The 144,179-nt window shown below is 38.9% G+C and overlaps 3 protein-coding genes across 14 annotated transcripts in view; 2 read left to right on the top strand and 1 right to left on the bottom strand.

Moving 5' to 3' along the window:
- The window catches only part of Rnf217 (ring finger protein 217), a 120,793-nt gene extending 119,474 nt beyond the window's left edge, over nucleotides 1–1,319 (top strand). Inside the window, exon 6 of the mRNA XM_070010619.1 lies at nucleotides 1–1,319. This exon is cut by the window's left edge and continues 931 nt beyond it. The gene's annotated coding sequence lies outside the window, so the exon portion shown is untranslated.
- A 26,886-nt stretch (nucleotides 1,320–28,205) lies between these two features.
- Nucleotides 28,206–109,675, top strand: Tpd52l1 (TPD52 like 1). 11 transcript variants are annotated; one of them, XR_011369340.1, is made up of 9 exons: nucleotides 28,206–28,366; nucleotides 80,991–81,106; nucleotides 85,974–86,122; nucleotides 93,954–94,055; nucleotides 99,595–99,609; nucleotides 101,106–101,144; nucleotides 103,602–103,662; nucleotides 105,257–105,362; nucleotides 109,007–109,085. XR_011369340.1 is itself a non-coding variant. In XM_070010476.1 (9 exons), the coding sequence occupies exons 1-8, from the start codon at nucleotides 28,348–28,350 to the stop codon at nucleotides 105,299–105,301; spliced, it is 546 nt and encodes a 181-aa protein (XP_069866577.1). In that variant the 5' UTR covers nucleotides 28,206–28,347; the 3' UTR covers nucleotides 105,302–105,338; nucleotides 109,007–109,084. The 11 variants fall into 11 exon arrangements, 10 of the variants coding, with proteins under 10 accessions (XP_069866577.1, XP_069866574.1, XP_069866581.1 ...); XM_070010476.1 differs by having other exon boundaries at nucleotides 105,257–105,338; nucleotides 109,007–109,084; XM_070010480.1 differs by having other exon boundaries at nucleotides 28,208–28,366; nucleotides 105,334–105,362; nucleotides 109,007–109,083.
- Nucleotides 109,676–111,655: 1,980 nt separating this feature from the next.
- Nucleotides 111,656–124,466, bottom strand: Hddc2 (HD domain containing 2). Of its 2 annotated transcripts, none has more exons than XM_070010484.1 (6): nucleotides 124,325–124,466; nucleotides 123,330–123,451; nucleotides 122,169–122,271; nucleotides 118,624–118,692; nucleotides 115,073–115,211; nucleotides 111,656–111,954 (listed from the first exon to the last, which is right to left on the bottom strand). In XM_070010484.1, exons 1-6 carry the CDS (start codon nucleotides 124,394–124,396, stop codon nucleotides 111,857–111,859), a joined length of 603 nt encoding a protein of 200 aa, XP_069866585.1. In that variant the 5' UTR covers nucleotides 124,397–124,466; the 3' UTR covers nucleotides 111,656–111,856. The 2 variants fall into 2 exon arrangements, with proteins under 2 accessions (XP_069866585.1, XP_069866586.1); XM_070010485.1 differs by lacking the exon at nucleotides 124,325–124,466 and adding an exon at nucleotides 123,807–123,894.
- Nucleotides 124,467–144,179: the final 19,713 nt, after the last annotated feature.

Below are 144,179 nucleotides of genomic sequence, written 5' to 3'. Positions count from 1 at the left end.
AAATACTCAATTTTTATGGATTTCTTGTGTATTGGCATCCATGTTTCACTCTGTGGATAAATGTTTCACGTAGGATTATTTAATCCAAAGAGCTAGTTTTGCTGTAATGGGAGCAAATCTTTCATTCAGTTTTAATTAGCAATGTGTGATTATAGACAATTCTCTAGGTCGAGTTTCAATTATTTAACTCCGCCCTTTTCTCTAGTTCTGTTTTTTTTTTATTGGTCCTCAAGTTTTTCCTAAAAACAAATACTAGTTTTCTTATACTTTCTGCTTGTATACATAATAATTTGTTGGTATCTCCTTTAGAGGCCTAATTTGAAATGAAATGTTTTGCAATGATAGATTCATCTAAAATATAAACTAGTTTGGAGAAAGGCAACAAAACAACAAAAATATTTTCAGAAAGTTTTTGTAAGATGTGAAGTCCATGAAAATAAGGAGAGTTTCATTTGTCTCAGAATTCTCAAAATTAGTGATCTGCCGCAAATGAAGCATTTGTCAGCAACACTGTCTGAGTTGAAATAGATTATGTGATAAAACATGCATTCACATAGAGAACTCATCTTGATGGGGCATAAGTATATGAACATACATCCTTTTTTTGCTTGACCTGATAGAGTCCACAATGGTGAAGGTTACTTGCATGAGTAAGAAGCCAACATAACAGAATAGCTGTATAGTTTCTAGACTAAGCAGTTCTACGTCCAGTTAGAGGAGGGTATGATAGCTGTAGCTATTCTAGAATAGCATCACTCTACAATCACCTCAGACAAAAATGATGCTTTGTTTTTACAAAGTGATCTTTCCTTCCATCCATTGGTTTTAAAGGTATTTATCAACTATTTCCTTCAGGTTCTCTAGCATTAGAACAAAAGAATGAGAATTTCTAGTCCAAATACATGCTTCTGTAATAAAACAGTGATTTGTTTTTGGAGAAAAATTCATCTTTCCTGGACTTAGGCATCAGTTTGGCAAAGCATGAATATCATGGTTTTGTATATGTGTGCATATATATATATGCATATACATATATGCCAACTGGATATATATGCTCTCTGGTTTTAGATCATGTGTTTTCCTAAGTTACTGTATCTGTTGTCTTCTGCCTACTCAGGGATTTTTATTCCTTTCTTTAAATAACTTATCTTTTAAAAGTATTTTTATATGATTTGGAAAACTTTCCAATATGACAGTTACAATGATGTCAATGAAGGCTGTTTCATCAATGATTGGGAGAGTATGCACTGTATTACACAGAATTCTCATTTTTCTATTGCATAGTTTTTTAAATAAATGTATACATTTTTCTCTTTAAAGGTTGAAATATATGAAGCATTTCCTTGCTGGTAACTCAAAGTAATTGGAGAATTTTTTTGTACTAAGTTTCAAGATCTTAAAAAGAGAGAAGAAAATTAAGAGGATAATTTATATGTCAGTGCTAACTTTGAAGGTAAACAGTAGTATAATCTTTAGGATAAATTCTGAAAATTACATTGGAGAAAGAAATGTGCATATTAAATAACTATCTTTGTATTGGAGACTCGTCATTTTTATGTATGTTATAGTGTAAGTTTAATATATACTCCTTTAAAAATCCCACAGTTATAAAATACAGATTCCTCTGCTTTCTCCACCCCTTATTTTATAGGGATGACTACTATTGATGGTTTGATGTCCTTCCAGATGCTTTCTGCAAACCTATAAGGAAGTATATGTGTGTGCACATGCACCTGTGTATATTAGTTTTTTTACAAATAGAATAATTTTACTTTCCTGTGACTTTCTCATTTTATTAAATGTTGGTGAATACCTTCCCATATGAATTTATATAGATGTATCTCATTCTTTTGTAAATTCTTACATTTTCCATTGTAGGGCTGTACTTTAATGACAGTCTTTCACTCAATGGATATATCTTTTTCACTTATCTATTACAAGGAATTCATCAGTACAGACATTTTGAATATATTTTTGCCATCTTGAATAAACATTGCCATAAGTTTTTAAATTTTGTTTTTATTAGATATTTGTACTAAAATTTTTTATACATTTTCAGGAAATGAGATCATAGTAATAATATATTTAAGACCCTTTTTTGAAATGTAAGAAGATTGTGCAAGAGTGCATAATTTTTAAATCAAATCATATATTGAAGGACAATTTCCTCCATTTGATTAGCCAAATAACTACCTTGCCAAACTTTAGAAGAGAAAATTAATCTTTTTCCAATAAAAGTAGAATGTCAGATAATGTGAAAAAGACAAATTAATCATGAGGTTGCCTAGTTTTAAAACCAGAGTGATTTAAATGAACAACTCAAGACAAATTCATGACATTTGTCACAGTTTTTAAACACTGTGCACATTCATGCATGTTGCTCCACAGAGGAAGTTAGTTGTATCATTGTGAACAAGAGGAAACAGTATGGTAGCAATTACATACACCCACAATAATCTATAAAGAGATGAATTAAATTCATAAGGTTTGTTGGAATGATTATACATTGCATAATAATATGAAACACATTTTACGGTTAATTACAGCAGTTGTCTTGGCATTACATTAAGAAGAAGAAAGTGGGAGGGAGACCTGTGGTACAAGCAATATACCATTGCCACCACCTTGATTTTCCAATAGGTGCTATTGTATCCTAAGAATAGAACAGGCAGGAAAATAATAAAAGATAATTAAACGCCAGTCACATTGCAGCATAGTATCTTTGCTTGTATTTTCTCTGCCATGGGATCAAGATTCAATGATGTCTGTGAGGAAGAACTTCCTTGCTCTGTCACACATCTCTTCAGTCCCAAGGCCTTCATCATTCAGCCACATGACCCAGTGCTTCCACAAAATACACTGCAGTCTTTCTCCATCCCTTCATCCCTCCCTATTTTGCTTTTCTCTACACTTCTGCTGTTCAAACTACTCTTCACCCAAAGAGAAGAGAAAGAGAAGAGATACCAGGGGAAGAAAATCTCACTGTGGCCTGTTCATAGCGTCTGAATGCCTTCCTGTCTTTGGTCAAATTTAAATACAGCTGCCCACACATTGACTCAGCTTCTGTCTCTTCACACAAAGGTACTTGTCTTTACATGAGACGTTTATGATGCTCATTGTCATAGTTTTAAATTTTTAGGGGTCTAAATAACATTAGTTTCTTTGAGTACACTAAAAAATCAGTGCCAAAAGTCATTTTAGATTTTTGTTTCATGAGCAAGCAATACATAGGCATCAACATGAATCCTCACATTCAGTCCTTTGATTTGATCCACGCACTGAGTCATGTGCTTATCCTTTCTTGCCTGTAGCAAGAATAGTTTGTCCCAACTATTTAAATTAATTTTCCTTATGTTCAGCTTTATTGTTTTGTATTAACTAATAAACACAGCCTTAAAGATTCTGTAGTGCACTTTAAAACACAGTGCCATTTTAAATAATTCAACAAAGTTAAGTAATTTAATAAAAGTAAAACAACTTATATGTGTATTTCAAGGGAAAGAACAAATAGGTTAGCAAATACATGTCAACTCTTTAAACCTATGAAGAATTGGAAGCTAAAACATTTAGGCAAGTCAATTTTGCCTGAAAAAAAAAATATATATATATATATGTCAGTTTCTGAAGTTATAGTTAATTCTGTAAATCTGTTACCAATAATTTTGCTATGTTTGGAGCTGAAATATAGCACATAACACTTCATAAATGTTATCTAATAATCTAATTAGAATGATTATTTAGAATATCAAGTTAAATTTTTTTTTGTTGGTAATAGGGCCTAAACTCTGGGCCTGTGCGCTGTCTCTGAGCTCTTCTGCTCAAGGCTAGCGCTCTACCACTTGAGCCACAGCGCCACTTCTAGCTTTTTCTGCTTATGTGGTGCTGAGGAATCGAAGCCAGGGCCGCATGCATGCCAGGCAAGCACTCTACCACTGAGCCACCTTCCCAGCCCTAGAATGTCAAGTTAATTTCACAGAAAGTTTTAACTCCACTTACATAGCTTATGAATTCTACAAAAGAACATTTTCTTACAAGAGACATGGTAAATTAAAACAATTGCATTATATTTTGATTTTCAAATCATTATAATTCAGACATTTTTCTCCTATGATGGAAATTAAATTCTCAGATCACATATTAATATCTATATCTACATCCCATTACTTCTATGAAACAAATCATTTTATAGAGACCACAAAGTGTGATCTGAAAAAAAAGCAGAATTACAAACTTTACAAAGTGTTTAAGATTGTGAAATGCTATTTTATTTTTATACAAACCAGTGAAACAGACCTTTAAGAGACAAATGTAAATGCTGTTGAGAATAGAGCTAATACTAATGTTGTAGACACACGTTGTGTAGGCTTCTATGTGCATTACTGTTGTGAAGCTAAACTGGAGTTGTCTCTATCCAGAGCCAATAAACAGAGTCACGGTAGTGTGTGGCTATTATAATTGTCCTTTTGGAACATTATCTAAAGCCTTAATATATCACATACCTAATGGGTCTTTATACGTATTGCCACTTTCAGAAGCATGTGATTATGCATATAAGAAACTATTATTTTTTCTTTTGGCTAAGCAAGTGACTGTTTGAAGAATCACCATATGGACTTAAAGTGTAATAAATTATTTTAAACATTGCCACTACCCTCTTCTCTGGCCATTTCCTTATGTTTCTAAAAGAAATTTTCATCAGTTGTAATTAATTCCATGTGTACACATAGTCACATGACAAAACTCTTTTTACTGTGTGCCGTGCATCTTCTCAGTCTGTCCCATCATAGACATTAAATTATTTTCTTCCCTCTCTGTTCAGTGTTGCCCTCCTATTTCAATATCACATGCCTATGTTTCTGATGTTTCTGGAATATGTTGCTTTTCACCTCAACTCAGTAGTACCTTCCCATCTTGTGGAATAAATTGTCTCACTATTCAATCCTCTCATTCTAATGAAATGAAATGCAACAACACTACATGGTCTCTGAAACTTATCTCTGATGGTGAACATAACTTATTTTTGTTTATTTGGTCCATAAGTTGAAATATGTCAGGAATGCCTAGGACACTTTTTTCTCTTCTGGATAGAAGTTGTGGAGCTCTGCCTAGCTCTCTTGCCAACGAGTAAGTAATGTGAATGATAAAATGTCAGTTGGACCAGAGGGCTTAATACTTCTCTAGAACTAAAGTTGCTGTGTGACTAACGTAAGATCAGTATTTTGGCTGTACATTAGTGGGATAGAAAGAATGTAGGGACACTTATCCAACCTGACCCAAAGGAATTTATTCTCTATCCAAAAATGGGTTATGATTATGGTTATTGGCCTTCATTTCAGCAAAAAAGTCTTAACAGTTTGGACTGAGGTGTAGTTATGTAGTGTAGCATTTGTACAGAAATTTCCATTATGGATTTATACTCTGAAGTTATTAGACTTTCCGATAATCTGAAGTAGATCACCTTGAATGTAACTGATATTAACTCTAGTCTAGAGAAACCATTTGTCATTTGCAAATATTCACCTTTCCATTGACATGATTTAGCCATAAACCACATTCAAGATACATGTAGTATCACTTTAGTATACAATTAAAAAAATCACGAACAAGCAAGAAATAGTGGGAGTAATGTCACTTTAGGTTCTTCTTTGTAGCAGCAAGCTGTTGTATCATGGTTCCTTGTTAATTTTTGAGATGATCACAGTATGTCCAGGCTAAGTACATATTCTCAATAATCCACTCAATTTATTTACACTCATGGTTTTTCATTAACATTACTTTCTTGACATTCAAATGTGTGTTATTTCTTGTTAAGCAAATAGTACCTAAATAACTAAAATCTATACTAAATTTTTTAATCTACAGAAAGTGAATATGCTGTGACTACAAATTATTTTAAAGACCCATTTTTTAAAAACAGTTCCATATAATAACCCCTCAATAGCTAACATTTATTATTTGACTATTTTCTTTCCAATTGAAATTTTATAGAAAAGTTTTTAATAGACCAACTTCATATTTCAGATGACATCTAGAACAATAATGCACACATAGACATATAACTTTATCTTGTAAGAATAATCTATTACAAATTTTTAACATGAAATTAGACTATGAAAATTAATTGACTATTATGATTGGTCTTACTTATGGAAGATAATTATTAACATAGTAACAAATAGTCAATTCTGCAAGATCACAGAAATAATCTTATGTAGAGGAAACACAAATATTGTGTCATTAAATGATATTAAGTTAAATTAACCCATTTATTGAGAAATCATGAGGTATTTCTATTTTAAACAAGATTGAAAAGACATTTTCATGAGACAAATACACATGTCTAGTGCAATTCTCTTTCTTACACAGAGTATGCAATTCTAAAAAGAAATAAGCCTCTAAGCTCCTATTACTGAAAACTGAAGTTCTGAAGAATAATGATCATATTTTATTGAAATATTAGAAAATATCCCATGTTAGTTATTATATTCTCAGTAACAAAATCAAATAAGGAGACATTTCTTAATTTGAAGATGAATAACTTGGTCTAGTATGTAGCAGATCTTGTTCATTTCATTATATTTCTTAAAGTTGTCTAGCCATTTTCCAAATATGTTACAATATTTTCCTTTTTCAAAATGAGTCTCCTTGAAAAGAAGTTTCTTGTTATTTTTTTACCCACCCCTGCATTTTGTTAGTTATACTATCAACTGATATTCATACAATTAGTCGGAAGAAAACATTTTGAGTATATTGTAGGAAATAGGCAGGTAGAAATAAAATATGGAAATAGAAAATGCCCTCAAAAGAAACTGGACTGTAACAAATTGTGCTGAGATGAAAATGTTAGAAAACAAGGAATATTTTAAAAGACTTAATTTCTTACATTTTTTAAAGCAGTCAACCTATTTTCTAGCAAATATTTCATGTCATGAATTTCACAAGTTGGGCATAGTGACAATTTCCTCACCGTTTTCATGTTTCTGCGGTAATAACTGAAAAGCAAGGGGAAAATACGGTGAATAAAAGACAGGGAATCTGGATTTATTCCCATTTTTCAATAGCACTAATGTATGGTCCCTTAATCTTACATATGGTGCTTTGTGTGATGAGTATATAATATTTGTATATGTTATTAGTGCCTTATTTTTTTCACTTGACTTTATTTCTTATCTAAAGAGCCATATATTTTTTGTGAGTGTTCGTTGGTCCTATTTAAAAAGTGCTAGAAAGATAATCTATATAGAATATAACTATATAGAATATAGTTCCATTTGCTATCTTAATCTTGTTTTATCTCTAGAACAGTAAATTAGCCAATGTACTAGAAAAGCGAAGCCATGGACTTAAATTTTATTTTAAAACCATAAGAAAGAATGCTGATTATATTTCAAACAAGAATTCGAATGGTTATTAGGTCTGTCTGAAGACAAAATTACTTTTTAAAAGCATTAAAAATCAAAATACCTGACAGAATTTGGCCAATTTTTTCTACAATTTGTTTTGAGAATATTTATCAGTGATAGATTCCACATTTCAGAATCTAATATTCTATATGGATGCTGGAAACCATGCCATTCCTGGTTTAATTGTTTTTACTCACAGTAGACTTTGTCAAGTTTAAGACACTCTGTATATTCTATTATTTTGCTCTTCTTGAGCTATGCCTTTCGTTTTGCTTTCTACAAAACATGTATTCTTTATGTACCATAGCATATATAATTCAACATTTCCAGATGAATGTATGATGAATGATTAAAACAAATCATGTGCTTAGAAAAGACAAAGGCACAGGGTGTATATGCAAATATGTGTAAATATTTGACATAAACTAAAGAAAAAAATAATCTTCCTGCCAATAGATAGGTCCTGCTGGACAGGACCTGGAAATGAACAGATTTTTTTTTAAGCAGTGAAATTAAAAAATCTATTACCTCAAGAGTTTTTAGTGGCTGTCAGTGTAGTTCTCCTTCTTAGTAAATATTATCTCACTTGCTGCTGATGGTAAAGCAACCCCAGTGTCAGGTCACACAAATTTTAGGGACAATTCTTTCAAAAATTGATACCTGATACTATTGTAGAGTCTAGTTGTGGACTTTAACTAATGTCCCTGTGGTCTTATTATTGTGGCTGGGCTTTTCTATTATTACTAATTATTATCGTTATTGGTTGATTGTTTCCACATGTGACTATGAGATTAGATCTCACCCTGCTTGGATGAAAACTATAGATGGGAATCGAACAATTCTGACTGTTGGTGTGAGCTGTTGTATGGATTACTGTTGAGTGATGTTTACCACATGATGTATGCAGAACATCATGTAATGTCATCTAGTAATGCCTAATAAAACTTTGTAAGAGAGAAGATTCTTGGCTTTTTTTCCCCCTGATAAATAGATTTGAAGTCTAACAAAAGGTAAGATGAGACAGGGCCAAAGTAAATTCAGAGTTATTGAAGTGGTTTCCATACTGTGCTGGGGGTGGGGAGTGGGGATGGGAAAAACCAGAATAGACAGAAGTACATTTGGTGGTTTGTGGAGAGAGAGCCCACAAAATGACAAAGATCAATCCAAACATTCTGCAGTGTGGAATAATAAAGAAACAGTGCGCACGTGACAGACTGGCTTGGGATGGTGATTACTCTCAGCTAAAGGAATGATTAAGAATGGAAAAATCAGAGCCACTCACTCAAATACTCCATGATAGCAGTCTTTTTCCTACATCTGTTGCTAGAAAAAAAGGATTTGCTGATATGTGAACGATGTTCCATCAATAGTAAAATGGATAAAGTGGTTTATCACACAATCGTATATTAGAGGGTAATGAGAGTGGAAGAATCCATGTTTTAAAATGACTGAGCCAGGGTCTGGTGGGTGGCATCTCGTATTCCTTGTTACTCGGGAGACTGATATGTAAGGATTGCTGTTCAAAGCCAGCCTCGGCAGGAAAGAATATGAAACTCTTACCTCCAATTAACCATGAAACAGCTGGGAGTTGAGCTATGAGTTAAGTGGTAGAGTGCTACACTGAACAAATTAAACATCAGTGACAGCACCCAGGCCCTGAGTTCAAGCCCCAAGATTGGCACAGGAAAAAAAAAATTCTGGGAAATCCATTCACAACAGTCTACTCACAAAGATACTTACGTTGCGCAAACCCAAGCAGACACAATACCATGTAGAATGACATATGATGATAAAAGAGTTGAATATAATCGTTGGTGATATAAGTTAGAACTGGTTATTTTTCAGGTATTATTGACTAGGAAGAAGAATGAATAAACTTTCTGGAATAATTAAATATTCTATGAGGTCATCAGAATGTACATTCGTTTAAAACTGTAAGCTGCACATTTAAAATCTGCACACCATACACGTCTTAAATTTCATATTTATACTATAAAAAATTAAGTGAACAAGAAATGTAATTTCAAATATTCAAGAGATAAAAGGCACCTATAACAATCCAAATACAGACAAACACATGCCTTCAATACATCTCTGAATGTAAAATTTAGCCTTTCCCCCCTTGAATTATTTACTGACTTTTTGGGGGATCATTAAAATATTTTGAAAGCAATATTTAACTTTTTGGATAGCATTTTTAACTTTTTGTGCTAGCTATTCATAGTTTGTTGCTGCTTGCAGAATAAGACAATTTTTTCAAATTATCTTCATGTTGCTTAACAGAGGTTTCAATTCAACATGTCAGTTTATGAGTATAATTCATCTTCACCCCTATTTTCCCAACAAGTTGATGCCATTTCTATTGCCATACTCTGAAACCATATTCATCCACTGAGCACCAGTGGCTCCTAGCTATAACCCCAGCTACTCAGGCAGCTGAGGCTTAAGGTTAAAAAACTAGCCTGGTCATACAAATCCTCAAGACTCTTATTTCTAATTAACCAGAAACAAACAGCCAGAACTGGAGGTGTGGCTCAAGTGGTAGAGTGCCAGATGTGAATGGAAAAAGCCAAGCAACAATGCAAGACCCTGAATTCAGGCCAAATATAAATCATTTCACTGTATCTCCCCCAAACTGTATCATCTTTTTTTTTAAGCTACTCAAACTTGACAGATGAAAAATAGCATGAAGTCTTTTTAAGTCGTGGCCAAACTGTTTAGATACATTGTGATGAATCTCTGTTCCCTTAAGTACATTTATTTTTAATTCTTTTCATTGTAGTGAGCTATTGTGTATCTGCAAGCCCCAAACTGTTACTTTTAAATGCAAAAATGAGGTTATTTCTTATAGCTACAGTTGCCAACAACACACACATACCCAATACAGTAGGCACGAATTTCACTTACACAATTCCCCACAAATGCTTGACTGCCTGGCATGTGCTCCAACATAAACAAGAGGTTGGAACAGTTTCTTCAGCCATTCTGGTTCAAGTACTCCTTCCAGTGTTGAGGCAGCTCAACATGTTCCGGCATTCAGCACTGTTCTCCAGACTACATATACCCTCCATTGGAGCCAGTTACGTAATTTGGCACTCATCTAAAGTGTGTGAAGTGTGTGTGTGTGTGTGTGTGTGTGTGTGTGTGTGTGTGTGTGTGTGTGTGTGTTTAATAGGACTGGGAGTCTAGTGAAAGAAGATACATCTTCCATATGGACCTTCTTATTTTCCCCCACCCTAATCCTTCGCTTCACTTATTCATTAATTTTGTATTTCAACAATATACTAATAATAGTTTCCTGTTTATAACTTACATGGTTTCATTATTCAGAAAGTTGTAATAGTCCAGACCTGTGCCCTCATACCACAATGGGGGTAAATGACAAAGATAAGATCGTGGCTCCATGCTGTAGTCAAACCCAATGTCAGTCTTTTCCAGGCTGGGTAAGTTACTGGATAAACTGGGTAAGTTACTTAACTTCTCTGTCATTCAGGTTTTTTTGTGTGTGTAAAATAAAGACAACTGTCTATATCACCAAGAGAAATTACGAGAATTAACCCTCTTCTGCACAACCTTCCAATGAGAATATCGAAAGCCTGTCTCCTCTTCCTGTAAAGGTGTAGCTGTGCAATGTGAGTCTAAGGCTTCCTGAAGCTGTTTGCCATCTAGTAGAGATGGCCATGTCATTGACATAATGTTTTTCCTACTAGCCAAACCACACCAAAGATTGACAGCAAATGCCAGAAACAAAAAGAGTTCCAGGCACAAGAAAGGCTTCTCCAACAGAGCTTCAGAAGGAACATGGCCCTGACAACATCTTCACTTCAGACATCTCACCAGCAGAACTGAGACAATGTATTTCTTCCTTTCCATCCACTCAGTTTAGAGCGAAAACTACTGACAGGAGTTGCAAAGCAGCAGAACCAACCAGCCACATTCTCAGGAGTCGCCATCATCCTCAGAAGTCTTTCTGCTCCTGGTTTTCCTAAACATTTGCTTATGTGAGCCAGGGCCTTGAAATAAGCATCTTTAGCCTTCAATAAATATGGTGGCTGAGTTCTGAGAGGAAGCACCCATGTAGACTGGAAATCAAGGCTGCCATTTTCTTAAATACTTGGCCCCCAAACTGATCCCATGGCACTGATGCAATCATATATAGTCATAGTAGATCAAATTCAGGTTCTGCTTTCCAGCTTTGGGTCCTGGGCAGATGATAATTAACCCACAATGTCTCAGAATTGACTTACAGTGAAAGATCCTTGTGTGTTTGAGATGCTTCTATATGGTACCTCAGTAACAAGAATGATGCCTGATACATATAATAAGTGCCTCCACAAATGCTCTTGAACAAACTAAAGAGTGTTTGCCTGTCTTTCCTTGATAGAACTCTCTAGGGGATGGGACATTGTTTGAACCATCTCTAAAGGCCATCCCTAACATAGGCCAGAGCCACCTGAAGGGCCCGTGGTAAAATCTCTGTTCACCGGAAGAGCAGATTCCCAAAACTTAATGAGATATAGACACTCTTTCCCTTCCAGACAATGTATGATTGTAACAATCCAAAATCAATCACATCTTTACCTTCAAGCTTGAACGGTGTCTAATCTTACAGAGCATGTTCATATGTAACACACTGGGTTTTAAAACACGCTTCCATTTGTGAATATGATGCTAGCTAATTTAAGTGATACTACTTGTTAAGTAGCAGTATATAGGCAGATTGTATTTTATTAGAAAATTATTTGAGCAGCACTTATTTTCTAGAACTAGAATCTAATTTTTTCTGTCTCCTAGAATATGCACTTTTATGAAACAAACTGGCAATATTGAAAAATACCTTTAAAATGCACTATTTACATAGGCTGTCTCCTCTCAGATCTAAACATCCATGTATGGGTTTGGAGACATAGGCAGCATTGGTAATGTGCTAGCCATTGAGTGAAAGTAGCAAGTACTGAGTTCGAGTTCTGGTCTTAGGCCTAATAAATAAATAAAACACCAATGTAAAACTTTTTTTTCTTAAGGCTACTATTGACAGTGGGGTGTGCTCTTGACTTGTATTACTTATTAATATTCTTATATCATGTAAATAACATAATCTGAGGTGGAGAAAAAGGGTCCTTTCAAGAATCTACTCCTAGGTTTTATTGCTTTCTCATGGCCTTAGACCAGTTAATGGATTCTCTGTTGCAAGCTTCCCTTTACCTAGAAAGAAATAGCTCCTGTCTTGCTACAATGTATTATATGACAAGTATTAGGTAATAAAATCAAACTATAGCAATTATAAGCCTCTTGCAATTTTATAATGTCAAATATGACTTTTAACAATGACATAATAGGTATAAATATACTGTGGATATTTGTACAGGAAATCCAAAGTACCATTCAATGAGTGGAAACTCCTTTTTCTCTCTTCCCTCAAGCAAATCATTCTTAACCCAGAGAATGTTATTGGCCACTGCTGGGTTGTAATTGTGACGGTAAATTAATATGCTCTCTATACTGGCCCCTGAATTCAACATTGAATGAACACACACTGGCTTGCCAAGTTAGAATTCGGGTTTGCCAAGTTAGGCATGATTTCATCTTTTAAAACATTTAAGACTAATTTTATTTCTTTCTTCCTATCTACTAGTTAAATGGGGGACAGGAAATGTCAGTGTGAGGAAGAAAGGTCCAAGAAGTAGTGGGGCCATTCCATGAGAGAGGTTGGATGATTTTTCCCCTTAACCAGCGGGCACAGAGGCCCTTTCAACTCCCCAAAATAGATCTCCTATTGAGCCTCTGTTTATCTCCTTTGACCATAAAAAGCAGCTGGCTCTGCAGGAAAGGCTGGCGGCTGCAATTAACTCCAGGAGATGAGAAGCTGGAATCCTGAGCAACAAGAATAAAGACCCCTCAAAGAACCTCTGCAGTCCTGTTGCTAGCTCATTACTAGAATCATTCAGTCTTCTGAGGAGGAAATCTGTGACCTAAACACCACAGAGAGAGAGAGAGAGAGAGAGAGAGAGAGAGAGAGAGAGAGAGAGAGAGAGAGAGAGAGAGAGAGAGAGAGAGAGAGAGAGAGAGAGAGAGACCCAGAGAGCCAGAATCACTCCATTCTCACAGTTGCTTCCTAATGATGGTATATTAAGTATCTACAGTGTGGCTACCTACTGATGGTGTTTTATTTAATGAAAACCACTTTTTTTAAAGATTGACACACTGTTACCTTCCATTTTGTATTCAAACTTTGCTCAGTATTAGACCAGTAGTAATTATGAACATACAAAGAACCCAGCAGCTGAGTTTTAAGGTCACTAGAAGCACTAAGAAGCTTAAATTGGGATAATGCACACATCATTTTAAACAACTACCATATTAGGAAACAGCTTCAAACATCTCGCATATCTTTGCTAAGAGCCCTTAAGGTTATTATTTTTACATTCCTTTTCTGTACAAAAGAAATAATAAAGACTTGAAAATTACAATCATCTAATTCATCAGGCGTGTCTCCGGGAATGAAGCTGGGAAGTCACAAAGGTAAGTTCCCCGCGCCTCCAAATCCTGTTTAGAGAACCGAGTCCACTCAGCTTGGCACTGCTACCTTCAACTCAATCAAAACGGATCCTACTTGTTGGAGGCTTGACAAATGATGTGTGATGTTTCACCCAACTGGGGTGTTTTTGTCTTTTTTATTTTTTATATGTTCTATTGTAGAGATACTCTACAGAGGGATTACAGTTCCATGAGTAGGGTAACGAGTCCATTTCCTATGGAGCATTGTTACCCTCTTCTTTGTTTTTTCCTACCATCCCTCAACTAAATCAAAATCGATCCCACTTCTTGGAAGCTGAACAAATGATATGTGAAGATGTTTCACTCCACGAACTTTTGATCCAAACTATGGCGTTTTGATGTGCAGCCTTTTGGAAATATCTAGGATTAGATAAATACATCCGGGTGGAGCAGTCATGATTGAATAGTACTGGTTTCATAAGGCTAGGGAAGGTACGCATGCGCGTCTCTCACCGTGTGCTTCTCTGTACTACGTGAGTCTCCATCAGCAAGAAAGCCGTCACCACTATCAGCTTCTTGACGGTGGAACAGAATCTTCAGTCTAAAGAGATCTCTTTTATAACCTGTCCAGTCTGTGGTATTGTGTTATTAGCAACAGAAAACAGACATGGACAGAAAGTAGAATTACACAGAGGAAAACATTTCGTTTGTACATTAAATATGACTTGAATGCAGTTGAACTTCAATGAAGTCACTTAAAAAATACAAAAGAGAAAAAATGAATATTTTTCTACTCACAATGAATTATTTGTATTTTCGTTATTGTTTTCTAAATTCTCATTATGTACATGAATTTCTTTTAGATTAAATTTTAGGTTTTAAGTTAGGAAAAATATCTGATTGCTGTTTTCCTAAATAGGTAATCAAAATCAATTGCAATATAACTCATCTTGTGATGTACATGGGGCTTTCCCACTGACGTTTAAAAGATTATCTTTTAGTGGGTGCTATTGTGGAGGCTGAGATATGAGGATCATGATTTGAAGCCAGCCTGGGCAAGAAAGTCCATGAGACTTATCTCTAATTAACCACTCAAAAGCCAGAAGTGGAGATGTGGTTCAAGTGGTAGAGCAGCTAGCTTGAGCAAAACAAAACAAAACAAAAACCTCAGGGACAGTGCCTAGTTCCATCACCGCATGTTCAAGCTCCACCACTGTGAGTGCATGCATGCACGCGCGTGTGCGCGCGCACACACGCACACACACACACACACACAATTTTTTAAATGAGATATGTGAGAAGGAGGTGCAACCAAGACTGATCTAGAATACTTGATTCACCTGAATGGAAACCAGTTGTGCTAATACCTCAGTCTTAGACATGTATCCTCCAGAACTGAGAAAATACATTTTTTGTTTTGTTTTGATTTTTTTGTTTTAGTCTTCAGACAGACTTGTTTCTACCAGTCACCAGTCTGGAGCAAATTAACTAATCTCCAAAAGATTTGAGTTTGTAATCTCCAAACAATGTAATAAGATGGTGGTGCTTTGTCACAGTAGTCCTGGAGAGCCAATAACTACCCCAGGTCACTGTCAGGGGAAAGCCCAAGACAGTGCATTATTGCCACCAGGTATACTATTCTCATGAAACTCACCAGAGGAAGCCATTCAGGGCAAGAAGGTCCCCAATCATTTTTAAATCTCCATTAGAAAACATGTTAGAATTTATACACATAAATGTTTCCTGGCCTTGGTTCTACTTACTGAATTCATTAGACTTAATATAACTTCCTGAAATTTGCAAGATCTTACTTGATTTTGGAGCCACAAGTTTCAACCAATGTAGAGAACTGAATACCAAATGGTTTGTACCTAAAACAAGCAAAAGAGAAAATGCCTCAATTCTATAGTTATCTTCCATGTTAGGAACCAGTGCTATTCTGCTATGTCTTTTTTTTCTGCTATGTCTTATTCCAGGAAGACTTTATTGGTAAAATAAAGAGTCCTAAGAGCTGAGGGTGTAGCTTTGTGGTACAATCTCACCTGCTATGGGCAAGGTCCTGAGTTTTATCCTTAGCATTACAAAATAAATGAATGTTCTAATAAAGGACTACAGTATTATTTTCAATTTCACAATGTAAGTTTCTTTCATGATGCTTCTAATCTAATGTACACAAAAATGGAATATAAGTTTCTTGTGGTAAACACTCTTAAGTTAACTGAATAAAGAAATACTTATTGAAGCCATAGTGAAGAATGATTATAACCATTACCTTAGAATCTCAATCTCTCCTCTCTCTGTCTGTCTCTCTCTTTCCTTTCCCCTTCTGTCTACCTCTACTTTTTCTCTTTGTCTTGGTTCTGATACAAACAAGCCAGATTCTTGCATACAGCAAAGGCCTTGTTTGTTAAAAACTTATTCTAATGTTATTATGAGTCACTTTATGATGTCATGTAATGAAAGTTTATTGTGGTGAATACACTAAAGTCTAATGGTTCATTCAGCTTGCTTTTATTTTTTCTGATATACATGCAAAAGGGCAATCTTCCATACCAAATGTAAACATATAAACATTTTCTTTCCTGCTTTTATCTTTTTATAATTAAAAAATTTAGGGGAACTGGAGATTGAATTTAGGGTCTTGAGCTATAGCTATGCCACGCAAGCCATAAGTTTAATTTCTTTTCTAGATAAGATCTCATGCTAACTTTGACCAGGCTAGCCTCAAACCATGATTCTCCTACCACTATCCTTCTGACATTATAAGCAGCTGAGCTTTAAAGAAAGAAAGTATATAGAAGGATGGTAACCTGAGGCTAGTCTTGGGCAAATGTTAAAGAACTTATCTGAAAAATAACTAAAGCCAAAAAGAGTTAGGGGTGTAGCTCGACTGGTCCAACACCTTCTTAGGAAGTGTGAGGCCCTGAGTTCAATCCCAAGTACAACTAAAATGAGAAAAGAAATTATAATGAATTTCCATTGCTCCTGTCAACATTGTTATGGCTTGTAACCTAGAGCCATGCTGCTATATAACACATAATTGGTGTGCTAGAGAGTATACAAGGTATTTGATGTAGTAGTATAGGAGACTTTATCTTCAGATAGACTTGTTTCTACCAGTAACTAGTATGGAGAAAATAATCTCTCAAAACTTTGATTTTGTAATCTTCAAACAAGAACTGTAATGTGATTTAATTCATAATGTTACTGAAAAGTATAGCTGAGACCATTTATATCAAACCTTCATGGAACAATGTTAGATGCAAATTACACAAAACAATAAAATGTTGTTATCTCCAATAATCTGTAAAATGGAGATCACAACAGCTAAAATTGAGGGCTGTTGTGAGGGAAAATGAGTCTATATATGTAAACTGCTTAGGAAGAACAAAACAGATAATCAAGAAATCCTAGCTGTTGTCATCATTGGATTTACCACTGAAATCAGGTACGTGCTTTGGATTATAAGTGCTTATGATCTGCCGCCATCTGGTGTTCATATTGTGCATCACAGTTTCAAATCACAGGTATTAAGCTAATAACTTAGATGAGCATTTTCTTAAGCTTTTATCACATACTATTTTACAGTGTTCAAATAAATTATTACTTATTGAATATGCTTAAACTAATCAATCTTAAATGTGAATTAATATAGTCCTCTAACCAATTTTTTTTGGGGGGGTCCGGTCGTGGGGCCTGAACTCTGGGCCTGGGCGCTGTCCCTCAGCTCTTCAGCTCAAGGCTAGCGCTCTACCACTTGAGTCACAGCGCCACTTCCGGCTTTTTTCTTTTTGCTTATGTGGTGCTGAGGAATCGAACCCAGGGCCTCAGGCATGCAAGGCAAGTGCTCTACCACTGAGCCACCTTCCCAGCCCCCTCTAACCAATTTTTATCATTATGAAAAAGAGTTTTGATTTTAATAAACGTTATCATAAGTCTATTAAAATAATGCATAACAACTTAGTCCTGGTGGCTCATGTCTGTAATTCATCGGGTTGATATCTGAGGATCACAGTTCAAAGCCATCTTGGGCAGGAAAGTTCATGAGAGTCTTTATTTTTTTTTTAATTCTTATGTAATGTACAGAAGAGTTACAGTTACATGAGTGAGGTAGAGTACATTTCACCCATTTCTATGGGACTTTTATATCCAGTAAACTACTCGGAGAAAGCTAGAAGTGATAGTGTAGCTCAACTGGTAGAGCACCAGCCACGACCACAAGAAGCTCAGGGACTGTGCCCAGGCCCTGAGTTCAAGCCCCAGGACCAGCACAAAAGAAAGAAAGAGATAAATAGCAATTAATATAAACAAAGATCTTAATTTAATTACTAGCCAGAATCATGCTTTATGCAGCACTTTTAAAAAGTTAATTTTTATCATTGGACTTTATGATACAAACAGGTAGAGAAGGCTTCATAAAGAAAGCAATTTTTCATAAAGAAAGCTGAATCTCTCTTTTTTTTTTTTTTTTTTTTTTGTCGGTCGTGGGTCCTGAACTCTGGGCCTGGGCGCTGTCCCTCAGCTCTTCAGCTCAAGGCGAGAGCTCTACCACTTGAGCTACAGCGCCACTTCCAGCTGAATCTTTCTTAAAGAGGAGAAGTTCCTTGAAGGATAAGAGGACAAAAAGGTTTTGCAGCAGAGATCAAGCTGCATATAAAGGGAGAAAATCAGGGACACATTTGCCTCACCTCATGGGAGAAACCAGAAATTGGTACAAGTGGCTGGAGCAGAGTATAATGAGTGAGGGCTGTGGATGGGCCCTGCGTGGAGACAGGTGGACGCTGGTCACGGGCGGGGGGTGGGGTGGGGGCGCAGGGGGGGCGTTTCCTGTGTTCTGCAGAGGACAAAAGGCTTGTTTCCTGTGAAGTCATCATTTTTCAGGAAATAGCGTCATGACATTTTAAGACATCCCATCTCCAGATCAAAATGTGCATAGTTGGAGGTGGAGTTAGTATAAGAGTACATAAGCAAAATAGGGCTGGAACTAGGGTGCAGAATGAATGAAAGATAATAAGATCGATTGTATAGCTGTTTAAAAGAAATAGAAATTTATAAAAATAAAAATAAATTTAAAAAGGATGATGTAGAGAGTGAAGTTCTTTGACTATGGAAGAGCAATACAAAGAGAAGATTATACCTTCCTGCAGGTTATTGAATTATGCAAGCAGTTAGATGGATCTTGTTTGCTTTCAGATTGATTTTCTCTATCTCGGGAGTAGCTGTGATGCACATTTGACAGTTATGGGGAATAATTATGCATTTTCCTTACAGAACGGTTCAGAATGTCACATCATTTGAGAGTTCCTGCAGCTTGTCAAATTGTGTTAATTTTCTTCATTTATTTTTTTTACTGAATGTGTTAAACTGTTGACCCGGCTCATGAATAGAACAGCCTCTTTCTTTCTCTAATGAAAAGAAAAAAGAAAAACAGGTGATTGGTTAACAGCTATCATTAGATATATAGAAAATGAAACCTCCTACTATAGATGAAAGTCAGTTTATTTAAAGAAAAGTCCATGTAATTTTTTCCTTGAAATTCTCCCTTCAAGACCATGAGACATTAATTTCATGTAAATTAATTCATTAATATGGAGTGTTATTTTATATATTTTAACAGAATATTCTCTAACATTTTTATAGACTGAGTTGTGGTAGTAGAGGAAAAGAAAACAGAAATTGAAGGCAGTCTGGCATGATGATTAAGAACAGAGGCTGAATAGTTTCATTTCCTATTTCAGGTCCGTTGTTGATAGTTGGTTAACCTAACCTAAACCAATTCCCCATCTTGTTTGTAATGCAAACAATATTTTTTGTCTGTGAACAATTTTATTGACTTTAGACTAGTTCAGAATGTGGAAGTTATTTTGAAAATTTAGATAATCATTATTGAAATCACTAATTCCTTGTCATTTCAGTGTGGTTTGTCCTTTTATTCTACCCTTTTGTATGGATAACCCTGGATTAAGAGCTCCTGTTTCTTTTCTCCCAGACATATGGTTTCCCCACCTAATCTTGATTACACCATGTTTTGTTTTGTTTTGCCTTCTCTTAATGCTGCTGAAAATTTTGAATATTATAAAAATGGTCATTCTAAATAGAAAATGTATCTGAAAGCTAAATGTAAGAGAGGCAAGCAGCAGGAAAGTAACCAATTTTTCAAGATACGGGTTTTTTAATTTAAAAAAATGCCAGACATGAAATACTGGCATAACTTGAGCTATATATTTTTCTCCTAGCGTCTCTGATTCTTTATCTCTGTTGTTCCATCTCAATCCAAAAGCTGACAACTTTCCCAATCCTTTATGTTGCAACCTTTCAAGAAAAGAGATTAAATGAGAACACTAGTGAGTCTATTTCACCCAGGGAAGAAGTGAATTGTCTGTTCATTTTGAAAAGGGAAAGAAGGAAGGAAGGAAGGAAGGAAGGAACGAACGAACGAACGAACGAACAAAGGAACGAAGGAATGAAGGAAGGAGGGAGGGAGGGAAGGAAGGAAGGAAGGAAGGAAGGAAGAGAGGGAGGGAGGGAGGGAGGGAGGGAGGGAGCGAGGGAGGGAGGGGAAGAAGAAGAAGGAGGAGGAGGAGGAGGAGGAGAAGGAGGAGGAGGAGGAGGAGGAGGAGAAGGAAAAAAGAGGAGGAGGGAGGGAAGGGAGGAAGGAAGGAAGGAAGGAAAGAAGGAAGGAAGGAAGGAAGGAAGGAAGGGACTTTCCTCATGCAGATTACAGAATAGCACATCAGCCTTTCTTCTCTGCTTTTACTCTGTAAAAGGCAAAGTCCTGGCTTAGGCCTTTCATTGACAAGCCATAAATTCAAGAAGTAGGTACAGAATGACTGTGGAAAACAGGAGTCCGAAAAGTTCCAAGACCAGTTCTTTATGGAAATAGGAAGTAAAAATCCCCATCCTTCCCGAAACTCAAAGGACATCTTTATTGTGTGTTTCTCTGTGTTGCATAGCACAATATTTTCTATTCATAATGACTTCAAGTCTTTAAGAATGAAGGGAAGCCATAGCTTTGCCCTCTAGGAAATGTGTATTAATGTCTACAGATATTTTTGATTGTCACAGAGCCTTGGAGCTTCTACTGGCTACTTTTACAGGGTAGATACAGTGAGGTCCCTATACATGCAAATCCACAACAAAGACTTATGCAGGGAAAATGTCAGTAGAGTTGAGATTTACAATCCCTGAATTAAAATGGGAAGCCTAATAATTTCTTTTTTTCATCAATCTTGGGACTTGAACTCTGGACTTGGGTGCTGTCCCTGAACTCTTCAGCTCAAGGCCAGCGCTCTACCGCTTGAGCCACAGCACTACTTTTGGTTTTCTGAGTAGTTTATTGGAAATAAGAGTCTCATGGACTTTCCTGCCTGGGCTGGCTTTGAACCGTGACCCTCAATTTTCATCCTCCTGAGTAGTTCAGATTATAGGCCTGAGTCACCGGCGCCCAGCCAAGACTAATAAATTTTAAATATATCTTGAAGATTGCAATTTGAAAATGGTTATATATTTTGAAGACTTAAAGGAGTAACAGTATATGGTAGCCTCAATATAATATCTCTTTATAACGAAAGATGAAGTTCCTTTACTTCTGAACTCTCTGTGCATCCCTGAACAATTTGTGGATCTAGGGAATATGTTAAGAAATATTAGTGGAAACTAGAGAACATGAAATTTGTTCAGTAAGTTTTGGGTCAAACATTTTACATAACAATCTTGAGGAGTTGCCACTTTATGAAAGAGAAGCATGAAATGTTCATACTTTTCACAATAATTGTTCCCTAAAGCTGGCTTAATCGCAGCTCTTACCCAGCTAGCTGATTCAGATCTGTTAGTTTTTGATGTTATGTTGGTATGTGAACTGTTTAACTAGATTTATTCTCAATCTCAAAATGAATCGCTGCTCTACCCTTCTCAAGACTTCCTCTGTCTCTATTTGTGTGCGTATCTCTCTGTGTCTCTGTCTGTCTGTCTGTCTGTCTGTCTGTCTGTCTGTCTGTCTGTCTGTCTGTCTGTCTCTCTCTCTCTCTCTCTCTCTCTCTCTCTCTCTCTCTCTCTCTCTCTCTCTCTCTCTCTCTGTGGGGAGCATTATGAAACAAAAGATAATCTGATTTTCTTACTTTTCAGGTCTCCATTGTCTCTCTCTCTTCCACATAGACATTCCTCCTGACCAGATGCGTGGGGTGGGAATTGCAAGGAAAGGGTCCCACTGATGAAACTGACAATGTGTTCAGTCACCTGCAGCTCCCTTACTTCTGCTGGGCCCTAGTTAATGTTCTCCAGCCCTTTTGCCTACTATGCCTGTGTTCACATAGTCTCTTGGCATCAACTTCAGTGACTCTGACAAGCCCATGAATCTCACCTGGCTTCCACGCCAACTCTGTGGAGCGGGTGGATTCCTTTTCCCAGTCCTCCTAAGAACTGGGAAGTTCACAAAAGTGGAGAACAGGCAGAGAGCTCCCACACTGGGCACTTAAACTGTCTCTCTTTAATACTTTTGGCCCTACACAGTAGCATGCTGTGAGTGGGTGATTTTAGCAAGTCTTTCCTCCAGGCAGAGGTCCAACACAGGCACCAACTGCTTCTACCGCTTCAGCCTTTTCCCAATCAGGAGACATTCTATGGCTTCAGGAAGTGGAGCCTCTTTTCCTTGAGCTTCCTGGGGTGTCACATTGGCTCACTCGCTCTTGCTCTCTCCTCTAACCGACACATTCCACGTAAGGCTCACGAGAAATCATAGTTGTTAAGATTGCTGGAAATGTTGAGAAATTCAGTGACACAGGAAGTAGTCTGGGGCCAGGTGCTGGTGGCTCATGCCTGCAATCCTAACTACTCAAGAGAAAGAGATCTAAGGATCACAGTTCAAAGCCAGCCAGGGTAGGACAGTCTATAAAGAGTCTTGTCTCCAATTAACAACCAGAAAACTGGAAATGGAGCTGTGGCTCAAAGTGGTAGAGTGTTAGCTTGAGCAAAAGAATGCAGGGACTGTGGAAGAAGAAGAAGAAGAAGAAGAAGAAGAAGAAGAAGAAGAAGAAGAAGAAGAAGAAGAAGAAGAAGAAGAAGAAGAAGAAGAAGAAGAAGAAGAAGAAGAAGAAGAAGAAGAAGAAAAGAAGAGGAAGAAGAGGAAGAAGAGGAAGAAGAGGAAGAAGAGGAAGAAGAGGAAGAAGAGGAAGAAGAAAAGGAAAGAAGAAGAAGAAGAAGAAGAAGAAGAAGAAGAAGAAGAAGAAGAAGAAGAAGAAGAAGAAGAAGAAGAAGAGGAAGAAGAGGAAGAAGAAGAAGAAGAGGAAAGAAGAAGAAGAAGAAGAAGAAGAGGAAAGAAGAAGAAGAAGAAGAAGAAGAAGAAGAAGAAGAAGAAGAAGAAGAAGAAGAAGAAGAAGAAGAAGAAGAAGAAGAAGAAGAAGAAGAAGAAAGAAGAAGAAGAAGAAGAAGGGGAAGAAGAGGAAGAAGGGGAAGAAGAAGGGGAAGAAGAGGAAGAAGGGGAAGAAGAGGAAGAAGAGGAAGAAGAAGAAAAGAAATGAAGGAAGGAAGAAAGAAAAGAAGGAATGAAGGAAGGAAGGAACAAAGGAAGGAACGAAGGACTCAGTTCCTCACACATTTCTCAGAACTACCTGGAAATGAGAGTTCCCAATAGAACTTTGGGTTTCCCTTATTTGAAATATCTAGTATATGTATGAGTCAAGCGGAAAAGGTCAGATAATGTGATGTTAGGAAAATGAACCCTTAGATATGTATTTTAATGTTTTTTTCTTTCATGCATTTGTTTCTAACGCATTTATAAGATTATCTCTTTGTTGCTTTGTATGTCCCTCCCCCACAGTATAACCCCTGCTTTCACTATATTTGATGTCAGTATAACTTGTGGAGGAGATGGGGAAAAACAAGTCGTTTAAGAATACAGGTGGACCTGTTGCAACAATGAGAAGTACAAGTTGTCATGTCGAAAACGAGCTTTACAACGTTGGTGCGGGGGGGGGGGGAGGATGGGGGGGAGGCTCGGAAGGGATGTGAAGGGTAAACAAAGGAGGAGGCTGCAATGCTTGATAAGTAATGTACGCATTATCCTGCCCATATAATTGTAACCCCTCTGTACAGTATGTTCACAAAAAAATTAAATGAAATTAAAAAAAAAAAAAACTTTGCAAATAAGGGCTCCTGCTTTACTGGAGTCCGAAGGGGAAGACACACAGACAGAGCCCACGTCTAAGCCTTCCTTCACACTTCTCTTCCTTCCCCTGATTCTTATCCCTCTCCAGCTCCCCTGGATTATGGGGCAACAAACCATGCTTTACCTACTCACAATATTTTCCTACTATATCTGTCTACTCAACTGCCAACTCTTTAGTTTAGGAGTTGGGGATTTCATGTCTTTCACCCTTGCTATGGACAATGGCAAAGCCATCCCTCTCAGTCTTGGAAGCACATCAGGATCACCTTACTTTGTCTTTCAAAATAAATTATATCATAATATCTCCCTATCGAGTTCATGCCCAGTGGGGCTGCGGACCACTGCTTCAGAAACATGAATGCCCAATGGGAGTAGGAAGACAGGATGCATAGACTGATGTGCAGAAAACCAGGATGCAGAGCTAATCATTTTCAAAATGGGAATGTAATAGAGCCCTAAAAGCTCTAGGTCTTCTTTGAGTATGAATAAGGTTCATGGGTCACAGCAGGGTACTTTACCTGTCCTTACTACTCTCTCCTCCTATTGTGTGCCATGCCCACCTCCCATGAGCACTCTTAGCCCCACCCAATACCAGTCAGCTGGAGATTGTTCAAGCAAGGACTGGGTACACTTGCCACCTACGGCTTCCTCACCTCTGCTGCAAGATTATCTCTTGAGTGATCCAGAATTCATTGCCTGCCTCCCATCTGCCCATTGTTTTCCATTTAAAGTAGTTCAAGAGATGAGGAAGACATGGGTTATGATGGCTATTTGATTTAGCTTCCAAAAAGTTAAGAAAATGCTCCATTATTCCTAACAAAGAAAAGGAAGGACACAAGCTATTAATGCTTCTTTTTATGATGTGTTAACATCAATACTAACTCCCCTGAATTGAATCATTCTCTGGGGAACTACAACTTACCTGGCTAATTTTTCATTCTTAAAGGCTAATAGAAAGCAAAGTAAGTTTCCTTTCCCTCCTTTCACCAGTGTGAAAGGAGGCGTATTGGGCTTGCCTCAGGCCCAGTACCTCACCACTTCACCTGGCTTTATCAAGAGCCTTTGAGCTCTCCTTTTCGACAAATCATGAACTCCCTGGAGTGGGGAGGAGTGGGAGATCAGGCCCTTTATCTGTATCCTTAGTGTCTAGCACAACCCCACAGCACAGAGGTTCAGTCACTGTTTCTGAATGAACACCACTCCTTTATTGTTCTAAACAGTGATAGAAATATGAAAGGGGCCATAGCTTAAAATGTTATAAATCAGAAGAATGAGTCAGAGTGTAGATGATGCCTAGATGCCTCAAGCTGGAAAGTCAGAAGCTATTTTTAGCTCATTTTAACAACTGGGAGTCAAGCCTAACCTGGTGTTTAATTTCAAGGACTAAAAAGACCAGAACAACTGGATAATCTCTAGGAGTGATTTAGTCCTCACTCCATACACACCTGGATACTATCATCAAAAGTCACTGTAGTCTTGTCGTAACGGCCACGCTTACTAAGCTGAGATCATCAACAAAACAAAACAAACTGATGTGTTTGTATATGTGCCAGAGAAACCATAGGTAAATGCTTTGTTCCTTCCAAGAACAAAAATGTAAGACTTGTGGGTAGTTAGTAGTCTACACTTTGAAAGTAACTGGGCATGGATAAAACATAATCTACTGGATTAGCTGTGTATTCAACAAGTCTTTTTGAGCTATTAAATTTGTTTAAGACTCTTTGGCAAGAATTAAGGGAGGCTTAATATAATAACCATATTCAATCCTACTGGAGTTATTCAGCCATTTTAAGAGAAAAAGGGAGGACTGGGAAGGTGGCTCAGTGGTAGAGTGCTTGCCTTGCATGCATTAGGCCCTGGATTCAATTCCTCAGCACCACATAAGCAGAAAAAGCTAGAAGTGGCGCTGTGGTTCAAGTGGTAGAGCGCTCGCCTTGAGCTGAAGAGCTGAGGGACAGCACTCAGGCCCAGAGTTCAACCAACAAAAAATAAAAAAATTAAAAAAGAGAAAAATGGAATATACATTCATTGCCTCAACACAAATGACAAACATTAACATTTGATAAATAAGGGCATTTTACAGAAGTTGTTGTAGAAATTGAGAAAAAGTAAAAATTCTAGCAGCTCAGCTCCACTGGAAGAAAGGCATGAATTGATCATTGCTATACCTAGCCAAACTTTCTTTGAATTAACTGGCCAGATAAGTCTTGAAACAGAACTGTGGCTTTCTAGTCATCTCTGAGAATTACTATCATACTAGCCTACTTGTACAGTTGACTGTTGTTTTGCTTTGCTTTTAATTAAAAATACATATACAAGTGTGGTAGTTAAGGTCTGTAATCCCAGTTAAACAGTAGGCTAAAGTAGAAAACAAAATCGCAATTTGAGGCTGACGGGGACAAAAAGTGCTAGACCCCTGTAATACAGGAATTTGATCACAAGATATAGAGAAGCCACATTTTGAGAGGTCGAATTGGGAGTCTTTATTACAAAGCCAGTGACTGAGAGTAGATACATACCCCCCTAAAACTTGCAGCCTCAAACATAAATACTGTTAGGAAATGAGCCAGGAGGGTAGCAAAGAAAGAGCAGAAAACCAATCTCAGGAAATGTGATCAACTCTAATGGAGGGCTGAAGAGGGAGAACTGAGGAGAGTCAGGAGAAACTAGGCTTGGGGCAAGATGGTGGCTGAAGTGTTGGAGCCTAACTAGGGTCATGGTCAGGGGGAGGGCCAGGAGCTCAAGAGTTCAGAGAATCTCAGTGTTCCTGTCACAGGTTTGGCAGGTCCAGTAACCTATTGTCCAAGTCCAGGCCCTTGCCTCTAGGAACTCAGGAAACCTTATCACCTGGGGGGGGGGTTCATCTCTAAGAATTTTCAGAGTCTCTCATCCACCAAGATGCCAAGATGGCCCCTGTTGGATCCCTTATCCATATTTCACCCTATGTGGAAAATCACTAGAGCCAAAAGGGTAGGGGGATATAGTTCACGTGGTAGATTGTGAGATTGAGATTGGTTTGATTGAGAATCCCTGGGTTCAAGCCCCAGTACAGCTACAATTCACACACACACACACACACACGCAAACACACGTGCGCGCACGCACACACACACACAAAACACACACAGTGCAGATGCTCTTTTTGTAAAACCTCCTTCTCACTAAAATTTATTTGCATCACCAAAATCAATATCCCCAGAGCTTTCTCTAAAGTGCCGAGTCAAAAGCAAAGACCATTGATGCCAGGCCATGGTATAACCTCCCCCAAGGTTAAACAAGTCGGCTCAGCCTGATTGTTCCCCATCTCTTACTCTAAGCAAGTGCCTTTGTCTTGGCCTACCAACAAAACCTTTTTTTTTTCCTAGTCCTGAGGCTTGAACATAGGGCTTGGGCACCGTCCTGAGCTTCCTTTGCTCAAGGCTAGCACTCTACCACTTGGGCCACCGTGCCACTTCCAACTTTCCCTGTTTATGTGGTACTGAGGAATTGAACCCAGGGCTTCATGCATGCTAGACAAGCATTCTACCATTAAGCCACATTCCCAGCCCTGAACAAAACCTTTCTGTGGGGCTGTCTTTGGTGTGTGTGTCCATGCCTGACCTGGCCGTATACAAACAATGCCCCATCTCCCTCCTCATACAATTAGAGAAGCACTGCTTAGAATTCTTAGGTGTCAGAAAGTTGTGATGTGCCTCAAAGGGAAAAAATCTAATAGACATACGCTTATGTGATTCATGTTAATGAAATCAACCAGAGACAGCCCAGAAAAGTGTCTTGACACAGACACACACATAAAACACCAAGTTACACATTGATCACTCAACAAAGACGTTGGGCCCAAACCTTGCAGGACCCTAACCCTATCTTCACTAGGAGCAACGGTTCAGCACTGTCCATCCACACTCCCTTCCTCTCTCCTGGGACATATGGGTGCTGGTACTTAGCAACTCAGGGTCCATTTGGTATGTGGGCCCTTTGGGTGCCTCGGGAGCGCAGGGCGGGCGAGGCGCGCGTGCAGCGTGGCCGCCAGGCGGCGCTCGGCCGCCAGCTCTAGGCGCGCGCCGCGCGGTGTGGAGCAGGTGGACTGGAAGGGGCGGAGGTAACCAGAGGCGGCCAGTGGTGGCCGCCCGCCGTCGCCCGCCCACTCGGACGCCGGGCTCGCGACTCGCGCGCGCTGGGAGAGGGCGCGAGCGGCCCGGGCCAGCTGCGTCCCCCGCACCCGCTGCCGTCTGCGCGGCGAAGCGCCGGAGCTTCCGGGCCGCGCTCAGTTCCAAGTCGGGCACCATGGAGGCGCAGGCACAAGGTGAGTGCTCGCAGATCGCCCCCTCCCGCGCACCCCCGAGGGTCCGGAGCCCCGGCGCGCGGCGGGCCGCTCTTCTTGCCCCATCTAACTTTGCACACGGACCAACGGGTTCGGGGCCCTCCCGCGCGCGCCGCGCGGACCCCGCCGGGGCGCCCGACTCAGGGCTGGCGTGGGGCCGGCGGGTGAGCCAGGCGCTGGAGACCCGACCCGACCCGACCCTCCGGCGGCCCGCGGCAGGAAACGCGCCGGGCCCCGCGCTACTTCTTTCCCCAGCCCATCGTCGCCGCCCCCCACTTCTTCACCCTTGGCGGGCACCCCCCGCCCCAAACCTGTTGTCCGGGGCGAGAACACGCGCTTCTCTCCATCTTCCTCGTGGAGGGGACCCAGGGAGCGACCCCAGACCCCTGACCTGCCGCAGATTGGCACTTGTTCCCAGGTTTGCTGCGATTCGGAAGCGACCCCCCCCCCACCTCTCCCACCACCTGAGTCCCCATCTGTCCCAGTGCGCGGGGAGGGGAGGAGCCCAAGGCCACGGTTGTGCCCCCCCTCCCCGCACTCCTGGGCTATCCGCAGCGCCTTCGTCTTTGGTCACAGGATAGTCTGGGGTCGGGAAAACTCTGGGCTCATTCGAGAATGAGAGTAAATGGATGGGGAGAGGGGGGAGATCAGAGGTCGGTGTATGTAAAGCCAAAGCCAGGTAAGAAGAAACTGAGTCACAACTCAATCCTGGGAGCATCCCCCAGGAGTGGGTTGCGGAGTCCAGCCTCAGACACGAATATGGCCACCATTCAACCCACTAAGGAATGCTGCGGTGCCTTTCCATATGCATAACAGCCTGTCAGAAAGAAGAAGAAGGAAAAAAAAGAGGTTCATGACCCAGGGGCAGAAGCAGCCTGCTTCTGGCAGAGAGTGCCAGGGCCTGGAGTCACCCAACCGGTTTGCTGCCAGGACTGCCATTGTCTGAACAGCAAGAACCACACTCAGGGTTCCCTCGGCCAAGGACGATGCCACCCCCAGTGTTTCCCCGGGTTATCTAAATGGGAAAGGAGAACTCAACCAAGGCTGGAAGTGGTTGACGTTAAAGAGAGTGACTCTATTGGGGCAGATTCGGGGACATGGGAAGAGCTGTGGAGATCACTGGGAAGGGTCTTGGAGTGTGAGACGGATTGGACTCAATTTCCAACAGGGTAGAGAAGGCCAAGTGGGCATGCGTACGGCCCAGTGAGCAACGTGGAGGTCAGTAAGTGGAAAATTACTGAGAGAAAATAGCAGGGGGGCCACACCTCACAGGAATCTACTTGGAAGTAGGGCCCGGGGGATGATGTGCCCGAGTGGTGGAGGGTGAAGACGCTGGCCACACGTGGAGGATGGCCAGCCTCTGAGACGTGGGAACGGGCGTGGTGGTACATCCACTTCACAGAGCTCTTTGCTGAAGCCTGAGTGTACAAGGAAGTGCACTGGCGAGCCTTAGGAGAAGGGTCAGAAACAGGACTACCATTTTGTCCAAGCAGAGACTCTGATTTATTGGTTCAGTTCAAAAGCAGAGATTGAATTGGAAGCTTTCACATTTGAACAGGCAGGCAGGAACCGCACGAGGCTTTCCCATCCTGGGTGCAGACTGGAGTTCTTAGAGAATCTTACATACATGTATCCCGTGGTGTTCATGGAGGATTGGTTCCAGCACTGCCATCCCCGGAAGATCCCCAAATCCAGGGATGCTCAAGGCTCTTGTATAAAATGGTACAGAATTCACAAAGAACCTATTGGTATCTTCCCATGTATTTAAATCTGTGGATAAGTCAATATAAATGTGAGGTAAAAAAAAAAAAAAAAGGTTATCCTGAATTTTCAGGAACTAATGACGATGGGTGGGGGAGGCATCTGTACATGTTCAATGTTTTTTCAAGTATTCTTGTTCTGTGGTTGGTTAAACCCAAGAATAAAGACCCTGTAGCCATAGAGAGACAGGTTGGACTAAGTGGACCCTGGCTGACCCAATAGCAATCCAACTGGAATCCCTGGGGCACTGGCTACACTTAAAAACTTCCCAGGTGATTCTACTATTCTATGAAGGCAGAAGAGAATTATAGTAAGTTAAAAAAAATAATAATCTAAATTCTGAAGACATCTAAAAAGACAGATTGGAAATCTCTAATGTCACTGAGTTGCTTTCCTTGTAAGCAAATATTTCAGAGCAATTTTCCTTTGCCAAGCACCACACAAAGAAACACAAAAAACAGACTTGCCTTCTGCTTTATAGTACTTACGGTAGAGGAAGATGAACACATCCGTTGGGTGGTTGTAGGACACATGAGAATGTCACATTGCCTAATATTAATGGTAGGAAATAAGGCCACACAGTGCAACGAGAGCATAAAAGATCTCAGGCCTTGTAGGTGATGCTGAAATAGCACAGGTGCGTTATTGTGTCCCATCTCTGTTCCCAGTGCTTCCTGTGCACTGACTCATTTCACGTGTATAGTGTCCCAGAAGGTGGACAGAGTTCTCATCCTCATAATGCAGAGAGAATCCCTTATTTATGCCAAGTGGGTAACGAGTAGAAAGTTAGTGCTGTGAATATCTATTCCTGTTCAAACCCTGTGGCTTCCAGAGGAAAAATAAAACTTCCGTCTTCCCCACCTGTGCCCCTGCCCTTTGTTACTCTTCCCCTCCCCCCCCCCATCCTCTTCTTGAGGATGGAACTTTTGTGTGTGGGACAGAGCAAAGGAATGTTGGCTTCTTCGATCCTAGGAGAGTCTGTGATTTCTGAGATGGATGCTTCTAGCTGCCCCAGGGTTTGTTTTAAAATTATCTGGACAGTGGATTGTGTATCTTTTTGCCTCTTTTCTCTCTTTGCCCCTTCATCTAGAGACAAGCAGAGATGTGTCACCATTTTCCACATGTTTATTTGCACATAGAAGAGCAGATCCTAGAACTAGTCCCACGAAATCAAATCTGCAAATACGTTCTTCAGTTCTGTGAAATAATAGATCCCTAGAAGACATTCTAGGGAGTGGGTAGATGCAGTACGGGGGGATGTGAGTGGGGTGACTCGGTGGGAGGGAGCTGGCGGAGACTGGAATGGGCAGTTCACAGGACAGCCTTTCCAGTTGCTCCCCATTGATACTGAAGAACTTTACTTTCATACTATTAGTGAACACAGCTCCTTACTTATGATATTTGACGTAAGGATTTTCAGCTTTAAGGTGGTGCAAAAATGGCCACCCATTCAGTAGTGCACTCAGAGTTTTGATTTTCCCCAGGCTTATGATAACGCAGTATGGTTTGAATAGGAAGTGTCCCCCAAAAGACTCTTGTGTCAAAGGCTTATACTCTGCCAGTTGTTCCAGTCATTAAGGAGTGTTTGAATCCTGAAGGCTCTGACCTAATCGATGAACGAGTCCATTGATAATTTAATGGCATTATAGGGAGAGGGTAGGAGGTTGGGCCGGGGTGGAAGAAGGTCACTCTGAATATTTTGAAAGGTGTCTTGTCCCTGCCCCCCTCTCTGTCTTATACTCTGCTTCCCGGCTGCAAAAAGTAAGCACCTCTGCTCTGCCACAAAGCCCTTGATGCCTACTGTGGGGTTTTGCCACAGGTCCACGACAATGGAGCAAGCTCACCTTACAGTAAAATCTCTGGAACTATGAGCCAAATAAATCTCTCCTTCCTTTCATTTGCTCTCAAGTATTTTGTGACAGCAATGAGAAACTGACAGTATTCTCTCTGAATGCTGGACAGAGACAGCTCCTGTCAGCCACGTCATCACGGAGGAAACTGCTGACCCTCTACTGTGAAGGGTTGCTAAGCAATGATGTGTCGTAGATGAGGAGCATTCTCAACTCATGGTATTTTTCAATTTGTGATGGACTTATTGGGCACATTCCTTTACAGTACGATGGGGAACATCCAGAGGAAGGAGAGTTGCTTGGGGGATTTAGCATTTGTTTTGAAACACATGGCAGGTCTTTAAAAATAAAACCTTCTTGATCCTTTAAACTGATATTTTTAGTATTTTATTATTTGACATGAAAATAAGTTTCTTGATGCTTGCCTTCTGCAAAAGCTATAAAGGTAAAAGGAAAAAAGTCTTTTCATTGAACAACTTGTATATATTCAATAGTTGTACTCATTCCTGTCACTGCTGCTACGAACTACCACAAACTTTGTGGCTAAAGAAACAATACAAATTTATCTCACAATCGCTGGAGCCCAAAAGTCCAAACCTACTTCCAGTGGACCAAAGTCAGGGAACTGCAGAGCCCAGCTTCCTGTTGATTCTCTGACAAAGAATCTGCTCCTTGTCCCTTCTAGCCCCTGGCGGCTGCCATCACCAATTTTTGCTTCAGTGATCACACTTCCTTTTCTTGCTCTGTCTGTGGCTTTCTCTCACCCTCTCTGACTCTGCTTCTTTCTCACAAGAATACTGTGCTTTATATTAAGGGCTCACTTGCCTAATCCAGGTTAGTTCTGCCATGTCAAGATCCTTAGCTTACTGTCTGTGAAGACCCCTTTTCCATATAAATTAATATCTACAGGTTTCAGGCCTACCATCCTTGGGGGCAGTCATTCCAACCTACTGTAATAGCTAGTTTTTCTATTCACACAATTAACTCTGAATAATCCTCAAAAGTCATTGAATGACATAGATGAATAAATATTGTATTACTCTTACCCGTTTGCAAATCCTATCAAAATGGCAGTGTCATATCACCTTTCATTACACTTTGCTCATGGGACATTTATTTACTCTCAACTTGTTCCAGGAATGCCTGGAGGTACTTTATACGGACATATAAAGCAAAACAATTGAATATAAATTAGAAATAGAGGAAAGAAAAGAAACAAGGCTATGAGCAAAATGAATATATAAATATAGAATGAATATAGAAAATACATGCAATTTATAAATAACAAAATGAATGTAGAAATATACAGTTGTATCATTTTTATTAATGCTACATGGAAAGCAAATTCTTACTTTGTAGAGAAAGTATGGTATTTTTGTTACAAAATAATAAAGTAATCCTTCCCTCTAATAGCAAAATGTTTAGCCAAGATTCTTAGATTATGGGGGTCAGATTTTCCTAGGAAAATTTCTGTTTCACATATTATATTTAAAGTTTGCAGGCAATGCAGTCATAAATCTCAATGTATGAAAGCTGGTACACATTTTGATTAATTATTTTAAAGGTATTATTAAGAGTATTCTTAATGTCTTCAAAACTACCTGTAAATACCTGAAGTAGGTGAAGATATGGACATTTGGTCATATACTTTGTTTCTTATTACTCTAATTTGCACACTCTGAAATGTTGCTTCAAAAATCTTATAAGCAAGAGCTGCTCTGGTGACCTATGATAAGATTGGCTACTCAGTACGATATGGAAAATAATAAATATTTCAACAAATATTGATTTGCTTAAATATTTCAACACATCTTATTGATTACAATAGTAATAACAAATATTCAACATAGACTCCCTTCTGGGAGGCAACAGAGTATCCTCTCCACAGTGGTTGAAATCTTGGAATCAAGGAAAACTGTCTTGATTTTAATCCTATCTTGTTATTTATAATATGGTCGTGAATAAGTTATTGGTTTCTTTGCACATGTTTTCCCCATTTGTAAAATGGGGTAATAGTAGCAATGTGCTAAGCTGAAATGAGGATTTGAGGAGATTTTTTTTAATGCAAGGTGGTGAAATAGAGCCCACCACACAGTAAACACTTCATAAATGTTTACTCTTGCTTTTCTTCACACATGCAAATAACTTTGCCTACGTTATTTTATTGAAAACTAAATCACCACTCTGGGGTAAATATCTTTATTTTTAACTCATTTGAGTCCAGAGCATCAGCTTAACCATTATATTGCCCCATCTCTCAATGTATCCAACCTTTCCTGAATAATCTTTGTACTCAAAAATGCCTATACACAAGAGGATTAAGGGTTCAGGGTCAGCCTGTGCTACATAGCAAATTCAAGCACACAGCCTGCTACACAAAGAGAACATGTCTAAAAGCCAAAAAAGGAAAATGGAAAGAAAAAAAAAAGATGAACTTGACATGGATCATTTTGTCAGGGAGAGACATGGAACAGTTTGTAGTCATCCCTACAAGTAATAACCCCTAGAACTGATGAGATGACACACTTCCACTTCAGTGGGACTTTTAGGGTGATAATTAGAATGAATTCATATTGAGGGTGATAATAACCACATGGGAGTGGGGATTTTTAAATGCCAGATACCTTGCTATGCACTGTAAAAATCCCATCATCTTATCTAATAAGTATAACACCCTTGCAAGGAATGTAATGTTACTTTCAATTTGGATAAGGAATTTAGATTAGGAAATCTGAATGACAGCATAGTTATATAACTTTCCCATCTCAGACAGCTTAGACATATTGGAACCTGGATTGGAAACGAAAGGGTTTGACTCCAAACCTTGAGATTTTAATTATTACTCTGTACCCTCTCCTTAAATTGATATGCATAAGCAGTCTGAATGCAGAGTTACAAATAGCAATTACACTATGGTCAAAGAGGTCTTAAAAAGTCAATGTTTAATTGAATTACTCATTACTTAGGTGGGGAGAACCGAGGTCCTGGAATTCAAATGTGATTTCTTATGCCAGAGGCCTTTGAGAATGAGCCTCAAGCATGGCAAGTTGGGAGCTGGGGGCTGTATGCTCACTTATACACAGCTAGCTGTCTTTGTTTTGTTTTCAACATGAGGGATTCTGTAAAAGTCACACAGCATGATTTTTTTAAAGCACTGTAGAATTCTCCCACAAGCAAGGACAATCCAGATCAAATACAGAACCCTTCAAACATACGGCACTCAGTGTTCCTTTGCATGCAGTATTTTCAAAAGGAAAGTTGCAGAATCCATGTCCTTGTTTCTGGAAAGCAGGATCTGTATTTTGTAGGTGCTGTTTGAAAAGACAAATGACAAGGAATACCTCCCTTGAAAGATTTGTATTGCCTCATGAGCATTATAATTAATTACTTGTTTACATGAACTTGTCTTATTCACTTAGCCATTTTTTTTTCAAGCGTATCAGCTATGACCTACTTGAAGAAGATACCTAATGAAATTGGGGGGAAAAGTGAACAGTCAGATGACTTGTACTTCAGCGACCCTAGCAATGTCTGTTAAAACATCATGCTCTCAAGTGGCATGTGCAGAAGGAGGTGTCTGCCGCCACCAGCCTGGCTTACTCTGCAGGTAGGCAGATGGACACTATTCCTGCTGTCCCGGATTCCCCCGTGACACCTCAGAGCCATTACCAACTCTCCTCAGCTAAGATGCAATTAAGAATACATGACAGATGACTACAAGATGTAGATTTTTCAAATTTATTATTTTCCTTTCCATTGAATGTTTACTAAATGAAATGTAATTTATTTAAAATATATGCATTATATTAAGAGTTATTGTAAATATACCCCAGAAGGCAGCAGAGCATTCGAATGCATTGGAATTGACTCAAAGGACTCACTGGTTCCTCAAGGAAAGATGCATTTTAAATAGCTTCTCACAGTGTGGATGAAATTCCCAGAATAAAAGCACAAATCCACAAGAATTCTCTTACTCACTAACCTATTACTACTTTCTCAAAAGGCAAAAATGTTGCTCTGCCCAAGGCCAGTGGCTCCTGCGCGTAATCCTAGCTACATAAGAGACTGAGTTCTGGAGATCATGCAACCAGCTCTGGCAGGAAAGCCCCAAGAATCTTATCTCCAATTAAATACCAGAATGTGGCTCAAGTGGTAGAGGGCCAGCCTTGAGCAAATAAGCTGACAGTGCTCAAGCCCTGAGTTCAAGCCCTGGTACTCCTCTCCTCCCTCCCTCTCTCCCTCTCCCTCTCCCTCTCCCTCTCCCTCTCCCTCTTCCTCTCCCTCTCCCTCTCCCTCTCCCTCTCCCTCTCCCTCTCCCTCTCCCTCTCTCTCTCTCTCTCTTTCTCTCTCTCTCTTTCTTTCTTTCTCTCTCTCTCTCACACAGACACACACACACACATACACACACACACACACACACACACACACACACACACACACACACACTTAATGTCACTTGACTATAACCAGATAGTATGCTGTACTAAAAAGCATGTAGATGCTATATAAATTATCTCCAAAGTTGTCTTTTGGTTATTTGTATCTTACACAAGTTACATATTTCCTGACATATATCTAAAAGATGAATCTTGTTCAAACCCTTGGAAATTGGAAAATGTGTTTTTTTCTTTCAAGAAGAAAATCTTTTTTTTTTTTGGTTATTTGGTCAGTCAATAGCAAGAACCACTTGTCCTTGTTCTTGTCCAGGAGCACGGAAGCTGAACTGGTTCATTTGAAAGAAAAAGGCAGTTTGGGATGAGGGGAGGTGGTGGGGAGTCTCTCCAGTTACCTTAGTTTCTGTGTCTCTGGATGAATGAGCTGAAAGTAGCAAAAAATAAAAGCTAAAACCTTTGTTGTCTATACATACTTAATGTCAATAAACATCCCATATTGTTCCATTTGTTGTTTATCAATATTTCTAACATTACTACGTAAAGAAGCTAGGGGAAGATGATTTCTCTTGGTCAACTGTTCCTTTGGCCGCAGGTTAACTGTCTAAGGCTGTGAATTAAACTGACACTAGATTGAGGAGGAATGGAGGAAAGACTTACAAATGTATTGCTTTTGAAATTTTTACTTTCACCAGCCCATCCCAGACAGAATGCTTGCCCCAAGGAGTGGAGAGATTTGAGAGTTTATTAACTATCATTACTAGAGGAAAGAGCAAGATTGGGAGAAGGAAATGACTTTTCAATTTAAAACCAAATGGGCTCTTTGGAGAAATGAATGGTTAAGATGCCACAGTTGGTAACAATATCTAGGAGAGAAGAGTTTTGAGAATTGAGTTCCTTTGGGTGAGGAATGCTTTCAGGCAGACGAGGGATTTCAGCCACTGAAATACCATCAGCTCAAAATCATTCTTAAAACAGAGTGGCATATTTGGGGGTAGCCTATCGTGATTGCTTTCAGTACTCACCACTTGCTTTTTTTTTTTTTTTTTTTTTTACTGTATACATGAAAGCCATTACTGCCAGGAAAAGCACATATCTATTGTTGGACTGCTGTTTATCTGGCATGATTCCAATCATTAATATGCAGCTCCAATCAGATCCTCGTTGCCCATTCTCAACAATACCCTCCCTCAAAAAAGAAGCATATTCTTAGGATTAGGGTATACGGTATTGTTCAGATAGTTTAAAGGATGTATAGAAATAACTGCTCACTCAGAATTTTTGTAAAATGTGTTTTTTACAGAAACTATGAGAGGGGGCTGTCTATTGGAAAGCAAGCAATTGGCTCATGAAATGCTCAACACTTATACTTTGTAGATTGTTGTATACAGGAGAGAATCCTGAGACCCTGGGAAATATTTTAGCATTGTGTTAATTACTTTTTGTTGCTGAGACAGAATACCTATATGACCCAACTGAAAAGGAGGAAAGATTTACCTTGGTTCATCATTTCAGAAATTTCAATACCTTGTTCCTAGACCTGGGGCAAGGCAGGAACATCATGGTAGAAGAGCTTGGAGGAGGAAAGCTGCTCACCTTCTAGCAGCCAGAAAGCCGGGGGGGGGGGGGGGCAATGAGAAGGGGCCAGTGGCAAGGCATACACTGAAGATACATCCTCAGTGACTTACTTCTCCCAACCAAACCCCACTTCCTCATGAGCCGTTTATTATGAACTCATCAATAGATGAATCAGCTGATGAAGTTAGTACCCTAAAGATCCAATACCCTCTCCACTAGCCACTAGCTGGGCACCAAACCTCTAACTTATGAGCCTTTCCGGGGAGATACTTCATAGCAAACTATAACAGGGTAAGGAATTTGTGAGCACTCTGTTTACAAACACAGTCGTACATACTGGAAAAGTAAATCATGTTTAAGGAAAACAATGGCACTGAATACCAGTAAACAGAGGTAGATCACTGATGTGAAACGATATACAAACCTATATTTGAAAAGAATTTGAGTCACAGTGTTTTTGTTTTTCTATGTTGACATATATATTTAATTATGAAGTTACTGCTCTGTTTCCTTAATGGAGACGATGAAATAGATCAATGATATCAAGCCCTAACATTTTATATCTTATCCCAAATCTTTCAGTTAGATGCAACTCCAACTTGAGGCCTTTGTTCTTTGAGCACAACCTGTTTGTTACTAACTTCATCTCATAGTTCGCGCACTCACCATTACTCTGGCTTGTTTGTAATGAGCCAAGAATCCACAATACATGAGAGTACAGAAACAACTGCATTTTGAAGTTTTGACTTCAGAAACACAAACAACTCAGCACCAGTGAGTTCTGTGTATCTATCTAGTCCCGCAGGGACTCAGGACTCTTTCCCTTCTGATGGTGTCCCGGAACCTCCTGCCAGAGCTCTCCTCTCCTCTCAGGACCCGTCTTCTCATATAGTGAACGGCTTCTCCCTCTGCAGCATTGACTTCTGTCTTCAGATCATTGTCTGCTCTTATTGCCTTTTCCCCAAGGTTGAGAGAAAATAAATATTTCATTGTATCAGGACCTGTCTTGTATGCTGGAGACATACTAATCCCATGTAATTGCTTTGGATTTAGTGCCATTCAGTCTGGAGAAACAGATCAGGACTTACTTGCTTTCCCTTTTGCTCTTTTCCTCACTCCCTTCTTCATCCCTCTCTTCCTCTCTCTGTCCTTCAACGTTCCAAATGCTGGGGCAGTCAACATTTTAGCTGACTGTTGGTGTTACTTGGGTGGTTCACATATGTGTGTGATGTGTCATATATGTATATTACATCATTTGTATGTCATATATATACATCATATACATCATATACGTCATATGTATATATGGGTAGATATAGATATGAATATATCTAACACTGAACTCAACACTTAGCACTTAGGGATGTCTGGCTTTGTTCATACACAGAGTGGTGGAAATAGGGCTGCCCAAGTGGGTTCTGTCATGACTGAGCTTGGTAAGGCATGTGAAATCCTTGTGATGGTGTTTGAGTGCTGTTACAGCAATGAAATAGGAAAGTGATTCCTTTATTAAGTTCTCATTAAACCTGCATTGAGCAGTCCCTGTGCCAGGCTCTGGAGTGGGTGTTGGGGAACAGATGTGAACACATTAAAATCCTTCCTTGGTGAGCTTACTCTCCTATTTTTGTTGGAGCAGTTAAGGGGTCAAGCTTGCTTTGCTATTTTAAACATATTCACTTACCAAAAATTCTTTGGATTTTCATACACTATCTACCATAAAACTAAAAATAACTTTCTGGAGCTAAGGAAAGACAAGTTGGTTGAAGCTAGAAAGAAATATATTAGTTGATAGAATTTGGACATCTAGCCCACATCCAAAATTCTTTCTGAGCATGAATTTATCACTTCTTGGCCATTTTGTTAAGATCAGGTATAGTATTTGAAATATAACTTTTACCTATTAAATCACACTGAAAGTTTGCTAAGAGAACAATGAGGAAGAGCAAGTATACTCCATATTTGATGCACATTTCATTGTCACTCCTAACAGTCTAATCAGCCAAGAGGGGACAATGTCAGCAGTGTTTATCTTTTCAATTAGCCTATCTACTTTCTGGTCTCTTATGGCTTGGATATGATAATAATGGGGGCTTACAGAAGAAGTGCACAGTCTGTGGAGAAAGGTGAATGTTCTGGGTTGCAGGACTTGATCATCCTGGTGTCTGTTGCTTAGCAGCATGCTGGAGTCTCTGTATATTCTGAGAAGTTCCTAAGGACAAATAGAGAGCTTAGCTCTGCTGAAATTAGATGATGTTTCAAAAACTAATTAAGGCACAAGTGAAAACTTTTAATATATACAGATGTGTGTATGCAAACATGTATAGATGCATATTACATACAATATATATTTAAATTATTCTGCCTTTGTTTCTATCACACTATTGCATTTTATACTATATAATTATTTCTTTCTTTTCCTCATATCTAGCAAATAATCTCTGTGAGGGAGGGCAGGGAATTTGGTTGTTAAATCCTCAGTGTGTGAATGGTTGATGGGAGAGATCTATAAATACTTCCTGGGAAAGCAATAAATGAATTGATTAATGAATGAGTGATGTCAAGTGAAAGTAGCAGTCTATGTAATTGTGTCAGAAGGTAAGAGCAGATAAACCTTTCAGTTTTTTGAGAAATGAATTCTATCTTAAAATGTTTATCATAATTTCTTATAAGAACTCCTAAAATGAAAGAAGTGCTAGAGTGATATTAATGTTGTCCCCATTGATGAAATTCTGAAGAGATTAGGCGTTGAGGTATATCAACATAGAGAGAGAAGCTGGCGTAGAAGTTGCTTCTAAGAAAAGGAGAATGAGGGAAGTATGGAGCGGGGCAGATATAGGCTGGAAAGGATCCACAAAGAGTGAGCCTTAGAGGTAGAGAGAGAGAGAGAGAGAGAGAGAGAGAGAGAGAGAGAGAGAGAGAGAGAGAGAGAGAGAGAGATGCATGGGAACCAAAACAAGAAACTTAAGACAAGAGATGCTTCTAAAGCTATTTTTCCAGGAAAAAAAACTGCAGGCCAACTCTTGGTTTTCCTTATGATATCACTAGTAAATTCTACCTAGCTTGTCTAAATTTTTGTGTTATGGGAGTTTTAGAACTGAAGTCACTGGATAGCTAGTAGATGTTTTCCAAGCACATAGGTATTTAGGTATTTTCCCCTATCTCCATGAAACAAACTCCAAGGAAACTCAGTGAGTAGAGTGCGAGATGTATAAAAGAGCCACATGTTTTGCCTGTCCATGTTTTCCTGGCTGTCTCGGTTGCAGAGGTTCTAACATAGCAGAAGACTGAAGGAAGGAGAGGACCCAGACTTACAAGGAGTACAGTTTGCCTGGATAGCTGAGTTTCAGTGCAGTTTGGCAACACCTGTTAAAATTATTTTAACCGAGCACATTAGTTTCATGGCTGGAAATAAAAGCTATAATAATTTAAGATCATATTCGTCTATCTTGCACATCTGGCAATACCATTTTACTTCACTACTTCTGTAGAGTTTATATTCTGTATGTTGCAAGAAGTTATTGGATTAAACTTGTAAAATGCCAGTTTCCTTCCTTGACTTGGTTAGCTCCCAAAGTCCTCACTGATAAATAGTCTGCTGGAGTTTGAAATATTGATGATTGCTAATCCATATCCATTCATCTGCACATTTCACTGACCTTTCAATAGAGCATACTTTTAGCTTTGTTAATATTTTTTCAGCAGGGGAAAATTGCCTACAGAAATAACACAATATGTGGGCATTCTTTCAGTCTCATAGAATTCAGAATGGATTCCATAAAATGCATATTTGAGTTATTAGCTTGTGGTTGTAACAGCTCATTTTCAAGTAAGGTGTCAAGAAAAGTCTTAATACAAATAGATATAATAATTCCCACAATCACCTGGGTTTTTTTTCAGGTCTTAAATAGACAACAACACTATGCTATTGAACTGTCTGTGGCATGAAACTGCATACAGTGATTTCTTTACCCTTAGAAGTATTGTTCCTTCACACCGTGAAAAAAAAATCCATTCTTGGTCAGTGTCGTTGGCTCTGTCACCGTTGGCTATTTTTTTCTGACTTCACATTTTCCAGACCCACTTCTGCTTTCCAGTGTTAGAGAGCTGGCTGATGTGGTATCTGTCTACCTCATTTTGATCTCTCCAGTCCCATCTATGTTACTCCTGGTGATCTTCTGACTTCCACACTGGAAGCAGTCATTTTCTCAGCCCTCACTGACTTTTGGACCTGTTTTCTGTCCTTAAGGCACAGTGTTGTAACTTAGAGTGAGAAGAGACTCAACATTTTGTGAAGGAAGGCAGTGAGGGGTTAGGTCATTGGCATAGGCTAGTATGGTAACACTAGAAGAACTGGGGTTGTCTTCACCAGAAACCCAGTGGTCCTTTCCCTTCACAAACAGTTCTTCATGTCATGATCTGTAGCACAGAGTAACTATTCACTGTGTGTCTTGTTGAACAGACTATTTGGGGGGTTATTTTACATATCAAATATTAACATTTTCAGACTCAAAATGGCAGATACTTCTAATCTGACATCTTGCCCTGCTTTTCTCACCTTTAAAAGTATTTTTGGATAATATGATATACAGATTGTGTTATTACCTGACATATGCATTTAGCTAATACAATTTTCTATGTCATATCTAAGCATCTGTTACTAAATGACCAATATTTCCAGTACTTAAAATTCATACATCTTTCCATTCAATATGTAACTACAATGAATTTATTTAATTTTTTCTTAACATTTCACTATTGCTAACAAATTAAGATTTTCACTTTAAATCACAAGTTTATATTAATTACTTAATTGAATATTTTAAACTGCAATTATAAGTAATGGTCTCTCTATAGGCCAGATTCACTCACATATAATGTAAAACATTCAATGCTTTTCAACAGCAACACTAGTTCTTTGGTTTTGATTCATTTATTTCTTCATTCAATAATTATCTACATTATCTGTGTACCAGGTAATCAATACTTAGAAAAACACTAGCAAAGAAAATGAAAATTTCTGGCTTTATGAAGCTAACGTGTTAGAGAAGAGGCAAAGTCAATGAAAAGTTAGCAAAACATGTAGTATGCAAGTTTTTGGTAAAGCTAGGAAGATAAAGGTGATAAGAGAAGGATGGGTATTATATATGGAAGAGTAGTAGAGTGATGGTTATGGATGACTCCACTTCTTTCTAGTGAAGACTTTATCAGTTAATTTATTTTTCAACAGAGAGTTGCTACCTTGTCAGTACACCTGAGGTTACATGAGGACTATGTCCCCACCAATGCATTATCTGAGCTTACAATTACTCTGTCCCCATCTCTAAAGAGAAACTGGAAGCCCTCACATCACTTCAAGGATGTTAAAGTCCTGTATATATTAACCTTGATTTAACCCTGAGAGCCATCAAATGCCTCCTTTTTCCTCCATCTTTTAAAATAATGCGGCACCAGCCAAAGTTTATTCCTGTATCCTATAAATGCTACTTCATCATACAGTGTTGTAAGTTATAGTGGTTTATGGAGAGAAAGTGGGAGGGAGGGAAGGAAAGAAAAGAAGTGCAGGCGTATACTGTTACAGTTTCAAAGACAAATTTATTTGAAAGTCAGTAATTTCCCAGAATTACCTACCACCTGCTGTGGTTAATTGGACATAGTTAATGCTGTATGTGGTTTATGACGTCTTTTGAAATTGGTGCTGGAGATGGAAGCCAGAACTTCACACATGCTGAGCACATGCTCTATCACCGAGCCACACATCCACCCTAGCACTTTTTTTTCAGAAAAATATTACTTTAATTTTGAAGGTCCTGATACATAAGTATTTGCAAATATAATGTGCTACATGATTTTTCAATACACGTGTACTATATGTTTAAGAACTCAGCTGTTTCTTGATCAAAGAACATAAAGAAAATGGTTAATTACCATATTCTGGGATTTCAACTTACACAAGAAAATGTGAAGAGGAACTGTTTATTCTGTCTAAACCACTTGATTCCTGGTCCTTTTGAATGATCTATGTAGGTATCAAGAATGTTTTCTGTTTTCTTGCTCAGAGTACTTTTAAATAAAGGAACACAATCACACCAACTTCCTGTTCTGAGGACCCACAGAGTAGCAGCCAAATGACTTGCTATTACCATAATAACCCTTTGTAACTGTCAAAACCTTTTCAATACATCTAATTGTGAGAACTTACAGTATTTTCTGGTGCTGTACTGGAGGCTGGTGGTGTTTTTACACAGATTACACAGCCAGAACTGGAAGAGAGAGAAACAATGATTAATTATAAACTTAGAAGTGAGATTCAAGCTAACTGTGTGATTTTTCTCTTTAAGATTTGGAAAAAGTGAAAATATTGTGACAATGAACTCAGTGACATATATATGATGTCCTAATTAATTTATTTGCTATGGTAATTAACTTACAGTAATGAATGGAGTGGTAAATCCGGTGTGATTTAAATGATTAAAACAGGGAATTATCTCAAAATCCAATTTCCGAAAGACTTCAAGTGAGACTAAAAAGTGTCTTTTTAGGACTTAGGAATGACCAAGTGGATTGAATAATCTGTAAGAACAAAGAATCGTATAGACCAGTATTCAATAAAGTACTAAGGGGGCTGGGAAGGTGGCTCAGTGATAGAGTGATTGCCTTGCATGCATGAGGCCCTGGGTTTGATTTTTCAGCACCACATAAGCAGAAAGAGCCGGAAGTGGCGCTGTGACTCAACTAGTAGAGTGCTAGCCTTGAGCTGAAGAGCTGAGGGGACCTTGCCTAGGCCCAGAGTTCTGGCCCCATGAATGGCAAAATAAATAAATAAATAAATAAACAAAGTACTAAGGTTATTGAGGAGTTCAACAATGGTTTCAAGAGGCACATGAGCTATTTAACCTTGCTATGTGCATTCTGTTTCTTAGAATACAGAGAAAGGAAACCAAAGTAAGACTTCACCAACATCAGGAGATTTCAATATTAAATTGTGAAACAATAATGAATCTTGACTACTTAATCCTAGTGCCTAAATAGAAATATATGCATTGCAGAATAAAAATTATGGTCACAAACATTTGTGAGCATCCTCAATGTGCAAGGCAATGTCTAGATTCTGGGGATGCAATGATGGATGGTAGAATATGTCAACACAGATAACTGAGAAATTCAGGCCTTCTCCATTTTATCTTGAGTACTGAATGAGCCAAGGATCTTGGGAAATGTCTTTTTTCTCCTAGGATTTTCCTGTAGAACTGGAAGAGTTAGTACTAGTCGCTGCACTGATTCCAGCAACTACAGACTATCTGGAACATTAAGATGATTCTAGAGCACCTGAGCCTGACTAGGAAGGTTTCCTTGGACTATCTTATCCCAGATATCTTCTGTCAGTATCACCCCTTTGGGTCAATTCTTATGAACAAGGCTGTCTCAAAGACTCTCCCATTTTTGCAGAACTTGGCAGAAGCCGTACTTTCTAGAAACCAGTCACTTAGGAGGGCAGGTAGGCATATATATTGACCTGCAAATGAGTGTTGTTACTTGGCTGGATGCACTTACAGCAAGAGCACCAGAGGCTCTGGTGAAGTATGCAGATGCTGGAGAAAGTGACACAGCATAGTGTCACTTTTCATGATGTTCAGGGACAAGCTGCCTTTTCCAGGAGTCGTGAGCTGAAGTCGTGAGCCAAGTGTCGTGGGAGTTGCACTTTTTTAGGGTGCATGAGGTGCAGATGAGTGGTTCCCCGCTCTAATAGTAGCAGAGGAGTGTTGAGGGGGTGGTTTTTGAGAGCTGGTTGAAGGTAGACAGGGAGTGAAGCTGCCATCTGGCTCGTGATGATGTTCCAGGCTTGGGTAGAGACTGTTAAAGTAGCCTTTGCTTCTAGAGTAAACTGTATGACAGACAGTAAGTCACCTTGATTGATGAAAGCTGCGGAACTCAGGATGTTAGAAGCCTTGGATTGGCTATTGGATATCATGGTCCTTCCAACTTCCAGGCTTTGGAACCTGGACAGTGGCTAAGTATGCATTGCCATATAAAACTTTAATTTCCAAAAGGTAGCTACATATGAGTAATGGCACCTCCATTTCACAGTGAGTAAATAGAGACCTAGAGAATTTAAGAAACCTATGGGCCAAGTATTCAAAACTTATGATGTGTTTATACATTCTGTGCATGAATCCCCACATATATGGTAAAGATTAAAGACACATGAACTATTGTCTTTGGATTCTCTTATGATAAGCACAGTTTTCTCTGAAAACAAACAAAAAGACAGATTCTCCTCTTTTGAGGAGTTTCCAATATAACCAATATGTATATAACAAATAGAAATGAAAAGAACATAGCAATGAAAAGGATGTTGGGAAAACACTATTAAAAGAGCACGAAGGAAACTGAACCAGGCAGATTCCAGGGTGATTGTCCTGAGACATGCCATCCAGAATTCTTTGCAGGGCTGTGCTTGGAGCCAAGTTAGTAGTTAGAAGTGGCAGGAGATACATATTTGAATGAAGCATAGGTGGATAAAGAGAGCTCAGGGAAGTTCCCTGAATAGAAGCAATGATGTAGTTGATATTTTCTGTGTGACTCCACTGAAAGAGCTGAAGGAAGTTCTTTCGATAAAAATGAACGAAGCATCATTGGATCGTCTGAGAATAAATTTGGAAAACATTTATAAAATCCGTGAAAGTGACTAATATGGAACTAGAAGACAGCAGAGCTGATTGAAGGTAGAAATGGAAGAACCTGCCATTAACAGTCTTTTCTCTGCAAAACCCAGTTCCTGGCAACTTGATTGACACTCATGTTGATTCATTCTAATTAGATAATGATAGTGATGAGGAATGTGTAATAAGAACTAAGTACTAATTCTTGATATGGAAGAGACAAACTAAAAAGAAAACTTAATCAAAAATTCAAAGTACTAAATTATTATTACAGTAATACCAGAAAGTTCTATGGGTAGAAATGGAAACTTTCTGTTGCTCAAGCTCAAGTTGCAGAGAACAGAATTCACCCATTGATTTTAAACAAGAAGGATTTGCAACAAGCCAAGCTAAATGACCTCAGACTCATTGTGTAGTAGAAGTAGTAGACTTTCATGACCAAATGCCAAAGATACTACTCTGAATTGGGGTCCCCTGCTGCTGCTGCCACAGCTGGTAACTGAGGAGCTACTAGAATTGGTGAGCCTGTAGCCATCTGAATCTGTGATGCCAAGCGGCAGTAACTCTTCTATGGGCACTGAAAAGTGGATGGGCTGCTTCTTGCATTTTGACACTGTGAAATTAGGAAGCAAACCACAGGGAGCTCAACCACAGAAAGACAGGCAAAGCCACTAATGCCTCACTAGCCTGTAACGAGAGCAGAAATGGCTATTATCTCACAAATCTCTTTAGAAGACATCTCTTTGACCAGATCAATGTGAGGTGTGGGCCTCTGGCTCTAAGAGGTTAGCTCCCAGGATGTGGTGGTCCGGGAAGATACAACGAAGAGGGAATCTCAGCTTATGTCCTGCATCAGGAAACTGGAAGAAATACACAATAATGTCTGTCTGTAGAGAAGAGATAGTTGGTGTTTCGTTCAAATAGAATAAGTTTATTTGATATTTCTATTAGACAATTTGTTTTCAAATATTCTAATCCACTGATTTGTGAATGGAAAGCAACAACTTTGAAATCAACAAGAGAAAAAGAGGACGTGAACAGAAATTTGATCAAGCCAGCTAAATAGTAAAGAAAACAAAGTCAACTAAATTGGAAATATAAAAGTGTTTTAAAAGTTTTTAAAAAGTACTATACATCATGTTTACATCAAAATATAAAAGGATTAATACCTGTGTGTAGAACAGAGATTTAAATTAGGGCCTCACCTATGCTAGGCAAGTGCTATACCACTTGAACCACTCCCTGGGTCTTTTTTTTTTAGGTATTTTCAGATCAAATCTCAAGTTTTTGCCCCATTGATATATCAACTATCTAGGTTTACAAAACATGTAATACCAAGTTAGGCTACAATAAAAATCCTTTAAGCAGCAAATATTTAGAGTTGGAAGAGTAAAAACACAGATTAAAAAACACACACAAGACAAAGAAAAGGCATAAGTAGAAATAATTTAGATTGGAAAGAAGCCATAAAGTAATAAAAAGAGGCACAGTTTGTAAAGTAGTAAGCTTGTATGGCCATCTAGCATTCTGCCACAGATAAATAACCTGAATCAATCACAGTGACACGAAGAGCTGGCCATTAATCACCTTTTATAGTGATATATTTAAATTAGTAAGTATTCAGTAAGGGCAGAGAAACCTTGAGGACTCAATGTACAAACTAATTCTATCAAGTCTCTATTTTAAAATGACAGATTCTATGTCCTTCCTTTAGTTTCCTTAACATGAAACTTAGGAAAATTAGTTGAAACTTGGATCAAATAACAGCTCAAAACTTCCAAGAGCTTTCATAGACTACATTCCATAATTATTGGCAACATGAGTAGAAATAAATATTAAAATACAATTCAAAAATTTTAACAATTTGGAAATTACAAAACATACTTGGTCCAGACATAAAATCAATCTGAGTTTTGGAACCGTGTAGAAAACAGGAGAGTACTGTAAAGTCTCTGAGACATAGAGAGATTGTAGAGAATAAAAAGTAATACTTAAGAAGATAGAAGTAAATTGCATATAGTTTGATGATGCAGATAGGTTGAGGCACACTAATAAACCAAAAGAAAAAAGCTAGTAATAAAAAGAACAATAAAAGACAAATTTAAAATGGTGGAAGCAAAGAGTTGCAAAAATAAATAGCACAAAGAAAAATAGAAGAAATCATAGATAATTTAAAATTAATTTTTGAATATACAAGCCCCTTTTAAATGTATTTCAAAAAAAGCTAGAAATGAAAAAGAAATGTTAAAATTCAGAAAAAAATAGCAGCTTAAAAAATATCATGTATACTTTTTAAAAAAAAATAAAATTTAATGTAGATCCAAGGACTGACAACGTATTTTTCTGCAAAGATCAGAGAGTAAATATTTTAGGATTTAGGGACCCCACAGTGTGTGTTTAGTGTAGTAGAGTGGAGTAGACTCTACTTTGTCAGTGTGGTATAAAAACAGCTTGTAGACATTAGAAAAGCAAATATGTGTAGTTGCATAAATATAACTCTTTTTTTAAACAGAAGTATACTGACAGCAGGTTGAATTTTGCCAAGAAACAAGCCTAAGCAGAACTCTGAACCAGAAGAAACATAACAAAATATAAACAACCAAAATTGAACCAAGGAGAATATAAAACTTCAGAAGAATTGAAAATTATATAATTGTAGTGGAATTTGAAGCCAACTGAAGGTAGTTTGAAATTGGATTTAGTATTGTTTATTCACTAAAGGGGAATAACTTGTAATGGTGGACAAAGCATTGTGATAAAAACAACTGGAAGGTATTTCCTCTGATCAGTTAGTGTGTCATAAGTCACATTCATCAAAACAGTGTGGAATTGATACCATAGATAACTGTGCACAATAGAGGGCAAAGACCTTAAATTTTGCTGCAATTTTAGTACATGAAATCCTATGGGAAAGAGGACTTATTTAATAATTGAGTGTTTGAAAAATATACAGTTTGATTTTCATCATGTACTTCATAAAATTAATTTTTTAAGTTTTTTATTGTGTGAAAATACTGTACAGAGGGGTTATAGTTACATGAACAAGGTAATGAGTACATTTCTTACCTAGTATTGTTGCCTCCTCCTTTGTTTTTCCCCTACCATTCCTTCCTTCTCCCCTTCATAACTATACTCACCCCCACCCCCTGGCCTAAATTGTAAAGTTCATTTTTGAACATAGTATCTTCTATATCTCATTGTTGCAGTGGGTCAACCTGTATCCCTATTTAAACATTTTGCTTTTTCCCTTCCCCTCCCCAAATTATACCAACATCAAATACGGTAAAAACAGGGGTTATACCATGGGGGAGGGACATACAAAGCCACAGGAAAATCACACAGTACCCTGTAAATATGTTAGAAACAATAGCAAGAAAGAAAATACCACTTGTGTTCCTATCTTGGGGTTCATTTTGCTTTACTTCATCTTATCTGGTCATATGTATATAGCTTTTGACTGGCCAATAGACACATGAAGAAATGCTCAACCTCTCTAGCCATAAAAGAAATGAAAATCAAAACAACATGGAGATTCCATCTTACCCCAGTTAGAATGGCTAAAATGAAGAACTCTAATAACAACAGATGCTGGAGGGGATGTGGAAAGAAGAGAACCCTACTGCATTGTTGGTGGGAATGTAAACTTGTTCAACCACTTTGGAAAATAGTATGGAGGTTCCTCAAAAGACTCTACATAGAGCTCCCCTATGACCCAGCAATCCCACTTTTGGGCATTTACCCAAATGATCACAAACCATACCACACTAAAGCTACCAGCACAACTATGTTTATTGCAGCATTATTCACCATAGCTAAGATATGGAACCAACACAGATGCCCCTCAGTAGATGAATGGATCAAGAAAATGTGATAAAGCCGGGCGCTGGTGGCTCACGCCTGTAATCCTAGCTACTCAGGAGGCTGAGATCTGAGGATCGCGGTTCAAAGCCAGCCCGGGCAGGAGAGACCGTGAGACTCCTATCTCCAATAAAACCACCAGAAAACCGGAAGTGGTGCTGTAGCTCAAGTTGTAGAGCGCTCGCCTTGAGCTGAAGAGCTAAGGGACAACGCCCAGGCCCAGAGTTCAAGCCCCACGACCGACAAAAAAAAAAAAAAAAAAAAGAAAATGTGATATATATATATATATATATATATATATATGTATACACACACACACACACACACACACACACACACACACACACACACACACAATGGAATTCTATGCCTCCATCAGAAAGAATGACATCACCCCATTTATTAGGAAATAGAAAGACTTGGAAAAAATTTTATTAGTGAAGTAAGCCATGCCCAAAGAAACATAGGTCCCATGGTTTCCCTTATTTACATAAAATTAATTTTAAATGAATCAAAATACTAAATATGAAAATAATGTAAGTATGAATGGAAAAATGAGATGATTGTATGTAATGTAGTTATCAAATAGCAGGGGATGCAGAGATACAAGAGAAAAAGAAAGAGATATGTTATTCTACATAAAATTTATGTCAAATCAAATTCAACAGACAGTTGCTGGGAGAAAGGTTTTCATCACATATTTAGTAGTTTTAACATCAATACAATATGAAAACACCTACTAATTTGATATACCAATAGAAAATAGGTAGAATGGGCAATTTATAGAAGAGCAAATGCAACTGTAATACAATCATCTTTTCATGATTCTTAAGTTAGGTATTCTAAGGAAATTCAGATTTCAGCAGATTTAATTCAGATTTAATGTGTAAGCAAAAACCTAAGTATAATAATTCCAATTGCTACAAAGATGGATAAAGAGAAAGGCAACATATTGCTGGCAAAAGTAGAATTGTGATTATTTGGAAAATTACTGGGCAGCATCTATTAATTTAAAGTTTTTCTCTTGGAACTTTTGAAAAACTAAAAGTATATTTTGTAAAAATACAAGCAGAAAGAGTATTCACTCTATCACTGATTATACAAAGTACATAATCCTCAGAAAAAAATCTAAAGTAGAAAATCTATCAAAAGGGCAATATGTGAAAAAGGGCAACATATGAATGCATGCAAGTTTTGACTGTAGTGAGATAGTCAGCAGCCATTGAAAAGAATGAGTTATAGCTGAGACATTTGGTACATGTATTCAATTCAAATTGATAAGTGAGAACAGCAAGATGGAGAGGGTATGTAGAAATGTACTGTTTTTGTCAAACAGTAACCAAGAAGTCCACCTGTGTATATAATTATGAACTGAGTGTATATATACACATATGCATATATACATGTATGTATACACATGTACATCTGCATATTGCCAAGAAATGAAGCATTTATAATCCTCATCCAGAACCTGTACTTTACTTCTTCAGAGAGAACATCATGCATGTAATCACTCTTTCAAATACTAGAACTGAAACCAAGGTCTTTCAGCATAAAGAAACCAAGGTCAGAGAGACAGATTCAGAGAGCATTTACACTGAAGAATCATTAATAGAGATCTTGATTGGTAAGTTTCCATTGAGAAGATGCCAGACTTATGGGATCATCTATTAAATAAGAGCCTTCCTCATTACCAAAGTACACTGTGCATTCCAACAAAGCCTTCCGTTTGGAACAAGTTCCCAATGCTGAAAAAAAGCCATGACTCAAGTGGAAACTTTACAGTGCTGCTCATCTCTGTTGAGATAAGCTCATAGACATGTTGTTAGCCAAGTGGACCGACGCCTTTGCATCCTTCAGTGGGTCTGTCTTCTTCCTGATTCTTCCTCGAATAACTGGCATGCTTAGTATCGCTGAAAGTGGCCTCACCCCTCACTCATCCTATTCATTCCCACCTCTGCATTGTTGGAAAAGAATACTGATGGCAGGTAAAAACATAGGTACTGTATTAAACCATAAAACTATCTAACAAGTGCTTCGGAATAAGCACTACCTTGTGTCATGTTAATACACCCATGCATGTATATATGTCATGACGACAGAGAAACAAAATTTCATGAAATATTATCTGCACTTACTTGTGATTTCCATTCTATTCTATATTATTATTATTATTATTATTATTATTATTATTATTGTGGCTGTGATTATTTGCACCACCACTGGGGCTTGAACTCAGGTCTCCACCTTCTGTCTCTCTCAGCTTCTTCATCTAGGTCTGGCAAACTACCAAGTTTTAGTTTTTTGTTACTTAATTAGAGATGAACATCTTGTAATTTTGTTTGTCCAGGCTGGCTCCACACTAAACTCCTCAGATCTCAGTCTACTTTATTATATTGTAAGATCCAAGCTAAATGGGGCAGTCACTTGTAATCTTCTATGAAAAACATATTCCATGATCAGATTTCCACTTGACTGACTGGATAGTTACCCACGGGATCAAATCATTCTTGGGCCCATGTTTCTTTATTTCCTACCACCAATAGGGCTAGGTTATATGGAAGACATGCTGATTGTCAAGTCTTTAAGATGGTTTTAGGTCTATAATAGGCAAAAGTATTACAATACTTCTAGAGAATTAGTTTAAACTGGAAGTAAATGGCTTTTAGGGCTATGGAATATGCCATGGTAATGTTTTTCTCTACTAGTTGGAGCTGTCATAAGAAGGCAAGTAATCTTGGTATAAATAGAAGGCATCTCAGTTTATTACACCTTTGCCCTAAGCTTTCTTGGATTCACGTTCTAACTTAGACTTTAAAATAACATGCTCAAATAGAAATTTTTCTATGCTGAAACAACAGTTGTGTATATTATTTATAATAATTACTGTACTTATTATTAATCTCCTTTTGGCTAATTGGACTCAGAAGTGTACAGAAGCACAGGAATTAAAACCTTCAGATTTTGACCTTAAAGGAAAATGATGTTATATTTAACTAGATTATGAGCAAAGAATTTCAAACAGAAGGTGGAAAATAAAACTGACCGGTAGCATCTTTTATCATGTCTAAATGAGGAAACGTTTTCAGATGTTCAGTTGAAAAGCAAGACTGTTACATCCTGTCATTAATTTTATTTTATTAATCTAACTTATTTTTTCCTGATGATTAACATCAGTTGCCTTTGATTTCATGGATTTTGTCCAAAGACAATTTATCACATGGGCAAAGAGCAGAGATGAGTCTTGGCAGGCTCTCTCTGCTTAGTACTTTTCCATGAGCTTCTTTTCCCAAAGCTCATTGTTATTTTCTGGTCACTCTGAAGTTGTTCCAAATCTGATGGTGTAGAAACTTGATTTTATTTCCTGACTCTGGAAATATTTGAAGTAAATTGAGCCATTCTGTGTTCAAGTATAGTTAATATGTATCACATAGATAAGGATATAAAGGAAAAGCAAGAGTCGCCATACCTTAACAGATGACAAAGCACAGAACAAAAAGTAAGATGTAAGAAATCAAGTTATTGGTCTTGACACTTCCTTCCTTTCTTAGAGTTCCTCCCATTGAAGTGTTGAGAAAGAACAGAAAGATACCTTTTCCTAAAATAGTTACCACTTCCATCTGTAGCTGAAGACAATCACCTCAAACTAACTGAAAGTAACAGACTAGAACTATGTTTTGATGAACTATTTTGGTCATAACTTGAACCATTTCTGCCAACTATATATTTATGGGAGGTAGGGATTAATATGCCTTTCTTTGACCAAATATAAGACAAGTGATACCAAATATTGTCCTTAGTCCTTCACTTTCTGTAATGTGTTTTCTAGGTTATTCTCTGGAAACAGTACTAAAGAAGGTAGCAAGTGATGGAAACAAATCCATCATGGGAAAGCAACATGTCTGAGAACCACCACTGTTCTGTCAGTATGTTTTTAGCAATTTTGTGCACTCAACAGATGGTCCTCCTTCTCTGGACCAAAGGAAACAATATGCGACATTCATTCTTGTACATTTTTATGTTTTGACTGCAGTGATTGCTATTCTAAGGTTTTATATGGAAACAATTTTGAGTTCAGACTACGCATTTTTCTCTTAAACTATGGTTCTTTGTTGATGTCTAGTTTGTGTTTTGGTGGTGGCTCCTTTTTCTTGCTATTTGTATTTTGTCTGGATATTTGTGTGGTTTTCTTTGTTTTGGTTTTTATTGGGTAGGGGGTAGTTTATAGGAATTGATCTCAGGATCTTTTGCACTTCTCTATTTCTTAAGCCTCTCCCACACTCTCTTCCTCTCCTCCTTTCTCTCCCTTCTCTCTTTCTTTGAATACTTTTATTATTTTTAAGTAGTGATGCAAAGGAGTTTCCATTTACCAAAGCAGTTTATGAATATACTATGCATCTTGATTAATGTCTCTCCCCTTTCAGCATTCTTACCCACCCCTTCCAACCCACCTCTTCCCTTACTTTTCTTAATTTTAGGTTAATTTTTAATTTTTAAACCACTTGCTCCTTTCTCTTTTAAGACAGGGTTTCAAGAAGTTGCCTGGGTTTGATCTTGAGATCCTCCTGCTTCTGTCCCCCTAGTAGCTGTAGTTATTAGAGTATGGCTGGCTCAAATAACGTTTTAAAAAATTCCTAATGGTATTCATAGTTTCCTTTTCTTCTGGATGATTGGCACTTGCATCTGCTTGTTGTGTTCATTGAACCTAGCTGTGCTTTTCCTTTCCTATATGAGGAGGGATCAAGTGCCCTTTTCCAAGTTCTGACAAAGTAAGTTTCAGTCCCTTTCCCTTTTCAAAGGCAGATGGTAAAGAGACACTATGTGTAAAATTAGGTGAAGAATAAAGCAATGTTAGCAAGTATGACTTGTTCAGTAGCACAGATGTTCAGGAACAATTCTATTTCCATTTGGTTGGCTTTTCACAAATGAAGTTTGTCAAAATAGAGAAACAGGCTTACGATATTGAATGTAAGATCAAACAGATGTTGGATGTGTTTCCCTATCAACTGAATAGAAAGACATGTGAGCAAGCAAAAAAGGAACGTGAGTATTTCAGAGTCCTCAGGGCCTTTAAGCTACTGTGTTTTTTTTCTTCCCTCCAGTTCATTGAACACCAACACACTTGAGATGAACATGTGTGTGTGTGTGTGTGTGTGTGTGTGTGTGTGTGTGTCTGTGAATGAATGTGTGTGTCTGTGAATGTGTCTGTGTCTCTGTGTGGCATGAACACAGAGCTTGGGTGCTGTCCTTGAGCTTTTTTGCTCCAGTCTAGTACTCTACCTCTTGAGCCACAACTCACTACTAGCTTTTTGGTAGTTAATTGGAGATCAAAGTCTCATTGGCTTCAAATCTCAGATCTCAGCCTCTTGAGTATCTTGGATTATAGGCATGAACCATGGGTGCCTGGCTCCTGACTTTTTTGTTAAAAAAAAATCCAAAGTAAATTCAACAAAAAGAAAAAGGACCCATATTTACATGGTAGAATGGCATATACTATGCTTGCTATTCCAAGATAGAATCTAAGTAGAATCATAAAAGATTTGAGCAAAATTTAAGGAAAGACTTTTATATCTCTACTACATAACTACCAGCTTTTCTGGTAGCTTCTGTAACTTGCTACTAGAGAAGAAAAACATTGTCCTCTCCTATTGTTTCCTCAGGGCCTTTGTTGTTGAATAGTAGGGGGCAGGGTGGGATTGAGGTTTGCCTTTGATTCCAAGTGGAAATTTTTATTTTCTTTATAACTTAGCTAGGCCTCAGGTTGCCAGCCATTTAGCTGTAGGAATTCAACTGTCTCCTAGTCATATGAACATCTGCCCTAAGAACTCAGCTAATGTCGGTTCCATGAAATTCTTTTGAGTCAATGGGTACCATTCAGGGTTTTGAAAATGTAGGAAACAAAAATCCCCTGACTCCTGGCATGATTTCAGTATGCCAGAGCTGGTAACTTAGACTATTACCGGGGAAGAGAAATGGTCATGCAGTTGTGGTGTGACTCAGACCTTCTTTAATGAGGCAAAACCTGCAGTGACATCACCTGGCCGCCAGGGGCTGTGCTGTTGCCAGAGAGCTCATCATCTGCTTGGGTTTGGTACAATCACCTTCATAAGGAATCTGCCAGATACCATCTTCATTTCCAAGGAACCAGGCACTGATTTTTATTCCTTGGTTTACTTGCCAGCGAGGGCTGACCCCATTTTTCTGAGTTTTGAAGAACTCAGAGAGTAGAAAAATACTTACCATGCCTCCAAACAGCAACTAAACACTTGACTCTGTCTGCTTTGGACAGGCCTGAGCCTAACCCCTGCTGTATGTACTCACCTCTCTCTCCTGGCCTTCACAGACACATGCATGCCTTATTATGAAAGCCAGGCATTCGTGCAGCCATCCCAGTGACAGCAGGCTTCATCATAGGTGTCCCACCTGATTCCTTGAAAGATTTTATGAGCATCTTTGTCTTCTGTGGCAAGTATTTAATTATATGGAGGCTGATGGAACAGCTTAGGTATGTTTGGTTGGTTCATAAAAACATTGCCAACATCTGTTGACTATTCCTTATGTATTAGACATTGTACCCAACAGTTTATGTAATTGAATTTTATTTGCTCCTCCAGATAAATATTTGAAATAGAAGTATTTCCTCAAAATGGCCAGGGTTGTTCAGTTTCTACTTGTGTTGCCAGGTCTAGCTTTCACTCGAAAGGCTGTATTAAATCGTACTGATTCTCAGCCTGGGGGGGATGAGAATTATAGCTTGGGTCTGACCCCAGTGGGGTATAGCAGAATTCTGGACTTAAACACTTTTCAAATTGCTCATTTGTGTTATTTGCAGTTCCCACCCCTCTACCTTTCTTCCCTAATCTGAGGTGCTTTCCTGGGTGAAGTTGATGCATTCCTGAGAAAGTATCTGTCCTTACTGTTGAAGATCATTGCCCTTTTCCACACCCCAGTCAGTGATCCTGATGGGGTGGGCTAGAGCTTTCAGGAAATACCTGAGAATCAGTGGGTTAAAGAATGGCTGAAAACCCCCAAGCTCTTTTCTGTGACTTCCTGCCTGAGCAACCCTCTCTGTGATCAACTAGCTTCAGGTGGCACTGCATGACTGCAGCGTGCTGGGGAAGAATGGAAAATAGATTTTCCATCTACATTTTACATGCATATAGCTTATGTAATGCATATATATTCAGGACGTCTGCATTATATGTGTATATATAGAAACATGTATATGAAAATGTGTAAGTACATGGAGAGTAACTAAATAAAACACAAGTAATGAAAATATGTACATATATATTTATGTATTTAAATATGTAAGTTAGGTAAAGATATCCACTCCCAGTGTCAGTGTTATGTTAGTTAGGTGCAAGTTGAACTACATTCCTTATGAGTACGTTTTCATGAGCCGGAGAGTTGGAGGGTTGAAGTCTTGCCCAAGTTTTGGAGATTATAGTCCAAAGGGCTTTTGTTTTTCCTGAGGTAACACTGACACTTTGATTTATAGATCACTTGTTTAGATATCATGATTCAAACAGACAGAGAAATCTGTGAAAATTTCTTTTGAAAAGAAATAAATGAAAAAAAATGCTGTTACCAGGTTTTGGGCCCTTTTGCCTGGCAAAGTCTATAGAACTCAAGTTTTAATCCTTAATTATAGAATTCATATTGAGTGTTACTATAAGTTTAAACATATGGTTTACAGTTAATTAGAAATGGCAACTGACAACAGGGAAAGATCTGGAAGAAACCCTGAGTCTACAATGTCAACATTTTATTTTATTTTATTTTTTATTCCTTTTTTTATTGTGAAAATACTGTACAGAGGGGTTACAATTACATGGGCAAGACAATGAGTACATTTCTTATCAAGCATTGTAGCCTCCTCCTTTGTTTCCCCTTCCCATCCTATCCTCCCCCTGCCTCCCCACCCAATCCTCCCGGCCCCCCCCCCCCACACCAAAGTTGTAAAGTTTGTTTTCGACGTAACGACTTGTACATCTCATTGTTGCAATGGGTCCACCTGTATCCCTATTATTTAAACAATTTGTTTTTCCCCCTCCCCTCCACAAATTATACTGACATCAAATACAGTGAAAGCAGGGGTTATACTGTGGGGGAGGGACATACAAAGCAACAAAGAAATAATCTTATAAATGTGTTAGAAACAATCATATGAAAGAAAAAAAAACGTTTGAATACATATCTTAGGGTTCATTTCCCTAACATCAACTTATCTGACCTTTTCTGCTTGACTCAGACATATAGTAGATATTGCAAATAAGGGAAACCATGGGACCTATGTTTCTTTGGGCCTGGCTTACTTCACTTAATATAATTTTTTCCAAGTCTTTCCATTTCCTAACAAATGGGGCAATGTCATTCTTTCTGATGGAGGCATAGAATTCCATTGTGTATATATACCACATTTTCTTGATCCATTCATCTACTGAGGGGCATCTGGGTTGGTTCCATATCTTACCTATAGTAAATAATGCTGCAAAACATAGTCATGCTGGTAGCTTTAGTGTGGTCTTGTTTATGAACACTTGGGTAAATGCCCAACAGTGGGATTGCTGGATCGGTCATAGGGGAGCTCTATGTGGAGTCTTTTGAGGAACCTCCATACTGCTTTCCAAAGTGGTTGAACAAGTTTACACTCCCACCAACAATGCACAATGTCAGCATTTTTGAGCTTTCTGTTTATGGGTCAATGGAAGGGCTGTTTAGAATCTCAGGAGATAGCTGGGCATGATAGTATACCAGAAATCCTCAAGAGGCTGAGGTTCCCTTAAGGCCCAGTCTTCATGACCAGCCTGTGCAACAGAGGAAGACCTCATCTCAGACAACCAAAATGAACATGTGAAACTCAACAGATGTATCTAGCACAACATTTGAACTATTATCTTGCCATAGAAATCTTTTTTCCTCTGAAATTTCCTATGGCAACTCTTTCTCAAGACCAGAACATTTGAGAGGCTTTCCCTCTCTGCTTAAGCCCTTGTCTGTTGGTCTTGCCAGGGACAGACCCCAAAGTAGGCTGAGAGCAGTAACTCAGTCGGGTGAGTTGTTGCTTATGTGGTTATCATGAGTCTCAAGCCTAGGAGACAGTGGCTTGCTGTTCTGATAAGCAGCATGTCTCTAAGCCCTAGTGTAGGGCAATGGTGAGAGTATTGCTCATATCACATACTATTGAAAGCAGGGGTCTTCAACCAGCAGTGCTTACAAATATACAGATCTTCCAAACTGACCTCCTAGTGCTTTTAAGTTTGGTTTTAAATGTATAAATCATCGTATGACTCAAATCAACAGGGAAGATAAGCCTTCTCTACTTCTCAAAGCTGCAGTTGTTTTTAAGACTCTGTTTTTACTGGACATAGTGGTGCATATTTGTAATCCCAGCACTGGGGAAGTTGAGGTAAGAGACTTACGTTTGAAGCCAGCATGAGCTACATAAGTGGGTTCCAGGCCAGCCTAACCTGCATAGTGAGATGCTGCCTCAAACAGTTCAAACAATGGCTACTTTTTATATAAAATTCAATCCTGTGTCCTAAATTCTTTTGATTCTCATAAAAAAGAAATAAGATCAAGCATAAACTTGGGTTTGTGACAGAAACATCTGGGACAGGCTCAAAATTTTATTTACTACCTCCTTATGTTAAAGTACCAATAGGGACTTGAACTCAGGACTTATGCTTGTGACCACTTGAGCCATACCTCCGTAGCCTTTCTTCTTTAGTTATTTTTTCAGCTAAGGTCTCCTACTTTTTGCCTGGGCTTACCTCAGACCATGATTCTCCTACCTATGTCTCTCAGATAGCTGGTATTACAGACATACACTACCACATCTAATCAAAATATAATAGTCTTGTTAATTTCTTTTTAAAAATTAGCATACAAGCATACATTAATATGAAAAGCTATTTCATTATTATGATTTCATAGATGAGTATATTGTACTTTCTACAAATTTACCCCCTCCATTTTATTCCACTACTTGCCATGCCTTCACCACCACCACCCCTTTGTTTACACATTGAATGGCTATTGAATTACATTTTCTGAAAGCTTAATAAAGACCACTGGCCTTTGATAGCTTGAAATAGATGCTTGTTTTATCTATCGTGATATATGTTTGTGTTTATCAGATTTCACTACAATTATACAACAAGTTTCTGTGAAAGAGAACTTCCTCTTTCCCCGTATATTTCTGTATTTGATACTAGATTATCAGCATCTACACCTTGCTCATTACCCCGGAATCTGAAGGGGCTTGTCATGATGACATGCTGTCACTCTTATCTGGCACTCAAGGCACAGAGGGAGGAGTCAGTAAGATTATTGCCCACCACCATTTAGCCAATTAGTGACAGACTCCGCCTTCGCATTCCTCCCCAGTAGTACCAGAACTGTCTCCCTATTCTTTAATGATGGGGTAGGAATAAGAAAAAGACAATGCCACAGAGCTGTCTGGTCAGTTCTGTCCTGCTGCTCACTGGGAGCATGCTGTGACTCTCCCACTGGCATCAGAAAGAGTTCCCGAACACTTTTTTAAACCATGAGGATCTGTGTTTAATTTATGTTCCTTGTTTCCTAAAATAGACAGGATGATTTGTGCTGAGGATACAGCTAGGACCCCTTTGCTCTGATCAAGCCCCTCCACATGAAGTCTCTAGACAGGTCCCTTCTCTTCTAGAAAAGGGACATTGTCTTCTGATGCCTCAAATCATGTCACTTCTAAATCTTGGTTGTTCTGTTCCCTCCATTGTCTCTCACAACCCCCACATTTCTCAGTCCACAAGCTGAGAAGTCCAAGAAATGTAGTTTCCCTTAGTGTTCTGCGTTCATTTCCGAGATCTTCTTCTAGCAGAGAGAATCGTAGGGAAATATTTTTACCCCCAGATCAACAGACAGCCCCTTCTTTCTGCCTGCCAGCCTCTAATGTGAAGACTGACATGTGGAGGGTTGAAAGGATTTAAAAACAAGTCTGCTTTTTGCATAAGGTAAAATATCATAGAAAACACTAAGCAGACACACAAACTTGGTGTTTATAAAATACCATAAAATTGTAATGTTTTCTTATGGTTGGGCCACACTTGGGAGACAAAGCCATCTTTTCAGTAATTGCTCTGAACTGAGATGTATCCCTGAAATTTATAACCTGGTAGCTAGTTATGTTTCTTGACATTTGAGTGTTTGGGTTCTGATTATCAGTAGGTTGCAAAGAGCACATAGTAGTTGATGAAGTGGCAATTCAAGTCAAAACGGAGATTGGAGCCCAGTGGATCTCAAAGTGAGGGACTTCACTCTCTGGTCTTAAGTGTCTAAAAGGTACTTAATGTTCATAACCTGGAGCAGTAGAATCACTCGGGTCTCCACAGGAAAACAAGCAAAAGAGGGAGGTAGAGTGTCACAGCACACACGTGTGGTAAAGAACTGCTCACTTGCAGAAAGTTAGGCTGCAGCAGCAGCTTCAGGTCATATGCTTAGTGCAAGCTATGAGACCTGTGGCTTTGGAGCTCTTCCTGAGCCTTTGGCTCTCAAGGCCAAGGTCTGGGCAAGGTCAGCATAGTTAAAGCACTGCCAGGAGCTAGGATTACACCCTGGGCTTCATGCCAGGGACCAGGCCTCTGTGTGAACTGGGTGTGATCTTGAGCAATCTTGATCTCTGCTTTGCTCTTTCAGAGAAACCTAAGGTCTGCTTCCTTTAGGATCAGATCTAAAGTCCATTGCCAGCGCATCCTGAATACTGCAGAGGTGTGCCCAGATGCTGTCAGCTGTGGAGAGGCTCTTACAGCCCTTTTGCCTCTTTCAAGCAGTTAGAATTTTCCCTTTCTGTCTTCTGTGTTGAGTATCTCGGGGAGTGTTGGCAGGCAGTATAGGCCAACTGGAGAAATTGAACAACTGCAAAGTTGGCTTTCATTTTCCACTCTGTGCACTAGGTGGATTTGTTTCCTAATTCTCTCTGCACACAGTGGTGCTCGGATTAATGAAGGAAAGAAAATATTTTTCCAAACTTGTAACCATGAGTGCGTGGCTAGTTTCTAAACCAGAAGAGCCAGGTCACCTGAGCACAGAAAAAGCGGGGCAACTCAGTTCCACCTCTTTCTTTCTGGAAACATCAGTCACTTTATCGATAAATTATGCCTTACTATGGTAACTACTTATGTGAACTAATGTGCATAAACCACTGGCACCATGACTGACACTTCAGGAGTGATCACTAGGGATACAGTCTGCCCCTACAGCCAAGCAAAGCTTTCTCAGTGCTGTTCACCTATGTGTAGTTTCCCTCCACAAGAGACTTTGGGTGTTGTCTGGAGACATTTCTGATGCTGACACTTGAAGAGAGGTATGGTTGATAATGGGCCAAAAGAGACCAGATATACTATAACACATCCTACGTGCATAGGACAGCCACCCATAGCAAAAAATTCTTCAGCTAAAACTGCCAGTGCAGAAGTTGAGAATAATGGTAGAGTTATCGTTGAAAGTAGTGAAGTGGCTGGGAATGAGGCTCAAGTGGTAGAGTGATAGCCTTGAGCAAAAAGAAGCTCATGGACAGTGCCCAAGCCTTGAGTTCAAGCCCCAGCACTGGGGAAAAAAAGTGGTGAAGTTATTTAGGCTCCAGTGACTCATACCTGTAATCTAGTCTACTCAGGAGGCTGAGATCTGAGGATTGTGGCTTGAAGCCAGCTCAGGCAGAAAGCTACTCAGAAACAGCTGGAAGTAGCACTGTGGCTCAAGTGGTAGAGCACTAGCCTTGAGCACAAAGAGGCTCAGGGACAGCGCCCAGGCCCCAAGTTCAAGCTCCAGGACCAGCAGAAAAACAAAAGTGGTGAAGTTATCTAATGTTCCTTAGGAATGAGAACATGTCAACATGCTTGATTACTGACCTCTTTCAACACTTAGAGACAAACACCTGGAGAGTCTAGAATCAGACCTGTAGAATCTAGGGCTGTGAAAATAAAATCTGATTTCAATGAGAGAAAGCTTTTCCTTGACACACATGGATATTTCTCTTGAATTCCAAAGAGAAAGTAATGTAAACAAGTCTAAAACAAGGCATTCTAACTATTCAGTTATAGACTGAAGATTCAAAGGCTGAATTCAGTTGATTATAACTTTTACCAATAATATAGCCTAAAAATATTTTTGATAGATATGTATTATTTACTAAATTACTCCATTTTCATGGCACATAGAACCAAGAAGAACCATGTGTTAATGTCAGTGTGTTCAGAGGCATATGTTTTTATACCCAATTTAGTTGATTAAAGTAAAGATATTATATGCAGGAATAAAATTCCATGGAGCAAATCTTCTGATAAATTAACAGTTTATAACAAAATGACTATCAGGAAACTGAAATGAGATTAAAAGAAGGGAAGAATAGTAGGAGGGGAAAAGGTGAATGAAAAAGTAACAAAGCACAGATACAGCCAGAATACTCAATGTATATATGTTTGTGATAAAGGAAGTGAGAAGCATGATCTCGATCAATGACCCCCTTTTCAACATTCTCATCTATCCCTCCCCTACTCCCCCCTTCCCTCACTTTTCTTAATGTGAAAGTTTGGTAATTTCTTCCATACGGTATTTTCCTATGTAAAGAAAATACATGTATTTGTAATATTTGATATGAAATTTGAAACTATAGTTGTATATAGTTTTAATAACATGATATTTAATGATTATTTTGAGGTTTATGTTATCATTAGTTTTTCTGGAAAATTAATGTTTTGTGAAGCCTAGATTTATCCAAGATATATATAAGTAATCTCTTTTTGTATGAGTGATATACTCCATTTTTCAAAGTTGTCTTCATTAATACTTCAGTGAACAACCTAGTTAATGTTGCTAAACATCATACTACCCTCTCTCTGATGTTCTGTGTTCAAATATTCTCTGAATCCACTGTAAAGAGATAATGAAGCATTTGGTTAATCTGGGTTAAAAGTTAGGAAAGTCTCTATTTCTATCATAATTATAAGACCATTGGATTCCTTAACCAGTGGTTCCTTTTCCAGGATTAAAAAAATACAAACATCCAGGATTTACATATTTTCTTATCAGAACTTACTAGGGTAGAATATTTTACGTCTGTCTCTAAGATTGTAGACTTCTAGAATCTTCTTTTACTAATAATAAATTTATAATTTAAAATATAAATGTAAGCCAGGTGACAGCGGCTCACACCTATAATCCTAGCTACTCGGGAGGCTGAGATGTGAAGACTGCAGTTCGAAGCCAGCCAGGGAAGAAAAGTACGCAAGACTTAATTTCAGAATAAGTAGCAAAAAAGCTAGATGGAAAACATGGTTCAAGTGATAGTGTGCCAGCTGGGAAAAAGAAAGCTGAGAGAGGGCTCAAGGCCCTGAGTTGAAAGCCCTAGTAACATCAATACAAAAGAAGAGAATATTTCAAATTAACCATTATGTGTGTATTGTTAACCAGCCAAGAAATACAGGGGAATGTACAGCAGAGTCACTAATTATTTTATGTGTCTTCATGAGGTTATTGGTGGATCCTTGCAGGAGGAAGTACAACTGTCAGCCCTGAGTATATGGGCCCTGTGCTCCATGGAAAAGTCTTGTAACTTCTCCGGACCTAGTTAAGAGTGGCCTTTGTCCCTTATCTCCTCCTATTGAAGAACCAGCTCAACCCCTGCCAGTGCATTGGCAGTCTGGTCTGAGTTATACAAGGAACACATGGGGCCAGCAGGAATAAGGGTTGTTTCCCTTGGGCCATACTTGGTCACAGTCACTGGGATAAGTACATTGTGTCTCCATGACTTCTGTAATCCAATAGAGCCCTTGACCCCAGCAAGAATGGTGCCCAAATCTAACAGAAGGGTGTATGAGACCTTGAAACTCAAAGCAGAGCAATGATGCAAGCCACATATTTTAATTTTTTATTTTCTGATAATTTTATTTAAAGATGGAAAGAGCAAGAAGCAAATTGGTCTTCATTGCCATTATATTTTATTTAACCCTATGTATCCAAACCATTATTTCAACCTGTAATCAATATCACAAGTTGTCTGGAATAAAGAATGTGATCATCTTGATGTACAAGCCCAGCCTGCTGCATTGCCTTTCTGTGTTGAAACAAGCACATGGATGATAGGCATGTTCACAGAGAAAAAGTGTCATTCCTTCCCCAAATGGCTTGTGTGTGAACTGACCCAGTCACTTGCTTTCTTTTTTTTTCTTTTAGTATATTACAAAAGTTCCTCATAGTTAAAAATAAAAGACTCAGAATAGCAAAAATTATCCTTAACAGAAAGAACAGTGCTGGAGGAATATCAATACCAAATTTCAAACTCTACTACAAAGCCATAGTAATCAAAACAGCTTGGTACTGGCATAAGAACAGACCTCAGGACCAATGGAACAGAATTGAAAACCCAGAAATGAACCCACAGACCTATAGCCATCTAATCTTCGATAAGAGAGCTAAAAAAAAAATAGAATGGAAGAAAGACAGCCTCTTCAGTAAATGGTGCTGGCAAAATTGGTTAATCACTTGTAGAAAACTAAAGCCTAGATCCTTATATATCACTCTGCACTAGAATCAACTCCAAATGGATCAAAGACCTCGGAGTCAAAGCTGACACTCTGAAAACATTGTAGGATAGAATAGGAGAAAACCTAGGTCTCCTTGACACAGGCTGAAATTTTCTGAATAGAGACCCAGAAACACAACAAATCAAAGAAAGGTTGGACAAATGGGATTGCATGAAATTGCAGAGCTTCTGCATGGCAAAGGACATAACTAGCAAGATCAATAGAAAGCCCGTGGATTGGGAGATCTTCACTAGCCATACAACGCACAAAGGTCTCATATCTAAAATATACCTGGAACTCAAAAAATTAAATCCCCCAACAACAAATCCTCAAAGAAACAACTGCCCAAGAAATAAGTGGGCTAAAGACTTAAAGAGAATCTTCTCTGAAGGGGAAAGAAGGATGGCCAATAGACACATGAAGAAATGTTCAACCTCTCTAGCCATAAAATAAATGCAAATGAAAACAACATTGAGATACCTCCTCACCCCAGTTAGAATGGCTATAATCAAGAACTCTAATAACAACAGATGCTGGAGGGGATGTGGACAGAAGGGAACCCTACTGCATTGTTGGTGGGAGTGTAAACTTGTTCAACCACTTTGGAAAGCAGTATGGAGGTTCCTCAAAAGACTCCACATAGAGCTCCCCTATGACCCAGCAATGCCACTTTTGGGCATTTACCCAAATGATCACAAACAAGACCACACTAAAGCTACCAGCACAACTGTGTTTACTGCAGCATTATTTACCATGGCTAAGATATGGAACCAACCCAGATGCCCCTCAGTAGATGAATGGATCAAGAAAATGTGGTATATATACACAATGGAATTCTATGCCTCCATCAGAAAGAATGACATTGCCCCATTTGTTAGGAATTGGAAAGACTTGGAAAAAATTATATTATGTGACGTAAGCCAGGCCCAAAGACACATAGATCCCATGGTTTCCCTTATTTGCAATAACTAGTATATGTCTAAGACAAACAGAAACTGTCAGACAAGTTGATGTTAGGCGAAATGAACCTCAAGATAAGGATTCAAATGTTTTTTTCTTTCTTGTGATTGTTTTATTTATAAGATGATTTCTTTGTTGCTTTGTATGTACCTCCCCCAGGGTATAAGCCCTGCTTTCACTATATTTAATGTTGATATAATTTGTGGAGGGGAAGGGAAAAAGCAAACTGTTTAAATAGGGTTACAGGTGGATCCATTACAACAATGAGATGTACAAGATGTTATGTTGAAAAATGAACTTTACAACTTTGGCAGGGTGGGGGGTGGAAGGATAGGGGAAGGGGGAGGGGGTTGTGGGGGTGGGAGGGCAGGAGATGGGAAGGGATGGTATAGGGAAACAAAGGAGAAGGCAACAATGCTTGATAAGAAATGTACTCACTATCTTGCCCATGTAATTGTAACCCCTCTGTATGGTATTTTCACAATAAAAAAAAAGTTCCTCATAGTCATATATACTGGTTCAATTGATTATTTTGCATAACTGAGAAGTTGTGGCTGTGCAGATACTGTACTTTCTTCCCTTTCTGTAGTTGTCTACCATGTCCAACAGTGCTTTAGTTGGTAGCGTTTGCCTTACTCTATCATTTTTCTCCATAGATTGAATCTCTCAAGCATGTCAACATCCCTCCCCTGATGGCATGGGGGCAGAGCCCAATGGTACACGAAGTGGCATATAAAGAATTCATTTCTATATGACCTTTCTAGGCTAATATCCAAGTTTTGCTAATGGTTTAGACAATGAATTGTATACCTTTGTAATGTTAATGTGCATTTTCTTTATTATTAGAGATGTATTTTTATATTTAATTTGGCCTTCATATCATCTTGTCGTCAATCTATTTTAATTTTCTAACTTGTACATTTTATTCTTGCTAAACAGTTCATAATTCAGTAACATGTATTTTCATCCCATTTTCTTCTCTCTTTATCTCTTTTGTGGAATTGGGGGTTGAACTCAGACTCTTGGGCACTCTACCCCTTGAACCCCACTCCTAGTCCTTTTTGCTTTAGTTATGTTTCAGGTAGGTTCTCTCATTTCTTTTGGTCTGAATATGTCACAAACCATGATCCTCCCACCTGTTCATCCTGTGTAGCGATGATTATAGGTATAAACCAACCATAAGCTCATTGATTGAGATAGGAGCTCATTAACATTTTGTCCTGGTTGGCTTCAAACTGATTATCTTCATCTTTGCCTGACTAGACAACCATGTCCAGTCTTCATCTCTTAACATTTAATTTCCTACCCAGATTTCAGGAGGAAAAGAGAAGCTTTTTGAAATGGTAGCAACTATTTAAATGTTGAATATTTGAAATGAGAAACTAGGGAAACTAAATGTTACTGAACTGATTTGCTAATGGTAGGGAAAGACCACCTATACCTCTGATGAAATACTTTCTACAGCTTCAGGCCTCTGAGTTTCACTTCAGTCCCAGTCAACATGGGGTCAGCCTACATATGTTGGTGGCTACATTGGTAGCTACATCATAGCTTTACTCTCAAATCCCTGCTCCAACCTTGATACTGTAGAAGGAGTAGAGAGTTTAACAAAGCTGAGGTTGGAAAAGGTGCTGTGGCTCAAAATGGTAGAATGCAAAAGAGCTCAGGGATAGTGCCCAGGCCCTGATCAAGCTCCATGACCAAAAAAAAGAAAGGAAGGAAGGAAGGAAGGAAGGAAGGAAGAAAGAAAGAAAGAAAGAAAGAAAGAAAGAAAGAAAGAAAGAAAGAAAGGAAGGAAGGAAGGAAGGAAGGAAGGAAGGAAGGAAGGAAGAAAGAAAGAAAGAAAGAAAGAAAGAAAGAAAGAAAGAAAGAAAGAAAGGAAGGAAAAGAAAAAGAAAAGAAAGTAGAAATAAAGCTGGGGCCTGTCTGAGCACGTCTTTCATCTTACCTCTTCTTTAAATACATCTTGGGGACAATTGCATTTTTTTTTCATGCTCTTACTACATATCTTCCACTGCTAATGGACTGGTTTCGCTGTTTTCTGATGCCAGCTGTACTGGGTGATTGGGAAATTTCAAAGGTGAGTGAGCATTTGAGGAGTGACCTAAGATGGAATGTGGCCTGTCCAGCAGAGCTGGACATAGGTATATGTCTGTCCACTGCTGGAGTATGACAGGAGATGAAGACAGCTCCAGGACTCCTCGGCTTCTGCTTGAGTATCTAAGGAAGATTCAGGTAACAAAATAATGTGAATTCAAAGTCCAGTGTCAAGGGTATGTTTGTAGAATGAAACAAAGAAAATTGTAAAGGTAGAACAGGAAGAGGAGGATTTTTTAACAGAATTTTTTAAAGTGAAATGGGTGTTACTTTTTGTTAGTTTAAATTCAGAATAATTTATTACTTTAGTGTGTTTATGTAATATGAATTTTTTATTGGTGAACTCGGGACTTAACACTTGCTAAACTAATGCTCTACCATTTAAGCTATGACCCAATTCCAAGTTTCCATGTAATATGAGCTGGATGTTTTCTTGTGTTGACTCTGGAGCTTTGCCTTTATTTAGATTTGACATCTTTTCCCAGGTTCCAGGAGAGGTGAGTAGGAGCAGTTATGTATGTTATTTTTTGTGAAAAAGGAGCAGAATAAAAAGAGGGAGGAAGATATAGAAGCTTGGTTGTTTGGCTATTTGTCCTGAAGTACTCAAACCTGCAATAAGCTTCTTTATTTTTCCTCATGCAATGTGGGGTTTGGTTACAAGAGGAAGTTCCTGGAGTCTGTCCATAAGGAACATTAAACATTTTTTTGTTTTCCCATAGCTATGTTTTTAGTTTTTTATTCATAAGTTTGCTATGTTTTATGACTTTATTTTGGGGTTGTTTGGGTGTGGCTTGTCAGGTTAGCTAGAGTGTATATGTTTTGTGTGTCAGTGGCTTACAAACAATTGGATTAATAAAGATTATACCAACTACCTTAATCTGCTATTTGGAACGTGGGAGCTTAGATAAATAGAGAAGATTTGTGAATTTTATATCTTTTAATAAAAATTGGCTTAGTGTTTCTCCCTGCTTTGGATGTGATGGTTGAAATGCCAAACCCAGCAGAGAAGGCCACGTGACCTCGTGTCAGCAATAAAAGCCCAGGTCTGGCCAGCTCCCTCTGGTTGTGAGTCCGGCTGGCCCCACCAGAGTGACGTGCAGCAGCAGCCCTTGGCAGAGCAAACGACCCCACTACCTGTAAGGAACTTAAGCTTCTCTGTGTCCATCTTTCAGAAAACCTGATGTCTTCTATATTTTTTTCCTTTGACCTACTTCTAAAATGGTATTTTAAGAAAAATTCTACAATATTCACTCAAGGCACCCTTTCTTTGAGGTATTTTAAACAACGTAACTTAATGTAGATGTTAGAAACCATTACGTGACATGAAGAAATGCCATTCTAATATAAATGGCCCCAGGTAAATAACAATGTTCAACTTGTCAGGGTGTTTATAAGATCACACTGTAGCTGTCTTGCCAGTGCAATTAACATCTGCCTGTCAGAACAAGTCTGGCATATCTTAGTCTTGTCACTTATAACTTTGTCAAGGAAGGAGGGATTTAGGATTTTTTTTTAACCTGAAAAGATGAAGACATCAATTTGAACAGAACATTGAGTCAAAGCTAGCTTCCAGTCTAATGGCATGCTGAACGGGCAAGATGCAGTCACAAACATGGAGCTATGGTAGCAGCAAAGTTGACATATTGATGAGAGCTGATTGGTACTTATCTGTCATTTGTTATTTGTTACCAGTGTTTATGACCATCACATTGGCGATGAGTATTGGTCATTTTATCTCTAAGAGATGCCTCCCTTGCTGAATGGTACATATGTAAGGCCACGATAGCTCATTACATTATTCCACAAGTGTTTATTGAGTTCCTATTATGAATGAACAAAGCAAGGAGTATACAAAGGCTGAAATACCTTGTGATTTAAAGGAAGAAAAAGACAATGACTCATGCAATTAAAATGCCAGAATATTTTGAAGTCTTCTAACTCTCTCATAATGCTTAACTACTGATCTTTGCCTTCCACTTCATTCTTCATTTTGCTCTAGATTCTGAAGAAGTAAAGTGTATCGAACTTATCACAAATACTTGTGGTCTGCTAAGCAAACCAGTTTCCCAAATTTGTTCACCCACCGGGCTGATCACCTCTGCTGTGGGTGTCTTTACCATTTACAACTAGCATTCTGAAGGCTCCTAGCATATTCTGAAGAGCCTGATTCATCTTACTTGTTCTCACTTTACTTACTCGTGAGTAAAAAGGGATTTAGAATTTAATCGTAAATATGAAGGGAATATAATATAAACTAATAAAATAAAATGTCTGGATCTAGAAACCCACAGATGACAGCTTGAATGTGGTATCTGTCTAATAAGGCAACCTGAAAGGCCAGCTGTTCTTACATAGTAATGAAAATGTTGTCTTACTGTCAGGACATCTTCTGTGAACTGATGATCTGAAGCCAGCCACTCCCATAGCTTTGGGCAGTGTCTTTGTACTCATCAAGTTAGCAGATCCTATCAATCACCACTAATTCTCAGAAGTTTCAGTGTCTTCCAGAGCATCATGCAGGTAGAGATTGGATATGGGACCTGGAGGCGGCGGGGGGGGGGGGGGGGTTACGTAAATGAAGCCAATTCTTACCTAGAACCTGAGAAGGAGTCCTGGTCAAATCTTGGCCATAAAAATGATAATTTTTAGGTTTATGTGTATCCAGGAACTTTTAATGGTTACTTGGTTAATGATTTGGAATAACATATTTTGTCTATCTTACTATTCTTTAGATTCTACTAACTTCCATTGTCATAAAAGTTAGCCTGAGGATTTTTTATCAGGGATGTGTTCTCACAGTCAGAAGGCATTCACTTTCTGCACATGGATGAGTGAGAAATGGAAGGAAATAATTCCCTATGTTTCTTGGTTTCTATCTGTGGTAGCATATCACCTCCATCTTCAGACAAAGTCAGGTTTTATTGAGGCTGAAATTTTTCTTTAGGGATTAGTCAATTTGAATGCACATCTGTTTGGATTGTTATCTAAGGAGTGTATTAGAACAGAATAGGAAAGACAGAATATAAGAACTTAATCTGTTGCAAACCTCGCAAACATCTTTAAATAACACTCTCAGTAAATCTGAGAGTGTTATTTAAGTGGTCAGTAGATTCTCAGTCTAATCATTACAGATATAATATCTGGTTTTAGTGGCATTAAATGAAACCAAAGCTTGGAAAACAATACTATTACTGGTGACTAATGCATCCTTCATATTTTAAGGACAATAAATATTTACAGGACAGTATCTGAAATATTTTCTACATAAAATTACTTCGCTATAATTATAATATTTACTAGTTGTTAGTACAATTTGTAATGCAATTAATGCCACAGTTTATATTATGTATAATTTAGAATAATATGAAGTATATACTTACTTATTGATATATAGAGAAGTCAAAAGAGTCAGTATTTTAAACTAATTAAGAACTATGGAATGATAACTTGCTATTCTAGTTTTATTATCAATATGCAGGGTTCTTCCAAAAAAAAGAAGAAAAACTGAGGAGGAAAAGGAACGAGCCTTTCAAAAGTGACAAAGTAACTCAAATGTAGGAATACTGCTTTAACAACTTGTCTGGTTTAAAGGCTTTGGGGGTAAAGAATAGACAGTTTGGCTGCATTCAACACTTCAGCCAGCTGTATGTATAATAATTTCAAATTCAGGCTCAAAGGAACGGATATCCATCTGTTGATAGGTTTTTGAACTGGGTTTTGACATGATGAATGATATGTTCAAAATATTTGTGTTGTGTATATTGGGTGTGGGGAAGAAATGCAAGCAGGGAGATGAAATTTAGCTAAGATTTCTGCAGTCAGTGTGAGGATGTGTGACAAAAGTCTGAATCATTGTCATCTCAGTGAAAAGTAAAAGTGATAGACAAATGTCAACAGTATCATGTAAACAACATCCAGATGATTTGAAAGTCCTATAAGAAAAGTTAAGTCTACTCTAGACTCTTTCCAATATGGAAGGTGCAACTATCAATGCTGTGAGCATTGGTCTTTGGTATGACCCAGTCATTATGAGCCAAGGGTGTATGATGAGCCTCTTGAGTATAATGGGGCTCTTGATTATGATAGGGACACACCTTAGTTCCTGTCTAGTCTTTACATGAAGTCACAAGAGCATGAATTCTGTAACCTAGTCATGTTTCATTCAAACCTCGAGTCTTCTGTCCATTATCTAGATTTGCTTGAGCAAATTAATAAACTTTATCTTGGTTTTGCGAGTCTTATCAGTAGAAGTTTTAATGACTTAATTTTGGGGACTATCTGTTTAAAGATGTTAGAGCCTTGAAAGACAGAGATAATTTCTTCCTCATTAGTATGAGTCAGCTTTGCTTATTGTCTGACATAGTAAAGACAATATCTTTCTCCAGAGCCAAGAGTAGGCACGTTTGCTTCCTGCCTGTTGAAAAAGATTTAGATTCTTTGAGCTCGGGGATATACAGTTAAGATGCAAACCATCTTTGTACACAGGACCCATCTAGACCTCTCTGTCACCCTCTCCATGATGTGGCAAAGGGAAGCGACCTGAATGTCACATTCATGCTACCTGCTGCGTTTGAGTTTGTGACCCTGGAGGCTTGGGTCTGCTGTGGCAGGCTAATTTGTTAGCTGCAAGATAGTAAAAAGTCCCAGACTGTTGTTCATGATGTCCCCTCTTGAGTGGGCTTCAGTAGAGGAAAAGGAAGATATGGAACATCCGTGGCATTTCATGTGTATGGTTATGAAGCACGTTTATTCCACTTTTCTCCTTAAGAGAGTAATTGAGCTGCTGCTGAAAGTCTCTGCAGTGCTATGTTGCAGTCTGGGAAGGTCCTTTTTCTGAGTTCTGTATACATTTGGGAAAGATTCAGAAAGAAGAACCTCTGAAGTTATTGTCTTAAGTACATTATTATGCCGCCGGCTGTATAGGTCTAGGTCCTTCATTAACTTCTTTCAAGCCAAGAAGGATCTTTACAGAGCAACCAAGAGTTGCCAGTAGCAGTTCTTTATGCAGTTTCAAGGATTGAGCTAGCCATGGAAGGGGTTAGCATAAGCCATTGAAGACAGAGGGGCTAAAGGAGAAAATGGAAGAAATTGACTCTCTAAGAGGACCTGATAGTTTCCAGAAGGTTTGGTGGAGAAAGAAGTGTCACTCTTGCAGTCTGTTGAGATTCTATGATCACCATTTTTCCCCTTACACCCCATAGTGTGACTTTCAGGTACTGATCCTGGGTTAATATTTGCAGAGGTGCTGGCAGAGCAAGTATGTTTTGCTCTTAACTGTGGTTTGGCCCTATATCATCATGCTATAGGACAGATCCTCATTCTAGGAAATGGGGACTGGGTAGGGAGGAAATATCAAGGATGGCCAAAACCAGTTTCTGTGGAGAAGGTGCTTATATTCTAGATGGGATGATGAGAAATTTCATCAAAAAGGCATAACACAGGTCTGGGAAGGTGGCTCAGTGGTAGAGCACTTGCCTCATGGCCCTGGGTTCGATTCCTCAGCACCACATAGGCAGGAAAAGCCCAAAGTGGTGCTGTGGCTCAAGTGGTAGAGTGCTAGCCTTGAGCTGAAGAGCTGAAGGACAGAGCCCAGGCCCCATGACAACCAACAAAACAAAACAAAACAAAACAAAAGACATGACACAGGGGACAACACAGCCAGGCCCTGTAAGCCCATACAAGTGCTAACAACACTGCCAAGGGGCCTTTATTTATTTTCTGCCATCACTTTGAACTCTGAGGCTGGACTTTACCTAAGTCCAGCTAAATGCCATAGTGGATTTACCTAGTTTATTAGAAAACAGCCCAAGTTGTTGTGTATCCTCGGCTTCAGATGTAATCACTAGTGATTCCTGGAGTGAACTAGGAGACACATTACCACTGACCGCTGTGTGCAAAAGTATAGCCCAAACAGAATCATGCTGTCAGGAGGCAGTCCTGGCATAGGGCCAGCCATGTTGAGCTTAGCCCTCCAATGCTGGAGTGGAGAACACTCACTTGTTTCTTGTAGTAAGGAAAGAACACACCTGTTAAAAGCAAGCTCACCTTTGTGGAAGTCCGTATCCATTTTCCAAATACAGACTCCTTGGGACATTCCAGGAAACCTGTCCTCAACTCTCTCCTTCCAGAGGGGCCTAGTTGATTGGGCTCTACAATTAGAGATGGCTCTGTAGCTCTTCTAGGTTAGCCAGGATTGCCAGGTCTTCTACTATACATGAAGAGGCATGTTGGCTGATATACTATTGAAAGGTCTGACTTAAGTTATAAGATCTGCCTTGAGAATCCATGTGGAGACCACAGACCAACTTTTAACACTGTCTCATCTGTGTCAGAGGGTCAAGAGTTTGGATCAGTAGTGCTGCTGTGCAGTGGTACCCTCCAGGGTCAGTGTGAGAGGATGATGACTGATGGCCTGCCCCTCACCTGGGCCCCTGACAAGTGAAGGGCACTGGAAAAGCACAGAAGGAATAGACACTTATTGTTCAAGTAATTTAGGCTTCTAGACCATTTATATCAAACTGTAAAAGACTCTGTACAAATGACGAAGTGACCTCTGTGCATTTAAGGAATGCTGGCCTGAAGCAATGGATGATTTATTGAAAGCTCAAATTTGAGCTCAAATTTGATTTGAGGCCATAGCTAGTCATGGAAGTGAGAACTGGTAAAATCTAAAATTAACTCTTCTTTACCCAAATTTTGTGATATTATATCTCTATTTACATCAGAGTTTGTTTGAAGAAAAAGACATGTAAACTAGCTCAGTTAAAAAAATAGTTTAACACTAAAGAGAAAGCTCATCAAAATTCAGAAGTCAGTCAAGCATTAAGACCAGCAGAATGATAGGACCAATGACAGGTGACTCATGCATAACTCAGTTTTCAATCAATTTTTGTTGAAGGCAGGAAGGAAGCAGAGAAGGCAGGTGGAAGAGAGGGAAGGAGGAGAGAAGAAAGGAAGGAAGGAAGGGAGGGATGGAGGGAGGAAGGAAAGGAGGGGAGAGGAAAGGAGGGAGGAAGGGAGGGGGAGGAAGGGAAGGAAGGGAGGAGGAAGACAGGAAGGAAGAAAGATCCAGGGCAGTTCTAGAGATTTAAGCTTACTTACACCTTTCTGCCAGGATCTGGTTTAACCTTACTCTGTTATTGGTCCTTTGTGGCAGTCAGATTTCAAGAGAGGAATCCAGAGGACACCCTGTGTCAGTTGTCCTTTCCAGTCCCTTAAGCAGTGGCCAGAAAGGGTATTGCCAAATGAACGCTTAATGCAACAAAGATTCAGCTAGAACACAGACTAAAGAGAGCACAGCAGTTTAGGAAAATTATTTTGGATGTCACTAGGATATAAATGTCAGTGGTTCATCACAGTGAAACTTTTCTGTTAGCTTCTTGAAGACACATTAATGCCATCTAATTTTTCTTTCATGGCACCTGGATTTTAAAATAGTCCCAATCAAGGTAGAAAATCATTCAATTATGATCAGACTGGGAGCCAACATGGTTTTGCTGGTTATTATATGCCAGGCACAGTGCTAGGCACTTTGCAAAACTGTAACCCCTCACACGTAACCCTCATGGGTAGCATTATTATCCCTGTTTTACAGATGTGAGGCTTAAACTAATGCAGTTGCAAAGTTGAAAGAGTTGAGTTAAAATTCTTTCTAAGATTGGTTTGTCCCCAAGACATACACTCTTTTTCAGTGTCCCTGCTATCTTGTAATCAGCCAATGAATCATGAATCAAAATGTTATGATAAATGTTGCAGGATAGAGCCAGCTCTTTTCCATGAGTCAGTGATGAAAACATGTTTTAGGAACATAACAACCGGGCAGGCATGCTGTTATGAATTGGATAATTAGTGAGGGAAAAATTAGTTCTTAATACATCCGAGGGCCAAGTGAGAACAATTTATGTAGTCAGTTTGTAAATGAGATGGAAAAGAATGAGATGGGAAAAATGAAATTTTGTACAAAACAATGTGATTTTATTTTTAATCATATAGATGTGGATACATGCCTTCCCCCTCCTTGGCTGCCCATTCTGCTTGCCCACAGAGACAGCCAATTGGGTTTTAAAAATATTTTTAACAACTCTATACTGAACGTGTTCATATTTTTTCCCCTTTGGCATTATTCCCTAAACCATATAAGAACTGTATGCATAGCACCTATATTGTATTAGACTTTATGAATTAACAAATCTAATATATCCAGAGATGATTTGAAATACACAGAAAAAATACATCAGTTATAGGCAAATTACTAGGGAATTGTATATGAAGGACTTAAGCATCCTGGTATCTGGTTGGATTCTGGAAACAATCTGTCATGGTACTTCAGGGTGACTATATATATATTATTTTAGAAAATGAGGTTGGCAAAGCTGTTAAGATACTTAATCATCTTATATACCATAAAAAGCAACATACTACCACATAATTGTAAGACACTATTGATTATAGGAGGTTTCTTGACTCTGAGATGCTATAGTAGGCGGTGGGGATGTGAGGAAAAGATCTGGAGTATTTTGCATTATGGTGACATTTGTGACCTCTAGGAGGTGAGAGTATGGTCTGTTTTCTTATCAATCCTTTTTTGTGCATGCAAGTTTCCCACAATGCTGCTGTCTCCTGATCCTCTTGAGCCTACTCTCAAAGGTCCATGGACCTGGGAAAAGTTTTTAAATATATTTTTATTGTAAAGATACTATACAGAGGGGTTACAGTTACATGAACAAGGTAATGAGTACATTTCCTATCAAGCATTGTTACCCTTCCTTTGTTTTTCCCCTACCATCCCTTTCCTTCCCACCTCCCCAACTCCTCCCTCTACCCTCTCAAAGTTGTAAAGTTCATTTTCAACATAGTGTCTTGTTATTACAATAGTTCATCCTGTATCCTTATTTCAGCATTTTGTTTATTCCCTTCCCCTCCCCAAATTAGAAAATTGTATATACTATATGCAGTGACAACAGGGGTTATACCATGGGGAAAGAACATACAAAGAAACAAAAAATCATATAGTACATTATAAGTACATTAAAAAGAATAACAAGAAAGATAAAATCATTTGTGTCCCTATCTCGGGGTTCATTTCATATGTACATAGCTTTTGACATCTTCTGCTTGTCTCAGACATCTACTAGTTATTGCAGATAAGGGAAACCATGGGACCTATGTTTCTTTGGGAGAGCAGTTTTAAATCCCTTGCTGTGTTCCACAGTATGGTTCAAGCCTTGGTTTACTGGTATAAAACACCTGTTGTATTGTTTTGTATTATATTGCATTTGAAGCCTCTTCTAGAACTCCAAGGCAACAGGAAACATAATTCAGTAGCAGATTAGAGGATATTACTAGCAAATAAATGAAAATTAGCAGTTGTACAATGGAGGTATATGAGAAATAATACTTAGGTTTTCATAGTAGGTTTATCAGAAAGTCAAGTTCTAACAAACTTGTTTTCTACTTTTAATTTCCATCCTTCTAGAATTGACTTGTATCAGTTTTGGGGAGGGGATTTTGTGTACTCAAAGAGCATCATAAATCCTACAGTAAGGAGATAAGCTCAGTGATTTTCCCCTGAGGGAATAAATGGATATTTTGAAGTTCTTTTTTTTTTTTTTTTGTCAGTTGTGGGGCTTGAACTCTGTTCCTGGGCGCTGTCCCTGAGCTCTTCAGCTCAAGGCGACTGATCTACGACTTGAGCCACAGCGCCAATTCTGATATTTTGAAGTTTTATGTTACAAGAAAATTTCCTGAGGCTATTTTTTTTACCAGCATTATGAAGAAAATGTAATTAAGTAATAAATATTACAGTTTTTGGTTTCTCATTGGACATGATAAGTTTTCATTTAAGCTGCTTTACTGGATTCCTTCTTTTATTAAATCAGGATAATTTTGTATGCTTTTTGAAACTATACACTTTTCTCCTTTGTTTGATTTATTTAATCCCCTAGTATGGAGCAGGATTATTTTACTGTTTACAAGAAATTTGTAACTTTTGACTATTTGCCAAAAATATATCATATGACCACTGGTGTGGAATTACAATTTGTAAGCATTTTAATTTATAGCTGTCAGTTCCCTTTCAATCATAGCCCTTAAGCCATTACCTAGTATGCAAGAATGCCTGATAGGATTCAGCAAGAATATGTATGATTTCCTTTCAAGATTAAAATAAGTACTTTAACCTAAAATTCATCTCTTGGTTCATAGTTGATAACATTTTAGGTACTATTCATCAAATGGTTCTCAGGTAGGGAATTACTGCTGTGGTTTTAATATGTTTCCAAACTTTGTGTATTGAAAACTAATCCCAAATGAAATAATATTGAGCTTGACTGGGTTATCAGGGCTCGATCATCACAAGTATTAAAGCTGCTATTGCAGAAGTGGAAGGAGTTGTCACCGCAGGGCACTTCTCATAAAGGAAGGGTTCAGCAGGCATGTGGGAGCATTTGACAGTTTCTTTAAGGCCTAACTGTTTCTAAAGTTCCTCCACTGGCAGTAGACCTAAGGAAATTATCTTTAAGACAATTCTCTGTGCTTTATTGCACTTAAAAGAGAATAAAATAGCTCTTTATGTTCAAAATACTGTGGTAGCAGAATTACAGTATTTGTTCATGCTACTTCTTGGTGTGTGTACTCTGTTTAAACCAATGCTAGATCTGGGTGTGAACCAGCAAAATTATTCTTTAGCTGAGATTTCTCCTTTGTTGAGCTCCTGTTTGTGTTTATCCCTGGAAAAGGGGCTTCTGGAATGTCTGGTAAATGAAAGCACTATCCACTGTGTTCCAAATTCCTCAGATCACGACATCCAAAATGGAGAGAGTCTTCCTTGTTTAACTCCTGGTCTTAGATTGTCTGGGCCTATTCACATGGTTGGTGCACATTCAAATGACAAGTTCACACATCATCCACTTGGGGTTATGAGTTCTGAGGGGAGGAGGTTTTTTGTCCATTCAGCACTGCGTTTCAAGAATTACCCTGAACGTTGCTGGGGAGAAGGAATTCACCACCAGTTTACCTGAATGTCAAGATGCAGCCCTGTGAGGACATAGATTTACTCAGGAGACTCAGATTAAACTTGTTTCATTTTTATTTTTTTAATTCTATGGAATTTTGGTTTCAATATAAATTTCTTTCCTCCCCCTCTCTGTCCTCCTCCTCCCCTTCCTCCTCCTCCCCCTCCTCCTTCTTTTTTTCTGTCAGTCATGGGGCTTGAACTCTGGGCCTGCGTGCTGTCCCTGAGCTCTTTTGCTCCAACCTAGCACTCTACCACTTTGAGCTACAGCTGCAGCTGCACATCTTGTTTTCTGGCAGTTCATTGGAGATAAGAGTCTCTTGGTCTTTCCTGCACCTGGGCTGGCTTGGAACCTCGATCCTCTTATCTCAGCTCCTCAGTAGCTAGGATTACATGCATGAGCCATTCATGCCTGATTATAAATTCCTTTACAGATGTTTGTTTCAATTCCATCTTGGTTGGTTGGTTATAGCTTTCTAGCTTTTTTTCCTCTGTTAATTTATCCACGTTGTTTATACTGTAAGACAGATGGCCTAGACATGGACCATGTGATTTAAGGAAGAAATGTTGTAAAATGTCACATTTTACACCCTCCTTGGGTAGGCCTGTGTCACACAGGTAAACATGATGAATGCATGTGAACATGATGAACTGTGTAAAAATGGCTTTCCATTCTCTTTCTTTCCATTTGGTTTTCAGAGTATTCTTTCTTTTCTTGGAGTTCATCACCTACTTGGGAAGACTTTTTTTCTTTTCTGGAATTTCTCATAGGTTTTCCATGGGACATTTATTCATTGTATCTGATCTTTTAAACTACAAGAAGTTGGCCAAATTCACTTTTTAAAAATTGATTATGTTTTATCAATTACGCCTAAAGGTTTGTTGGAGAGCGAGCCATTGCAAGAAAGAGATGAGGACGCAGTAGCCAGTGCTGACTTCTCTAGCATGCTCTCTGAAGAGGAGAAGGAAGAGCTCAGGGCAGAATTAGTTCAGGTATGAGTGGTAATCTTCCTATTATTGCTATTTCTATCTTCAGATCTCAATTATGTTGTCATTCATTCAGTAAAATGCAATAAATGAGTACATTTCAAAATGAATTGGTTTTTTCCAAGGTATTTTTGTAATGCTAATTTTCCATCTCTTGTTGGTAAAATGAAAGGCTGTGCTACTTAATCAATAGTAATTAGTGTTATTTGTGCACTTCTTTTTAATTATGGGATACTATGGAAGTACTAAATCACTTACAGCCGTGACCAGAAAAAGTTTTGTTTGTTTTTTTTTTAAGAGTAGTTCTTGATTTAGATCAACTTAGTATTCACCAGAGTCTTAGAAATTTGTTTTGTTTTGTTTTTAATGAAAAAGTTAGTCTGAAAGTTGCTGGACATATACTTTTACAGTATAAAGCTCTAAGAGTGGAGAGAAAAGTTGTAATTTGTCTTATTTAGATCCCGTGGAACTGTTTTGGGGACCTGTCCTAGTAGAAAATAGATGTCCTCTGTAATTTTGTATCCAATCTCTTCAATATCCTTACCCTCCCCAGACTCTAGTAAACACTGGCGACTATTGGTTTACTCTGTACTTAACTTCTACAAGATCAGCTTTTTTTAGAACAAACAAACGTTTGAGGATCAGGTGACTTTCTTTTTCTGTGCCTGCCATTAAAGTAATTTCACTTTAGAATGGAAGAGCAGACTTTTTCCTTTGGTAAAAATCAAAAGTGACTTTGGTAAGCACAGTGCCTGCCTACATCATGTAACCCAGATCCTTAGCTGGGTATGCACGTGGCCACTGATTGGCCACTTGTGCCAGTGTACAAGGACCAAAATCGACCTTAATAGACAATGGATGGGTACCATATAATCTTCTGGTCCAAAATAAGAATGATTTATAACTTGTTTATGTCTACTGCAGTATCTAGAAGTCATGCTGTGCAGACGTGTTAGCTAACTGACACTCAGTCAAAACTCACATTCTCACAGGCAGCAGTAAAGTTTAAGCCCTGATACAACCTCTGTAACAGACCAACTACTATAAAATACTTCGATCCATCCACTACCAATATGTTTGCTTTTGTGAATGCCATATTGTCTGAAAGATCAACAGTGAGCATATTTTACATAATCAAAAAACAAAGCACTGGTGTTAAGCGGATGTCCCCTGAATATAAACAAAAAAAATCTAACAGTGGTTTTAGATATTCCACTTTCATTTGGTCCCAACATTAAGCTTCTCCCAAGTTTTGATTTCTAAGACTTTTGGAGCCTGACTTCTGAAGATAACTATGTTCAAGTTACCCAGATTCATGGTTTCATCCTTTGGGAAGAGCATTAGGCTTCAGTGCTCCCTGTCTCTTATTTTTGGGTTCCTCAGAGATGAAGTTCCCCGGGTTGTCACGGTTAGCATTATGACTTCAGAGGAATCTGGGCATAGCTGTCTGCCTGCAGGCCAGTGACGAGCCAAGTCTTTGCCATTCTTCCTCTTCACATTTCTATTTATTCTCCCTCTGCCTCAGGCCACTTTACTTTATGCTCTTCTTTTCCTAAATCTGCCTTCCCTACCCTTTCACAAGCACTTGTGTACTGATACACATGCATGCACACATGCAGCAAATCAGGTCCTTCCTACATCACAGATGCATTCAGATTTTATTTCCAATACTAGGATTTCATTACAACAGGAAACAGCGAGATTCATCTTAGAAATCTCACCACTGGCCTGATGAAGTACTGAGGCATCCTTGAGACAACTCAACCCCTGTGTCTCAAATCTTACAGATACTGTGCCTGGGCCCCTGGTTAAAGGTGACTCCTCTCTGAAGCAGGGAAGATGTTCTGGGTCTGTTAGCCACATGAGGACAAGCTTTCTGCAGAGGCCAGTCTATTGTCTGCCTGCCTTTGTTGGTGGGAGATACCACCACACACAATAAAGACGTGTCAGAAACTTTGTCCTGAGTGAATTCAGCCTCAGATTAGTCTCTTTTAACCCAATTTGATCTTCAGCTCACTGTGGTCATGCCTCATGTGCATTCCTGTAATTAGCTTGTTTTGCAGCTTAACCACATATTTGCACTTACAAATACCAGAAGTAAAATATGCATTTTTTAAAATAAATCTTATCAGTCTATCAGAAAGTACTGTTCCCTTTCAAATATTTGTCCTGTTTTATTACCAGCTGCTTTTCTGGTTTTTAAATGTCTAATTTTTCTAATGCTTAAAATAAACTTGATCAATAATTCTGCAAGACTGTCATTCCATATCCACTTCAATTATACTAAGCTGCATTCCACATTGTGTCTTAGCTTTCAGAAAAGATGAAGTATTGGCATAAAAATGTCAGATGTGATTATATAACAATCTAATGCTGTCATTGCCCCCTAGATAAAATGACTCAAGAAAAATAGGTATTAATAGAAGCAGGAAAAATACTAGACAGCATCATCAAATAGGCAGCCCTGTGTTCAAGCTTCCTCAGTCTCTCTTTTGGCTCTTTCCTTTTCATGTAGTGTGAGATTCCCCAAGAACACACAATGCTCTCAGGCTGCTGTCTCTTAGGTTTGCAAAGTTGACTTATATTCTGGGCCTTTCTCAGCTCCTTTCTGAAGACTTTGTGTTCTTTCTGAACTGAGAGTGAACACTCATTACTTTTTATCAGTATGGCTTATGCAAAGAGACCTTAAATTTAATTTCAGTTCTTAGTAACTGTAACTCAAAGGAAAGAGTAGCCAGAAGAGGAAAACTTTGGAACAGTACTTGTAATATACTAAATGCTAAACATCGTACTGATGATCGGTTTAATCACAACATTTCTTCTGGGTTCTAGTTACAGATTTCATGGAGTCTCATAGATAAAACAAAATCAGAAATTTTCTGTTTACAAAATAAATGTACATTTATGAATTATTATAATTGAATATAATGAATTATTTAATTCATTAACTAGATAATAGATTAGACTAATGATGAGATTATTATTTAAATAACTATCTAATGATCTAATGATTATTGTCTAATTCAGCTCAATTAATTTGCTTTTTGTGTTTATATCAGGATACGTTTATTTAACATAAAACTAACCATTTCAAAGTGAATGAACACACAGTATTGTATCACCACAGCCTGAATCCAGTTCCAAAACATGAACTTTGTCTCCCTAAAAGGAAAGCACTCGGGCTGGGAAGGTGGCTTAGTGGTAGAGTGCTTGCCTAGCATGCATGAAGCCCTGGGTTCGATTCCTCAGTACCACATACACAGAAAAAGCCACACGTGGCGCTGTGACTCAAGTGGTAGCATGTTAGCCTTGAGCAAAAGAAGCTCAGGGACAGTGCCTAGGCCCTGAGTTCAAGCCCCAGGACTGGCAAAAAAAAAGGTTAAAAGGAAAAAAAGGTTAAAAGGTTAAAAGGAAAAAAAGCAACTCAGCAGTTGCTTTCTATCCCAATTCCAGTTTCAGACAACCACCAGTCTGCATTCTGTCTCTGGAGTTATCTGCCCTGAGTCCTTCAGATAAATGGAGTCGTATAATACCTGACCTCTTTTGTCTGGCTTTCTTCACTTAACCTAATGCTTTTAAACTTCATCTATATTATAGCATTGTCAGTTCCTTATTTCTTTTTTAAAATTTTATTTTATTCCTTATTTCTTTTTATGGCTGAATAACATTCTAGTGACTGTACATGCTCCACTTTGCTTATTTGTTCGTTGTTACATAAACTAACCTTGAGAGAAGATGGACACACATTCACATCTGTAATCCTAGCTACTCCAGAGGCTGATATCTGGAGGACTGAGGTTGGAAACCAGCGCAGACAGAAAAGTTTACTAGACCCCATCTTCAAAAATAACCAGCAAAAATCAAAGATGGAGATGTGGCTAAAGTGATAGCATACCAGCCCACCTAGTACAAGGCCCTGAGTTCAAAAACCAGTATTGCCGAAAGAAAAGCTAAATCAGCTTTAGTGAAAGAATGTCATTGGTACCTGTTAAGGGTAGAGGTTAGGGGAAGAAGAGAGAAAGAAATTACAAAGAGTACTTTGGGAGATGATATCTATGTTTATTGCCTTGATTATGATAATGGCTGCACAGGTAGATAAACATTTCAAAATTTAAAAATTATAGATTCCAAATATATGCAGTGTGTTATTTGTCCATGAAATTTTTCAAATATATGCAGTCTGTTATATGTCCATGAAATTGTTCAAGAAAAAGTCATCCAAATCATTTCCTTACACATATCCTGCTCTCCTTTCTTGAACTTAGATAAACCATAATGCCAACCAAATTTATTTGCATACCAGCATAGTTATCTGTGGTTGGCAAAAGTAAACAAATATGAATGAATGAAAGAAATTGCATTACAAAGTAAAATGTGCATTACAAAACCATTTTTGTTCAAAAACTATTTTATGTACACCCTTAGACAATTTGGAAACATAAAAACCAAGAAAAAATGGTGGCTATTTTCTAATAGGTTACAGTGGTTTTAATTTATGTTTTCTTATTCAAATTTTGCCATGTAATCTGAATTTTGTTTTGTTTTAGAGACAGGGATTCCCTGTGTAGCTCAGACTAGCCTGGAACTTGCAATGCTCCTACCTTGACTTCCAGAGTGTTGGGAATGCAGGCATGTACTGCCACACCTAGCCCAATCTGAATTCATTTTACAAGGAGTACTGTTTATTTTTATAAGAACAAAGGCTAAAACTTCTATTTCTAGCTTCTGCTATTAGAATATCATATGTGTAGAAGAAACTTCAGGTGATACCAAAGCTAAGATTATGCAGACCTCTTGCATATACTTAGCTTTTGGGAATGCACTCTTCATCCGGTCTGACATTTTGCCTCACTGTTTTTTCTCCTACCTGTAGCTAGAAGACGAAATTACGACCTTAAGACAAGTCTTGTCAGCAAAAGAAAGACATCTGGTTGAGATCAAACAAAAGCTCGGCATGAATCTGATGAATGAATTAAAGCAGAACTTCAGCAAAAGCTGGCATGACATGCAAACCACTACTGCGTAAGTATGATGACAGCAACGCAAAGCTTTAAAAGTTTGGGTAGCTTGCTATCTCTTTATTCTCCTTAGCTTTGTTCATTTTTAATTACAAGGCTAATTTCTTCCTTGGAGCAAGGAAAAACATATTATCTCTAAAAGAGAAGTAGAGCTTTGACTCATCATTAAAATATGTTGCAAATCAGGACTGGGGACTTAGCTCAAGTGTTAGAACACATGCCTTAGCAAGTATGAGGCCCTGAGTTCAAGTCCCAGTATAGCTAAAAATAGTGCAAATTAGGCCAACTCTAAAGAAAACTTCATACAATAAAACTTTTTTTTTTGCTAAAACTCTTAATTCCATTCAGACTACTTCTATGGAGCTTTGTAGCTTATATGTTTATTTTTTCTAATTATTTGAATATTTTCCTGTCAAGTATTCTTGTGCCAAAAGGAAGAAAGTTCTCATATATATGAGAGATTTTTTGGTTGGTTGGTTGTTAAGGGTTAGAGGTTGATGGAGAACTTTCCTGGGTCTTAATGTTAGCCCACATTCCATCATCAAGAAATTTTTGTCTTCAGATTATGCCTTTTATTTCCTATTTCCATTCATTGGAGTGTGAAAACAGTATTTTAATACCTATATGAAAAACAATTTTCCTCTTTGAAGTACTTTTTACCTGAGCATAAAGATACCACAGAGTTGACAGTGATTATTTCAATTTTTCAGGAGGCCAATTTTGCCTGCTGATTCCTAAGAACTAACATCCAAGGCCTTCGGTCTATGAGGAGCCTGGGGTCTCTGAAGGGTGGCTTCTTTGGTTTCCATGTGCAGAGAATATTTCCTCACCTTGCTGCTCTCTGGGCTTCTATTCTGTGTACCCAAAGGATCCATGGGCAGAGTCAGGGCACAGTCTAGAGTAAGATAGGAATATAGCTAGGGAGTTCATACATTTATCTCTGAGGGCTAAGCAATTGTCCCCAACCTGACAATTACAATCTATGTGCACCCGTTTAAGGTCTATATTACATCATATTATGAACCATCCTGAGAAGGATTGCTGACTATTAGGCCCTAGTTTAAATAAGCTTATTTGTCATTGATTTGTGTCTTTCCACATCTGCACTTTTGTGGCTAATACCAATGAGTAGCCCTGACAGTGTGAGGCTAAACAACCTCGAGTTCCTTGGGTCTGATTGCTTTTGCGTTTAATTCAGGTCTCTAGGCTTCATTGTTACACTGATCTGAATTTCCTTTTGGCAAAAGAATGGCAGGATATCTCTACTTGGCCTCCCTAATCTAACAGCAGCGAGAAGGCCTCCAAATGGGGACAAGGATACTGCATTTCTAAAGGGATCGTGAGAGAACAGAAAATATCTGTGCAAGGTTCTGTCATTATGATAGGTCTGATGGAGACAGGAAGCAGCAGGAAGCATATTCATTCTGGAACATGGGGTGAGCACAAGGCAAGTTCACCAATGACTTCTGGCCTCTTCCTACAGGGAAGAATACAACATTTGCCTTTTCCCATGTTTGAGAAACAAATTGGTAATGTAGCCAGGGAGTCTACTGAGGATAAAGCTTCTGGATAGGTGAACATAGCAGATTGATTCCCTGTGCTGATGAACCTGACAGTATCATCAAGAAGACAGTTTTGTTTTGTTCGTGAGTTAAATGATTTTAACTGTGAAAAAAGAAAATACAGCATATTAGGAGAATGCGAAGGAGGGAATGGAGTAGTGCCTGAATCCTAGGGAAGGTTTCTTGTGTAAGCAGAGCTCTGAAGGAGTCAGAATATAATCAGGACAAGAGGGGCAAGTGGAATTTTCTGGGGGAATGACACAATCCAGTGAAGGCCCAGGTAGGGGAGAAGGTTCCTTCTGTTAAGGAAAGCATCCAGTTCATCAGTGGTGTTGAGCTAGAAGGCAGGTACAGAGGTTCTGAACTGATGCTTTGGCCTCAGTTATTCTTCATACACAGGGACCAGAAAGCCATAAAGAGATCCTACCCAGCCATTTATCAAGAAGCCTTAATGAGTGCCTATTATTGGGCATTATTTATATTGGGATAAATCTAGTCCAGAAGGATAATAGGATTCAACAAAGGTGGACAAGATTCCTACATGATTCCCTATTAAAAGAGGAAAGAACAGGAAGTAAGAAATGCAATGGAGACAGGAAGATATTCTTGCAAGTTCTGTAGTGACAACAACATAGGGTGATATGCCAGAGAGGGTCAAAGCTTCTGGGATCCAACCCCAGACACAGAAATTCTATTGTGGGTGGCTTAGCTGAGGCTTCAGTGGCAAGAAAGAATATCTAGGGAATATCTAGATGGGTGAAGTGATGAAGCCGAGGGAAATTTCATTCTGGAGCAATAGAAGTCTGTCACATTAGTGATCTTTATGATTCTGAATTGTGTCTTGCCAAGTGTAGAGAAACGAACTGGGCACCTTGGTTTTCACCACTGAGGAACAGAAAATGCTTTTGGAAGTCTGTGCCATCCATATCTCTTCATAAGACTTGGCCTTTCTGTGAGTGACCACAACTCGAATTTTCTACACATGCCTTTACCTTATGTACCAAGTAAATCCTGAAGTATTTCCTGCAATGCATTGCACACTGTTCTTCATAAATATGGATGCACAATTTCCTAGGGGTTACATTCTAATAAATCCATAAGGTCAAAAAACTATGAATGATCTGGGAGAGAGCTTTCCAACAGAGGGAAAGTTGCTCAAAGAGCCTGAGGTGAGAATTAGCTTATAAAATCTCTCGTGTGGAGAAATTAGTCAAGGGAATGAGGTTTCAGCCTCTGGGGGTCCTTAGTGAGAATTTTATTCCCAGAGCTTTCAACACTACTGGAAGTGATTATTTCTGACTGACGTTTCAAAAGATCACTCTGGTTACTTTGTGCAATGCATTGTGGAGAGGTATGAGTAGTAGAAACTGGAAAATCACTTAGGTGATAGTGTTCTATTTCAGGTAGGTGAGGATGTGAGGGAGAGTTGTGGACAGATAGGGTAGAATTTGGAAGTCAGTCTCACAGAACTTCCTGGAAGTGGCCCGGAAGTGGATGATGAGAAATCAAAGATGACTCTGAAGTCTTTGCTTGGCCTGCTGGGTGACTGTTAGTGATGTTTATTGAAGTGAGAGTGGTTGTGATTAAGCCTGTGGACTAAACACTTGATTGCTTGGGTTGAAATTGAGGCTTAGCTGCATCCTTGAACTGATACCATACCCATTCCTATGTGATAGAAATGAAGACTCAGTGAACTACTTTTTGCTAGTAGGGAAGAATCAATCTGTTTTCTTGAGTAAGTCTATCAATCACATAAATTCAAGAAAGAATCTTTCTCCCTCTTTTCCCCCTGAGTACAAAGGAAAGAGGGGAGTCTTAATCCTATCTTGGGAGGAGTGAGAACAAAGTCTTTTTTCTTTTTTTTTGTCCATTGTGGGTCCTGAACTCTGGGCCTGGGCATTGTCCCTCAGCTCTTCAGCTCAAAGCTATCTAGCTTTCTACCACTGAGCCACCTTCCCAGCCTTGAGAACAAAATCTTTATCTCTGTGAATGATATACATTCTGGCTCTGTTAGTGTTTATGACTTCCATTCCAAGATGAGATTTATACTTCTCATGATAAAAGAACAATACTCAATAGGAAATGTACTCATTGTCTTACTCATGTAACTGTAAACTCTCTATACAGTATCTTTACAATAAAAAAATTTTTTAAAGAATATCTATTTGGACATAAGGGAATGATGAGCTGTGGCCAGGTTAGTTGGAAAGAATTTCAAAGCACTAGATGTGCATGATTCACAGCGGCAATACTTTGCATTCTGATTAAGCCATCATGACCTATTTAGTTTGATGTATAAAGAAAAGAAAGTCTATGGTATGTTAATGAAGATTTGGGCATATTCTACTGTGCAGTTGGATTCAAACTGGAATAGGACCTGACCCAATATGTAGGAATAATGACATGGCTAACTCACATGATCTTTCTAGAAAGAGTCCAAGAATAAAGAAGAAGCAGGTCAGGGCAGCATCTCTGTGCAGGGTTTGTTGTCATGCTTGTTCTTGACAGTCTTTTGTGTATCTAGCCTTGAGAGAATTTAAAAACATATACAAATGCCTTTGCTTTCTTGGTTTTTTTTTTTTTTGCTGTTGTCTTTATGTTTGGGGAAGGTGAAAAGGGAGATGGATTTGGAGCAAAGAAGGGAGCCTAATTCCAAACCTCAGGCCATATGGTATGAATTCATTTCATCTCTGCTGTGCTTTGCTCACTTCTACATGCACTGATTTCACTTTTCAATGCACTTTTCTAGAACTGCTCTCCTAAACCAATGGCTACTTTGTGAATACTCTTGTCACTATCTTAGAAATGTAACTAGGATAGGAATACAGGAATTTTCTTTATTTTTTGTAAATAAATCCTCTATTTTTAAGGCTAGAACCACACATTTTTAAAGACAGTGAGCTTCATTGATTGAAATGTTCTGGATGCTGCTAGGGGACCTGTTGAATAACTTGTCCCTTGTGAAGAATTCTCAGCACATGGCATTTCATAATCATGCCTCATTATCATCTGATGGCTTCTCAGCTTTAACATTTAAAGCTTTGCTAACTTCCCTTTATAAACAGCAAGTTAGGTGTGTGTATTTAATTTTGGTCATCTGATATAGATAATATATATTTTATATGAACTGAAAACCAGGCATTGTGTGAATAAATAATATATGGTGTTTTATGGTATAAGGTCACTTGGTCCTGTTAACAAAAAGAGCCTAACAAGATAACCTATCATTAAAGTGATTTAAGATCTTGGGAAGGCCAAGGAATGTGTGTGTATTAATGCATTTGCCAGGGTCTGATAGTATACTTAAGACTGAGTGACTGACTGTAGGACTGTAAGAAAGGAAAGGAGTTTCAGGGAAGGAAGTTCCTTCGTAGCTGATTGCATGTGATATGAAATCGTTTCATGAAACTGGTATAGGCTTCAGGAGGATTTGAGGCAATGAACCTCAGGGCACCATAAAGTGGAAGAAAACAGTATGTATATCATAAAGATGAATCTATTTTTAAAATCTTTCCAAATTTTTGCTCATTGCTTTTTATTCCTTGGGCTATATATCTGTTATCCTTGATCCTTGACTTTATTCATGAACTCTTAGAAATTTCTTGTCCAGATGGATAGCATCACAATCCTTCCTATCATCATGTTCAAAGCTGCATGACAATGATTTTTTTGCAATTTTTTATTGTAAAAATGTTGTACAGAGGGGTTACAGTTACATGAATAGGGAAATGAGTGCATTTCACAGTGAGCATTGTCACCTCCCCCTTTATTTTCCCGACCAACCCTTTCCTCCCTGCCTCCCCAACTCATCCCGCCCTCCCACCCCAACATTGTAACATTTGTTTTCAGTATAGTGTCCTGTACATCTTATCATCACAATGGGTCAGCCAGCATACCCATTTAAGTGTTCTGCAATATCCCTTCCCCTCCCCAAATTACAAAAATGTATATATAAGATGCAGAACACAGGCATCAAATCCAGTGAAAACAGGGGCTATACCATGGGGGAAGAACCTACAAAAGAAACAAAAGACTCACATAGTGCATTGTAAATACATTAAAAACACTAGCAAGAAAGAAAAAAAAACCTCTTGTGTCCCTGTCTTGGGGTATATTTTGCTTAACATTATCTCATGTGGTCGTATGTACATGGCCTTTGACCTTCTCTGCTTGTCCTAGACATGTACTAGTCACTGCAAACAAGGGAAACCATGGGACCTATGTTTCTTTGGGCCTGGCTTATTTCACTCAATATAATTTTTTCCAAGTCTTTCCATTTCCTAACAAATGGGGCAATATCATTTCCCAGAGGAAATGTCATTCTTTCTGACGGAGGCACAGAATATATATCACATTTTCTTGATCCATTCATCCACTGAGGGGCATCTGGGTTGGTTCCATATCTTAGCTGTGGTAAGTAATGTTGCGATAAACATGGTTGTGCTGGTAGCTTTGGTATGACCTTGTTTGATCATTTGGGTAAACGCCCAAAAGTGGAATTGCTGGAGGACAATGATTTTTATCTTCTTATTTGTCATTTATAGTCACTTGTCAAGTCTATGCATTCTACCTATAATCTTCTACACTTCTTTCTCTTCTGATGTCATTACTCCCACTTGGAGTCAGAGGATCATCTTTTTGGTCTCATCCATTCATTCATCTAGTTATTCATGGAGTTTCTCCTGCATTCTGCCAGATGATGGAGGCACAAAGATAAATGACTTGCTTGCCCTTGAGTAGTGACAGTCTTTGTAGTGAGGCCACAGGATCTAAACAAAGTCACTATATTACTTTCCTAAAGTGTTTTTTAACTGTCACTATATTATTATGTGTCCTTACTATTCCCAGCTGTAAACACTAAAATTACAAGTTAAGTAACTAGTTGTATTTATGCTCTTTCTACTTCCTTTTAACAAAATTAATAACAAAACCTATGGTTACTTTTGGTAGACCCAGCTATCATTTGCAAATGTCTGTTTGTACCATTAATACATACCTTTAAAAACATTGATATTACATTATTTGCAAAAAAAAATTGGAAGGACCTGGCAAAAACTGTGTTAAGTGAAGCAAGTCAGGCCCAGAGAAACAAAGGTTTCATCCATTCTCTCATATGTGGAAGTGGGAATTAGTTTACAAACTAAATACTTTGGGTGGTATGCAAGTATACACAAATGTATTAACTGAAATATGGTAGCTTCAGGGGAGAACTCAAATAGGGTAATTCCTCGGAATGGCTAAATCAAAAGGTCAGCCAAATAAACGCCAGGAAATAGGTATTTGAAAGGAACAGGTTGAGATCAAGGGGAGGGAAGTAGATGAAGAGAAGAAGATTGGGAACAATGCAATCTAAAATGTAATGCCTATCCTACAAGATTAAGAAAAATGAGGAAAGTATAGGTTCAGAAGGTTGAGTGAGAAAATTCAAATTAGTAACATTGATCAAGATGCATAATATTCATAAGTTGTTTTGTTGAATGGCAACTCCTTTGTGCAGCTACTTAAAGGTAATAAAAAGTCTTTTAATAATAACAAGCATACTAGAAGGCCTGGGTGAGCATGCTTGGACAAGAAGTTCTGATAAAGTGCTGTGAAAATTTAGAGGAAGGGAAACTGAAAGATACTTCAGAGAATTTTCATAAGAATGGGATATTCAAGCTCAGTCTAAGAAGAAATTCAAGAGGTAGGATGGATAGAGATTACTCCATGTGGAATTAGTATTATGATAGAAACATAGAGGTAGGAAATCTATGAGATCTGTTTAATGAGTATCAAGAGCAAGGTATGCATGGGATCACCGTAGGAAATGAGGCTGAATGTGTGAACTATGGCTAAATTATAGACAGCCTAGAATATTAGATGCAGGATTTGGACTTTATTCAGCAGTCTTTGGGAGCTATTCAAGATAGTGAAGATAAGAGATTAAGTGTGGATAGCGTTATAAATACCAAGATACAAACTTGATAAATATTTTCAAGAAAAAAATAGAGTCAAAATAAAAATACTGTCTTCTCAGTTCCATTATTTGTGATGAAGATCTACATATTCATGTCTGGGATTATGTATGTTAGTTCTTCTGATTTAATGTCCTGACTCTCTTTCTGACCAATAGTCATCCGCCTGTCATCCCCATGCAGTGATTTCTATAAATTATTCGTTTTTCTTCCTAAGTCTGTTTAGAAAAGGTAATTTCCAAAGAAAGAAGAGGTGAGAGAAGGAAGATGAATGTTTACTTGGACAGTATTGCTTACCATAGTTCTCTATTTCTTCTAGCTACAAGAAAACACACGAAACCCTGAGTCACGCAGGTCAGAAGGCAACTGCAGCTTTCAGCAATGTTGGGACAGCCATCAGCAAGAAGTTTGGAGACATGAGGTATATGGGAAAGACCACAGAATCCTGTCAAAGGAGCACTGCTCGTGATTGGCTGGTCTTATCTTTGGTGGCTAAAAATGGTATTAATTGGTGCCAAACCTAAAAGATTATATTAAGACATTTTCTGCTTGGTCAGCCAAGGGTCTATTCCGAAAAGTATCCTTTCCACTAGTTAAAGTAGATCAAGGATGAAGAGGATTTTTTTTTAAAAAAGCAGCATATTTTGATCTTTTTAGTCTTGGTGGTTTTTTGTTTGTTTGTTTTGGGAGAGGGGCTTGAACTCAAGGCCTGGGTGCTGCCTCTGAGCTCTTATGCTCAAGGCTAGCACTATATCACTTTGTGCCTTTTTGGGTTTTCTGATGGTTCAGTGGAGAAAGATCTCAGTCTCTTCAGTAGCTAAGATTACAGACATGAGCCACTAGCATCTGGTTTTTAGCTTGGTTTAAGGGATAAAGTAATGTATGTATTCAGTGGAATATGCTGTGGTAAACTCTTCTAGGTTACATTTTTTTAAATATAATTATCTGTTTTTTTTTTCTGTGCTAAATACCAAAACACATTTCATTTTAAAAAGACACCATTGGGGTTTTCCTTCTACTCATTTCTTCTTTAGAAATTTATTTATTTAGCAATTTATTTATTGCAAATAGTTCTTTTTTTTACAACTTTTTTTTTTGGTTGGTCATGGGGCTTGAACTCTGGTCTTGGGCTCTGTCCCTGCACTCTTCAGCTCATGGCAAGCGCTCTACAGCTTTAACCACATGCCACTTCTGGTTTTCTGAGTGGTTTATTAGAGATAAGAGTCTCATGGACTTTCCTGCATGGGTTGGCTTTGAACCATGATCCTCAGATCTCAGCCTTCTGAGTAGGTAGGATTACAGACGTGAGCCACCGGTGCCCAGCTTACATCTTCATTTTTAATGACCCAATCCTGTATATCATGTTTGCAAATCTTTTAAATAAGTATCTTCCACATTATAGTTATTTTCAGCATTTCACTATTGCATAAAACTACCATGAACACAAAGTAATTTTCAACCAGATATCTTCACTGTAGATAACAGAAATATTTTATTGCCATTTTAGTTTTTATATAGTGAAGTTATCCTGTTTAGTTTTTACTCTCATATCTTTTGCTTGTTTAAAAATGTTAACTTATTTTGAAGTTGGTTGATATCCCTCAGAAGACTTTTACAGTTAAGGACATGCATCAATATAAGTGCATTGCTTTATTTTCATTTTTACTAATACAGTGTTATCACAGCAATTGATTGTTTTAGAGAAATTATGATGTTAACCTTGTAAATTATTAGTTACTCCTAATTTGATTACAAGGAAACTTGCAAGTCATATCACTGGCATTAAATCACTTACATAAATTTACTAAGCAGTCCCTTCCTATAGGAAAGACCAAGCTGGTGCCAATAATACACACCTGTGATCCCAGCTATTCAGGAGGCTGAGATATGAGGCTCCTGGTTCAAAGTCATCCAGGGCAGATGAAACCTAGAAACTTATTTTCTATTAACAAACAAAAAGCCAGAAGTGGAGGTATGGCTGAAGTGGTAGAGCACCAGTCTTGAGCAAAACAAAAGCCAAGCAAGAACCCAAAGGCCCTGAATTCAAGCCTTAGTTAGTACTGGCCCCAAAAAAAGAAAGAAAGAGAGAAGAAGGAAGATAGGAAGGAAAGGAGGGAGGGAGGGAAGGAGAAAGAAGGAAGGAAAAAAGTAAGGAAGAAAGGAGAAAACAAACAACAATAGGAAAAACCATATTACTGGTTGATATCTGAGGAATTATAATTTGCTATGTTTATAAAATTTTCTGTACATATAGCTTAAATTTTTCACTTGAACACTGAGATTATCATATAATACTGCCTCCCAGAAGAATTTCTCCATCTGTAAGGACCCCTTCCAGCTACCTCTGAAGCTCATTCAATATACCTCTCTGTGGTTTTTCCTTAGTGGGGCTTTGGTGGTAGTACTCTAGGAATCTGCTCCTAGAAACTTGCTTCCAGAAAACCTGGCTTTGAAACTAGCTCCTAGGAAACTGGGCTTCAGGAGGGCAGGTTAAGAGGATAAATGAAACATATCATCTGTATCTTGGTTCTTGTTTATAAAACAGAAATAAGAGTACAACAGTGAGCTGGGTGTGTATCACCCTGATCTAGTACGTGTTTTGCTTAAGTGAAACCCTGAATTCAATTCTGACATTAAAAAAAATGTCATTGCGTTATTACAAAAGTGGTCAAAGAGAGCCTGGCATGTATCACATTTTGAATGAATGTTAGTTTTTATCTTTATTAAATGATTATCTCCATTATAAGGTGACCCACATGAAAGAAATTAGGAAGTGCCCATTATCCAGAGGTTGCTCTACTTTATTAAGGCTTCAGTCATTTGGTTTTTTAAAGAGTGAAGAATGAAGACTATGTTACAGATATGCATTTAGATGGTGTATTCACATTCACACATTATTTCAAGATACTGTCCAGGCTGTATTAGTTGTCATTTCTCCTGATTTAACATTGTTTTGTTTTCACACAAATGGGATAAGCTCATTTTCTTCAAGTTTTAAACTTTTCATTAATGTTCTCCATAGAATATACAACACACTTGTTATTGTTGTTTTCGTTGCTGTAACAGAACACTTGAGCAAAACATCTTAAAGGGGAAAAGGATTTATTTTGCTCACCATTTCAGGGTTCAATCATAATCCCTGGCTCCATCGATTCTGGGCTCCTGGTAAAGCAGATATGATAGTGGAAGAGATGACTCATCTTGAGGTAGACAAGGAGCAGGCTCACGCCTGTGGTCCTAGCTACTCAGGAGGCTGAGATCTGAGGGCCACAGTTTGAAGACAGCCAGGACTGGCCAGAAAAGGCCAGAAGTGGCCTTGTGGCTCAAGTGGTAGAGCACTAAGCCTTGAGCCAAAGAATCTCGGGGAAGTACCTAGTCCCTGAGTTCAAGCTCCTGGACTGGCACAAAAAGTTAAAAATAAAAAGAAGCAGAAACAGAGAAAGGAACTAAGGATCTGGTATAATATTCAAGGACATGCCTTTTAGTAACCTACTTCCTCTGGTTGGCCCCAGCTCCTAAAATTTTTACCACTTCCCAAAATAGCCTGTAGAGGATATTTCCATATTCAAACTTTAACATCCCATTCCTGGCTCCCAAAGGTATTTGGCCATCTCATCATAATGCGAAATGCATTTAGTCCATCTCCCAGAGTTCCCAAAATCTGAACAGTTCCAACATTGTTCAAATATCCAAGTCAAAAGCCTCTTCTGAAACTCAAGGTTATGAACCCCTGTAAAATCAAAATGAAAGTCACATACTTCCAGGACACAATGATGACAGAATAAATACTCCCAGTCCAAAAGGAAGGAATAATAGAATAACTAGGAAAAAATCAGACTGTTACTTTTAAAGGCAGCCTCTCACAGTCTCAAGCCACAAACAAAATACAGATAGCCTTGGTAAGCCAGTATCTAGTTCAATTTTTAGTACAGTCTTCATTCCCATCTGAAACTTCATGAAATATTCTCTAATGTCCTCATTTCTGTTATCATTCTAGTATTTATAACATTCTAGGGCAAATCTATCCCATAGTTTCAAACTTTCCCAACGTGCGCCCCCACCTCCCATAAACAAAGAAGTTAGTAACTACATTGTGAGGTTGAGTCACAGCAACGACCTCACTTCAATGTACCAATTTTCTGTAGCAGCAACACTTTTCATTTCCATGCTGAAGTACTGCTTAGAACAATTCAAAAGGAGGAATGCTTTATTTGGGATAAGGTTTACAGAATGTTCAGTGCTCAATTCAGTAGTGCTTAATTGAGCACCAGTGATGAACAGAGCATCATGGCGGTGGGAGCGGATGAAACAGATTGTTCATCTGATGGTATAAGGAAGCAGAGGGAGAGGGACTGAGGACCTAGTATAACCTTCAGAGTCATGCTCCTAATCACTTGCTTTCTCCAGCTAGTCTCCACTTCCTAAAGTTTCTACCACCTCCCAAAATAGAGTCACTAGTTGTGGACCAAGCATCAAATATACAAAGCTGTGGTGGACATTTCACATTTTCACTTGAAAATGTAACTTGTGTCCCTAGACTTTCAAATTCAGTTCTAAATTATTCTGTGGAGCTAAAATAATTCAGAAACATATTTTTATTTTTATCCCAATCTATACTTTCTAACATTTGTGTCTGTGACAATTCCCTGAAAACAAGCACTGTTACAAATAATTTTTAGTTTTAAATTCATCTCAAACAAGTTATTTTTAAATTGTTTTCAATTTAGTAGACTCCTAAATGAAAAAAAATTATTATGTTTTGACATTTTGCTCTAATTAGCATGCTGATTTATAAAATGGCAGTGGGAAGATGAAAATTTAGCACAGATGTTATACTTTAAATCCTTCTTTGATGTGAAACATCAAGTTATCCTATGTTTTGTATTAATTGTCCTATACATTTCTTTGGAACATTTGAGAATAAAATTCTGAACCTTTGCAAAAAGATGATCAGAAAATCATTAGATTCCTTAGAAGAAAAACAATACTTTCTTCGTTAAAATACTTCTAAATGAATAAAAATCACAAACCTTCAATGCAGGCCTTGTAAATAACAGAATAAAAAGCATCATCAATTTACATATTTTATTAAACAATCAGGCTCTGTTTCTTAAAGTAAGGTTCTCATCTAAACCTGACGGCCATGAGATGTCACCTGGGAATAGTTGTGGCATCATACCCTGGTCTCTTTCGCCATCTGTGGAATAGCATTGGTAATATGCGTTACCTCACCAAAATGTTCAACCATGAAATGCAGTGAAGTCACATTAAATGCAGGGTACATTGAAGAAATGCAAGCTACCAGAGTTTTCTGAATCTTCTCTGTAATTCATAGCAAATTTGTCAGATTATGATCCAGTAGGGATGAGCTACCTGGAGGAGCCAAATGTTTAATTAGAGTCTGAATATTGCTATAAACATGGGGAAATGATTAGAAGCAAAAATTATAATACATTACTAAAAACTTCTCAAAGCCAAATTAGTCAGTATAGTTGGCCAGCCAGATACATGAGTTCTACATCCATAAATCCAATTAACTGGGTTAAAAATATTTTTTAAAATTTTTATGTGTATTGATTGTGTACAGATGTTTATGTATGCTGCTTTATTCCCTATACAATGTGATATAAAATTTATGTAACATTTACCTTATGTTGGATAGTCTATGTAATTTAGACATGGTTTAAAGTAGGTGTGCAGGTTATACATAAATATCCCACTAGGTAGCTACATAAAGACTTTAGCATCCACAGGTTTTAGAATCCACAGGGGATCCTAGAACCAGCCAGCAACTCAAGATTCAGGGGGCCAAGTATGTTCTCAAAAAAGAGGGGTGAATGGAGCCAGTTGATCTGTCCTTTTGAGCTCTTGAAAGGGGACAAGGGGCAGGATGGTCATTTCTTTGAATCTTGTATGCTAACTCTGCCCCTGCTCTTCTTTCCCATGCTGCCTGGCTGTAGGTCTCACTCTATTGGGTAAGCTCCTCGTGGTTGTATGGCTGTGTGGTTGTGTGCCTGTGGCTATGTGGGCAGATCTGTGGCTCATCACTCCTCCCTGCTTTCCTTCACACAACCACCCGCAAAAACACTGGACTATATTTCAGAGAATGTAAATGGAGGCAAGGAATTAGTTATAAGATAGCTGTTATGTTTGAGCTTATTTAAGCACACATTTAATTTCTGAACCCTGTCTACCAACCTCACTTGTCAAGAATTCTCTTAGAAATCTCTTTCTTCATCGTTTCTTCATCGGCAAGATCCTTAGATCCTTGGAAACAATGTGGAAATCAAGAGTAGTGTGGGTTTTGTTTTTGTTCTAAACTTCTACACAGTGAAGCTGAGAAACAGAAACTTCATTTCTCTAGTTTCTGAATTTCTCAGAATCTCTTTGGAGTGTGTTGATGTTTCTGGAGTTGGAAGAACGTTTGTTGGAGAAATGCATGTGTTGCGAAGTTTGCCAATGTCTGGATTAAACTACCTAGAATCTTATTATGAACTTCAATTTTTTTCCCTAAAAATGTATTGGTAATTAGATGAATGTATTTGTAATGGTGGATTTCCTTTAACAATATCTTGTGAGTGTAATTTCTATATATAGTGTCTTGCATAAGACTAGTGACCTTTGAGTTTCTTTGTCCTTTTCTTACTTCGTTTGGGTAAAATGCTGCCAAGTATCAGTGGGTATTATTAGGAGAGGATGGCCAATTTGATCCATGATCTTTTAGCTTTGGGGGATTAGAGAAAGCAGGGACCAATTTGAAAAGTGGGATAGGAGAGCAAACACCAGGCCAGGAAAATTGATTCCTTGCTTCTTCCCTATGCCCCGTCTGATCCTTCATTGGGACACAGTGGAAAAACAGCAGGCAAGTAGAGCAGTGGTGAGCCTGCTATTCTACAATGAAGAGGATACATTTCTCAAAATTCTCGAGAACATTTACATTTATGCTAGGTGTTCTTGACAATCAAACCTGAATGAGTGAGGAAAAGCTTTCTTCATGTTGGGCTGTGTGACTTGTGTTAGTTGCATATGCTTCTTTGAACAAATGCTTCCTACATTCCGAAGGTCAGTTGCTCTACCATGAAAGGAATAGCTTCCACTTGCTGGACTGCACTTCCTGGGTACTACCCTTTGTGCCTGGCTGCCTTTCTGATCAGAAAGGAGTGAGACACACATTGGACTTCGAGATGATGTCTGTTGGCCACTGGGCTGACCAGAGGGAGACACCACATATTCTCAGGAAATACAACAGTATGTGACTGTGGACCACCTGCTCTGTCTTCAGATCCTTTGGAAGTTGACCATGCCCAACCCCTCCCATGTCTAAGGAAAACAAATAATCATCTTGGTTGGGTGAGCAGAAAATAGTTTAGATGTCAGAAACTGATATGTTAGAACTGTAAATCAAGAGATTTTTATGTACTTAAATTTGCTATCTTCTTTTTCCCCCCTTTAATCTGTTTGTGCCCTGAAGGTACTCCATTCGCCATTCCATAAGTATGCCTGCCATGAGGTAATGTGTACAAAATCTTTTACATACTTTTAATGCAAGATGTATATGAAGTATTACTTTATTGTGTTTATTTGTGAGCTTCTCTCCCCTATCCTACTTTCTGTGAGAAGAAATTGCTAATGTGCCATGTTCTGCCCCATGGTGTTTCTGATCATCTTCAGGAAGAAAGTCTAACACTAGATAGGAGAATGTAATGATTCATTTGATCAGACACACTGGCTTATCCTCCTGTGTGATCAGAGACAAGTGATTTATCTCAACTGCCACTTCTCTTTCTGTACATTGCAAGAAATAAGACCCACTTGACATAGATGCTAAGAGGCTAAGTGTGAAGCACTTAGCACAAGGCTTGAAAGATACTCAGCACGCTTGCCAAAGTGAAAATACATTTGTGATTTCATCACCAATGGAATGGTTGACACTGCTGGGATAGGAGGCTAGCTTAAGCCTCTGGGACCATCCCCCAGTTCAGACACAAGTATATGTCTTATGCCTGCTTTATTTTATACTTTGTGATTTGAATACATGTGGAAAGAGTTTAGTTACTGCAAGCAGTTTGAGATCATGTAAATCAAATTCTTTCTAGAGTCATTTGCAATACTAATAGTTTATAGTTGGGTATGGTCTGATTAAATCTGATTAAGTATTTTTCTCTGTTCTGCAACATGCATTCTTAACATAATTTAGTTACAAGAATGCCTATTCTATTGTCTGCTGAAATCTCTTGTACTCTGTGGTTATTTGGTTAATTAGTTGATTAGGAACTTTAACCACATTCTTTGGCTCTTTGGTGATAAACAGGGGATACAGATTCAAAATTGCTTAGCTCATCTCCCAATAATTTGCCCCCCCCCACCATTGACTGAATATGGACATACTTTGAGCTTCTTTATTATCAAATTTTAAATCTAAGTGTCCGAAGAAGGTTTGGAAAATAGTGGCTTGGTTCTTGTTCTGTGAATAGGAATCCATCTAGTGGTTTTTAGGTCAAATGTCTTCCTGAAGTTGACTTTGAGAGGAAAACTGGTTCTCATATCTAACATATACCCATGAACCATTAGGCTTAACTATCTGTCCCCTTGGGACGGTGTGACTAGTAGCTGTTATGTAAGTGAGCAGACACAGTCAAATAAAGCCTGACTTGGGAGTGATGTGCTTCAGCTTTATGCTTTTGAATCATTTGAATAATCAGAACTAGTTTGACTAGTGTTTGGGTCACCTGCAGGTGTGATGTCATGCCTGCATACTCAGAACTCACCATCGTTAATCCTGCAGCCTAAATGGCAGGGATATTTTTGGCCATTTGGTATGTTGTAGTTTCAGAGCCCAATTCCCAATCAAGCCGAATTGAGTAAAAAACAAATTCTCTATGGCAATTACCTCTTGAGAATATTAAAGTCATGCTTTAACCCACGCCATATGGCTGAGCTTGTATTTTTATAGTTATGCTTCTATATGCACTTTCCTTGGTCCATTCCTCTTATTTTACTTTTTCTTTACTCAAGGTAGACTAGAGAGTGGTTTCTCAAACACAATAACATTGAGTTGAATGAAAATAATGACAATGCAAATAATGACCTGAAAAGAATGGCAATTATTGGAAGATTTAACAGATATATGATGTAGTATACATTTTTCTAGTTCAATTCCTATTTCTTTCAACTTAGTGATATCATTTTCAAAGGAAATGATGACATTAATTTGAAATGTTATGTGGCCAAATGCAGTCACTGACAACTGAGAAATATTTACTCTTAAAGCAACAAGATGTCATGTAGGTTATAAAACACAATGCATGAAATGCAAATAAAATGCCAATAGGCTGTGAAGTCCAAGTAGTAAGAAAATAGATGGTTCCTATTTAAGGGGGAAAACAATACATTCTATCAACATCATTTTGATCAGGCATTAGGTGATGGGTATACTTCAACATAAAATAATGAATGCATTAAGTTTTAGAAAGACCACTTTATGTAAGTTATCAAAATAATTACTTTTTAAGGCATGGTAATAAAAATCTTATGATCTTTTTCCCTTTGAGCTATTTCTGTCTTGTCTGACATTTACTGAAATAAATAAAATTCAAAATACAAATACTCAAATATGGCATGCCTCCGACAGATTCTATTCTTTACCAAAAGACCGAGTCAAGATTAGGAATGTGGTGATAGAAACAATTAATTAGTAAATGCACTATGGAGTGTCACAGTCAAGTCATTTCCTCTTGTTGTTTAGTCCAGTTGCGTGTCTAACCATTTTACTTAGAAATATTCAATCTCAGGTTCTGATTTCTGGAGGTAACTTAGCAGAAGTGAAATGCATTTTTTAAAACATGTTTGGTATAGGTAGCAAGATGACAGCTAGCTCTGGAGCAGAAAACCAAAACAGCATGGTTGCTAAGACGCAAGGTCTTTAGAGCTGACCTCTCTTTATCTCTCTCTCTTTTTGTTATTTTAGGAATTCTCCTACTTTCAAATCATTTGAGGAGAGGGTTGAGACAACTGTCACAAGCCTTAAGGTACAGACAAAGTTAATTTTATGTGACTGAGTCCATTTCATCAGGAAAGCTTAGTCACGGCTACCGTTAGTTCCCTAGGTAAGACAGGGCCACCAGCATTCTATGCAGCTGAGGTAGCTGAGCATAAAGCCAAACGTTTTTCTTCTCATAGGAATCTCTAGATTAAAACAAAAGTGTTCACCAGTGTTACTATATACTTTGACTTGTCTAAATAAATCACTCAGAGGTTAATTGCAAACGAAGGGGACTGGGTTTGTGTTTACTTAATGTCTTAATGCTATCCCTCCCCCTCAAAGTAGTTATGTGAGAAAATACATAGAGAAGTAAAGGTATATGTCTGAAAGTGGCAAGTGAATCTGGAAGGTTCCAGAATATCTCAGTTCCTCTTTTTTTTGTGTGTGTGATAATACCATATAGAGGGTTTACAATTACTTGGGCAAGATAATGAGTACTTTTCTTATCAAACATTGTTGCCTCCTCCTTTGTTTCCCCTTCCCATCTCTCCTCCCCCCCTGCACTCCCCTTCCCCCTCCCCCCCTCCTCCCGCCAAAGTTGTAAAGTCCGTTTTTCGACATAATGACTTGTACATCTCATTGTTGTAATGGGTCTTGTTTGAATATGGACCAGCAACAAAAATCTGATCATGTGTTACCATGGCCAGCCCTACCCCTCCACTCCCTGAAGTTCACATGCTGAGCACAGTGGGGTTGGCTGTCAGGGAGAGGAAAATGAAGCTGAGTCACACATGCATTACTTTATAGTAATCTGTTTCATGGGCCCATGGGAGATAAAATGAAAATATGCCCATTCTGTGGTAGGTTTTGTTTTTTTAATTCAACAGATTTTTGTGTTTAAGCACAGGTAAGTTAGTCTACAGAGAAGAAAAAGAATAAAAAGTAAAATCAGTGTAGATTTTAAAGGTAATAATAACCTTGGGAAAAGTTATTGAAATTATTAAGATTATTTTTGAAAGTTACTATTTAAACAATGCACGTTGATACCATCACTAAAATCCATTTATTCTACTATTACCTGAAAAATTACAAACATGTGATCTTCAGTCGAATCAAGACCAGCCGTGTGTGCACACGCTGATCACACACCTCATGTGTGCTGCTGAGAATTGTGCAGCAATGTGTCAAGTTATTCCGCACCTCAGCTCCCAAATGCTTTTAGTGAGTGTGACCTGGAAGTTCTTTTACTTAGGGGAGTGTCTTCAACATGGTCTTCTTCTCTATTTGGCCTGTGATCAGGTGTTGAGGGACAAGGATGAAATTATTGCCAGGTTTTCCTATGTCTTCATTAGCTTCATCATCGGTTTCAACCTTTGTAGTATCGATACTCCCCTTGTTAGCACTGTTACTACTAAATGCACAGGGACTAGTGGAAGCCGTGAATTCACCCTAGTAAAGGGTGGAACATTTTATGTTGTGAGCATTTATCTCTTGCCTAGAACATCCAGTATCACAGCAAAAGGCCAACATTGCAGACATCAGTTTCTCAGTTCTTAGTTTTCAGCCATATTCAACCCAGAGAGGATAGCATCTGTTGTTCCTCAGAGCAGTTCTGACAGAGGAGAAGTTGTACTTTTTAGGTTTTCTTTGGAAGAAGGAAATACAGAGAAGCAACAGAAGAATAAAGCTCCGCTTATTTTCATTTGCTTTTATGCAGCTCTGGTAAGCCCATGGCTCACATGTGATGTAAGTGTTTGATCTATACTCTGCCTCTCACGCATACACTTTGCCTCTCACCATGCTCTCCTCATGGGAATAGACCACCAAAATCTAGCTTGTGCCAAGACCTCCTGAAAGCAGATTCTGTTTTATGGTTGTCCATCCCACACACTTCTATCTCACAGCCAATGCCAAATTCATCATCGCCTACCCACTCAGGCACTGGAGAATAACTGATAATCACGCTATATGTGAAGCTTCCTATGTCCTCAATAGTTAACATTTCTTACTCCTTCCCACCCCATCTGAGACTAAACATTTGCTATGCTTCACTTTTCTTTGTATAGTTTTCTGTAGTTTACTTTTGTGTTATAAACCTCCACGATGTCTACAACATTCTTCACTTGAGGGTCCTAGGGCTGTTTCCTGCTTGGAAATCATTAATTGGTAAGATTGAGTTTTTTTGAAGACCTTGATGATCTCTGTGTCCCATTTTTCACTCACATAGACAGGAACTCATAGACATATTTATGTATATGAAGAAAAATGTTCTACTATAAAGGCCTACTTCTGACATCTGCAATCTGACATGTACCAGGTCGCATTTATACCGATTCAGTAATTTACAGTTTGATGTTTTATGAAACACTTTTCAGTTCATCATAATTGTATACAATTTAATCCTGCTGACATCCTGGCTATGTATTACTTGATAACACCTCTTCTGCTGTGACCTGTATGGTCAACAAGTACACTGTGTCACCCAAAACATATCATCAGATTTGCACACCCAGCATCTGTGAAACCACCATTAGTGTGTTCATCCATATTCCAGTGAATCATGAGCAGCTTTATCCTTGCCACCTATTCTTCATCCGCAGGTAGTATTTTTAGTGCATCTACTTTTTGACAATACATTCTATGGTATGAATTGAAATCTTTAAAAACAATAAGCAAGATACATTATTCCTTTTGTTTCCTTTTTCCATCTATTTTTTTGTCAGAGATTAAGAAGGCCAACTTGACAGTTAGAATGAAATTTTCTTTAAGGAACAATTATAATTTTGGTGACAAAAATGACAAATTCTTCGATGCAGAGCCATTATGAAGAGAACAGTGCTGGAGAGGCTGATTGTTCATGTCTTTGCTTCAACAAAGTATTGCAGTCCTCACCTAAAGTATTACCGTGTATAGTCAGTAAATTCCCATTGTCAGGAAGTCCCTGTGTTCACCCCTCTGTGCCAAACTGACTTTTTTTTATTAAAAAGTTTTTTTATTGTGAAAATATCATACAGAGGGGTTACAAAAACTGACTTCTTACAAACATCTCTGTTTTATCATTTTGACTTGAGAAAATCAAGAAATAGAAGAAAGCAAGCCCCGAAGAAAACATCTAGTATTACATGGTGTGGAATTTTTATTATAAAAGAGGCAAACAAATATACTTTTGCATTTGACAATACTGAATTAGTTTAACCTTTTATCTTGGAAAGAATTAGAGAAGTCCCATAGTTAAAAGCATCCCTATTCCTCTGCCTCTTCCCAGTGCTCAGATGAAAAGGGTCACTGCTCTCTGCAGAGGTCAACAAACTAAAGGTCAGATGCAGCTGGTCGCATACTTCTGTTGTACCTGTAAGCTATATTTGTAATGGCTGGGAGAAAAAAAACCACCAAGAACAATAATTTGTGACATTTGAAATTGCAAGCCGTGTGCTAGTGACTCATACCTGTAATCCTAGTTACTTGGGAAGCTGAGATCTCAAACAGTGTGATTCAATGCCAGCCCAAGGAGAAAAAAAATCTGTAGATTCCATCTCCAAAATAATCAGTAAAAATCAGGGCTAGAGGCATGGCTCAAGTAGTCAAGCACCAGCCTAACAAGTGTGAGGCCCTGGGTTCAAACCCTACCACTGCCAAAAAGAAAGAAAAAAAGTGAAATTCACATGCCACTGTCCAGACTTTAAGTCATATGGAAACATCACCACGTTCCTTCACTTGGTGCAGTGCTGGCTGTGGCTGCTTTTTATAACAGCTGATTTGAGTATCTGCGACCAAACATGCAGTTCAGAAAAAGTTTTCTAGCTGAGAGTACACGAGCACACATCTAGAATCTCAGCACGTGGGCAGCTAAGGCAGGAGGACCATGAATTTGAGAAAATCCTAGGCTACATAGTGAGATGCTGTCTCAACAAAGAAAAGAGAAAGAAATGAATTTTTAATGCAGGGGGGAGAAACATCAACCATTTGTAAGTGGCAGAAAGGGACTTCATGACAATTAGAACTGTTTTTGGATTTTGAGGGGTTTTGTTTTTTAATGAACTATTTTTAAAATCTGGTTGTTTTCCAGACACTGAGGACGCCTTTCTCCGTGGTGTGCGTATATGTGGCTGGGAGCAAGCTTGGTGGTGACAGTGACAGGGCACTAAGTTACCTCAGCTCAGCAATAGCAACAGTTTACTTTCTATATCTCCCTTTCCCTTAGTGCCAAATTGAGTGTTTTTCTGCATTGTGGATACTAAATGGGAAGGCCAATGTGTACATGGATAAGACTTGTATTGAACATTTTGGACCATTAAATATTCTGAAATGCATTTAGTGAAGAATCTTTCAAAATATGTGTATATGTGCATGTACATATAGATACATCTATGTATGTGTATATACATGCATATATGTGACTACATATACAGATACACACACACATTCTTTTCCTTTGCTCTTTGGTGGTACTGGAGTTTGGAATTCAAGACCTAGTACTTACTAGACAGATGCTCATACTGCAGAGCTTCAATTCTAACCTGATTTTGCTGGTTGTTCTTGAGGTAGAATCTTGCTTCTTGCTTAGGTGTGTGCCTGGGCAACACTCTTCCATGTTAGGCTTTTCCTAGCCAGAATAACAGGCTTGTGCCACCAAGGATTCAACTCTCCAATGAGAACGGGATGTTAACCTTTTCTACCTCAGGGTCCTGAAACAATGATCCTCACAATTTCAGCCTAAGTAGCTAGGATTACAGGCATTAGATAGTGGTGCCTGACTATACTTACATATATTTTTTAAAATGTAAATTCATGTTTCATGCTTCTTGTTAGTCAACTGAAAGTGCGCACGTGCGCGTGCACACACGCACACACACACACACAAAGATATTCTTACTCCAATGATTTGCCTTCTTTCTAGTGTTCAGACTCCAACTCTAGAAGCAGAGAACAGAAAGCATGTTTTATTTAGCCATGACGTTTTGTCAAAGGACATTTGTCAGAAATTCAAAATTGTCCTGCTAGGTTGTAAGTAAAAAAATTAAGTTCAACTCTCATAAAAATGTTTATAATTATAAATTTGGGGACAGCTATACCTAAAATCCAATCCCCCTTTGATCAATCAGTTCTCTGGTGAGTGGGAACACTCAGGTCTGATTATAACTCTTGAAGGTATTAGGATCTTAATGTACAAAAAATAAAGAGAACACTGCTAAAACTGTGTAAACTTCATTGGAATCTGATCTCAGAACTCAAGTAAAATTCTAGCACTAGCTAAAGGAAACTGATTTCTTTACCTCCTTTACTTGCTTTGAAGGTTAATAAGTTTCTAAATTTGAAAGTAACCATGTTTTTGACCTTTCTGTTAAAAGTACATATAATAAACTGATTGCATTCTTATCTACCTGTTTCAGACGAAAGTAGGTGGAGCGAACCAGAGCGGAGGCAGTTTTGAGGAGGTCCTTAACTCTACAGCCCATGCCAGTTCCCAGAGCACCTTGGGAGGCCCCCGGCAGGCGGAGGAGGAGCTGCAGTGCTAGGTCCAGCCAGCCTGCAGCTGCATCCATGAGCTGGCTGTTGGCCACTGTCCCACCCATCTCTGCCTGAGCATATCCTGATCCGAAGACCAAAATCCCACTGGGAACATAGGTCTTGATATTGTTATTCAAACAGCATCTCCAGAAATCCTCCTAAAGTGATTTCTGTGTGTATTTGTGTTGACGTTGGACCATTTAGCCATCACCCTTCAATATTTATAGACCGTCGTCTTAAAAAAAAAAAAAGTCCACACTGGAGCAGGAACACAATTATTTGTAATACTTATCTGTGTAATTCAACATATATTTCCCATCATATAGCTACTATTATTTGCTTTTAGTTTTTTGCTTGGCTTCCATGGTAATATGCATGTCCTTGAAGACTGAGTAAAGTCCATTCAGTTCTTTATCTCAGCAGGTGAGGCTCTGAGTTCTTTTCAACTCTCCAGCAGCAGGTGACTACAAATGTCACCAAACTGCTTGTGATCCCCCTTACCAACATCAATTATGTATGTTTATTTAAGTCATTAAAATAATTGATTTTAATGCTGACTGAATTTTTTTTATTTCTTCAAGTCCTCAGGGTTATTGTTTGTAAAGGATATAAGTTTACAGGTGCAATTTTAAACTAACTTCTAATTTGAATAGGACAAGAGGATATGACAGTATTTATAACCTCAGCCACCCTAGGATATTAAAACTTTCTCCAATCTACATTGAGTCATAGCTACTCAGGTAATCTGAAAAGGAGGGAACTTTGTGCAGAGGACACACATGCCATACCCAAACTGCAGCACTGAGTGTCCCTCAGAAACCATCGTTTCTCATCTTTAAATCGGAAGACTGAAATTATGCACGTAAAATATGCTAGGGTGGAAGCTGCTTCTTCACAAAGCATTCCACCTTTGCAATCTGTGTAAGAATATCAAAGCATATATTGGAGCGTTTATCACCACAGAGGTTTTGAGCGGAATCAGTATTTTTTTTAAAATATAAGAGCACTGAAAATTACATAACAGCTGGTAGAATGCCAATCCACAGGAGGGAAAAAAGTAACAAGGAGTTCTTTTTTTGTTGAGTTCAACCCGAGAATAATTATTTACTCTGAATCATAATTATAGGAGTTGCTATTTAGGAGACTAATTCCAAGAAGTAGCAGATATACTCCAAAAAGGAAAAAATTTTTCTTAAGTCATATTCAAATATTTGTAGACATTACCAGTGGATTCAATAAAACTAACTTCTCTTATTAGTCTTTATTTTATTAAAAGATTTTACTCATAGCACGTGTGTGTGTGTGTGTGTGTGTGTGTGTGTGTGTGTGTGTGTGTGTGTGTGTGTGTGTGTGTGTGTGTGTGTGTGTGTGTGTGTGTGTGTGTAAAAGCCAAATTACCTCACAAACAAAGTTTGGAACCACAGAATATGGTCAACTGAGATAAGATTTAAGGGATCAGTATACAGAATGACCCAGTCAGACTTCCAAATTTTCTGTGAACTCTTAGCTATTTACAAAATTGCAAGACATTCAAAATAAAACTTCTGGTTATAAATACTTGAACTTTATTGAAATTATTTTATTTACCTGTTTATTTTATTTACCTGTTCTCATGCCAAGTGGAAGAATAATGCCACAATATTCATAGATGGAGTTGTTAGCCTATTAACGTATCTCCGAAAATAATCAGACATCATGTTCTTTCTCCTTTCGGTGCAAAGCAACTATATGTACACATGTCTGTATTGCTTCTGAAGAGATCATGAACCTTGCTTCCTGCAGACTGGGTATCCATGGATACTGCATAGAGTTTCCAAAGAAACGCTGCCAGGCCAACCTCAAATGCTTTCCTTTCTTCCAATAGAAACCGTCAGGTACATTAAAGGGACAGGCCTCACTGCTCCACACCAAAATACCAACTAGGTTTTCATCTATCTTATTCCTTTACATATTATTCAATGGTTGTACACTGAATACAGGCATACTTAGGCCATGAAAGTAAAATGAGAAGTCAGGTTGATACATAATCTAAGGCTCAGTGACTCCAGCAATCCTCCTATTAGTATTTTTTCCCTGCTGATAAAAGTTTTTATAAACAAGACCTTCAAATCTGTAAGTCAGATGGAAAAATACAAAGAGGAAGGCACATGGCATTTAAAATTTTATGTCCCAGGTTATTACCCAAAATGCTCAAGGATTTGAGGGCAGGGTTATCAGGAACAGAAATCTACAGTCACTAGCCAGAGGCAATCTCCATGGAATTCAAAATCTAACTCAAGAAAGTGATCATCTGATAAAAATATCTGGAGAATACATTACCCACAGTTTCTTTTCTGACCTCCCTTCCTCACTCTATCAGCAGAGAAATCTGTTCTCAAAAACAAGCAAAATTCCAGAGTTCAAGCCCCACAACTGACAAAAAAAAAAGGAAAGACTCAAATTTTCTACCCTTCAGTGAGCCTGGCCTTCTGGGATATATATTATTAAGTTAGAGTAAGATGATTTAAGGCTTGAAATAAATATTCCAAAACTCAAAGTATTTAATATTTATTTAGTTCATAATAAAAAAAAAGGAACTCTCCTGTCCAGTCTTTATCCATGGTATTTCATATGACCCCTTCCTGTTCTGTTGCAATTGAAAATAAACAGACTCATATCTGGAGAAATTAGCAGACTAACAATGGCAAAACAGTACCATGAAACAGAAAGAAAACATTTCAGGAATGTAGCGCTTATGAGAAAGGCTTGTTTGTGGCTTCAGCTATGTTCGCATTTCTTTCTGTCTCAAGTTCAGAAACAAGCTGGACTATCTCAGGGTGACTGAATTTTCCTGAAAAAAAGGAGAAAAAAACATTTCTGTGTTGACAAGAGAAGACATTTAGTTCTTCAAGCGTAACCTCAAGATCGATCGGGGTCTCTATTCTGTAATTTAACCCATGCTTTATTCTAGTGCAGGAGACTGTAGGTTCTGAGAAGGGGCCAAAGGAAATCACTTTATCCTAACCCCAGGTGCCACCAAGTATAAGGATAAAAATCAGACAAAGAACCATCAATTGGATACAGCCAGAAGAAACTGCACTAGGCAGTCCCTGAATGTGAAACCCAGGTGTGAGAGCCCAGAGAGCCGAAATCAATCTGCTCATTCCAAAATGGAAATTAAAAGGAATGCAGCACCTACATGTAAAATCTCAAGTAGGGGTTCTGGATTGTCCCAGGATGCCAACAAGAATGCAAACATCTCTCTTGCAAACACCCCTTCACCTCAACTGGCTTATCTGTTCTGTTGTCTCTGCCTCCCTCTCTCTAGATTTCTACTTTGGGCTTCAACCAAGCTCTAAGCTTGCACTAGGCCAGTGGTAGCTAATGTAGGGGGTTACAATAACCCAGGATCTCTTTCCCATCTCTTCTTACCTGTTGTATTTGTTGCTTACTGTTCAATCTACATTATACTTTATGTATTCCCTATCCTATTTTCTGATCATTCCCTTCCCTTTCCTATCTAATTCATACCTTCTCCTTAGGTTATGCTTTCCTTGAAACCCTCTCTCTGACACTGGTCCTTTTCTCTCACACAGCTCTTACCATGGGGTTGAGGCTCATGTCTCCCATGCTCTTGTTGGTGCCTCCACAATGTCCTAAGCCCCACCAAGTGAATGTCAATACACTAGACCAGAAATAACCCCTGCCCCTCCGATGCTAAAACCTTGGTACCCAGAATGATGTTATTAGAAGGTAGTGGAAGCTTTAAGAGAGGGAGCCTATTGAATCATGCCTTCCAGGAGACATTTTTTTGATCATGCTCTAGCTGCTTTGCTGCTTCATGAGCTCCTACTATATAGGCCCTGAGCAACAGAATCAATCAGTTATGGACTAAGATCTGCAAAACAATGAGTCCATTATACATTTTTTGGGTATTTTGTTATAGTAATGGAAACGAATAAAAGGAGAGAGTCAGAGAGAAGCATCAGTAGGTGAACTATAGTATGGCAAGCTCTGGATCAAGTGCAGATCACATTAAGCAGGGAGGGAATAGTTACTTTGATAGGTAAGAAAAGGTGACTAGAGAGATGAGTTGCTTTTGACTATTGGATATTTAAGTTCACTCAAAATATCAGTATCTTTTATTTTAGAAAGGAGGAAAACACAAGAGTTTTGTTTTTTTTTTTTGAGAAAGAAGATAGGGTTGGAGGCGTGGCTCAGGTGATAAGTCAGTGAGCAAAACTGCCAGGTCAAGTGTTCGAATCTCAGTATCGTGGGGGGGTGGGGAGAAGAAAAACCACAAAGTTAAAAAAATAAAATAAAAGATGTTAGGGTTGTGGGTGTAGCTCAATGGTAGAGTTCTTGCCTAGCATGTCTGAGGCCCTGGGATTGATCCCCAGCACTGAAAAATGAAAATAGATGTGATAATGCCTATACCTATAAAAGAGGATACTAAGACACAAAAAATAAACTTGAAAGCCTGTTGGCAAGTTAAGAGATGATAGCAATAGTCCAACATAGAAATAATGAGGCCTTATTTGGAGCACAGGAAGTGGAATGGAAAAAAGAGAACAGGCAAACTGAATCAACTTCATTGTAATGCAAATCCTATCTATGGGCTGGACTCTCCTGTATCTGATGAGGCCATATGAGGGTCTTGAAGGTCAGAGAAAGGCCATTCCTTAAGTAACTGTCATTGTAGATGGAGGCTGAGCTGACCCCGAAAGGTTCCCATAGAAGAGGAGTGAATTTTAATCCAGGGAGCAAGAAAAACAGCCACCTCTCCTATAGTATGTTCTGCACCTTACTCTGGTAACTATAAAATGAAGTCAATTACTAACACATAGTGATGGGTACAGTTCTGAAATAACCCTGTATATCCTGAAACAACTCTATAAAGTAGATGCTATTATTAGCTTCACTTTAAAGACAAACTAATAAGGTCCAGAGAGGCTAAGTAATTCATTGGATTTATTAAACAGTTTTTGTGTTTGTTTTTTTTTTTCAGAACTGGGATTCAACCAAAGCAGTTTGACTCTACGGCTGGGCTACACTGATGATTTCCATTTATTTATTTATTTATTTATTTGTTTATTTTTTGTGCCAGCCCTGGGGCTTAAATTTGGGCCTGGGTGCTGTCCCTGAACTTTTATGCCACAGCTCCAATTCCAGCTATTTTAGTAGTTAATTGGAGATAAGAGTCTCATGGACTTTTCCTGTGAAGGCTGGCTTCAAACCTCAATCCTCAGATCTCAATTCTCTGAGATCTGAGAACCTAGAATTATAGGCATGAGATTACCAGCACCCAGCCTATTTCCCATGTTAAACCTCTACTTCTTCCTTCATCTCCATGACCCTGTAAGTATAAATGGCTCATAAATCACAAAGCCCTTTCATACACATTATCTCTTTTGAGTCTCTTAAAAAAACAATTATGATCCCCATTTTTCAGATGAGGCCTCAAGCCCTAAAAGGTAAGGAGACACAAGGGTCACAAAGCTTGAAGGTGGTAGAGAAAGAAGATGAATACAGTCCCAGCACTGTGTTTATCTTAGCAGCACTGTGTCCATGTTCTTAGCAATACTTCTAAGTACCATCAATGTCTCACCAGCCATACCACCATTTTCTTTTTAGATGTTTCACAGGGTAAGGTTAGAAGAGGAGCCCAACACACCATTAGTTACTACACTGAGAAGAATGAGAAGAATAAGCCAAACTACAAGTTTTGTTGAAAATAGCATTCGATGTTAGTCTCTCTCTCTCTTTTTTTCAATCTCCCTAACCTCTTCCTCTTCTCTCTCTGCTTCTGTCCCTTCCTCCCGTTTTCTCTGTCACCGCAGTTTCCTTGAAATTAAATAGGAAATAAAATTATAGTACTGTTTAAAAATCTAGAGTCACACTAGGAATGTTAAATATATTTATGAGCATTTAATAAATGTTTTTAACATTAAAAAGTAGCATTGGAGTACCTGCTGTGGAATCATAGAATTCTTGGAGGCATCCAGGTTTGTTCTCAAGATCTTCATATTCAAATGCCTGAAGGATCATCTCACACTGATCCAGCTGCTTTACAAATCTAGCTTCTGCACTAGATTGGGTCTCATACTCCTAAGAAAGGGAACAATTGAAGCAACATGATTAGGGTTACCTGATGGGGTTCCAGGAAACTTCTATTTTTGGTTCATAAGTTAGAGTCACATTTCTTAATACAAAACCTCCAGAGAACTCACATAATTTCACTGCTTTCCATCAGCAATCCACTAAGAAAGATGCACTCATCATGCCACATACCCTGCCCAGTGCGGTGCAAATCTCATTTGTTCATTGTACACACATCCCAGTTATTTTCTTCCTATTTAATTCATTTCAGTACCATTATTCTTTAATCCAGCTGAGAAAACCCTTTAACTTTAAGATGATTTCTTATCTTAGGCTTCTTAAAGTTATATTTCTCTTCTCATATAATATCAGACTTCATTTTCCTCTTTATGCAAATTTCTACCTTTACCACTTACTTTTGGCTACCACTTTACCTGGAAATCCCTTAGGGACTTATACCGTTCCCCCCCACCCCAGGTGTGGATTTAATTAAATCCTTCCAGTTATAAGTACTGGAGACACAGTTAAGAACTTCAAACTTAGCTGGGCGCTGGTGGCTCACGCCTGCAATCCTAGCTACTAAGAAAGCTCAGATCTGAGGATCACAGTTCAAAGCCAGCCAGGGCAGGAAAGTCTGTGAGACTCTTATCTCCAGTAATCTACCAGAAAACCAGAAGTAGCACTGTGGCTCAACTAGTAAAGTGAGTGCCTTGAGCTGAAGAGTTTAAGGACAAGGCCCAGGCCCAGAGTTCAAGCCTCACAACCGACAGAAGAAAGAAGAAAGAAGAACGAAGAAAGAAGGAAGAAGAAGAAGAACTGAAACAAGGAGCTCCAGGAAATCTGCGTCTTAGAGCATGACAAATTCCCACAGACACAAGTCCCAATCGATGCTATAAAGGATCATTCTTCTAAGACTAATGGGTTCCCAACTGCTTACCCTACAAAGTTCCCATTTGTAATACTACCTAAATGTGTCCTGATAATAAGCCTGTCATTCTTTCTTGGTAGGGTGATGTGGTACAAAATCTCTTAAAGGCTTCTCGATTTTTTATTAGATGTCTTATTCTTATAAAGGCAACAATTTCAATTTGTTGAACATGACAAAGGGAAATCATTAAAAAGGAAACTTAATACATATTTTGCTTTATCTCAAAGGCACTTAAAAATAACATTTTAGGGCTGGGAAGGTGACTCAGTGGTAGAGTGCTTGCCTTGTATGCATGAGGCCCTGGGTTTAATTCCTCAGCACCACATAAGCAAAAAAAGCCAGAAGTGGTAGAGTGCTAGCCTTGAGCTGAACAGCTGAGGGACAGCGCTCAGGCCCAGAGTTCAGACCCCATGACTAACCAAAAAAAAAAAAAAAAAAAATTTATTTAAGTACTTGTCTCAGTCATAGTATTGTTGAATAAATTCAAGTTCATGATTTAACCAAAGGATCTCCCAAGCAAAGCAATCTAAAGAGTTATTTTTTATTGAAAGATGAAAATGAGAAAAATGCTTCATGACCACTAGGAAACACAGCATAATTTATAGCAAATTCTAATAACTTTGTAAATTTTTCAAGAAGAAATGCAATTTTTAGATTTTTCCCTTTTAAAAAATGGTGATATTCTCTAATTTTATTTTCCAATGAGGAGATAAGGCATTTGGAGAAATTACTGTCAGTACTTTCTAAGGATAGCACTGAATATTGCAGAAAGAGAGAAGAAAAGGCTGAAATAAAAGGCTCTCGTAAGCAAGAGACTGCAAGGCCTACAGTTTGTAAGACTGTAACTCTGTACCACTATCAGATGTCTGTTCTGCAGTCATGGCGGTGAAGATGAGGGAGATGTGGGAAGGCTTAAAAATCTTAGGGATGAAGTCAACTAAAATAAGCAAAGGAATGAGAGGGAAAGTTGAAAGGGACTTCCTTGTTTATGCCCTGGGTAAATATATAGATGATAAAAAGGGAGACAAAGAAAGAGGGAAAAACTGACAGTGATAGTGAAATCAAAAATCCCATGAGTACCCTTTTCAATGACACCAAGGAGCATGACATCCCCACGAACTCCAAACTTTATGTAAGTGTATAAAAACACCCACAGCCTCAAGGCAGACGTGAGATCAGCATGTGTCTGGCAGAAAGCACAGAAGAGCAAGAGCATGGAGGACTGACACTAGGAGAGCCTCAAATAGCCAACAGGTGTTCACTAAGAATCCCTGGGGAGAGCTTGCCCACACCTATACTGGATGAGCACAGGGTGTACACAGTATAGTTCAGTCCGACTTCCAGAGACAACCATCCAGGACAGAGACTCACAGGATGAGAATTTTGGAACAGAACCAAAATTCAGTATAAAAGAATTCTAGAGCTAAAAGAAAGATAAAAACACAGGTAAAGGGGCTGGGAAGGTGGCTCAGTGGTAGAGCGCTTGCCTTGCATGCATGAGGCCCTGGGTTTGATTCCTCAGCACCACAAGCAAAAAGAAAAAAGCCGGAAGTGGCGCTGTGGCTCCAGTGGTAGAGCGCTAGCCTTGAGCTGAAGAGCTGAGGGACAGCGCCCAGGCCCAGAGTTCAGGCCCCACGACTGGACCCAAAAAAAAAAAAAAAAAAAAAAACCACAGGTAAAAAATGGGGAAGGGGAAAGAGTCTGGAAATATTTAAAAATAAAAATGTCACTGTATTTTTCTAACACTACATTTTTAAAAAATCAGTTTTTTCTAAAGCAATCTGTTCTCATCACAAAAAATGCTATATGAAGTAATGTTTATATTCATTAGATTAACTGAGCCATTCCAACATATACATAATTTCAAAATATTGCGCATGCAAAATAAATATATACTTTTTTGCTGGCACTTGGGTTTGAACTCAGGTCTTCCTGCGTGCATGGCTGGCTCCACCACTTGAAGCATGGCTCCAGCTCTTCTTTTCCTGTATATGTTTACCTTTTCTGCTCAGGCTGGCTTCACACCATACTCCTCTGAATCTCAGCATCCTCACTAATCAGAGAGCAGGCATGCACCACTAGTACCCACAGATAATTTTACATGTCAATTTAAAAAACAAGAAACTGAAAAAAAAAAACATGATTAGAACCAAGTTTCCTTTTGAAAGTTCCAAAAAACTAATTGCACAACAAAATGAACAGAATAGTATAGTAGTAGTACTGTATAGTAGTGTTGTAGTAGTAGTGAGACCTTATACAGACTTCTTATAAAAATCAAGAAAATAGCAGCTGGGTATGTGGACACATGCCAGTAATCCCAGATACTATTTTTTTACACGAACTTGAAATGGGTTCTTGAACTTGAACTAGAAATATATGCAAAATGTGTGCTAGACAACAGTAAATTAGAGACAGACTGTCCAAGCCAATTGAAACATCAATGAGCCATATAAATTCAGTACCAATAAAAAGTTACCTAACATATGTACTTACCTCCCAAAGTTCATAGAGCTCTGTTCTGAGGTCCTCTGGTAGAAGCTGGGTTATCTGTTTCATAGCTTCCTGAAATAACATTATTTTCATTATGTTTATATTTATCTAAGTCTACAAAAGCCAAATAAGAGGTTCACAGGCCCCCAAAGTGACAAGAATAAAAATTTTACAGATTCTATCCACTTACAGTTAACCAAATTTATCAACGACTTGTTTTCCAAGTAACATTTGTTTTGAACAGCTTATTCAACTAGAGATATAGCCTCACACCACCTTTAGTAGCTTGAAATTGATTCTGTATTTGAACTATTCCTTATTTTTACTCTCAGCAAATTACTTGAGAAAATACTTTGCATTTTTGTAAGTTAAAAGTGTCACTATAAAGATACTTTTCTCTAAACTATTCTAGAAACACAAGTTTACCCATTCCTTTTGTTTGAATGACATGTATAAAAATAACAAAACTGAAACTCTCTGCACAGAAACACAAAAGCCATGCTCTGACAAGGATTACTTCCCTGCTCTAAATGATGCTGCCAGCACCTAACGCAGAGATCTCCATGTGGTCTGAACAAGACAAAACAGAAGTGAACCATCACCACCCCTGCTAGATACTACCTTCCTGTAAATGCAACACCTGTCATTCTCACACAGCCCTGATGGAGCTGAGTAGGGTAATAGTTAGCTGCAGACTTTCAATCCTGATCAGATTTTTAAGCCAGGCTTGGCAATCACCAAGCTGTCGAGTCCAGGGCCAGTTACTTAACCTCTTAGTCCTGCTGTTTTTTCATTTGTTTATAAAAGAATACCTTCATAGCATTGTGGTGGTGATTATTAATGTGTGTGTATATAAATATATGTATATATAAAGTACTTATAACTTGGCACAAATAAGATCTTTATAAATGTTCATCGTAATTTTCATTTTCTCCATCCTGCTATAACGTCATCTTTTTTTCCTCTTACCTTGTGGTTCTTTAGCCACTTTAACACACAGATATATACATGGAATGACTCTGACTTCCATTTTAATATTTCCCCTTTGCAAAGGCATATAACCCACACCTTTTCTATGTTGAAGTCTCTAGGCTCAGACTCCTAATTCTGTAAGGCACATCGATCAGTTCAGGTTATAATAAAAATTACCTGATCATGTTTAGGAAGGGAGCCAGACTCAAGCATTGCTTTTGGCTTCCTTCTTTGGATTTATCATTTATGCTCTCATTATATATTCTGCTTTATCCTTAATGGTAGTCTTCTAAAACAATCACCCAGTTTATTAAGCATTTTTCTTCTTCCTTTTTTTCCTTCAGTTTAAAGGAGACTGATGTATCTGCTAGCCTCTGGGCAAATGACTCTTCCCGGATCTCATTATGTATGTCCACCTCAGGCCAAGAAATCCTGTTTAATTATCTTAGTGCAAGGTTCAGAAAGCTGAGTCTTATTCATCAACATCATCTGCATAGAGCATTGTTCACCTGCCAAATCTTCCTATCTGTTCCCAAATCCTGACCAGCAGCAGGAACAGGCAATGGAGCACCAGTGCTTTCCAAGCCCTTGCCTTCTTGGCCAAGAACTTGATGTTCTCTAAGACATTTCCCTTATCCCTCCTGCCTATGATATTTATTCCTCTGTTAATCAGAAGGAGTAGGCAGCAGTCAGAAGTCTTAATGAGGCCAGAAAGGTTTTCACACTAGCCAACATCTGACCACATCCACAAGGACAGCAGCAGATTTCTCAGTTCTCTGGGTGCATCCATGGAGCAACCCTGGCCAGGATTCTGCTTCTATCTGAACACTGGTAGGTCTTCCTCACCTGCAGTGGCTGGAGATTCTTGATGGTGGTTCTACTCCAGAAGGCTCTGACTTATTTCTCTATGGAACACACACTCTCTAGAGGGGTAGGCTGTCTTTTCTTCTTCCACTCAGGCACAATGCCCCATGTCATCTCATGTTAAGGTCTTTGATGATCCTCTGGTAATTCAGTATGATTTGTCCCCTACCACACCATCTATTTTCTGTATGTCATCATTTATGACACATCCTCCTCTGGTTCAGGTGCCAATTGCCTTCTGCAACTCCAAATCTACATTGCTTGTAGAGGGCATTAATTCATCCACTCAGCCTAAGAATTCTTGATTCCTAACAGTTTAATTCGTATACAAAAATAGTTCCTATACTTCTTCCCTTTCTCCTATCATACTGGCCAACCTAGTTTGGACCTGTATTTTTGCAGGAAGAGAAATGCATTCTTCATGTTTCCTTTAAGATTGATCACATTTTAGGGTAGGTTGGAACTTTTAAATTAAAACTCAATTTCTTTGTGGATCCTCTTGCCTCTAGGAGGGAAAAAAAAAGACTATTGCCTACTGAATTCTATTCTCCATCAGCTCTGAGAACCTTGTTAAGTCTACCTACACTGTAAAACTACCACAATAAACACTTTTACTAAGCAGTTTAGGATCAACCTCTAAGTCCTACAATAAAAGTAGCTCACAATAGTCCCTGAACTGGAAACCAGTACTATTTTTCAAAAGCCTTCTTAAATTTTCATCACCTGCTTCAAAAATGTCTTTCCTAAGCCAGGCACTGGTGGCTTATGCCTATAATCCTAGCTGCTAAGGAGGCTGAGATCTGAGGATCTCAAATCAGCCCAGCCAGAAGTGGATCTGTGGCTTAAGTGGTAGAGCACTAGCCTTAAACAGAAAAGCTCAGGGACAGAGCCCAGGCCCTGAGTTCAAGCCTCAGGACTGGCATATATGCATACATGAATGTCTTCCCTTTTGGCACTAGGTTCTGAGTTTAGAGCTTACAATGACAATGAATATTTTATCATTACCTACACATATACAAAGCATGCAAATCAATTTTTCTTTACTTACCTTCCAACAACTAAGTTAAAGGATTACATTTAAAATTCACCAAATAATAAAAATGATTATATTCTTGATTAAGCTCTAAAAAACTAGTGTGGAATTCTTACAAATAATTTATGTCCTGATTATTTCCATTAAGATAATGAACACCATGTTTGTGAATGTGTGAATGTGTGTGTGTATGTGTGTGTGTATGTATATCCACATACTAGTGAGAACTGAAGCCTTATATTAACCTAACTGTATGTCCTTGAGTTCAAAAGGTATACATTCTTATTCTTGTATGAAAGGTTGAGAATAGCAAAGCCCAATTTTCTAATTACTCCAGGAAATTTCCACTTGTGGAAAGGTAAGGCTATAAACCATCTGAAACAGTAAACTTACTCTTCAAATCTCTCTGTAAGGCCTTCCCTCACTATCCTAGCCAATGACCCAAACCTATTGAGTCTGAAACTCTATGCCATCCCAGCTAGTTGCCTATCATCTTAGAAGATCCATTTCCATATTCACTAGCTAGGCCCTTAAAACTCTAAACATATTCTGACTGACTCTCATTCCTAAGACACCAGCACTGAGGGTGGCTAAGTGGGACCTTCTTTACTACAAATATGTCTGATGAACCAACAAGTTCTCTTAGTGGTCTTTTACAGAGTCAACAATCCACACTGACCTCTTCTCGCCTATGTTTCTCTTCTTTGGGGACGTTATCTGCTGGTGCTATGTCCCCAACGATGCATTCTGCCATATCGTGAACCAGGGCTAGGCGTATACATCTGACCAGGCAAGAAATGTTGAATAATTACACAGAATTATATTCACTACAAGGTATTTTTTCTACACCATTTTGAAATTATGTAATATATTTTTACTACCCTCACAGAATATTTTAATACAAAATTTTCCAAAGTAATTATATTCTACCAGCCTACATCAGTTCTGAACCAAAACATGACTATTCAACACAATATATGAGTGTGCAGGGAACACTGTATTTGCTTTTTTCTCACTTCATTTGTGTTTGCCAAAAATCTCCTCAAATCAGAACTGTTGCTGAGTAACTTCCCAGGCTCCCTAACAAACCTTTAACTGCAATTAAATTGATGTCCTTCTCATACTCCTTTATTTTCCTACCTGTCAGGGCTTTACCCTTTTCACTGAACCTGTACTTCTTTACCTGCATTAACCCTTTGGAGCTCAACTCAAGTGCCTCCTCCTCCATGAAACCAACCAAGCCAAGGTGATAGCGCCTCTTATTATAATACCTTGCTAGTTTTCTACTCTAAATTTACTTTTACAGAAGTCATTTCTGACCTGTTATAATTCATTACTGTGTGACTGAAGTTCTCTTCCCATGCTCCAAAAGCATTTTAAACACTTGTTCATTAACTGAAGGAGAGAATGCCCCTTTCTCAACTACATCCTGTATATACAATTCCAAAATGTCATTTTGCAAATGGATACTACTATTCTCAAAAGAACCTAGGTAAAAGTAAATAGCATATAAAACAATAGAAGAATTTTAGAATCTAATAACATAGAAGTGGTGGAAAGCCAGAAGTGTCGCAGTAGGCCAAGTGGTAGAGTGCTAGGCCTGAGCAAAAGAAGCTCAGGGACAGTACCCAAGCCATGAGTTCAAGCCCCAGGACTGGCAATTAAAAAAAAAACAAAAACAAAAAAACTCAAGCAATCAACTCAAGAGTTCCCCTTTCTCTCATCCTGAATCTGTGTGGTTGGGTTCAAATTCTATTTCTTGACACATAAACTATTAAGAAGAAAGAAGTCTCAAACACAATGGTGTACACCCACAGACATCAAAAGCCTTAGAGCTCACCGGTCTTTGTTAAGGTGGTTATCTTTGGTGACCATAGCCATAATCGCCATCCGGTACATGTGATCCGAGACACTCTCTGGATTTTTCACATTTCTGTATACCCAACCTGTCCGTGGGACTCTCTGACAAATACAAAGAAGAAAACGGTTAAAATAACAACTGTTTTAACTAAGCTGTGCTCTTCAAGAAACGTCCATTGTCGTGATTTCAGAAGGCTTTACTAAAGTAACCGAAAGGATCAACATCTGAAATGAAACAAACTAGTGAGCTCAGAGTGAAAAAAGTGGACCAGCATAAAGTAATTTACAAGTATAGAAAAACTCTTGACACTGAAACATAATTATGGCCTACCCATTATCTATTATCTATCTGAAGCGTAATTATGGCCTACCCATTATCTATCTATCTGTCTGTCTATCTGTCTGTCTGTCTGTCTATCCATCCATGGCTTTTAGAAATAAGGATTTCCTTAACTACCATCGCGGTAGCCTCTGCCTTTCTATCCTACACAAATTAAGGAAGAAGTTCTGGGTGCAGGCTGTGACCCTGGACCCGTGACGAGGTCTGAGTCCCGCGGAGCCGGAGCGAAGCGCTTCCCCGGGGTGGCCGGGCGGAGCGCAGGGGCGCGGGGACTCGCGCGGGGGACGCTGCGCGGCCTCGGCCTGGCCACGCGGAGGGCGGGACGGGAGGCGGGGGGGGGGGGGGGAGGGGGAGCCATCTCTGGAATTACCTCCAGATAACCCCAAGGGGGCCCAGCCCCCACCGGCTGCGGACCGGGGCGGGCGGGGGTGCGGGGGGAAAGCCGGGGTACCGGGGCTGACCCCGGGCCCGAGGTCCCGCGACCCCGCCGGCCCCAACCTGCGGCGGGCCGCGCGGCCCCCTGCAAGCTCCCGGCCCCAGGTCCGGGCCGGCGGAGCCCCAGGCCCCGGAAGGCCTCGGCCTCCCCTGAGCGCCCGCCCGGCCCCCGGCTGCTTTCGGCCCGCCCGCCAGCTCACCTTGAGCTGCCCCACCAGCCGCAGAAACTGCAGCAGGGGGCGGGCCCCGAGAACTGACGGGGCCGACGCCATGCGGCCCCCGAGCACGCGGGCCGAGTGGGCCGCCGCGCTGATCGGAGTTCCAGCGGCCTCCGCCCCTCCCCGCACCCCTCTCCGCCTCCCCCGGGCTCCCTCCCTCCCCCTCCTCTCTTTCCCTCCTTCTCTCCCCTCCCCCTTCCTGCTTTGTCCCCTCCCCCAGCTCCCTTTTTACTTCCCCTCCCCCTTCCTCCCTCCCTCTTCTTTCCCCTCCCCTTCCTGTCTTACCTCCTCTTTCACCTTCCCTCTTCTCTCCCCCTCCCCTGCTCTTCTCTTTCCTCCTCCCCCTACCCTCCTTCTCCTTCTCCTTCCTCCCCTCCCTGCACTTTCCCCCCTCTTTCTCTTCTTTCACCTCCCCCTCCTTCCCTCCCTCCTTCCTCTGCCCACTCCTTCCCTCCTTCCCTCCCCTCTTCCCTTCCTCCTCCTTCTCAAATCCCCCGCCCCCTGCTTCTAACATCCTCACTTCCTCAGGCTGGTTTTCTCTAGTCCTTCTGTCCAAGTGCCCTGGCCTGGGTGACTGCCACTCTGGCCTTGTGTTTTACTATCGTTGACAAACACAATGCTTGACTTTACAAACTAGGCAGATCTGTGTTTACTAAACTCCACAACTCCACTTAACTGATTCTATCCAACTTCTACAGGGATTGCAGTTCCATAGTGTGTATGGGGGGGGGGGGGGCAGTTTCAGGGGCTGGAAGAAGGAACATGCTATATTAGATCCTAAGTTTGCCTTTTAGGAAGGATCTCAGGGCCTTTCCATGTGTAGCAGCAGCGACCCTGGAAGAAGGTAAGGAACTCTATCTCAAAGCAAGAAATCTACAAGCATTTTAGCAGAAGGACCACTGGATTTTAATGGAATCAAGGAAGACCCCGAGGCAGAGGCTGCCCTTCCTAGCAGAGGATTCGTCAGCATTTGGTGTTGGGGAGGTGTAGTGTTTTAGTGAGTTTTTTGTTTTTTGTTGTTTTGGGGTTTTTTTTGTTTATTATTGTTTTTGCTGGTCTTGAGGCTTGAATTCAGGGTCTGCTAGGCTCTGTCTCTAAGCTGCTTTTGCTCAAGGCTGGTGCTCTACCACTTGAGCCACAGCTCCACTGCTAGTTGTGTTGGTAGTTTATGGGGATAAGGACTCTCAAATCTGCCTGGGCAGGCTTTGAACCATCTTCAGATCGCAACCTTCTGAATAACTAGGATTGCAGGCTTGAGACACCAGCGCCCCACTGAGGTTGTGATTTTTGCCACTGCCTCCAAAGTCTCAGTACAATAATTTTTCACCTTCACAGTAGCTTTCTGGTAGCATCCAAAGAAACAAGATTCAATTTATTTCCAAAGAAAGGTAGAGGCAATGCCAAAGAAATCATCAATTGCTTGAAATCAATTGGAAGAAAAGATGTTTGAAATTAGAAGTCTTTTTAAAGGGATGCTTTCTTCAGGTTCTGTGTGCACTTAGGGGAATTTGTAAGTACACTGAAATTATATTCCTTGTGAGTTTGTTTTTTTAATTCCTGTTATTAATGTAAAGAATTGAGTTAAGGAATAGATGACCTTAGATTGATCTGAGAAAATTATCCCAGAACACATTCATTGACTATGATTTAGGAATCAAGACAAAAATAAATACTGCCTGCTTCTTGCATGCTGTTCCTTTCTAGATAAAAAGAATAGCATCTGGTCCATATCACTGGTTCTCAATCTACAGTCATTTTGCACCAATAGCTGGCAGTGTTTAAAGACATCTTTGATTTTCACAGGAGCAGGGATGAAGGACTTCATTTAGTGAGTAGAAGCCCAAAGCTGCTATGAAAATTCTATAAAGTAACACGAGTCACCCTCAACAAGAATTGTTGGCTGCAAAATATCAATAGTGCTGAGATTAGGAAAGTATAGCCTATGTGTTCAAAAAGAAATACTTAAAATAGCCTAGCATGGTAGTATACTCCTGGACTTCCAGCACTTTGGAGACTAAAACAGAAGGATCATAAGTTCTAGGCCAACCTAGGCTACCTAGTAAGATCCTGACTTAAAACACCATTTTAAAAAAATGATGTTTGGGACTGGGAAGGTGGCTCAGTGGTAGAACGCTTGCCTTGCATGCCTGAGGCCCTGGGTTGGATTCCTCAGCACCACATAAGCAAAAAGAAAAAAGCCAGAAGTGGCGCTTTGGCTCAAGTGGTAGAGTGCTAGCCTTGAGCTGAAGAGCTGAGGGACAGTGCCCAGGCCCAAAGTTCAGGCCCCACAACCAGACCCAAAAATAAATAAAAATAAAAATAAATAAAAAATGGTGTTTTATCATTGATGAGTTATAATCAGCAGAAAACTGGTGTTGTGTTTATAGTAAACTGAAGGAAGAAATAAAGGCTGGATGGTCATTCCTTTTTTAAGTAGTATAGGAGAGATTGGCTTTGTTCTGTTTTGCCACTTTCTTCTTTGTGGCATTATCATTACAGTCAGCAAAAAGAATCAAAGGGTGCAGTAGCGTTTAACTAAAGAGCCAAGACAGGGCTTTTTGCTCAAAGGAGCAGCCAGAAAATCAAGAATAGGAGGTGGAAGTGGAGGGAAATGAAGACCTTGTTTCTTTGTTTGTTTGTACCCTAAGCTTAAGCACAACAAGGACAGTTTGGGTAGAGCAACCCCTGGATTCTCTGAGTTACAGTAGAAGGGTTGGGCATGTGTAAACATGACATTGATGTTTTTGTTGTTATCTTTTGTCAGTTGTAGGGCTTGATCTCCAGGCCAGGACACTGTACCTGAGTTCTTTTGCTCAAGGGTAGTACTCCATCGCTTAGAATTACAACTTCTCTTCCAGTTTTCTAGTGGTTAAATGGAGAAAGGAGTCTCACAAACTTCCCTGCCCAGGCTGGCTTTGAACCACAATCCTCTGATCTCAGTCTCCTGGGTAGCTAGGTTTATAGATGTGAGCCACCAGTGCCTGGCTTCTACATTTTTAATTACATAAATAAATAATCATTTTTCCCCGAAAGCTCAAGATGTCTCCATGGATGATCTGATGTGAATTGAAGTTCTCATGGTAGCCACATCTATACTCAATAACCTGTACTCTAACCTTAGCTCTTTACATCATCTTGATTGCGGAAAGATGGAATATTGTAAATAAAGGGCGAAAGTTATCTGGGTCATATACCATCAACTTTTCTATGTGATCTGAATCTTCATGAGTACTTGATAAAACTGTTAGAATGGATAGCTAAAATGAATAAACATTTCCCCTCCACTATCCTGAAGCTAAGACTGTAATAAAAATAGCCCAGGTGCTGGGCGCCGGTGGCTCATGCCCGTAATCCTAGCTACTCAGGAGGCTGACATCTGAGGATAGCGGTTCAAAACCAGCCCGGGCAGGAAAGTCTGTGAAACTCTTATGTCCAATAAACTACCAGAAAACTGGAAGTGGTGCTGTAGCTCAAGTGGTAGAGTGCTAGCCTTGAGCTGAATAGCTGAGGGACGGCGCTCAGGCCCAGAGTTCAAGCCCACGACCGACAAAAAAAAAAAAAAAAAAAAAATAGCCCAGATGTGCTAGCACATTCCTATAATCCCAGTATTTGGAAAGCTGAAACAAGAGAGTTATGAGTTTGAGGTCAGCCTGGGCAGCATAGCGAAACCCTGTCTCAAAACAGCCACAAAAACCAACCATCAAATGCAATGAAGAGCCTTTTGAAGAGCTCTTCCCACCCTGCAGAGATAACATCCATCCTATATGAAAATTCATGTAACTTCTCTCAGCATGGGGGTGTCATTCAAGGTAACTTGAATCTGTGTTCCCGGTCCATGGTCATGCATAATTTGTTCAGAATGTTTATTCCCTTTCATATAGAATTGTTTTTGTTTTACATTGGCAACAATGACAGCTTTTCATAATTGTTTAAGAGTCTCTAACTCTCCTCCTCTCACCTATTTCATTTAGAGTTTAGGCTTAGACTTTCTCCTTCTAGAGTGATGAAATCTATGGTTTGATCCTATTTATTTGCTTTTATCATTGGGAGTATGGCAGGGTATTCTGGGTGAATATTTCAGGGAACCTGATTGCCTAATATTGTCCTTGGAAACTGCCTTCAGGTATCACAGATCTGGTAGCACAGCCCGTCCCAAACTCAAAGAAATAAACAATCACCTGTCCTGAGTAGTGACATTCTCACTTTAAATAAACGACATTACTCCTGTAAAACCTCAGCAAAGTTGAATATATCCACTTTGCTGGCTAAAGGAGATGTAGCTAAAGGAGATGTTAGTTATTGTCATTATTCCAGGGCAGTTAGGGCTAAGTAAAGTACAGCAAAAGCTACCTTTCTAAATATTGCAGCAAAATCTTATTGATTCCAGAGGCACAAATTGCAATAATTAAATGGGATTAAAAAAAGTTTAAAATATGAAAACTGAGGGAAGGGGAGAGCAAGACTGGAGTCTGGGACATTTAAATCATCAAAGCAAAAGTACTAATTGGATTTAGCCCAACAAGACACTTGTCTCTGAGCTGTCTTGGTTTGGCATCCAGAAGGAATAGAACCACATCAATATCTTGTGAAAGGCACAAAAGGCAAACCACATTAGCACATAAGCCAAGAGTAGACATATGATTAAGGGGGGGAGGGGGGATGGCAAACTACAAAGGGAGCAAGTGGTGAATATTGCAAGTGGGCCCAACAGAGCTTGGCACAGAGACACAGTTGAAAGAGCAGCAGCAGAAACTGCAGAGCTAGTGAGAAACACTGAGATCCATCCTAAAAATAAACAATCAAGCCCAGGTGAAAAAGATCAAATCAACCAACCAAACAAACAAACCAATGGTAAACTGTAGAGTTTTGCTCACTTAAAGCACAGAGGAGTTGAGCAGTCTCATTGGGGGCAGAGGGTTGCAGACATGAGAAAGAGGACTTCAGGAAGAGAGCATGAAGATGTGTTTGGTTGGACCCCTAAATTTGTACCAGACATTTTGCCTGTATTTCATTACTATTTCTGTTTTGTTTTCTCAACAAAAAACTAGAGTGTGGACTCAGAGTCTCACACTTGCTAGCCATTGAGCAATATTTCAGAATATTAGTATCTGCTTTCTGCAATAGGAAGGTTAAATAGCTTGCTCATCATCAACGACGTGTTAAGTTGCTGTGCCAGGATTCAAACCTTCAATCACTATGGCATATGTATTTTTCAGTATCCACATTTGTCCTGGGACTCTCCAAAGCTGAAGTAAGAAAATGTGGGCAAATATTAAGATCTTCTGGGTGGGGATATCATGTCATACAGAGAGAAGTTATGTTCGAATATGTTACTGTTAGCCTAGCTACTCAGGAGGCTGACATTTGAGGATGCTGGTTCAAAGCCAGCCAAATCTGAGAGACACATCATCAATTAACCAGCAGCAAAACACCGTAAGTGGAGGCATCCTAAGTGGTACAGCACTAGCAGTGAGTGACAAAGTCGAGCAAGACCTTGAAGTCCTGAGTTCAAGTTCCAAGTCTCTCTTTCTCACTGCCTTTCTCTCTCACACACATACACTAAAAATGTTCCTATATATGTTCACTACTGTGCAAATACAGACAGTTAATAATATACATAACCATATACATCATCATATAGTAGGCCCATGTAATTTTAGTGTTTTTTTTTAATTCACTGTAACGAAAACTGAGAGGAAAAAATTTAAAGAGAGGAAAGATTTATTTGGTTCATGGTTTCAGAGGGCTTCAGTCCAAGGTCAGTCAAGGTCAACTGGACTCACTACTGTAGGCCTGAAGGGAAGTTGAATACCAATGCAGAGAGAGGTGGGAAGACATGGGGACAAAGGACAAGGTATGATGTTATAGGGCATGCTTCCAAATTCCTCCAACTAGGCACCGCCTCCTACTTTACACCACCTTCACCAATAGCATAGCCAGCTGGGATGAGCCAGTGGGGGGACATTTCATACCAAAATTGTAGCAGATGCTATTGGAACTAAAATGTTCTGTCAACTTGTGAATTCATAGTCATCATCACTTCATAGCACCATGTATGACCTACCTGTTTGTGGTGATGCTAACTGGTGGTCAGGAAAGCATAGCCTATGCAGTTCTGTGCAGGGAAAAACACTAGACAGTTCTAATAAATGACAATGCTGATTGGTCTATATGTAGGACACTTCCCTTTGTGTCATTAGAGTATACTCTTCTACTTGTTAAAAAAAAAAAAGTTTTGAGGGACAGTGCCCAGGCCTAGAGTTCAGGCCCCACAACCAACCAAAACAAGAAAAAAAAAAAAAAAGTTCGCTGTAAATCATATGCCACAGTGTGCTAGCAGAATCCCCATACGCCTTGTTTTCACTACATTTCTTGAGGACATCAAGAGTCCATAACATGTGATTGACCTGTACTCGAGAGATCTGTGTAAATACACTATGATGCCTACACAACACAAAGTCATTTCTCAACACATATCCCATTGTTAAGCAATGCTAAACTGAACCTGTTGAATCTGAAGTGACTGTCTTGCCAGGAAATGATATTTTAGAATTTGGAAAGAAATATGCAGTAGATATGTTCTTCAACGCAAAGCACATCAATGATCTTTATTTAAGGATCTACCAGATTCTTCAAGGTATCTTTAACTCAGTCAAATTAGATGGCTGCTCCAATCACTTCGAAGTTTGACTTGACTTAGAAAAATCAAAAAACTGAATGGCAAACCACAAAGCCACAGGATTCTCAACTGTCCATTGAAGTATATCTCTAAGTTCTTGGAATATTTCTTAGGTGCCATTATCATGATGACAGTAGATGGAAAGATTTCTGAGTGTACACTATATTTGATCCAACTTTTATCCCCAGAAACTAGAATGACTTTCCCTTAGACACAGTGATAAGAAAATGGTGGAGGTCGCTGTAGAAAGGAGACCCACTAAACGGTCTGAATCTTGTTGGCCAAAGAAAAGGAAGTCTGAGCCACCAGTGTCTTAAAAAATATTAATTTATTGAGCACAACCAATCACTGCTACAAGAAAAAAATGTCTTGGTCCAAGGGCCATGGTATTTCCATAAAGCAAAAGTATTCTGGACCTAGATACTCTTCTTCTGTCATCTAGGTGAGGTTAGGGAGGTTTGGAGTAAGAGGGGGAAAAAAATCAAACTGCCATAATGGCCCTTCCTTTCCCCAAGGCTAGAACCCAGCTCTACCAGAGCCACCGCTGAGCAACATCTGTTCCTTGCTAACTTTCTGTTCCTTCCCATTTTTCCTCACTGGAACTTTTAAACTGCCTTTAAAACAGGAGCAGCAATGGTCTGGCATGTGCCTTCAGCTGTTTCTCATTTCTCCAGGCCTGCTCTCTCCCAGTAAACTACATATTGTGGAAGGTGTTTTATAACCTGACTTGTTAATAGAGCCAGACTGCTCTGTAACAAACCCAAACAAGGCAATCAAGGTTACAACACAAAGTCACGAAAATATGAAGCAGATAAACACAGAGCTATTTGTCATCTATAAAAAAAGGAGTTGGACCATCAAAGTTTTATAGTGCCTTTCCATTCTCAAAGTTCAACCTTTAAACTGTAATTTCCTTACAGTGGAGGAAAACACAATACAACCCTTTATACTATACATGGGCTATTGAATTTTCTTCCTTTTGGTGGGCTTAGTTTCTCTTCATAAAGTCTATTACTTCTAAATGAATAATATAAGGATAATTAAACCTGATCACTTTCTTCTTTCCCCCTCTAAGGATTCAGTCCTTAACTGTTTGCTTGTGGAGCAATTTAGGGCTCCTCATTTAACACTACTGAGTTTAACAGCTGGAAATAAGCAATTGAAGGATGCACATCAGATAAAACTTTTGTTATTAGCACTGTAATCATTATCTGCCTTCTTTTCAGATGAATGGAGATCAAGGCCACATTTTGATCTACCAATGTCAAAAAAATCTCACCATCCTTTTTCGCTCTAATTAAAAAAATTACTATGTGGATTAATTATTGACTAGGCATTAATGAGCTAATTTGCATGCACAGAAATATTAACATAAAAGTTAGAAACAACATCTAAAGTACTGCTGAAAATATTGTGCCGGTTTTCCACAGTCCCTTCAGGGTGGTTGAGAAAGAAAGATATGGGAACAAGTAACACCGTTGGAAGCATTGTGCATATCTTCTTGACTCTGGACTTTTCAATAAAGACAGAAAAGAATTAGAAGTTTAGCAGCAAGCCTCACATCTCAATGCTGATTGACTGCCAGCAGTTTCAGGATCCTACCATTAGGTGGCACTGTCTCACTGGTATTCTTTTTCATCAGTATGGCAAAAGCTAGTGATTTCTGGTGCATGGAATTATATGAAACATTTTATGTCTGCTGATTTGGGTTTAACAAATGTTTGTGCTCTCACCACGATTCTCTGTGTTTTCTGCCATTTCCCTTTTCCGTGTTTTTCTTTCACCTTTGAGAATCTTAGCGATAACCATAGAGATGAAGGCCATGGAGGTATCAGTATTCATAATCAGCAGAGAAGACCAATACTAATAGCGAGGTTCATGGTGTGTTAGGGAATTTCCAGGCATGACTTACAAAACCCCAAACCCAGAAAGTTTGTTTTAGTTTATTCTGAGAGCAAAGAAACTGGGATTTTGAGATCTAAAGCAGACTTTTCCAAGGATACTCCACAAGCAGATGATAGAGACACAACAGGAACTGAAGCATTTGTGATCATTGGATCCTTCCTGCAACTTGACACTTGGGTACAATGAAAAAAAAGACAGGGAGTTCAGCCTTCCTGTTGTTCACAACCCAGAACTGGAGGCATAGCCCAAGTGGTAGAACACCTGCCTAGCAAGTGTGAGGCATGCACTTCAACATTTCTACCAAAGACAAAAGTTATTTTAAACTTTTTCACCAGAATGGACATGTGCTGTGATTTATATTTCTATCAAAAAAAACAATATCGGTGGTTTTACATGTTAATCGAGACATCTGCCCTTTATTAGTATAAGTAGATTACATCAAAGATGAAAAAAATAAAACCTTTATTTAGATGCACTGAAGATACCACAATCCATTTTTAAAAACACCCAATTTGGGGTGTGGTTTAAGCTGTACAATTTTGGGAATCCAGATCAGGAAAAAATAGGAAAAAAAGACAGGGCCCAAGGTTATGAAGTAGACAGGAGAATCACATGAAGCAGCTGCACCACTCCAAACCTTAGAAACTGAACCCAACTCACAGGCCTTTAAGACCACGGAGATCTTGAAAATGCTGAGGAATAAGTTTGGTTTTGTTTTCATTGTTTCTTTTGGATAAGCTGTTAAATTTTTACCTGGTCCAGCCAAGACTCAGATCCTCCTATCTATGCCTCCTGAATAATCAGGCCCATAGATATACCCCACCAAGTACAGCTTATTGGTTGAGATGGGGTCACACATACTTTTTGGCCAGACAAGATTTGAACCAGATTCCTCTCCATGCTGAAGTAGCTAGGATTGTAGGTAAGGTAATACATCCACGCCTAAAGAATAATTCTTAACCTGAATAAAATGTGAAGATTAATTTTGTTCTGTAGAGGATCCATTTTTTTTAAAGAACAATACATATGGAGAAGTAGGTTAAGTAGAAGTGGTGAAAAAAATACTGGCATTAAAAACTCCTGTCAGCCTGTAGAATCTCAAGCACTTCCCTGCTGTATTGTAGAAGATAATTGAGTATGGGGGAAAGAGAAAATGTAATGTGGGCTGTCCACTTTTCAGTGGACTTCGGCTCCACTTTGGACAGCAGGAGGCAACTTTGGTGTACTGCCGAGAGGTGGCGCTCTTGACCAAAAGATCATTGAAGCAAAAACGGGGGAGGGGGTGGTGGTACTACCTAGGTCCTCAGACTTTATTTTTTTAACAGATGCATTAATGATCATTGTATATTAATATAAAATGTGAAATATGAAGTGCTGACATTTTCTATTGGCTTAGAGCCAAACTATCAGATCTGGTCGTCTCTACACTAATGTCCCGAATACATGCTTGAACACATCCAAAAATGGAGGACTCACTGTTTCACAGTAGCCGACCTAAGACTGTGCACTTATTAGAACATTCTAGTTATTGAAAAATAAAATTACCTTCACTGATTTTTTTTAATGTATAAACAGGAATTTTTGAGCATTTGCAATGTGCTAGGCCTGATTAGGTCTCAGAAAGTGAGGGGGGAAATAAAACAACATAAGGGAATACATGTATTTTAGCTGATCTGGTGGAAGTTTTAGTCCAATTCTATGGCTCTTTCAATGATTTTCATCATAACTTTCCCAAGAAATCAGCTACAGGCTATCTATGACAGTGGCATTCTATGGAAGGCACGCTAGTATCTCAGCATAGAGGGTTTGAAAACCTGGGCCAGGCTACTCCCATTATCACCACATCCCATTTAATAATCACAGCCTTGATGGCTCTAAATTCCTATGGAAGCTTACTATTGCTTCAGCAGGATGGAAGGTTGAATATCTAAATTTGCTAGAAACCTACCCTTAATATAGTCTTCTTCAGGCTGAATGTGCCACAGAGTTCAAGTTATGATGGCTGTATTCTTGAAGCAAAGATTGGCTTAAGAAAAGTGATTGATAGCAGCTATAAACACATCTGTGGTGAATGGAACTGAATTCATCAGACACAACCAATCTCTGAGGAGCAAGAAGTAGGAGCTAGCTGCAGGTAGTTCCCTGGGATGTGGCTTTCCACTAAAACATAGCCTAAGATGGTGAACTGAAAGAGTAAGGACCACAGAGGAGGGTAGGAGAGGTGGTTGTACTGTCTCTTTTGAAATTTTTCATTAAAAGATGGAGCAATAAATTGTCCCTTCAGGAGGAGTTGGAAAGGAAATAGAAGAAACTGTGTAGTACTGATTGGCCAGACTCAAGATTTAAAGACAGAGGCAGAAGAAGGGGGAAAAAAAAAGCTAAGATAAAAATCATTCCAGCTTCTATAGCTGGTATGTTTATAATGCAAAGAGACAGTTGCATTAAAGGATTAGACCCCACGGCCTGATTAACATCATTTGATCTTTTGCTATAGAAAAGGCCCAGTGTGCTTTCAAAGGCAGTGGATTTCTTAAATAAAACCAGGAGTCTCAGCTAGCAGAGAACTGTTGGCAGAGAAAATAACTTCTTTAAGATTTAGTGATCACTTTGTCATACCTGTTTCAACATGTTCATTTTCTTTCTCTCCACCAGCTGCATCAAAATCTGAACATTTAGGGGCACAGGGGATTTAACATGATAAAGCAAACACTTAAAATTCATTACAGCCTACGTGGATCAGGTCAGACTTTCGGCTGCCTGCCTCCTCTTTCCCATGCGTGTTAGCAAGGAAACTCCTTTTCCTGTGACTAGGTCTGATTTATTATCTTAAAAAAAAATCTTCCTCCTCTTAAGGATTTAGCCCATAACTGGTACAATTTCTGTGAGGTCCACATCTCATTTCATGAGCGCATTCTCATGATGTGCTTTCAATCTTCTTTAATCTGCTTGCTCTCTTCTGCAAATATTGGCGCCCTGGAAGCTTCTCCTGTGTTTGGATGATCAAGACGCCAAGTCTTCCATTAGCCAGTTTGGTGCAGCATATGGTTGGAAGGGCACTGAGACATCTCTGCATCCATACTGTCGCCTCCGGGTGGCCGGCCTGGGAGGTGGGAGGGCTTCTCGCCTTCGCAAAGCACCAAGCATCGTCATAACTGGTTCAGTGTCTGTGGCCCATTCAGCCCTTGGCGTCGCTGCCAATTCGGCCAACAAAGGAACATTGTAATCCTGACAGTTTCCCAGCAATGACTGGACAGGCGCAGACCACCAACCAGCCCATTGTGCTTCTACTGTTCACAAGAGAGATGGTGAATGGAAACAAGTCAGTGGCAAAAATCCCACATCCTGCTCAACTTGGTGTGTGGATGGCTCTTGTAGAGACAATCTCCTCTCAAACCTGTAATCCTCATACATGCTTGCTTTCTCTGCTTGTGTGTGTGTGTGTGTGTGTGTGTGTGTGTGTGTGTGTGTGTAAGTACAATTAGTTTTGATGGTAATGCACAATCCTCATTGAAGTCTATTAAAGTGTTAAGTGTGAGTTTTAAAAGGCAAATATACAACATGTAGCATTTGGAGAGCTAGATGTATTATCAAAACGAAACATCATAAATATAAAAAGAAATATTTCCAGCTACTAGGAGGCTGCAGAGATGGCCAAGGAATTGACTATGACACATAAAGAGTTTTCAGGTCTAAAAAGGAATCATTTAAACACAATATTAAATTTTCAATAAATGACCACAAGTGTTCCCTTTCTGAGGACCAAGGTAGTGGATGGCACCTCTGTGCTGACTTTGAATAGGAGTGGTAAGCAGATGAAATGTTTCGGAACCATGTACTGCCAGAAATATTTATTAAGTGTTGATCAGTGATGCAACATTAGGAAATATTTTTTAACAATCAGACACAATGGTCTTTTAAATACACTTCTGTGGAAAAATGTGGCATGATTCATTTATTGAATTGCTTTTGTCATTTGTATAAATTATAATGCCAGGATGTCATACTTACTCTCCAATAAATGGATCATCTAATAATCCATAGTGTTCTATACTGCTGGAGGGAGATGCAATGGCAATATAATGTTGAAAATTGATCCAGAGTTTTGAAAAGCAATTGGATAAAAATTTTATATTTGAGCCTGGTGCTGGTGGCTCATGCCTATAATCCCAGCTACTCAGGAGGTTGAGATCTGAGGATAATAGCTCGAAGCCAGCTGAGGCTGAAAAGTCCCTGTGAAACTCTTGTCTCCAATTAACCACTCAGTTAATCAGTGGAAGTGGTGCTGTGGCTCAAGTAGTAGAGCACTAGCCTTGAGCAAAAGAGCTCAGGAACAGAGCCCGGGTCCTGAGTTCAAGCCCCACAACTGAAAAAAAAATTTTATATTTATCATATATCTTATATTTTGTGTGTACCTTCATAAAACATTCATGTAATATTAAATTCAGACAATATTAGAAAGTAAGTAGAGTATTTATTACAAATCAATTAAAAATACAATAGCACTAAACATTAGGAAATAACAAAATGTCAAACAGAATAAGAACAATTAGTTCTTCAAAATGAAGACAATTAGTAAGTGAATTTTCAACCCTAAGTAAATCTATATGGCAGGATACCATGAAGTGATTAAAATTAAAGATATGAAAGACACTGCTAGCATGAGATTATTTAAGTCTTACATGAAAAAAGAAGCTATGGGAGAAATAATGAGAAAAATACATCAAAGTACTAAAATACCAATGGTTGTTGATTATGGTTGGTTTTTCATTTGGAGCTAGGGGAGATTTGATATGACAGAGTTCTTAGAGATTACATTCTTAACATTATTCTCTAAGAGAACATACTAACTTTATAATTATAAAAGAAAAACTTAATTTTAAAGAAACTTTGTTGTTTAAAGGAAGAAAAAAATATTAACGATCCCCAATAAATTTGGGGGCGTTTACTTAACCACCATTCAACTGGATCAGCACCTTAACCTAGAAGAGGTAATTAGAGGATAATTTCTGATCCTGATGAGATGGGTTTTAGTTCTTTTGTTTTCTTTTCAACTCACCTCTAAAGAATAGAACAGGCCTTCTCTCAGTGAGCTGTTCCCCCAGTGCTGCTGTAAATTAGTATATTGTGTCATCATAGACGCTGCCACAGTGAATTCACAGACACTGTCACAAAAAAAAGAAACCAGCCAAACATCACAGGTATGGTCCTGCTGATTATCAGAGCCCTTTTGTTCCTTTGGCTCGGAATCATTTCAGTTTTACTTAATTGATGATATATATTGCTTCGTCTCCTAAACTTCCAGAGGGTATCTGTGCTTCTCATGCATGCACTTGTGCAGCTGACAATCTACCTGTCATGTTTATGGAGCTTATTCAGTCTAGTGGTTCAGAAACTTTGGATTTTCACCCAGGTTCATATCCATAGCCTTGGACCAAGGTAACAGGGTGGGCAGACACATGAAGATCCAGATGGAGTGGATTTAGCTCTTCAGGTTTTAGAGATGCTCATCTTGGTTTCTGCCTCTAGAATTGGGGAGTATGCAGGTTCATGGGAAACCCAACATATGAGTCCAATGCTCGCTGCGCACACCCTGCCTTTCAGGCCACAGTCAGGGACACCAGGATTTCCTTCTCGTGTGCCTAAGCTTATTCTTGACTTCTGGCCTCCTCCAGGATGTTTTTCTGAAAATGCACTAAGCCATTGACAACCACTTGCAGGCCCATGATGGGACAAAACTGCAAGCATTTTATGGGAGAATTGGAAGAGGTGAGGCTGTTCAGTATAGCAGAGAGGTATCATGAAGAGGATCGCTAGCACCTGGTGAGTGCCCCATACGAGCTGCCCCTGATAATATTCTCTGGCTATATCATTACAGGATTTGTTGTTGTTCCTTTGAAAGTGAAAGAAAGAACTAAGAGAAAGCAAGTATCCAGGGTAAACTATTTTAGTTTTCATTTGGAGTAGAGTTTGTAGTAGAATCTTTATTTCTTTTCAGGACTGTGCTATTGTTCTGGCCAGATTCCGGGTACTCTGGATTCAAGTTAATTACATTCCTCCCCCACTGGATACATTATTCTTCACTTCCCCCATAAAAACCATCATGTTGTACTTGTGAAACAAAATAGCTTCTGTGTTCTACCACACATACGAACAGAAAAAAATGGTTGCATTTCAATCCATAGTATATTTCTCTGTGTGACTAATTTGGGGGCTGCATTGGAATCTGTTACAGTAGATTTTGAGTTTAATGCACTGATGCATCTGAATAAAGGCAGATTCTCTACTAAATGAGGCTATTCCACAAAATATATTCCCCATGGTAACATTCTTTGAGACAAATTTTAAAGTATTATTTAAATTTAGACTAAGTACATGTGAGCTATTGAGTTTACGTTTACATTGCTTCCCCTAAAATTCATTTTATGTCATCATCTTGACTTTATTTTTGGCTTGTACCAGAACTTGAACTCACTGCTTCATGCTCTTGCTTAGCTTTTGTATTCTATCACTTGCTAGGCAAGTATCTTACCATAGAGCTATATCTCTAATTCCTGTTTCCTTGAGTCAGAATCTCGTTATGTAACACAGGCTATCCTAAAACTTGAGATCCTCCTGCCTCCCTTTCTATCTCCCCATGGCTGCCATAACGGAATTTTAACACTACCTTTGAAAGTCTTACTAGCCAAAGGTTAACAGTAGGCTTCCTTGTAGTATTTTATTAACTGTATTCTTTTCTTCCATAGCTCCTTAAAATTCATTTCATCATAAAATCAACTGACAACTAAATCTATATTGATAATAGATGTCCCATAATATCTAAAATTACTTGCTAAAAAAGTCCCAGGGTGTTACTATCCATGGTCCCTTAGAGATGAAGCAGGACACGTCCAATGTCACCATCTAGAAGAGACAGGTATTGCAAGCATGGGAGTTCAAACAGGAGCAATGTGAATAAGCAGCTCATTAATGGCTAATACAATCAACTGAAGTTCTAAAAGCAAAGACAGTAGTAAGTGAGCTGTCACACCTTACAGCTTTCCTACTAGATATCACACTTGAGAGAAGTCCATTGTGAAAGTTTCTTATGTATTTTCCACCATTTCTAAATTATCTGATTTTGTTGTGTAGAGTTTACTACATGGTCTCATCTAAATGCAGATTGTATTTTATATGAAAATATCTAACAGAAATACTAAACGTCTCGACATTTGCTCTATCAAAGTTTTCTCTACTCTGTTATAAGAAACATCCATTTTCAGAGCTCTCATTCTCAACCTTTCTCATGGGAAGAACAGAGAGGACCTTCAGCAAGGCACACACATTAGGAAACTGGATGTCGGGCAGGGGGAAGGCTTCATAAATGGTAGCTCTTTATCTTTCCCTCTGTTTACACATGCTTGTCTAACGATGCAGCTCTGCTGAGAGCATGTCAGGACTGGGTAAGCCACTTCTGGACATGTCAATGTGATGTTCCTCGTGTTGAAGTTTAGCTGTCCAGTAAGTGAGGGAATCAGCCATAAGCACCAAGGAACTTTCAGACCTTCAGAGGTTACCAACATCCCAGGTTACCCTGCTGGTCTTCATGGAATTTCTCAAGGAGTTTCAGCTGAATATTAAATGTAGATACCAAATGTGCAGTTTCCTCAAATCAAAACTCATGATACACTTTGATGATTTCCATCACTTTGTTGAGTGAATGCAGCCCTACAGACAAGATCCTGGATGCTAAAAAGGCATGAGAAATTTGTCCCTGGAAATTTTTTTTAATTTAATTTTATTTTATTTGAGAACATACTGTACAGAGGGGCTACAATTACATGGGCAGGATAATGCATACATTTCTTACCAAGCATTGCAGCCTCCTCCTTTGTTTACCCTTCACCTCCCTTCCCAGCCTCCCCCCTCCCCCCACCCAATTATACCCCCCTCCCCCCCCCACACCGACATTGTAAAGCTGGTTTTGACATGACATTTTGTACTTCTCATTGTTGCAACAGGTCCACCTGAATCCTTAAACGACTTGTTTGTCCCCATCTCCTCCACATGTTATACTGACATCAAATATAGTGAAAGCGGGGGTTACACTGTGGGGGAGGGACATACAAAGCAACAAAGAAATAATCTTATAAATGCATTAGAAACACATGCATGAAAGAAACGAAAACATTAAAATACATATTTAAGGGTTCATTTTCCTAACATCACATTATCTGACCTTTTCCGCTTGACTCATACCTATACTAGATATTGCAAATAAGGGAAACCATGGGACCTATGCTTCTTTGGGCCTGGCTTACTTCACTTAATATAATTTTTTCCAAACCTTCCTGGAAATTTTTTTTAACTCTTGTAAAAGATAAGAATTTCAAAAAACAATTTGGTAACATGAAATAAAAATCTGTCCCTGCATTAGAAAGCGCCAGTGCTTGGCCAGCTAGAGAGTTACTCCATCTACTACTTTTTTTCTCTATTTATACTATCTAGGTTTCAAACAAGTCCTTGCAGGATGTTTACTACCATTTCAAAAGCATCCTTCCTGTCTGTCCACTGAGACTGGCAGGTTCCCTTCAGTTCTTCGCCCCGTTCTTCACTATTCTGAAAAAGAACCGAAATCAGATTGTGGGGGTTGATGGGAAATCGAACACATTTCCTCAGTTGTTCCTAATGCAATGGGCACCCCCATCATGAGGAATGATTATACCGGCAACATATTTAAGACACAGGAAGAGTGATCATTCAGTAGGCCTTTGAAAAGTATGCTAAAATGAGATGACATTTTAGGCCTGGTCAGATCCTCCCACCCATTGATCCTTCAATGCAGATTGCCAGAAGACTCTGAGGCTCTGTCCAGCAGCAAAACTATGAAACGGAAGAGTGTAGGTCCCAATTTCACCACTTAAAGGACAGCTATCCAAGCAAAACCATTTAAATTGGACAGTTCTAGGGATAAGAAATAAACTCTCATTTTGTTAGGCTATTTATACTTTACTTTGTGTTGTTCTACACAAGTTAATCTACCCTAGCTAATTATATAATTAGCTCCGGGGGAGGGGCTAGACTATGTGGCATTGTCCTAGAGATCAGATGTTGGGCAGTGATAACGTTGGAACTAGAGGCAGGAAAAATACTGATCTGTGCTCCACAGCACTATGCCACCTGTTAAAACTACTGCTGGTGATAACTTGGAAGACATGTTTGTGTCGAATGAGCTCTCTATCTAGTGGAGGTGACTGGAAGTAATGATTGATGGTGTGTGTTGAACACCACCGACTGCCATTGACAAAATATTACAATTAGAGATGAGATCAGAAAGGGAACTGATTATAAACAGAAATGAAATAAGGGGGAAATCTGTCCTAAAACTTAGTGTATTGGAAAACCTGACTGGTCCCTAAAAAAAACCTCCAAAATTCGACAATGAAATATAAGAACAAAAAGAGGCCCTGAGGGATAGCAAGGCAGTAAGGAAAGAACCTAAGGAAAGAACAAATTAAGATGCGGCTTTCCCACCTATTGTTTCAGATAGCACTGGGAACCTGCCAGTAAGTTGAAAGATAACTGCATCAGGCAAGAAAGCTTGGTCATAAATCAGGCTGAAACACTCTGCTGAGAAAGAACCAGGAGTGCTTATTTGCACATGGAACTGATTAGAAGCAAATGGACCAATAATTTACTAAGTTTTTGAGAAAATTAAATAACCAAAGCAAGCTTAATCCCACATCAAAAAAAAAAAAAAAAGAACCAAGTTTTTCACCATTTGTCACTGAAAACTTCCTTTGGACTCCATGTGGCCTCATCATGAAGTAACTCGAAGGCTTCTTTTCTCCCCCAAAGAGACCATAGTCTCCTAACTCACATGGGACCATGAAGAATGACAAGGAAAATCTTTCTCACCAAAAGGACCACAGGAGAAGTTGCAAAGAGCAATAGAAGAAGGCACTCTCTCAGTCCATAGTAAAGCAGGAACTTTACAATAAGCCTGGCTGAATTCAAGAAGTTTGACCAGGTATCTACTTTTCCTTTTCAGAATAAGAGTTCTTATTATGGCTGTGACATTCCTGTCTATAACTGAGTACTGTGTGAAGGGTTGACGAGCTTGTTACTTAGAATGAAGGTCATAGAATCTTAAAGAAGACTTGGGCTGGCTGCAGTAACTAAATGGTATGAGAGTCACTTCTCATGACCAGAGGGTCAAGATTTCCATATAATAGGGAAAGAGTGAGGCTGACATTTTGGATCCATAGTGGCAACTCATGGTAAGGACTGGCTAAGTGCTTGCCACACTGTTTCTTTCCTCCTTCAGTGCAAAGAGCTGATTACAATTTCTAGTTTCCCTCACAGTTAGGATAACCATGTGACTAAGGGCAGAGCAGATATGCATAATTGGGCCCAGTGTTGTTCTCTGTTGTAATCTCTCTGTCCACTTGATGGCAGGTGCAACAAATAGCAATGGGCTTGAAGTGATTGAACAGCCACCTGTGAATGAAAACTGAGATCTGGATTTCTTTTATGTTTAGTTCTCTATCTCTCCCTTTCTCCCTCTTTCTCTCTCTTCTTTAGCCAAACTCTTCCTTTCTTCACCCCAGGCTAGTAGCCATTGATAATTATTCCTCAAGTGAATTACTCATCTTGCGTAATTGGAACTTCATATCCATTTGCTTTTGTTTATTTCATGTTGTTATAACAAAGAATCTGAGATTGGATAATGTATAAAGAAAAAAAGGTTTATTTAGCTAACAGTTCTACAGGTCCAAGATGATGTCTCCTATATCTTTTCAGCTCCTATATCTTTGTATTATATCACACATGGCCAAGAACCATAATGGAAAGGAACTGTGTGCAGAGAACACATGAGAAATAGATTTTGGGGTGCATTTTATAATAACCTATTGTGGTAATAGTCTAGTCCTCTTGAGACCTAGCTTTCCCCTGAAGACTGAATCTAGGTTCAAGAAAACTAACCCAGTATCTTGAGAAAGAAACATTAATTTATTCCTGTGGTGGGTATTGAGAAGACCTAGCTATTTCTCACTCAGCCCAACTTGTGAAAAATCCCACTGTCTCTCAATAATGTCATACTGAGAATTAAGCTTCTAACACATGAACTTTTGGTGGATAAACCAATTCAAATCATAACTGTTTATTGTCAAGTCCTAGTACCCACCATTCTTCTCTCTGTATCTATAAACTTGATTAACTTAGATATTCTCAGGTCAGTAGATAATGTAGAACCTATCCTTCTCTAACTGTCTT

The sequence above is a fragment of the Dipodomys merriami genome, unplaced genomic scaffold, assembly GCF_024711535.1.
Source record: "Dipodomys merriami isolate MVZ:Mamm:240054 unplaced genomic scaffold, mDipMer1.0.p SCAF_8, whole genome shotgun sequence".
Classification (NCBI taxonomy): Eukaryota; Metazoa; Chordata; class Mammalia; order Rodentia; family Heteromyidae; genus Dipodomys; species Dipodomys merriami.
Note: the sequence above shows the minus strand (reverse complement) of the source record. Positions and strands in the feature narration are given on the sequence as shown.

Bases quoted from the DNA above. Each gene is read 5' to 3' on its own strand.
- Tpd52l1 (XM_070010473.1), top strand. The intron at 81,107-85,973 runs GTATGAGTGGTA...TCCTACCTGTAG, and splicing joins TCAGGGCAGAATTAGTTCAG to CTAGAAGACGAAATTACGAC. The intron at 103,663-109,006 runs GTACAGACAAAG...TACCTGTTTCAG, and splicing joins CAACTGTCACAAGCCTTAAG to ACGAAAGTAGGTGGAGCGAA.
- Hddc2 (XM_070010484.1), bottom strand. From the start codon at position 124,396: ATGGCGTCGGCCCCGTCAGTTCTCGGGGCCCGCCCCCTGCTGCAGTTT. The intron at 118,693-122,168 runs GTCAGTGTGGAT...ATGTTATTTCAG, and splicing joins AGAAACATAGGCGAGAAGAG to GAAGCTATGAAACAGATAAC. The intron at 115,212-118,623 runs GTAAGTACATAT...TCCCTTTCTTAG, and splicing joins AGCTCTATGAACTTTGGGAG to GAGTATGAGACCCAATCTAG.